This window comes from Anomaloglossus baeobatrachus, chromosome 7, assembly GCF_048569485.1.
Source record: "Anomaloglossus baeobatrachus isolate aAnoBae1 chromosome 7, aAnoBae1.hap1, whole genome shotgun sequence".
Lineage (NCBI taxonomy): Eukaryota > Metazoa > Chordata > Amphibia > Anura > Aromobatidae > Anomaloglossus > Anomaloglossus baeobatrachus.
The window spans coordinates 9,194,682-9,338,860 of record NC_134359.1 but is presented as its reverse complement, the minus strand read 5'-3'; the positions used below and the strand labels follow the sequence as shown (position 1 = coordinate 9,338,860).

Sequence of the window (144,179 nt, the reverse complement as noted above, 5' to 3'; positions counted from 1 at the left end):
TGTAGGGCTCGGCATTGTGCTTGGTGATGTAGGGCTCGGCATTGTGCTTGGTAATGTAGGGCTCGGCATTGTGCTTGGTGATGTAGGGCTCGGCATTGTGCTTGGTGATATTCGGCTCGGTGATGTACGGCTCGGCATTGTGCTTGATGATGTACGGCTCGGCATTGTGCTTGGTGATGTATGGCTCGGCATTGTGCTTGGTGATGTACGGCTCGGCATTGTGCTTGGTGATGTAGGGCTCGGCATTGTGCTTGGTGATGTAGGGCTCGGCATTGTGCTTGGTGATGTGGGGCTCGGCATTGTGCTTGGTGATGTACGGCTCGGCATTGTGCTTGGTGATGTAGGGCTCGGCATTGTGCTTGGTGATATTCGGCTCGGCTCGGTGATGTACGGCTCAGCATTGTGCTCGGTGATCTACGGTTCGGCATTGTGCTTGGTGATGTAGGGCTCGGCATTGTGCTTGGTGATGTAGGGCTCGGCATTGTGCTTGGTGATGTACGGCTCGGCATTGTGCTTGGTGATGTACGGCTCGGCATTGTGCTTGGTGATGTAGGGCTCGGCATTGTGCTTGGTGATGTAGGGCTCGGCATTGTGCTTGGTGATATTCGGCTCGGTGATGTACGGCTCGGCATTGTGCTTGGTGATGTACGGCTCGGCATTGTGCTTGGTGATGTACGGCTCGGCATTGTGCTTGGTGATGTAGGGCTCGGCATTGTGCTTGGTGATGTAGGGCTCGGCATTGTGCTTGGTGATGTACGGCTCGGCATTGTGCTTGGTGATGTACGGCTCGGCATTGTGCTCGGTGATGTATGGCTCGGCATTGTGCTTGGTGATGTACGGCTCGGCATTGTGCTTAGTGATGTAGGGCTCGGCATTGTGCTTGGTGATGTACGGCTCGGCGATGTACGGCTCAGCATTGTGCTTGGTGATGTACGGCTCGGCATTGTGCTTGGTGATGTAGGGCTCGGCATTGTGCTTGGTGATGTACGGCTCGTCATTGTGCTTGGTGATGTAGGGCTCGGCATTGTGCTTGGTGATGTACGGCTCGGCATTGTGCTTGGTGATGTACGGCTCGGCATTGTGCTTGGTGATGTAGGGCTCGGCATTGTGCTTGGTGATGTAGGGCTCAGCATTGTGCTTGGTGATGTACGGCTCGGCATTGTGCTTGGTGATGTAGGGCTCGGCATTGTGCTTGGTGATGTACGGCTCGGCATTGTGCTTGGTGATGTACGGCTCGGCATTGTGCTTGGTGATGTAGGGCTCGGCATTGTGCTTGGTGATGTACGGCTCAGCATTGTGCTCGGTGATGTACGGCTCGGCATTGTGCTTGGTGATGTACGGCTCGGCATTGTGCTTGGTGATATTCGGCGGCTGCTTGGCCATGAAGCTCCCGGCAGGCGCAGTATTTGTGGTGATGTTACCAGAAGAGGACTGAACAGTTATGGGGTCAGCGGAGCAGTGGTGACTTTTCTGCCCTCTGCTCCTCAGCACTCGGCCCCCCGCTCTGTAACATTACGGGGTCTCCACTTTGTGGCTGAGTTGCTGCGGCTCCTTCCACTTCTCAATAATATCACTCACAGGTGATGGAGGAGATTCAGGAGGAAGAAGACTTGTTACCTCGGTGGTTCCTATTACAGGACGCGCTGGTATCTGTGAGCTCCGCACCCCCGGCCGCTCTGTCACAGGGCAGTAGAGGAAGAGGGTACAACGGGGGGAGGTTGTACACTGGGGGCATTGGTACTTGTGAGGAGCTGGCCACGGATTGAAGACTATTGCACCACTGGAGGTAGAGCGGACTCTTTCCAGTGCCGGTTTCGTTGATCATGTGTTTGATTTGAGATTTGTTTTCTCTCCGTTTAAGACGTTCTTGACGGTCTCCGGCTTCTCCCTGTAACAGAATGTCCCCCCCGCCTGCCTCCATGCACTCTAATATACTAATATACTGGCATTTTTAGTTTTATAAGACGCAGCAGATTATAAGACGCAGCAGATTATAAGACGCACCCCAAATTTGAAGGACGAAAATAGGAAACATTTTTTTTTTTACTGTTAAAATAAGGGTCTGTCTTATAATCCTAGTGCCTCTTATATTAACTCACCAGGGGCGATCGGCGGTGGTGGAGCGGCTCAGGGAGGTCACAGGAGGCAGGGTAGGCGATACTGCGGGCTCGGAGGAGGGGGTGTCGCTGCTCAGGAGGATCGGCGATGCTGCAGGCTCAGAAGAGGGTCAATGTGCCGAGGGTCGACCATACTGCGGGCTCGTGGGGTGTCATGGCGGCAGGCGCCATTGATCTGCTGGTGGGCTCAGAGGAGAGGGTGTCGCAGCTCAAAAGGGTCAGTGTGCGGCAGCGGAGGGTCAGCGATACTGCAGACGCGTGGGGTGTCATGGTGGCAGGCGCCATTGATCTGTCAGCGGACTGCAGGCTCCATTGACTCGCCAGCAGTTGATGTGATTGACTTCAAGGAAATGACCATGGAGGCTCAGATTGGCCTCTGTGGCCACTTTCTTAAAGTGCATTGCGTCAACCACCGGCGATTCAAAGCAGCCCGCAGTCCGCTGGCAGATCAATGGTGCCCGCCACCATGACACCCCATGAGCCCGCAGTATTGCCGACCCTCCGCTGCTGCAAACTGACCCTCCTGAGCTGCTCGACTACAGTGACACCCCCTCCGAGCCCTCCGAATCGCTGACCCTGCGTCACCACTACAGCCCCGGTAAGACATATGTGGTGTTTAAGACGCACCCCCATTTTCCCCCCAGTAACTGCGTCTTACAAACCGGAAGATACGGGAGTCAGGCATCTAGTAGGATGCATTGTCCTGCATTAGGTTGGGGTTGTGTCTCTTGGTTCACGGCGCCGGATCCGTTTTATCCCCATTGATTTGCATTAGCGCCGGATTGTGCCTGATGGCGTTGCGTTGCATCCGGCTTTTGCCGGATCCGTCATAATTGCCTAAAGCGGCGGCCGGAGGCAACGTATCTTGCAACGTTTTTTGTCCGGCAAAAAAAACGCATCGCACCGACGCCATACGGCGTGTTTTACAATGGAAGCCTATGGACGCCGGATCCGGCATAATGCGGCAAAAAACGGATGCGGCTGCCGGATCCGTTTTTGTAAACTGAGCATGCTCCAATGTTTTGAAAAAGCGGATCCAGCAAAAAAAACAATGGACAAAACGGATGCAAAATGGATCCAACGGATCAGTTTTTTTACGCATCCGGCATAACGGATCCGTTAAAAAACGGATCCGGTGGATACGGTTTTTACATTTTTTGCCGGATCCGTTGGGTCAGGAAAGAAAAGGATTGTGCCTGAATGCAGAAAACTGATGTGTGAAAGTAGCCTTAGGCTACTTTCACACATCCGGCTTGAGCTCTGTGGCTCAATCCGGCTGTGCAAGCTATGCAACGGATGCGGTGAAAACACTGCATCCTTTGCATAAGTTTTTCCTTTGCGGCCAGTCCGGTTTTTGCCGCTTGCGGCATGCTACTGAGCATGCGCAGTGGCAAAAATCGCATGCGGTGGCCGGATGCGGTTATTGCCGCATCGCGCCGCATCCGGCCGCCATAGGCATGCATTGAAAAATGCGCCGCACCGGCCGAATGCGGCGCGATGCGGTTTTTTTTGCCGCACGAAAAAACGTGCCAGGCAACGTTCCATCCGGCCGCCGCATCGGCTAAATCTGCCGCATGCGGCAAAAAACGGACCGAACGCAAGGCCATGCGGCACTATGCGGCACTAATTAAAGTCTATGCAGGAAAATCGCAACCGGCAGCAAAAAAAAAACGGTTGCGATTTTCCTGCAGAGTGCCGGATTGTGCCGCATAGCAAAAACCGGATGTGTGAAAGCAGCCTAGAGGAGTGTCACAAACCACCGGGGGGGTCACTCAGAAATCCCCCGCGCTGGCTACCAGTACGTCACAATCGGGGGGTAACAAGTGGGGGTCACCCCTCCTTTATACCTCCCGACCGACAGACAGAGCACGTGAGGCGCTCTCTAGCGCCCCTCTTATAGTCAGGCCAATTATGGAATTGCCCGACCATAAGCAAGGAGGCCGCTATACTACTTATGCCGATTATTGAAGGGTCCCCGGTGAGAGTAAGGTATATATTCCCCCGACCTCCGCGGGCGGAATATATAAAATCTCCCCGAATCTCACTGGCCTCCCCACAATAATCCTTGGCACAATTCGCTGCCACCAACCGATTTACGGTAACTATTAGCCGAACACACAGACGTGGGATTCAAGATCGAGATAACAGAACAGCCCAAGATTAATTATATAATTTAATCAGCCTAACGCACACTAGAAACTACAATATATACAATAGGGAATCTACAGAATATACATATGTCAGAGTACAGTTACAATCAAAGCATGGGTTACAAACAGGCATACACAGTTCCAGCAGTTACCTTGTTGCGTCTGGCCACAGGGGGGCGCTGTACCCAGGTTTCTAGGATCCTTCCCACAGATGTTTCCTACACGTGCCCCCAGCGAGAAGAACGCTGGAAAATGGCCGACGTAGGGTTATCAACCTGGGCAGATCCAGGTCCCCTCCTACCTTAGTGACCTCACAGGGAAGCACTGCCACTCCCCCTGCATGGATCAGAATTATCCAGCAAAGGGGATATTGGCCATAACTTTGCCTGGGAGCGTCGTAGGCGGACGCCAATGCTCTCATTGTGACAGTTATGAATTTAGCTACAGAACGAGGGGACTCATGACCTGTCTGCCAGTTCCCCATTGGCTGATATCACGCCTGGGGCATTTCCCAATGTCCTGCTCCCATAAAAAGGGTGTGCCGGCATCGTCCGCATGCAGAGACACCATTTTTATGGTTGCCATATTTATCGGAAATATGGCTTGCGAGATATGAACCATTTTTTACTGGAGTCGTTCTGTCTGGCTATTTCCATAGCCTTGCTAATGAGATACAACTCTTGTTACAGGGTGACGGCAGGGAGTCATCCTGTGTCCATTGTTCCCACACCACCTCATCTCCATATCACAGGACATGGCCATGGAGGTGTAAGTGGAACACTGAGAACAAGAAGGGAGGGGGCACTGCCAGGGAGTGATGAGGGATTATGACTGGAGTCATAATTCATCTTCATATCCCGGGATTTGCCTCACACCTCCCCCCTTTTGAGGGCGCTAGGGGGCAGCACACTCCGGTGTTCCCCCGTGCGCCCGTCCGCGACCTCTCCTTGTCGGGACAGCCCGTCTGCGTTACCGTGGTCACGGCCCCTTTTGTGGCGAATGGTGAAGTTGTATTGCTGGAGCGCAAGGCTCCATCGCAACAATCGCCCATTCGTCCCAGAGACGGTGTGCAACCAACTGAGGGGATTGTGGTCCGTCTCCACGATGAAGTGGCGCCCGTATAGATAGGGTTGCAGACGCTGCAGGGCCCACACTATGGCCAGGCACTCCTTCTCCATCGTGGAATAGGCAACTTCCCTTGGTAACAGCTTCCTGCTCAGGTACAAGACTGGGTGCTCTTGGCTCGCAGAGTCCACCTGGCTGAGCACCGCACCGAGGCCGAAGTCACTGGCGTCGGTCTGTACTACAAACGGCCGCGTGAAGTCGGCTGCCTGTAGCACGGGCGGGCTGGACAGGGCGTCCTTTAGGGCCCGGAAGGCTGTCTCGCAGTCCATTGTCCAATCGACTGCAGAGGGCAGCTTCTTCTTGGTGAGGTCCGTCAGGGGCTTTGCCAGGCTACTATAGCATGGAACAAACCTCCTATAGTACCCAGCGGTCCCCAAGAAGGACATCACCTGCTTCTTGGTCCTGGGGGTGGGCCAGGATGCGATGGCCTCCACTTTCTCAGGCTCGGGCTTCAGTGTTCCCCCGCCTACCCGGTGACCGAGGTACTGGACCTCGCTCATGGCCAGCTGACACTTGCCCGGCTTGATGGTCAAACCTGCCCGGTGGACCCGCCTGAGCACCTGTGCTAGATGCTCTAGGTGATCTTCCCAGGTGGGACTGAAGACGGCAATGTCATCCAGGTACGCGGCCGCGTACCCTTCAAGTCCCTTGAGCAGGGTGTTGACCATCCGCTGGAAAGTGGCAGGGGCATTCCTCATCCCGAATGGCATCACCGTGGACTCGTACAGTCCAAATGGGGTAATAAAGGCAGAGCGTTCCCTGGCCTTGCGAGTCAGGGGGATCTGCCAATATCCCCGGCTCAGGTCCATGATGGTCAGGTACTGAGCCCCGGCCAACTGATCGAGCAGGTCATCGATGCGTGGCATTGGGTACGCATCGGCGACCGTGACAGCATTGAGCCCCCTGTAGTCCACGCAGAACCGAGTGGTTCGGTCCTTCTTAGGGACGAGGACTACAGGCGAGGCCCAAGCGCTGTTGGATGCCTGGATCACCCCCAGCTTCAGCATCTCGTCAATCTCCTGGCGCATGTGTTGCTGCACCTCCAGGGAGACCCGATATGCTGAACGCCGGATCGGGGGATGATCCCCAGTGTCCACGTGATGGACAGCCAAGTCAGTCCTTCCGGGCTGGTTGGTAAACAACCCCCGGAAGGGGAGGAGGGTGGCCCACAGCTGGGACCGTTGGTCTTCCAAGAGCTGGTGGCCAACCTCCACATCCTCAATGGATCCGCCTGCCCTAACCTGGGCTAGCATATCCAAGAGGGTTTCCGCTTCTCCCTCCTCGGGCAGGTTGCACACGGGGAGCGCACATGCCTCCCGCTCATGATGTGCCTTCATCATGTTCACATGGAAGGGCTTCCGCCTTCCACGGGCAGGGTCCAGGGTGACCAGGTACGTTACAGGGTTGAGCTGCTGGTACACGAGGTATGGGCCTTCCCAGGCTGCCTGAAGCTTGTCCTGTGGTACGGGGACCAGTACCCACACCTTTTGACCCACTTGGTAGGTCCTCTCACAAGCGTTCTGGTCGTACCAACGCTTCTGATCGGCCTGGGCTTGAGCCATATTGTCGTGTACCAGTTGCGTCAAGGCCTGCATTTTGTCCCGGAAGCGCATGACATACTCGATAACCGACACTCCAGGGGTGGCCAAATCCCCTTCCCAAGCCTCTTTCACCAGAGCCAGGGGGCCCCGCACACGTCGCCCGTACAGGAGCTCAAATGGTGAGAATCCTGTTGAGGCCTGTGGAACCTCCCGGTAAGCAAATAACAGGTGTGGGAGATACCGCTCCCAGTCACGCCCATGGGAGTCGACCAACATCTTAAGCATCTGCTTTAAGGTGCCATTGAACCGCTCGCACAGGCCATTAGTCTGTGGATGGTACGGGCTGGCCACCAGATGTCGCACCTGGACCTGCTTACAGAGGGCCTCCATCAGCTGGGACATGAATTGGGTCCCCCGGTCAGTGAGCATTTCCTGGGGAAAACCCACTCGGGAGAAAATCTCCAGCAATGCGGTGGCCACCTTGTCAGCCCGAATGGACGACAAGGCCACTGCTTCTGGGTACCGGGTGGCATAGTCCACTACCGTCAGTATGAAGCGTTTCCCGGAGCTGCTGGGGATGGCCAGCGGGCCGACCAGATCCACAGCCACCCTCCTGAAAGGCTCATCGATGATGGGCAGAGATACCAGTGGGGCTTTGGGGCGTGGCCCCGCCTTCCCCACTCTCTGACAGGTTTCACACGAACGGCAGTAGGCAGCCACATCGGCCCCCATTTTTGGCCAGTAGAAATGCTGGTTTAACCTGGCCTTGGTCTTAGCGATCCCTAGGTGTCCGGCCATCGGAATCTCATGTGCGATCTGCAACAACTCCGTCCGGAACGGATAGGGTACCACCAACTGTCGGTCCCTGGGCCACGCCTCCGGTGAACCCTGCTGGACCGTGGCCCGGTACAGCCGTCCTTGGTCCCAGACCACTCGCTCCGGGTCCGAGTCCGAGGGAGGCTGTGCCGCCTGCTCCTTAAGAGCTTTCAGGCTGTCGTCAGCTTCTAACGCTGCCTGAAACCTCTGACTAGATGTGGCCAGAATCGACGAGACTGTCACATCTTCAGTCAGTACCCCGGGACCTGTGTCCTGGCCTCCACCTGACTCGGCTGCCACTTGGTCAGAAGGGGAAGAGCTATCGGACCTCCGGGAGGCCCCTTGGCTTCCAGCACTCCCACTGCGGGTGACAGCGGCCACAGCCGCTGCGACCGTGGGTCGTGCCTGCTCCTCCTCCGTTCCTGACCAAGTCGCCGGTTCAGGCAGACCTACCTGGCTTCCTGACACCCCGGTTGTGGGGGAACCATGCACCGAGATCTTACCTGGGAGCACTTCCGCTCCTGGACCGGCCCCAATCTCACCTGCCTGTTCCCCTCCTGCAGCAACAGAACCCCGCTGTGAAATCTCTGGGGACCCCACATTTGCTGTGGTAGCCCCCACCCCACACACTGGTCCTCCCCCTGCAGCACCCTGCTCTCTGCTTATCCCTGCAGAGGGCAACAGATCCCAGCTCACAGGCTGGTTACTTGTAGAGGCATTGTCACACCTTTCTCTGACCCCCTCCCCTGTCACAGCTGCAGCTGAGTGTGTGTCTATGGTGTCTGTGCAAGCAGAAATATCAGAGTTCACTCCCTCCTCCCTTACATCATTCATAGATAACACATTAACATTGTCCGGAGGCATGTCAGTACTGGCTGAAGGTTCAGCCCTTGGTTGGGGCCCAAACTGGGAGGTTATCTGCCCCAAATCTGTCCCAAGTAGCACGTTTGCAGGGATCCGATCAGTTACCCCCACCTCCCTCACCCCCCGCCCTGCGCCCCAGTCCACATAAATGTCAGCAACAGGCAGCGCCGGGTCAGTGCCTCCAATCCCGGAGACAGCGAGGGTTTTTCCAGGGATCAAGTCTTGGGGGGACACCATCTCAGGCCGCACCAGAGTCACCTCCGAGGCGCTGTCTCGCAGCCCTATGGTCACAGACCGGCCGACGGTGACAGGTTGGAAGCTGTCCAGGGACCTACCACCACCCCCACCCACACAATACACCTTGGGCGGCCCTTGGGACGGGGACGGAGCCGGGGCCTTGGGACGCTGAGGGCACATGGCCTTGAAGTGTCCAGGTAGGTTGCACTGGTGGCACCGTCTTGGCTCTGCCACGGGCCTGGAGAGGGGAGTTGAGGGGGACACCCCCTGCAGTCTAGGGGCAGGTGGGGCAGTTGCAGAATTCATCTTACCCCCTCTCCAGGTGCTGCTGGTGGCCGCTCTCCTGGCCTCAGGGGCCCGGTTGTTGGTGTAGTCATCGGCAAGGGCAGCTGTAGCCGTGGACCCCTTTGGCTTCTGGTCTCGGATGAACTGGCGGAGATCCTCAGGGCAGTTCCACAAGAGTTGCTCCGTGATGAACAAGTCCAGGATCTCCGGTCCGGTGGAAAGCTGCAGGCCTTGGGTCCAGTGGTCGGCAGCTCGGGCAAGTGCCCGCCGGTGGTCAGCCCAGGAGTCCTTTGGTCCCTTCTGTAGGCTCCGGAACTTCTTGCGGTAGGACTCTGGAGTGAGGTTGTACTGTTGGATCAGGGCCCGCTTGATGGTGTCGTAGCCCTGATCTGCCTCAGCAGGCAAGTCCCCAAGGATATCCAGGGCCTTACCCCTTAAACGGGGGGTCAGGTATTTGGCCCACTGGTCCTTGTTCAGATGGTGCTGCAAGCAAGTCCGTTCAAAAGCAGTCAAGAAAGAGTCCAAGTCTCCATCCTTCTCCAGCACTGGGAAGTCCTCAACACGGACCTTTGGAAGTTTGGTGTCTTGAAGGTCACGTGTGGCTGATGAGGGCCGGAGCTGAGCTAGCTGCAGCTGGTAGTCACGCTCTGCCTGGCGCTCTTCACGCGCTGCCTGCCGCTCCGCAGCCTCAGCCTCACGCGCTGCTTGCCGCTCTGCCCTGCGCTCTGCCAGGAGCCCCTTGTAGCCCTCCTGGTCTCCAGCCTGGAGAAGGGCCATAGCCATTTGAAGAAGGCTATCCGAGCCTCCCAGGCTCGGTGGAATGGCACGTGGTGATCTGCGGCCCGCTGCGGAGCCTGGTGATTCACTGTCCCTTGCAGAGCGGAGGGCTGGCATCTGGCTCGTTGAGGACCCTTGGGTGAGCTGCTCCTCATCTTGTCCATAATTGCCAGCTTGTGCGCTGTCCTCTGCAGAACGGTTTTCTGGCGTCGAGCTCCTGGAGGACTCGTGGGCAACCTCCTCATTGCTGTCCACAGCACCGTCCTCCCTCTCTTCGGCTCCTGCCTTAGCATTGGCCAGTTGCATAGCTCTGCTCCTGGTGCCATCAGCCATTCTTGCAGACTTTTGGTCACTGACACAGAACTGACACCTGATGCCTCCACACACCTTACAGTATCTGCACTCTGACACTCTAGTGTTGAGCTAGTCTGAAGACCCCAGCAGCCACAGCTGCTGCAGGCAGTCTTTAGTGTCTGGGAGTATGGGTCTCACACTCACACACACTATTATCTCGATCCCACCGCTATGCCACCAATATGTCACAAACCACCGGGGGGGTCACTCAGAAATCCCCCGCGCTGGCTACCAGTACGTCACAATCGGGGGGTAACAAGTGGGGGTCACCCCTCCTTTATACCTCCCGACCGACAGACAGAGCACGTGAGGCGCTCTCTAGCGCCCCTCTTATAGTCAGGCCAATTATGGAATTGCCCGACCATAAGCAAGGAGGCCGCTATACTACTTATGCCGATTATTGAAGGGTCCCCGGTGAGAGTAAGGTATATATTCCCCCGACCTCCGCGGGCGGAATATATAAAATCTCCCCGAATCTCACTGGCCTCCCCACAATAATCCTTGGCACAATTCGCTGCCACCAACCGATTTACGGTAACTATTAGCCGAACACACAGACGTGGGATTCAAGATCGAGATAACAGAACAGCCCAAGATTAATTATATAATTTAATCAGCCTAACGCACACTAGAAACTACAATATATACAATAGGGAATCTACAGAATATACATATGTCAGAGTACAGTTACAATCAAAGCATGGGTTACAAACAGGCATACACAGTTCCAGCAGTTACCTTGTTGCGTCTGGCCACAGGGGGGCGCTGTACCCAGGTTTCTAGGATCCTTCCCACAGATGTTTCCTACACGTGCCCCCAGCGAGAAGAACGCTGGAAAATGGCCGAAGTAGGGTTATCAACCTGGGCAGATCCAGGTCCCCTCCTACCTTAGTGACCTCACAGGGAAGCACTGCCACTCCCCCTGCATGGATCAGAATTATCCAGCAAAGGGGATATTGGCCATAACTTTGCCTGGGAGCGTCGTAGGCGGACGCCAATGCTCTCATTGTGACAGTTATGAATTTAGCTACAGAACGAGGGGACTCATGACCTGTCTGCCAGTTCCCCATTGGCTGATATCACGCCTGGGGCATTTCCCAATGTCCTGCTCCCATAAAAAGGGTGTGCCGGCATCGTCCGCATGCAGAGACACCATTTTTATGGTTGCCATATTTATCGGAAATATGGCTTGCGAGATATGAACCATTTTTTACTGGAGTCGTTCTGTCTGGCTATTTCCATAGCCTTGCTAATGAGATACAACTCTTGTTACAGGGTGACGGCAGGGAGTCATCCTGTGTCCATTGTTCCCACACCACCTCATCTCCATATCACAGGACATGGCCATGGAGGTGTAAGTGGAACACTGAGAACAAGAAGGGAGGGGGCACTGCCAGGGAGTGATGAGGGATTATGACTGGAGTCATAATTCATCTTCATATCCCGGGATTTGCCTCACAAGGAGTGTAACTGGCTGTGGTCTGAAAATGGGTTGGGGTTTCAGGCACAAACAGGAAACGTCCCACCGCTGCCTTTTCTCTACGGTATATGCTGGTTATATTGGGGTGCAGTGGTGTGATGGATGTACGTTTGGTTATGTGAAGGGGTGTTATGTCTACATTGGGGTGTAGTCTAGGAGTGAAGCTAGAGGTTTTTGCATTATCGCGGCATCAGACATAATGTCCATTCACCCCAGAAGATGCGGAGCAGAACTCCGTCCATCCTCGCCCAGCTATTCTAGTCAGTAATGCGCTGTGAAGGGTCTGGAGGACCTGCTGGGACCTGCTGGCCACACTCTGGGGGTCCCGGCTGGTTGCACAGGGTTCTCCGATCTCCCACCGCCACATTATAACTCACTGGAGACTGAAGTAACAGGGACAAGTGCTTTATTTATTGCTGACATGAAATGTTCATCTTCCTCCTATGACCTGTGTTTATCCCCGACACCTGACGCTTTGATGCGGATTTTGCATTAATTGTGTCACTGTCCGTTTCCTGCGATCCAATTATCGAGCGTCGGTCTCCATGGAAATGTCCTGGCACCAGACGTAGGAGGAACATCGGGCCTCGGAGGAGCCGCGCGGCTTTAATTCCAGCTGAGACGAGAAACTGAGCGGGGAAATATTAATTTTCGCTTTGAAGATTGTCCATTACTAAAACGATCCTAATAGAAAGAGCGGCTCTCGCTGAAACGCCGTCTACTCTGTAGTCATAAAGCAACCTGAAGAGAAAAAAGCGAAAGAGCAACACGCCGGCGTCCATGCTTGTGTTTACAGAGCGGATGGTCCCGGTGTCTGTCTCCACAGGGACCATTGTGCTTTTATTGCTTTGGAGCGTTCTCAGGCGTTTTATGACGTTTCCTGCATTCGCTTTTCCCTCTTCCTTTACAATCCCTCCAGGCCCGGGATGAATTTGCCTCCAGGAGCGGTAGGACATGGTAATGGGCACAATCTGCTATTAATCAGTCCATTTATATTTCAGGCTGGCGGCTTTTTGTGTGAAGTTCAGGTTAAGTATTGCAGGATGCGTCAGACGCACACGGGCGGCTCTTCCAGGGCTCAGCGCCCATTCATTTTACACATAACTGGAGGAAACTAGCGCAACCTCCGCGCAGATGTGGCCCCCGGAGCGATGTCAGCCCCGGAGCCCAGATCTGCAGAGCAACCGTACACCCACTGCGCTGCCCTCCAAATAGAAGCTGGTTATACAGTGTGTCCACCCGTAGCCTGTATACAGCACACCGATATATACAGTGTGTCCACCCGTAGCCTGTATACAGCGCACAAATATATACAGTGTGTCCGCCCGTAGCCTGTATACAGCACACCGATATATACAGTGTGTCCACCCCTCATACCCGGGGCGGTGTATACAGGCTATGGGCGGACACACTGTATATATATATCGGGGCGGTGTATACAGGCTATGGGCGGATGCACTGTATATAGGTGCGGTGTATACAGGCTGTGGGCGGACGCACTGTATATAGGTGCGCTGTATACAGGATGTGGGCGGACGCACTGTATATAGGTGCGGTGTATACAGGATGTGGGTGGACACACTGTATATAGGTGCGGTGTATACAGGATATGGGTGGACGCGCTGTATAGAGGTGCGGTGTATACAGGATGTGGGTGGACACGCTGTATATAGGTGCGGTGTATACAGGATGTGGGTGGACACGCTGTATATAGGTGCGGTGTATACAGGGTGTGGGTGGACACGCTGTATATAGGTGCGGTGTATACAGGATATGGGTGGATACGCTGTATATAGGTGCGGTGTATACAGGATGTGGGTGGACACACTGTATATAGGTGCGCTGTATACAGGATGTGGGCGGACGCACTGTATATAGGTGCGGTGTATACAGGATGTGGGCGGACGCACTGTATATAGGTGCGGTGTATACAGGATGTGGGTGGACACACTGTATATAGGTGCGGTGTATACAGGATATGGGTGGACGCGCTGTATAGAGGTGCGGTGTATACAGGATGTGGGTGGACACGCTGTATATAGGTGCGGTGTATACAGGGTGTGGGTGGACACGCTGTATATAGGTGCGGTGTATACAGGGTGTGGGTGGACACGCTGTATATAGGTGCGGTGTATACAGGATGTGGGTGGACACACTGTATATAGGTGCGGTGTATACAGGATGTGGGTGGACACACTGTATATAGGTGCGGTGTATACAGGATGTGGGTGGACACACTGTATATAGGTGCGGTGTATACAGGGTGTGGGTGGACACACTGTATATAGGTGCGGTGTATACAGGATGTGGGTGGACACGCTGTATATAGGTGCGGTGTATACAGAGTGTGGGTGGACACGCTGTATATAGGTGCGGTGTATACAGGATGTAGGCGGACGCACTGTATAGAGGTGCGGTGTATACAGGATGTGGGTGGACACACTGTATATAGGTGCGGTGTATACAGGATGTGGGTGGACACTGTATAGAGGTCCGGTGTATACAGGATCTGGGCGGACACACTGTATATAGGTGCGGTGTATACAGGATGTGGGTGGACGCACTGTATATAGGTGCGGTGTATACAGGATGTGGGCGGACACACTGTATATAGGTGCGGTGTATACAGGATGTGGGCGGACACACTGTATATAGGTGCGGTGTATACAGAATGAGGGCGGACACGCTGTATATAGGTGCGGTGTATACAGGATGTGGGCGGACGCGCTGTATATAGGTGCGGTGTATACAGGATGTGGGCGGACACGCTGTATATAGGTGCGGTGTATACAGGATATGGGCGGACACGCTGTATATAGGTGCGGTGTATACAGGATATGGGCGGACACGCTGTATATAGGTGCGGTGTATACAGGATATGGGCGGACACGCTGTATATAGGTGCGGTGTATACAGGATATGGGGGGACACGCTGTATATAGGTGCGGTGTATACAGGATATGGGGGGACACGCTGTATATAGGTGCGGTGTACACAGGATATGGGTGGACACACTGTATATAGGTGCGGTGTATACAGGATGTGGGCGGACACACTGTATATAGGTGCGGTGTATACAGGATATGGCTGGACACACTGTATATAGGTGCGGTGTATACAGGATATGGGTGGATACACTGTATATAGGTGCGGTGTATACAGGATATGGGTGGATACACTGTATATAGGTGCGGTGTATACAGGATGTGGGTGGACACACTGTATATAGGTGCGGTGTATACAGGATATGGGTGGATACACTGTATATAGGTGCGGTGTATACAGGATGTGGGCGGACACACTGTATATAGGTGCGGTGTATACAGGATGTGGGCGGACGCACTGTATATAGGTGCGGTGTATACAGGAGCTGGGTGGACGCACTGTATATAGGTGCGATGTATACAGGATGTGGGCGGACACACTGTATATAGGTGCGGTGTATACAGGAGCTGGGTGGACGCACTGTATATAGGTGCGGTGTATACAGGATGTGGGCGGACACTGTATATAGGTGCGGTGTATACAGGATATGGGTGGACACGCTGTATATAGGTGCGGTGTATACAGGATATGGGTGGACACGCTGTATAGAGGTGCGGTGTATACAGGATATGGGTGGGCACACTGTATATAGGTGCAGTGTATACAGGATATGGGTGGACACACTGTATATAGGTGCGGTGTATACAGGATATGGGTGGACACGCTGTATAGAGGTGCGGTGTATACAGGATATGGGTGGACACACTGTATATAGGTGCGGTGTATACAGGATGAGGGCGGACACACTGTAAATGGAGTACTACATTACCACCCCCTAGCCGGATCAATAGGTGGCGGATGTTCGGTACCTGGCCTAGAGCTGTGCTGCGGTAGTTCTGACCAGTGGTGGCATCAGCAATGGCTGACGAGCGGGGGCCATGGGTATCTCACCCCCAGTGATCATAGATGATCGGTCAAGTCCTGAATAACCGCTTTAAGTGCCTCACAACATAAAAAGCAAGATATACTTACCGCCCTGACCCGAGCTGCTCTTGTGATTGCCAGCGGTGACTGCAGAGAATATTCTAAGAGTTGTCTTAAGATGTTACCAAGTCAATAAAGGGATTGTCTACCACTGGATACCGTCATGAACGGATTGTCAATGTATTTTCCTTTCTCGCCTTTTCATTGGACACAGACAGTGGGTATTATGGTGTCTCCAGGGGAGGCGTGACACGAGGGTGAAAAAAGTGTTAGCTCCTCCCCCCACAGCATATACCCCGGCTAGGCGGGAACTAGCTCAGTTTTTTTCCTAGTGTCAGCAGGGAGGCTGACATGTCTGAGCTCCACCAGAGGTGCCTCAGCCCAGCTTATTTTTTACTTCTTATTTTGTTTTTCTTTTCTTATTCATTCTATTTTTGATAGGGGCAATACCAGGGTGCCTGCCACCCCCGTTCCCCCCGTGTACGGGCAGAGGAAACCTGGCGTGCACAAGCCGTCAGTCTTCCCTCGCGCCCAAGTGGTCGGGTCTGCGTACCCCTCCAGGGTCCCTGGAAGCACCTCACAGAGGTAGCTCCAGAGGACTAGGCAGAGCCGAGCACCTGCTAGCCTTGAGCCGAAGATGCGTCCACGAGATCCCCGCATCCCAGGACCGACGCGTCTTCAGACGGAGCCAGGAGCAGGTAGGGAGAAGAGTCAGTCCCCTGCATCCAAACCGCCACCTGGAACGGCGCAGGTGGGGCGATGCAGGCCGTGATCCCGGGGAAGCATCATTAATTTAGCTCCCGGCTTCGGCCTGCATTCTAGCAACGCCCCCTCCACTGCTCCAGAAGCCGCTCCCTCTAGTGGGCCGTCTCTCCCCTCCATTCTGCCAGAGAACGCTGGACGCCATTACATGTGGGGAGCAGACACGGGTGAGATCGCCTCCTTGGCTCTGCACTTCTGCAGCACTATATACCGCTCTGCTCAGTGGTATATCGCTGTCTTTCTAGCGGTGTGTGGTGTCTGCTGGCTGGCGGTGTATATCAGCTTTTAGCAGTATATACTAACTGTGTCTGCAGGTATATACCGACTGTTTGACAGACTGTGCTACTTTGCTCGGTATACACCGACTCTGCAGAGCAGTCATTTATAATACTGCCAGCAGCTCCTCACCCACAGCAGTCCCTTTATAATACTGCTAGAGGCTCACTGTACTTATTGTGGAACTGTTGCTGACATGCGTAACCGCAAGGGTGATAAAGCTTCCCAGGCGTCCTCTACGGACCTGTACTATGCTTGTACCACCTGTGGACGCTCGTTTTCTAATGGCCGAAGCTATCCACTATGCCGGGGCTGCGATGCCCCTACTACCGTGTCACAACAGCCTCCGCTGCCGGACCAGGGGGTTGTGCAGTCTGTGGATTTGGCTGCGGCCACTATCCAGGCAGTACCCCAGTCTGATGATGTTATTCCTGCCTGGGCTCTTCTAATGTCTAAGAGGTTAGATGACTTGACCGCTCAGATATCCCAGCCTTCCACAGGCTCCCGCAGCCTCCCCCCGGCTCAGCTCCCCCAGGGGAGCCTGCCTTCGTCTGGTGTCTCGTTCCCAGTACGTAAAAAGGCTGTCTCCAAAAGGCGCCATTGCGACCGTTACGTCTCGTCCGACTCAGACGATGGTCAGTCTGACCCGGGCTCTGTGACCTTTAGTAGTCACGATTCCCAAGACTCTGACTCTGACTCTGGTTCAGATGTCCCTTCTGAGTCTAGACATATGGAAGACACATTAATTTCGGCTGTCAATCACTCTCTGTCGATTTCTGATCAGCCTTCGGACCAGACTTCTCAGTCGGCAATCAAGCGAGCCAAGAAGCCTCCTAAGTCCTTTGCCCATGATCCAATTTTTCATCAAATCATATCTAAACGGTGGGATCACCCTGATAGGTTTAATAAAAAATCCTCCTCTTCATTCGCTTATCCCTTTCCATCGGAACTGGTTAAGCTCTGGTCAGTACCCCCCGTTGTGGATCTGCCAGTATCCAGGCTGGCCAAACACACGGTTATGTCTGTCTCTGACACCGCGTCTCTCAAGGACTCGTTCGACCGTGCAGTTGATGCTGCGGTCAAATCTATTTTCCAGGCTTCGGGCTCCTCTCTGCGCCCCCTGTTTGCCTTGACATGGGTGGCAAGAGCTATGAGTGTGTGGAGTAGGAACTTGCGCAAGTTGCTTCACTCTTGCAATATTCCTTCAGAGGCTCTTGAGATCCTTGATTTGTTCTCTCTAGCCTCTAATTATTTTCTTCACGGCTCCCTAGCTGCAGCTAGTTTGTCAGTCCTAATGGCAGCCAACGCTGTTTTTGCCCGCAGAGTCCTGTGGCTAAAGATATGGAACGTGGACAGTGCCTCCAAGAAGTCCCTGTACACACTTCCCTTCCAGGGTCTTCGTCTGCTTGGAGAATCCCTGGACAAGCTTATCTGAGACGACGGATGGTAAAAGTACCATTCTACCACAAAAGCGGCCTGTATCCAAAAATTTTAAAAAGTCTTCTTGGCGCAGGCAGTCTTTTCGGCCCGCCCCCCAAAAACCATCACAGGGGTCGTCGCAACGCTCAGATCGGGGATCCGGTCCCTCAAGGGACTCTTCCTGGCGTTCCCACTCCAGGCAATCTAAACCCAAGGGACCTCGCCCCGCGAAGGCCCCTTCAGCATGACGCCGGGTACCCCTCAGAGCCGAATCCTGTTGGAGGGCGGCTTCTGCTTTTTCGGGATATCTGGCTAGACCATACTCACAATGCTTGGGTTCAAGAAATCGTCACCTCAGGTTACAAGATCGATTTCCATTCCCTACCGGCCAACAGGTTTCTCCGTTCTCGGCTTCCAAAGTCCAAAACGCAAAGCCAGGCCTTATGTCAGGCCATAGCCTCTGTGCAAAAAGCAAACGTTATCATTCCAGTGCCCCTGGAACAGCGCGGCAAAGGTTTCTATTCAAACCTCTTTGTCGTCCCCAAAAAAGATGGCTCTGCCCATCCTATCCTGGACCTCAAAAGGCTAAACAAGTCCGTACGGATTCGGACCTTCCGAATGGAATCATTGCGAGCCGTACTAGCTGCTATGGAACCGGGAGAATTCCTAGCTTCCATAGACATTCAAGATGCTTATTTACACATTCCCATATGTGTATCGCATCAACGGTTCCTTCGTTTTGCCGTAGGACACCGTCATTTCCAATTCAGGGCCCCCCCCTTTGGGCTGGCCACTGCGCCTCGGGTCTTCACAAAGGTCATGGCAGCCGTCATGTCCATTTTACAGAGGCGTCCTGGTCATTTCCTATTTGGACGACCTACTTATCAAAGGGAGCTGTCTTCAAGTTTGCTTAGAAAGCGTGCAAATTTGCCCAGACACGCTCTCAAGGCCAGGGTGGCTTCTCAACTTCAACAAGTCATCCCTCATTCCTCATCAGCGCATCACCTTTTTAGGTATGCTGATAGACACTGTTCAGGCCCGCGGTTTTTCTTCCAGAAGACAAGAGGTCTTCCCTGATCCGGGCCGCCCAATCCCTCCGCTTCCGCCGTTACCCATCCCTCCGGAGTGGGATGAGAGTGTTAGGCAAGATGGTAGCAGTCATGGAAGCAGTGTCGTTTGCCCAATTCCATTTGCGCCCTCTGCAATTGGATCTTCTGTCCTCTTGGGACAAGAATCCAGCCTCTCTAGACCGGTCAGTCCGCTTATCTTGGACTGCCCTCAGTTTCCTCGTCTGGTGGACTCAGGTCTCATCCCTATCTCAGGGGAAGTCCTTCCGCCCTGTCCACTGGCACGTAGTCACGACAGATGCCAGCCTGTTAGGCTGGGGGGCGGTGTTTCTCCACCACACTGCTCACGGACGCTGGTCTCACCCCGAGCAATCCCTTCATATCAACGTTCTGGAGATCAGGGTCATATTTCTGGCCCTTCAGACCTTTCAACCCTTGCTTCTGGACCTCCCGGTTCGGATCCAGTCAGACAATGCCACGGCTGTGGCTTACGTCAACCGTCAGGGTGGAACTCGCAGCAGGGCAGCGATGAAAGAAGTCTCCAGGATTCTTCTTTGAGCAGAGATGCACATTCCCATTATTTCAGCTGTCCATATTCCGGGGATAGACAACTGGGCCGCAGACTTTCTCAGCAGGCAAGGTCTAGCGGCAGGGGAATGGTCCCTCCACGACGAGGTGTTCCATCAGATCACTCTTCGTTGGGGGCTCCCAGATGTGGACCTCATGGCGTCATGGCTAAACGCCAAAGTACATCCCTTTGTATCCCGGTCGAGAGACCCGCTAGCGCTCGGCTCAGACGCTCTAGTCCTCCCGTGGTCGCAGTTTCGCCTGCCATACGTTTTCCTTCCGTTCCCTCTCATTCCGAGAGTAATCAAGAAAATCAAAGCGGAGGGAATCCCGGTGATCCTCGTGGCCCCGGACTGGCCCAGAAGAGCCTAGTTTCCAGAGCTTCTCCACCTTCTCGGCGACACTCCCTGGCGTCTTCCAGACCGCCCGGATCTTCTGTCTCAAGGTCCAATATTCCACCAGAATACAGCACAGCTGCATTTGACGGCGTGGCGCTTGAATCTTTGATTCTAGCCAAGTCGCGTCTTTCTTCCAGGGTAGTTCATACCATGCTTAATGCTGACAAGCCTTCCTCCGCCAGCATTTACCACAGGACCTGGAAGACCTATCTTTCCTGGTGTGACCGTCATAATCGGTCGCCCCTTACCTTTTCAATCCCTAATGTTCTTGCCTTTTTGCAAGACGTTCTGGACTCGGGTCTTGCTCTCAATACCCTTAAAAGGACAAGTTTCTGCCTTGTCAATTTGTTTCCAGAAGCAGCTGGCTTCTCGCCCTCACGTCCGTACCTTTGTTCAAGGGGTGGCGCATTTGGTCCCCCCTTATCGCCACCCCTTAGATCCCTGGGATCTGAATTTGGTTCTCGGAGCTCTTCAGCTTCCTCCTTTCGAACCCTTGAGAGAAATCTCTCTTCAACGGCTGTCTTGGAAAGTTGCCTTTTTAGTCGCTATTACCTCTATCAGGCGAGTGTCCGAACTGGCAGCTCTGTCCTGTCGCTCGCCTTACCTGATATTCCATCATGATAAGGTGGTCCTTCGGCCTTCCCCCGCCTTCCTTCCGAAGGTCGTATCCTCTTTCCACCTGAACGAGGGCATTGTGTTGCCGTCATTCTGCCCGGCCCCGGTCCACTCCTTTGAGAAAGCCCTTCACACACTCGATCTTGTCTGGGCTCTGCGGATCTACATCTCCAGAATAGCGCCGTTGCGCAAGTCCGATGCCCTTTTCGTCCTCTCAGAAAGACACAAAAAGGGCGACCGGGCTTCCAAATCCACGATTTCTCGATGGATCAGGACTGCCATGTGTGAAACTTACAAAGCACGAGGTGTCGTTCCCCCTCAATCTGTGCAGGCCCACTCTACATGAGCAGTGGGTGCCTCCTGGGCTATCCGCCATCAGGCTTCGGCGGCCCAACTCTGCAAGGCCGCTACCTGGTCCAGTGTGCACACGTTTACAAAATTCTACAGAGTTCATACGCATGCATCCGCGGATGCTGCTCTTGGAGGGCAAGTCCTTCAGGTGGCAGTGGCCCATTTATAAGTGGCCACTGCTCGGTTCTGACAGTGTTTTCATACGAGTTCACTGCAGTTGTTAGTGTATAACATCAGACTAAGAGCTGACTGTTAATAGTTCAGTTCCCACCCAGGGACTGCTTTGGAACGTCCCACGGTCTGTGTCCCCCAATGAAAAGGCGAGAAAGGAAAGGACATTTTTGTGTACTCACCGTAAAATGTCTTCCTTGGAGCCTTTCATTGGGGGACACAGCTCCCGCCCTTGTGGTTTTGGTTGTCCTTCTCCTACTGATTTTACAACAAACTGAGCTAGTTCCCGCCTAGCTGGGTTATATGCTGTGGGGGGAGGAGCTAACACTTTTTTCAACCTAGTGTCACGCCTCCCTGGAGACACCATATAATCCACTGTCTGTGTCCCCCAATGAAAGGCTTCAAGAAAGACATTTTACGGTGAGTACACAAAAGTCATTATTTTGTTACATTAGGCCTAGGTTTATAAATTGAGTCATACTTCCCTTCTCACACCCCCGAGGATCCAGAGCAGGCCGCCCCGGAAGCATCTGCTCCATTCAGAAGTCGCTACACAGCTGCAGCCCGTAGTCAGGTAACTAGAAGAGTGTCTCACTGAATGTTTCTCAGATGACTCGCTCTTCTAATAAGCTGGCTGTTGCTCGGGCTGGGACTTCTGAACGGGGCAGTCGCAGCTCCCGGAGCCTGGAGACACCTCTGTGCTAGCCTGTACTAGATCCACAAGGGCTCTGAAAAAGTGAAAATATGGTTCATTTTAAGCATATACATAAAGGGATTCTCCAGCAGGAAATTAACGCTCACATATAAAATAAAATACAGCCCCCGGACTGGTGCTGCTCATGCATGGGCACGGATTCCTGATGGTCACATGACAGTTATGACTGCAACATCGCAGGCGCGGTGCTGGTCTGGGAGGTACCGAATCGTAACCCCAACTATCCGGGACCAGGAGTATGGTGGATTTTATATTACGTGGAGAAATGGAGTTGTTCAGAATTGGACAATCCCTGTAATGAGACTGATACTAAGCGCCAGTCTCCATGAATTTCCCCCTCTTTGTGCTGCTTTAAAGGCCTTACATGTAGCATTGTAGTGTGCATGGCCCCGAAATGTCTTTTTTTTCATGCAATCTTCTTTGCCTCTCTCCCATGTCAGAAAGTCGTGTAAAAAAAAAATCCAGGGGGTGAAATCAGGGATGGAATACGATTTGGTAAGGTGCAGATTAAGTCACCGAGCAGAATTTGTGCACTTACAGTGGCATGTAAAAGTTTGTGCACCCTTGTTATTGTGAACATTTAAGCTAGTTGAAGATGAAATGATCTCTAAATTCACAAGCTACAGATGACACATTTCCTTTGTATTTTGGGCAAAAACTTTTTTTTTCTTCATCTTTTACATTTTAAAATGAACTAAAAAGGAAAATGGGCCAATACAAAGGTTTGGGCGCCCTGCATGGTTAGTGTCTTATTATCACTCCCTTTGGCAAGTATCACAGCTTGTAAATACTTTTTGTAGCAGCCAAGAATCTTTCAATTTTTGTTTGAGGGATTTTCCTCCATTATTCCTTGGAGACGTCTTCCAGTTCTGTGAGATTCCTGGCTCGTCTTGCATGCTCTGCTCTTCATTGGAGATGTCTTCCAGTTCTGTGAGATTCCTGGCTCGTCTTGCATGCTCTGCTCTTCATTGGAGATGTCTTCCAGTTCTGTGAGATTCCTGGCTCGTCTTGCATGCTCTGCTCTTCATTGGAGATGTCTTCCAGTTCTGTGAGATTCCTGGCTCGTCTTGCATGCTCTGCTCTTCATTGGAGATGTCTTCCAGTTCTGTGAGATTCCTGGCTCGTCTTGCATGCACTGCTCTTCCTTGGAAAAGTTCCATTTCTGTGAGATTTCTGGCTCGTCTTGCATGCTCTGCTCTTCCTTGGAGACGTCTTCCAGTTCTGTGAGATTCCTGACTCGTCTTGCATGCACTGCTCTTCCTTGGAGACGTCTTCCAGTTCTGTGAGATTCCTGGCTCGTCTTGCATGCACTGCTCTTCCTTGGAGATGTCTTCCAGTTCTGTGAGATTCCTGGCTCGTCTTGTACGTACTGCTCATCCTTGGAGAAGTCTTCCAGTTCTGTGAGATTCCTGGCTCGTCTTGTACGCACTGCTCTTCCTTGAAGAAGTCTTCCAGTTCTGTGAAAGTCCTGACTCGTCTTGCATGCTCTAATGTATTGAGCTCTGGCCACAGATTTTTAATGATGTTCAGATCAGGGGACTGTGAGGCCATTGTAAAACCTTCAGCTTGCACCTTTTGAGGTCGTCTATTGTGTATTTTGCGGTGTGTTTAGGATCATTATCCATTTTTAGAAGCCATCCTCTCTTTTCCGCTTCAGCTTTTTACAGACTTATTTTTGCAGCAACAATTTGTTTTTGCATCAGGAATTTGTTGAAATTTCATTCTATCCATTCTTCCCTCTAACCGTGAAATATTCCCCGTTCCATTGGCTGCAACAACCCCAAAGCGTGATTGATCTACCCCCATGCTTAATGTTCTTTTCCTGAAATTCTGTGCCCTTTTTTCTCCATACAAAGTTTTGATCATTGTGGCCAGATTTCTATTTTAACCTCCTCGGTCCATAGGACTTGTTTCCAGATTGCACCAGGTTTGTGTAGATATTCTTTTGCAGACTTTCGATGCTGAATTTTATGGTGAGGATGCAGGAGAAGTTTTCTTCTGATGACTCTTCCATGAAGGCCATATTTGTGTAGGCATCTCTGAATCTTCCTGAAGGTCTTTTGCAGTCATGCAGGGGTTCTGATTTGCGTCTAGCAATCCTATGAGCAGACCTTATCTTGACCTCCACTGCTCCTGGTAATGGCCATTTCTTAATTACATTATCTGAGGAAAGGGCAACTTGAAAACGCTTTGCTATCTTCTTATAGCCTTCTCCTGCTTTGTGAGCCTGCACCATTTTCAGAGTGATAGGCAGCTGCTTACAAGAAAAAATGTTGGCTGTTTGGCACAAAGTTAAGCTGGTGTCACACTAAACGACAGCGACAACGACGTCGCTGTTACGTCACCATTTTCGGTGACGTAACAGCGACCTTGTAAGTCGCTGTTATGATCGCTGCTTAGCTGTCAAACACAGCAGAAGCAGCGATCATAAGGTCGCTGTGCTACATGTTCAGAGAGCAGGGAGCCGCGCTTAGCGCTGGCTCCTTGCTCTCCTGCAGCACACATCGGGTTAATTAACCCGATGTGTGCTGCAGCTACATGTCACAGTTCAGAGAGCAGGGAGCCGCGCTTAGCGCTGGCTCCTTGCTCTCCTGCAGCACACATCGGGTTAATTAACCCGATGTGTGCTGCAGCTACATGTCACAGTTCAGAGAGCAGGGAGCCGCGCTTAGCGCTGGCTCCTTGCTCTCCTGCAGCACACATCGGGTTAATTACCCGATGCATACTGCAGCCACATGTCACAGTGCAGGAGCCGGCGCTGGCAGCAAGAGCGGAGGCTGGTAACCAGCGTAAACATCGGGTAACCAGGGAAAGGTCTTCCCTTGGTTACCCGATGTTTACGCTGGTTACAGCTTACCGCAGCTGCCAGTGCCGGCTCCTGATCGCTTCATTTCGTCGCTCTCTCGCTGTCACACACAGCGATGTGTGTGTCACAGCGGGAGAGTGACGACCAAAAAATGAAGCTGGACATTCAGCAACGACCGGCGACCTCACAGCAGGGGCCAGGTCGTTGCTGGATGTCACACACAGCGACAGCGACGGGACGTCGCTGCAACGTCACAGAAAATGGTGACGTAGCAGCGACGTCGTTGTCGTCGTCGTTATGTGTGACACCAGCTTTAGAGGAGGCCGGGTTTTCTAGCGCTGTGACATTTCTATCACCGGCTTTTCCTAAAGATGATAGTGAACAAGTCATAACCCTAACAGGCTAAATAATGCCTGAAACCTTGGTCAAAGTTATACTAGCACACAAATCTCCAAGGGTGCCCAAACTTTTGCATTGGCCCATTTTCCTTTTTGTAATTTTCAAAATGTAAAATATGAATTTTTTTTTGGCCTAAACTACAAAGGAAATGTGTCATCTATAACTTTATACCTTTTAGAGATCATTGAATCGTCAACTTGCTTAACTGTTCACATTATAGTAGTTTTGACCAGGGGTGCACAAACTTATACATGCCATTATTTGTCTTGATGGGCTTCAAAAAACCTCCTGTATTGGTCAAGCATGGTCCTGACTAAGGAGCCCAAGACCCCCCCTGGGACTGAAGACTAAATAGCTGTTTGTATTCACCACCACGTTTGGAATGCATCTTTGTGTAAATCCCTGTTCACACAATGCAGACGTTACAGAAACCGCTGCATTCAGAAGTAGAAAATTAGAAATCTATATAATTTGTCCCATTGGCCCCAATCTCCGTTTTCCTTGGCGGGATGGTGGCGGATTACGGTGTTACCGTGCCTTTTCTCTCCATCTGTGTGTGTCATCTCGTCACTCTGCTCTATTACACACTGGGTATACAGCTGGGACCAGTTTACTTTTCCTGCTGGAAATACCCAGTATGGGATGTGGACAATGAAGATCTCCGCACATAAACATAAATTCAATTTATTCTAAAGCAAACTCAAGATTTTTTTTTTTCTTCTCGTTTTCTTTTATAGCAAATTCTATCACATACAGGTTAATGCAACAAAAGAAAGAAAAAAAGAAACATCTGTACAATTGTCATGATACACGGGGAGGGTGAACAATCCAGATATAAATACAGATATAATCCATGCACATTACCCCCGTTCTCCTCCATTCTGCTGTAGAATGTGGTGCCTCCCCCGCCCGGTGCAATGGTGACCGCGCCAGAGACTGCGCCTCTGCTGTGCAGGAGCTCTGTACAGAACACACGGCTGTGATGGGGACAAGTGATAAAAAGACAATTGCGCTGGGATCAGACAGGCTGTTAGTAGGCAACATCCAGAGCATCTGGCTGTGACCGTGGGCTGGGACACATGCCGCTGCTACTCCGCAATACTAAGGGACTACAGGACTGCAAGGTGGGATTTGGTATTAAAGCTGCTTCGTTTTCTTATCTTTCTGCTTGGATTTATAAGTTTCCATTAGTGATAAAGCGCTGCCGCTGCAGCCACCCGGACCGGCGGCCGAGACACAGACGGCCGGAGCAACACAAGCTGGTGGTTACGTAATGTGACGCTAGATGAAAACGTGGGGCCACAAAGGAAGAAATCCTCACAGCCACTTCCGACAAGTACGCAGGAGCGCGACAGAGGAGGGATCCGGCCGCCACCGGCACACCTAACAGTCAATAGGGATCAAGCATAGCGCTCCAGAACTGAACGGAGACCAAGGTGCGCTCCATCTGCGCTGCGGAGGGGAAATCTGCCGTTACATACGCAGACCTATAGGAGGTGCCCGGAGCAGGTCATTACTCAATCTCACCAGGACAGCGTGGAGCTTTCTATTTACACGGTGATTAAATATCTTATAAATAAAGTGACAAAAACAATCCCCTCGTGAGATGGAAACCAAATGCCCAAGATGGTGGCAAGATCAGAAGTGAGACGACCGGACCGCAGGAGGGAGAGCACAATCCGAGTCCTGGTGCAGAGACCGGGCCTGGAGCCGCCACATCCACCCGTCGTCATGTGCAGCATGTGGCGCCACTCCCCTTCATTTACACCAGGAACGTAAGAAAAACCCCTAAATGTGAACATCGGCCGCCGTCTTATGCATCATGTGAGAAGCGCGTACTGCGAAACAGTAACTCGGCTCCTGCCGCCTCATCATGGGGTGTATACAGGAGGAACACTTGGACTAACCACTTAACCCTTCACTGGAAAGAACCCAAATTTCCTTCATAATGCGCAACTTCACTCACAGCTAAAGGTCTACAATGTAAAAACCGTCCTGACGGCGCAAATCTTGTCACCAATGAGATTAGGTTAAAAGAAAAAAAAAAGTTTAAAAGAAGGAGCGCTCGTCCCGCCGGCCTCAGATGCTGCTCAACCCTCCTGTGCAGATAAGATGGCGCCGTAGCCACGTGCAGAGCGTCGTGGGGTGGAGGACGGGCGTGTAAAGAAGGTCTCGTCCACTCGCAGAATGTGAAATAGTTTTAATGTGTCTCATAAACACTGTGTACCAGCCCCCTCCGCGGACAGCACCGGCTGCAGTAAAATGAGCTCGCTGAATATTTACAAAATAAAACAGCAAAACAGGTAAGAAAAAAAAACACAAAAAGAACCAAAAAAAATGAAAAAAGAGAAAGAGAAGCCAAGACTGCAAATCAGCGGCGCCTGCGATGTCTCGAGTCAGATGTGATGGCAGACGCCTCGTCACCGCTCAGAAATCTACATTCAGTTCAAGAATTTGAGAATTCACATACATTTTAGTTAAATAAAATACTGATTGCAACAACTTGAGAGGCGCGGCTCGCGGCGTCTGCGGTTCCGCTCGGGACTGGGGCAGTTATTTTCTTTAATTTTTTTTTACATTTTAGGAAATTTCAATAAATGGAGAAGAGAAATGCCATTTTCTGGACTTATAAACCCCTTCAGCGCTGGAGCCCTAGGAGCCTCACCGGCCCCCTCCACTGGTAAAGTCGTCAGTTCTGTTAGTGTTAATCGCGGCCGTCACCGGACACGTCCTGCGCATGGGAGGTGCTGGCGCATTCTTTGCCGCCACTTTCTAGAAGCCGCCAGGTCAGATCGATGCCACTAACTGTGTGTGGAGACGTCGGAGGACGAGCTGCTGTTGCTGTTCGTAGTCTGCGCTCTTTTAATGTACAAATTTAAAAGTTTCATCTATGGGAGAAAAAAAAAAGAATTAATCACCCAGAAACATTTGTGCCCCAGAGTATTGGATACAAGCGGAGAGGTCACAGGTCAGCCCGGCCGCCATCTTACACCGGCACAACTGTGAGACCACCACCAAAAGAAGGCGGTGAGAAGACATCACACATGGAGCAGATTCTCCACAATCCAGGCAGACTGGGACCGCCAGGGAAATAATCCGTATACCGGCCAGGGGCGTAAACTCGCCCCCTATGAGGGGACCCCGTCTTACCTTACTACCCGTCAGCTGAGCCAGATAAGGTTTCAGTTCTTCTCCAATCACAGAGTAAATTGCTACGAGACAGAAGACGCTCGCTTTACGGACGCTGCTCTCAGTATTGTCATAGCCCTGCAGGGAGAATAGAAAGCTGGGTCAGTGGCGTTATTACTGACAATTTATAGGCGAGCCCCTGTAATGCAGAAAGGGAGACCCCAGATAACGTCAATGTCACATGCCTGAAGCCGAAATTAGAGAGCGTCTCCGTATACCTGTAATAAGCCGGGGATGATATCCTGCAGGATCTGGTGCAGCGACTCCTTAGAAATGCGCTCGATGACTTTAGTCTGCATTTTGATGGCGGCGAGGTTGATGGGGTAGTCGGCCGTCTGGATGATGGGACACAGGACCTTAATACACTGCTCCGGGTGTATGGAGCTCGCAAGGGTGGAGGCGGCTTCTTCAGCGGCTCTGACAACCTGGAACATACAACAGTCAGCATGACAACCTGCTAATATCAGCACCGGCTGAAGCAATCAATGTCCTGATACCAGAGAACAATAACACCTGCAGATCCATGTCGCCTCCAATATGAAGCGGGCTCTAGTTTTATGGCCCCACAGACAAATACAGCTTCACAAACTGTCATTCAACGGACATCAGATGTGTTGTTTTTTCTGGGGTCAATAATACACCCGGCACTTACAATCAGCCAGAAAGAGAAAAGCCTAATCGGCCATCAGCCAAAACTAACAATAGTTAATTTGGCCAAAGCAGCCGACGATCGTTCACAACGGCCAAGGTCAGATGTGTAAGGTGGACTTTTATAGAAATGATTCACTGTCTAACAGACCCAACGCTCCTCACAGCTGAGGGTCTGTTACAGTGCATCAGTGATCACTCGGGAACATTGTAAATGTGGAACTCTGTTACTGCGCTGCTGGAGATACGACACATCCAGGAGAAGTATAATGCAAGGTGGTTTAATGCAATGCGTTTCGAAGTGTAACTCCACTTCATCAGGAAATCCACCAGCATGGCCTGATGAAGAAGTGGGTTACACTTCGAAACGCGTTGAATTACACCACCTTGTATTCTACTTCTCCTGGATGTGTCGTATCTCCAGCAGCGCAGTAATAGTGCCACATTTACTGTGTTCCCGAGTGACCTTTGGCTTCTCCAGCACGTGGACTCTGCGGCAGCTGGTTACTGGATTTACATCTGGTTGTGCGATACACAACCCAATAAGGGGAGCACATTCCAGTGTTCTTTTTATTCCTTGTTACTGGGTAAGACCCTATTGCCCTCTTTTCCCTCCAGCTTTCTACACACTATCTGTGCAAGCAATCCTCTGTAAGAGCTTGTTCACATGTTACGTTTTTGCAGTTTTTTTCAGTACCAGAAAAGTGAATGCTCTTTCTGAATCCCCGACACACGCTGCTTATTACTTCCCAGCAGGTTTAATGCAGGTCAAGTTGGCAATTTTGGAACCTTTTTCATCCATTCTAACAATTAAAAAATGCTTGGATTTATGCAGCGTTTTTCCGGCCAAGAGACATGTTTGGGTCATAAATATCTGCTGCAAATACTCAACACAGCCCCAAAGACGGACACGTCAGACGCATGTTTCTTCTGTCTTTAAATATTTGTTAGATTGTAAAATTTACATGCGTAGACAATTGTGTGGACTGGATACAACTGTAACAAGTGGTGCAAAGTCAGAAATCCCCTCTAACCGGTCCGGATACCGGGCTGTAAGTGGCTCTAGACGGAGCGCAGAAGCCTCTGCCAGACTTGTATTAGGCTCTGTTCACACTAGAAAAGGGATTTTTCTCAAGAAATTTCTTGATTCTGAAAGATTAGCGCACTTGGGGTCAAAAAACGCACCAATGACGCAAATTAAACCGCATGCGTTTTTGATGCGTTTTTTCCCGCAGGTTAGGCCATTATCTATGGCAAAAAACACAGGACCTGCAGAAAAGAAGTGACTGCACATTCTTTTTCTCAAGAAATTCTGCAGAAAGAATGTTCTTGAGAAAAAAAACGCAGTGTGCAGCTATTTTATTTTTTCCATAGGTTTTGTTGGGAAATGTCTGCAGAAAGGTACAACCATTTTCTCAAGAAATTTCTGCAGCAAAAACGCGGGTAAAATCGCAGTGTGTAAACAGGGCCTTACAATGTCCGTAATCACGAGACCAGAAATCTAAGAACCCACAGTAAGCGGTCATCCTGTGGAGGGTCCCCGGATGTGCGCCGCTATTCCCATCCTGTGGAGGGTCCCCGGATCTGCGCCGCTATTCCCATCCTGCGGACGGTCCCGGATCTGCGCCGCTATTCCCATCCTGCGGAGGGTCCCCGGATCTGTGCCGCTATTCTCATCCTGCGGAGGGTCCCCAGATATGTGCCGCTATTCCCATCCTGCGGACGGTCCCCGGATCTGCGCCGCTATTCCCATCCTGCGGAGGGTTCCCGGATCTGCGCCGCTATTCCCATCCTGCGGAGGGTCCCCGCATCTGTGCCGCTATTCCCATCCTGCGGAGGGTCCCCGGATCTGCGCCGCTATTCCCATCCTGCGGAGGGTCCCCGGATCTGCGCCGCTATTCCCATCCTGCGGAGGGTCCCCGATCTGCGCCGCTATTCCCATCCTGCAGAGGGTCCCCGGATCTGTGCTGCTATTCCCATCCTGCGGAGGGTCCCCGGATCTGCGCCGCTATTCCCATCCTGCGGACGGTCCCCGGATCTGCGCCGCTATTCCCATCCTGCGGAGGGTTCCCGGATCTGCGCCGCTATTCCCATCCTGCGGAGGGTCCCCGCATCTGTGCCGCTATTCCCATCCTGCGGAGGGTCCCCGGATCTGTGCCGCTATTCTCATCCTGCGGAGGGTCCCCAGATATGTGCCGCTATTCCCATCCTGCGGACGGTCCCCGGATCTGCGCCGCTATTCCCATCCTGCGGAGGGTTCCCGGATCTGCGCCGCTATTCCCATCCTGCGGAGGGTCCCCGCATCTGTGCCGCTATTCCCATCCTGCGGAGGGTCCCCGGATCTGCGCCGCTATTCCCATCCTGCGGAGGGTCCCCGGATCTGCGCCGCTATTCCCATCCTGCGGAGGGTCCCCGATCTGCGCCGCTATTCCCATCCTGCAGAGGGTCCCCGGATCTGTGCTGCTATTCCCATCCTGCGGAGGGTCCCCGGATCTGCGCCGCTATTCCCATCCTGCGGAGGGTCCCCGGATCTGCGCCGCTATTCCCATCCTGCGGAGGGTCCCCGGATCTGTGCCGCTATTCCCATCCTGCGGAGGGTCCCCAGATATGTGCCGCTATTCCCATCCTGCGGACGGTCCCCAGATATGTGCCGCTATTCCCATCCTGCGGAGGGTCCCTGGATCTGCGCCGCTATTCCCATCCTGCGGAGGGTCCCCGGATCTGTGCCGCTATTCCCATCCTGCGGAGGGTCCCCAGATATGTGCCGCTATTCCCATCCTGCGGACGGTCCCCAGATATGTGCCGCTATTCCCATCCTGCAGAGGGTCCCCGGATCTGTGCTGCTATTCCCAACCTGTGGAGGGTCCCCGGACCTGTGCCGCTATACCCATCCTGCGGGGGGTCCCTGGATCTGTGTCGCTATTCCCATCCTGCGGAGGGTCCCCGGATCTGTGCCGCTATTCCCAACCTGTGGAGGGTCCCCGGACCTGTGCCGCTATACCCATCCTGCGGAGGGTCCCTGGATCTGTGTCGCTATTCCCATCCTGCGGAGGGTCCCCAGATCTGGGCCACTATTCCCATCCTGCGGAGGGTCCCCGGACCTGTGCCGCTATTCCCATCCTGCGGAGGGTCCCTGGATCTGTGTCGCTATTCCCATCCTGCGGAGGGTCCCCGATCTGCGCCGCTATTCCCATCCTGCAGAGGGTCCCCGGATCTGTGCCGCTATTCCCATCCTGCGGAGGGTCCCCGGATCTGCGCCGCTATTCCCATCCTGCGGAGGGTCCCCGGACCTGTGCCGCTATTCCCATCCTGCAGAGGGTCCCCAGATCTGGGCCATTATTCCCACCCTGCTGATCGCTGGTCCGTGATGTCAGGTAAACAGTCCATAAACCTTTATGTGAAGCAATTACTGCCCGGAGGTAGATTTACTGCAGCTTTCATATAGAAGAGCAGAGTACACAGAGTAAAAGCCACTTAGCCGGGATTCTGTGTGCGCTCAGCTCTGCTACCTCCAATAAAACAAAACCTTTTAGCTCAGGATTTTACCAGATTCAGAGGAGATTGAAATGCGACAATGGTGTCAGTAGTTTCGTATCGGAGGTGACATTCACTTAAAGGGGGTGTTCACGTCTCTGGCACAATCTGTGCCGCTGTCGGGTCGTGGCAATAGATGGTGTGGTGTCTGCGACAAGGCACCATTATCGATGTGGACACTGGCGTGTACATAATATTGGAGAATGCCGACTATTGATGTGCGGATCGATTCTCGGGACTCCAGTTTATCGGCCAGGTGAGTAGAGTGTAAATTACCGTCCGATCTGATCAGCCGGGGCCACGTCATTGTGCGTCATTCTACAAAAGACATCGTGGCACCAGCCCTGGAAAAACGAAAGCTGCGTCAGGAATACTAGAAAGTGAGAGGCTGGACATCCTCCTGGCCGGTGGGGACACTACTGACCCGGCCGGTGGGGACACTACTGACCCGGCCGGTGGGGACACTACTGACCCGGCCGGTGGGGACACTACTGACCCGGCCGGTGGGGACACTACTGACCCGGCCGGTGGGGACACTACTGACCTGGCCGGTGGGGACATTACTGACCCGGCCGGTGGGGACACTACTGACCCGGCCGGTGGACCGGCGTCCCGACAATCAATCCGCACAGCTTTACTGCCGATGCTTGGTCGGACATTCGGGCGGATCAGGTTTTGGGCTCTCGGACAGGCTTGTTTAGCTTCTTACTATAACGTTAGCTTTTAGAATGGTTTGCTCTTCATATAAGGGGCTTCAGGTCGCCCTGCACATGATCAATGCCAGTGCAGTATGAATGTGCTGATCAGGACGCTGCACCAGGAGGACCTGGGATGGGTGATCGCAATATACACAGGATCACAGGTGACAGGATACGGGGGCCGCAATTGGCATCAGCTGGAAATAAACAAATAGCGAAGACCCCTGAACTGACCAGACACTTCAGCGGCCCCACATTGTCCCAGTTTCTGACAGCCGCTCATCTCCAGGCAGAAAGATTGGGGGACAGATAGGAGGCTCCACACAAACTGTGACATTGGGAATTGCTAAGATGAACGGAGGGGGCCATCACTCCAATCCTTCCAGCAGCGAGGGGGTAATGTATTCTGAAGCTGCACTCGCTCATTAGTCACAGTGGCTGCATGTGCAGGAATTTATCTGTAAATATTAACCTGCACACAAAGCTTCCCAGGCGCACAGTGCAGCTTCGCCGTCGCGCAAAGATTCCTCGGCGCGCACAGTGCAGGTTCCACGGCGTGCACAAAGATTCCCCGGCGCGCACAGTGCAGGTTCCATGGCGTGCACAAAGAATCCCCGGCGCGCACAGTGCAGGTTCCATGGCGTGCACAAAGATTCCCCGGCGTGCACAAAGATTCCCCGGCGTGCACAAAGATTCCCTGGCGCGCACAGTGCAGGTTCCATGGCGTGCACAAAGAATCCCCGGTGTGCACAGTGCAGGTTCCACGGCGTGCACAAAGAATCCCCGGTGTGCACAGTGCAGGTTCCACGGCGTGCACAAAGATTCCCCAGCGCACTCAGTGCAGGTTCCACGGCGTGCACAAAGAATCCCCAGCGCACTCAGTGCAGGTTCCACGGCGTGCACAAAGATTCCCCGGCGTGCACAGTGCAGGTTCCACGGCGTGCACAAAGATTCCCCGGCGTGCAAAGTGCAGGTTCCACGGCGTGCACAAAGATTCCCCGGCGTGCACAAAGATTCCCCGGCACGCACAGTGCAGGTTCCACGGTGTGCACAAAGATTCCCCGGCGTGCACAAAGATTCCCCGGCACGCACAGTGCAGGTTCCACAGTGTGCACAAAGATTCCCCGGCGCGCACAGTGCAGGTTCCATGGCGTGTACAAAGATTCCCCGGCGCGCACAGTGCAGGTTCCATGGCGTGTACAAAGATTCCCCGGCGTGCACAGTGCGGGTTCCACGGCGTGTACAAAGATTCCCCGGCGTGCACAGTGCAGGTTCCACGGCGTGCACAAAGATTCCCCGGCGCGCACAGTGCAGGTTCCATGGCGTGCACAAAGATTCCCCGGCGTGCACAGTGCGGGTTCCACGGCGTGTACAAAGATTCCCCGGCGTGCACAGTGCAGGTTCCACGGCGTGCACAAAGATTCCCCGGCGCGCACAGTGCAGGTTCCATGGCGTGCACAAAGAATCCCCGGTGTGCACAGTGCAGGTTCCATGGCGTGCACAAAGAATCCCCGGTGTGCACAGTGCAGGTTCCATGGTGTGCACAAAGAATCCCCGGCGCACTCAGTGCAGGTTCCATGGCGTGTACAAAGATTCCCCGGCGTGCACAGTGCGGGTTCCCCGGCGCGCACAAAGATTCCCCGGCGCGCACAAAGATTCCCCGGCGCGCACAAAGATTCCCCGGCGCGCACAGTGCAGGTTCCACAGTGTGCACAAAGAATCCCCGGTGTGCACAGTGCAGGTTCCATGGCGTGCACAAAGAATCCCCGGCGCACTCAGTGCAGGTTCCATGGCGTATACAAAGATTCCCCGGCGTGCACAGTGCGGGTTCCCCGGCGCGCACAAAGATTCCCCGGCGCGCACAGTGCAGGTTGCCCTGAAGCTGATTCCAGGTGCGGCATTTACATTTGGAACTTTTGCTGTGAACACACAACATGTGGTCAGAAGAAGAGAAATCGACCATCATTAGGCTGATAAAATAAATCCATCAGAGAGAGCAGAAATGTCACGAGCGGCCAAATCAACAGTTGGTGCATTCTGAGAAAAACAAAATAGGGCTCATCGGTGAGCCGGGAACTGAAAAAGGCCTGGACGTCCCAGGAAGACACCAGAGATGGAAGATTAAAGAATACTTTCCATGGTTAAAAAAACCCCATAACATCCCCCAAGTGAGGATCACTCTCCGGGAAGTAGGTATTTCAGGATCTAAGTCCACCATAAAGACAAGACATCATGGGAGCAAATAGAGGGGTCACCACAAAGGGCAAATAGAGGTCTTCCAGACATCTTCCAGTTCTGTGAGAGTCCTGGCTCGTCTTGCATGCACTGCTTTTCCTTGGAGATGTCTTCCAGTTCTGTGAGATTCCTGGCTTGTCTTGCATGCACTGCTCTTCCTTGGAGACGTCTTCCAGTTCTGTGAGATTCCTGGCTCGTCTTGCATGCACTGCTCTTCTTTGGAGACGTCTGTCTTCCAGTTCTGTGAGATTCCTGGCTCGTCTTGCATGCACTGCTCTTCCTTGGAGACGTCTTCCAGTTCTGTGAGATTCCTGGCTTGTCTTGCATGTGCTGCTCTTCCTTGGAGAGGTCTTGCATGCTCTGCTCTTCCTTGGAGACGTCTGTCTTCCAGTTCTGTGAGATTCCTGGCTCGTCTTGCATGCACTGCTCTTCCTTGGAGACGTCTTGCATGCACTGCTCTTTTGAGCTCTAGCTGCAGATTTTCAATGATGTTCAGATCAGGGGACTGTGAGGCCATTGTAAAACCTTCATTTTGCGCATTTTGAGATCGTATATTGTGGATTTTGACTTGTGTTTAGGTCATTATCCATTTGTAGAAGCCGTCCTCTTTTCTTTTTATTTTCAACTTCAGCTTTTTAGAGATGGTGTTATGTTGCATCAACAATTTGTTGAAATTTTATTGACTCCATTCTTCCCTCTACCCGTGAAATGTTCCCCTGCAATTGGCTGCAACACAACCCCAAAGCATGATTGATCCAACTCCCTGCTTAATGGTTGGTGATATTCCTGATATTCTGTGCCTTTTTTTTCTCCACACATACCTTTGATCATTGTCGCCAGAGTTCTATTTTAGCCTCATCAGTCTACAGGACTTGTTTCAATGATCTTTTGCAGACTTCGGACCCTGAATTTTATGGTGAGGATGCAGGAGAGGTTTTCTGATGACTCTTCTAAGAAGGCCATATTGGTGCAGGTGTCTCTGAACAGTAGAACAATGTATCACAACTCCAGAGTCTGCTAAATCTTCCTGAAGGTCTTTTGCAGTAAGGCCCGGGGATTCTGATTTGTCTTTAGCAATGCTACCAGCAGCTCTCACAGAAATTATGCTTCATCTTCCAGACCTTATCTTGACTTCCACTCCTCCTGGTAACTGCTATTTCTTGAAAACGCAACTTGAAAACACTTTGCTATTTTCTTATAGCCTTCTCCCGCTTTGTGAGCCTGCACCATTTTCAGAGTGCTAGGCAGCTGCTTAGAGCCGGGATTTCTGCACGATGCTCAGACTCCAGACTGAAAAAATCCAGAGGCTTTCATAATGTTGTGTCCATTTTTCCTACCATTTGCGGATCATTGATGTCGCCATCTGGTGATTTTAATCATTGACCACTTTTCCCTTTCGTGCCTTCTAATGTGGAGAAGTGGATATACAGTATATACACGGTATATCCCGGTACTGTATACACAGGGCAGACCTAGCACACAGTGTAATAGCAGTGGATTTACAATTCTGGCATCAGCAGTCTACAGATTTCTTGAATAGACAGGACCTTTGATAACTCTGCAAACAGAAGAGTCCATCAGGCGAGGTGTGGTGACGGCGGTGACCGCTCAACCAGCGCGTGTCTCCTTATACCAAGGATGAGGCGGATGCACACAGTGCCAACATATGCACCCCCAATATATGCACACATCAGGATGGATGTAATGGGGGCGCTGCGCTCTGCCGGGCACAAACCACTGCAGACAACAATGCAGCTAATTATTCAGGCTTCATTTGTTTCTCCTGCTCTAAACTTGGGCACAATGTTAATGAGTAAACTGCTCAGTACCTCACAAGGAGGAGCTGCGCCTAATCACAACATTCAGGGAGACCGGGAACAATCAGAAGACGAGGGCACGACGTGTCTGACATGATCAGTCTCCATCATCAGAGCTGCCGTCCTCATGTAAATCGCGTCCGTGACCATCAAGTCTCCTAGACATTGGGGACACGTCTTCATAACCAGTGACACTGCTGGAGGTCGGCTGCGGGCGTCATCGGTGCTGCACAGCATGGGGGTGCAGGATCCGCTGTACCCCACACGCTGCTTTCAGACGTCTGATGAGCGGCCTGCAAATTCTCAGGGTTACATCTGAAGCCCAAGCCATTAATAAAAGTGATAATGTCACAACCACGGCCGGTGCAGTGAAGACGACGTGCGAGACGGCCAAGCCCTCATGTCTGTGCAGCTCCAGCCCAGGATGGCACAGAGTCAGTTTCACTAGGAAAGCGTCCCTGGCACGCAGTCAGATCGTCAGAGGAGCGGACGCCAGAACACAATGTCTCCTGGAATCTAATCAGCAAATTAACAAACCTGCGACTGTTCACCTGCAACGCTCCGTGTACAACCTGCGAGAGCACCGGGCGGCAGGGTCAGCGCCGGGCGGCAGGGTCAGCGCCGGGGCGGCAGGGTCAGCGCCGGGGCGGCAGGGTCAGCGCCGGGGCGGCAGCGACAGCGCCGGGGCGGCAGCGACAGCGCCGGGGCGGCAGCGACAGCGCCGGGGCGGCAGCGACAGCGCCGGGGCGGCAGCGACAGCGCCGGGGCGGCAGGGACAGGCGGGCCACACAAGACATCAGAATCAGTGGCATAAAACCATAACAGACGACACCGAGGAGCTCGGGGAGATTTACCTCTAATGTGGCGAATAATAAGAACGGAAATAGTGACATCACCCATTTACGCTCAGTAACATAAGGGGCAGCACTGCAGACACTGGAGCCGCTCCGCTCAGTAACATAAGGGGCAGCGCTGCAGACACTGGAGCCGCTCCGCTCAGTAACATAAGGGGCGGCGCTGCGGACACCGAAGCCGCTCCGCTCAGTAACATAAGGGGCAGCGCTGCAGACACCGGAGCCGCTCCGCTCAGTAACATAAGGGGCAGCGCTGCAGACACCGGAGCCGCTCCGCTCAGTAACATAAGGGGCAGCGCTGCAGACACCGGAGCCACTCCGTTCAGTAACATAAGGGTCAGCGCTGCAGACACCGGAGCCGCTCCGCTCAGTAACATAAGGGGCAGCGCTGCAGACACCGGATCCGCTCCGCTCAGTAACATAAGGGTCAGCGCTGCAGACACCGGAGCCGCTCCGCTCAGTAACATAAGGGGCAGCGCTGCAGACACCGAAGCCGCTCCGCTCAGTAACATAAGGGGCAGCGCTGCAGACACCGGAGCCGCTCCGCTCAGTAACATAAGGGGCAGCGTTGCAGACACCGGAGCCGCTCCGCTCAGTAACATAAGGGGCAGCGCTGCAGACACCGGAGCCGCTCCGCTCAGTAACATAAGGGTCAGCGCTGCAGACACCGGAGCCGCTCCGCTCAGTAACATAAGGGGCAGCGCTGCAGACACCGGATCCGCTCCGCTCAGTAACATAAGGGTCAGCGCTGCAGACACCGGAGCCGCTCCGCTCAGTAACATAAGGGGCAGCGCTGCAGACACCGGAGCCGCTCCGCTCAGTAACATAAGGGGCAGCGCTGCAGACACCGAAGCCGCTCCGCTCAGTAACATAAGGGGCAGCGCTGCAGACACCGGAGCCGCTCCGCTCAGTAACATAAGGGGCAGCGTTGCAGACACCAGAGCCGCTATATGACATTACTACAGAATATACTATTATAGTGACAAGCAAAAGGGTAACAATGTTTTGATCTTTTGACTTCCAGCCTCCATATCTCTTCTTCAGCTTTGAGCGTGAGACGACCTTCATCTTATAGACAGTCATCTTGGCTTCTCATACATAAATGTGACTTCCGGCTGTTTATCCTATGATCAGTTCTGCAGATTCTCGTCTCCTCATTGTTACTGTTTTGTTAGTATTTTGTAAATCTCCTTTGGTTTTCACCCCTCCTGAATTCTTCTGGCCTCCATCAGATTCCAGCATGTCTCCCCTAAAATATGACCCTAGGTCTGTCCTCCATGTTCCCAGTGTTGGTGTATACTGGTCAGGTCTCTTCTCCACGTTCCCAGTGTTGGTGTATACTGGTCAGGTCTCTTCTCCACGTTCCCAGTGTTGGTGTATACTGGTCGGGTCTCTTCTCCACGTTCCCAGTGTTTGTGTATACTGGTCAGGTCTCTTCTCCATGTTCCCAGTGTTGGTGTATACTGGTCAGGTCTCTTCTTCACGTTCCCAGTGTTGGTGTATACTGGTCAGGTCTCTTCTTCACGTTCCCAGTGTTGGTGTATACTGGTCAGGTCTCTTCTCCACGTTCCCAGTGTTGGTGTATACTGGTCGGGTCTCTTCTCCACGTTCCCAGTGTTGGTGTATACTGGTCAGGTCTCTTCTCCATGTTCCCAGTGTTGGTGTATACTGGTCAGGTCTCTTCTCCACGTTCCCAGTGTTGGTGTATACTGGTCAGGTCTCTTCATGTTCCCAGTGTTGGTGTATACTGGTCAGGTCTCTTCTCCACGTTCCCAGTGTTGGTGTATACTGGTCAGGTCTCTTCATGTTCCCAGTGTTGGTGTATACTGGTCAGGTCTCTTCTCCATGTTCCCAGTGTTGGTGTATACTGGTCAGGTCTCTTCTCCATGTTCCCAGTGTTGGTGTATACTGGTCAGGTCTCTTCTCCACGTTCCCAGTGTTGGTGTATACTGGTCAGGTCTCTTCTCCATGTTCCCAGTGTTGGTGTATACTGGTCAGGTCTCTTCTCCACGTTCCCAGTGTTGGTGTATACTGGTCGGGTCTTTTCTCCACGTTCCCAGTGTTGGTGTATACTGGTCGGGTCTCTTCTCCACGTTCCCAGTGTTGGTGTATACTGGTCAGGTCTCTTCTCCATGTTCCCAGTGTTGGTGTATACTGGTCAGGTCTCTTCTCCATGTTCCCAGTGTTGGTGTATACTGGTCAGGTCTCTTCTCCACGTTCCCAGTGTTGGTGTATACTGGTCAGGTCTCTTCTCCACGTTCCCAGTGTTGGTGTATACTGGTCAGGTCTCTTCTCCATGTTCCCAGTGTTGGTGTATACTGGTCAGGTCTCTTCTCCATGTTCCCAGTGTTGGTGTATACTGGTCAGGTCTCTTCTTCATGTTCCCAGTGTTGGTGTATACTGGTCAGGTCTCTTCTCCATATTCCCAGTGTTGGTGTATACTGGTCAGGTCTCTTCTCCACGTTCCCAGAATTGGTGTATACTGGTCAGGTCTCTTCTCCACGTTCCCAGTGTTGGTGTATACTGGTCAGGTCTCTTCTCCACATTCCCAGCTCCTCTACTTCATTGTCATTGACCCATTTCTTCTCCAATCTCGGCGTATGCTTCGGGTCTTGGTTCTGCTGGAACACTTTGTCGTCCTTTTCATACCCATAGTACTCGAATGTATGAAGTAACTCGTCTTGTAGGATCCTTACATAGATCTCAGCATTGAGACCATCATTCATCCTGGTCAAGTATCTATCGCCTTTGGTTGTAAACACTCCCCCATATCTTCAGGCTTCCTCCAGCGAATGTGACAGTTCCTTCAATTTCTCGATCTGTTCACCCCCTGTTCCTGGTTTCTTCCAGACCCATTTGCTCCTATCTGCGCCGTCTATTGACTTTTTTTCATCGCTGCAAATGCCCCATTTCCAAACTTCCACTTTCCTTACATTTTTGTAATCTGGAGACGACGCTTCTTATGAGGATATTGAGGTTGAGGCTTCTTCACCTTTTTTCGGGCCACAATTCCAGACTTGTGTAACCTGTGTCGCCCGGTGTTTGCATGGACGTCTGTGATGTCACTATTATGGAGCGGACGAGCCGCCTCCACTGCCGGGTGTCACCAGAACTGATAGACCTTGTGAGGAGCGACTTGTAGACTCCGATATTTTGGATGGACTTCATTTCTTTTTCTTCCACCTGTCATGGCCGCACATGATGCAGTTTGGCAATTTTCTTGGCTGAGAGATCGCTATTGATGAGTTGGATGACGCTTTCTCTTTTCTTGGGAAGTCTTCTTCTTGGCGGCTCCTCAGACCAGTGACCTCTCACTGGGAACCAACCTAATAACACACTGAGCTATCAGGAAATGTGAGAACAGGTTGTGATTTGTAGTATAAAAGGAAGGAAAAAAACACCAGGAGCAAAACAGTAACAATGCAGTGACATGACAAGAATCTGCATAACTAATCATATGCTAAATAGCTCCAAGTCACATTTATGTATGAAAAGCCAAAATGTTGGCCAAAAAATGAAGGTTGTTTCACGCTCAGAGCTGTAGAGGATGGCGAGAGATGGAGCCTGCAAGGCAAAAGTGCAAAACATTGTTACACTTTAGCTTGTCAGTATATATTATATAGTTTGTGTTTTAATTTCTCACCAATGTCAAGAGCTGTGCTTGCCGTCAGTGAGTGGAAACATTAGCTGATAAGTGTTACAATGTGTCAGTGTAGTTGAACGCTATGAACCATATCTAAGGTGGATGAGGTTGGCGAGACGTTCAGCCTCGGAAAAACAATGGAGGTTTTCATTCACCGACAGCAAGAAGACATTGAGAAAAGGAGAGGAAGTGAATTCCATAAAGTTTACCTCCTTGTGCGAGTCCTTGTGCGCCTCCAGCGTCTTCATGATCGTCAGCTCCGCGTAGTTTTTAAACCTTGCCGGCTGGTTCCTCAGGATTTCCCGGAGAACCCTCAAAGCCAACGCCCGAATCGCATGCTGAAAAGAAAGGACTGTGAGAAGAGGAAGAAGCAGCGGTGCCTGCCGACAGCTCGAGGAAAGTCACGGCTCACTATCACTGCTCGCCATCAGTGAATGGAAACAAGTGTCCTGAGCTAGAACTGATCTCACAGCTCTGGAAACCTTCCATTCAATGACAGCAAGGTAAAATAATGAGTGATTAGAAAGCTGCAGAAGTGTTTAATGGCCCGCTCCGACCCTACACTCCACTAAGAAATTCCAGTTCTTACGTCTTTGTCTCCCAGCGTCTCCAGGAGGAGGAGGAGGATGGTTTTGAAGTGCTCTTCCCAGACCCCGAGGTTGTCCTCCCGCGTGATCTTCAGCAGCTCGCACAGCGCTCCTTTCCTCTCCTCCACGCGCTCATTGTGGTTGGACAGTTCCTTCAGGAGGTCAGCGACCAGGTCTGAGTGGTCAATGGGAACTGCAGGGACAGAAGGGAACATGTCAGGGAGCGAAAACGGCAGAAAACCAGAGGGTCTGCTGACACCAGAGGCCACAAACCATCGCGCAGCTGGTCCATGTCGTCATCAAACACGGCTTCCTTCAGGGCGGTCTTGTCGTAACTGTTGATGGAGTCGGAGTAAGGATAGGGGCTGTATTCTCGCCCACGTGGCCCAGTAAAGGCCCGCGGCGGCTGCGTGTTCAGCAATGAAGTCTTGTTATCAAGCGCCATCCGACCGCCTTCCACCATGTCTGATCCACCACGAAGGTCGCCTACAGGAGATGCCATGCCGGCCTCTCGGGAGACCTGGGGGACGGAAACCCCGGGTCAGTATAATTCTGTCTGGTGCAGGTCCGACACGAGGGGGCGGAAGGAGAACAGCGTCTCACACCCTGGATCCATCATGCACCAGTTTCACGCATTTTATCACTGGATTTGGATTATCTACTCCCTTGTCACATTCTGCTCGTTTACACACAGATCTTACCAGATCCCCGTCCTTCCTTGGATCCCTCTTCACCGGCTCATTAAGATCTTCTTGGCTTCGGAAGCTGAATTTCTCAATGGCCTCAGTGACTCCGCGGAGGGAGCTGTAGATTTCATCAGAATTCAGGTTTTCGGTGTCATAATCGAGCAAACTGCAAACAGCAAAAACAGAAAGCTTAGTCGGGACAGACCCATCAGCAGAAAACCAGGCAGAAAACGCACCATACGATGGGAAAACATTCAGCCCCACAACTTCCAGCCTCCAAAACCTCGCCGAGGCCGGACGGCGCATTAACGGTGGTCATGAACAGCATCAATTGGCAGATTCCAGAGAGAAACAGCAGGGACTGAAGATATCAAGCAATGAATCTGGTCCCGCTAATATGGCAGCCTCCATACTGAGCATGCAACATGCTGCTTCCAGAAAATAAAGGTGGAAGGTGTCACGTGAGTGACGTAACAGGTACAAGGAGTGCTGCGCTGCACTGGGGGCAGCCGGACGATGTGGGAGTTGTGGACAATGCCCTTCACACATATGGGATTTAACTGCCCCATTATTCACCCCCAAGACTAAACAACCTAGCCCAGAAAACCTGCATGACTGCCCGAACATGGCCGCCGATGCAGGCAGGCCCGGCGGTGCCGATGCAGGCAGGCCCGGCGGTGCCGATGCAGGCAGGCCCGGCGGTGCCGATGCAGGCAGGCCCGGCGGTGCCGATGCAGGCAGGCCCGGCGGTGCCGATGCAGGCAGGCTGCCTCCCGGACATTCAGAGATTATATAACGGGGTGCACCTGCCAGGGCTGGGGCAGCTCCGGAGAACCATTCACATCCACAGGAGGAAGCCCCACCCCTGGTATAGACTAGGTGGCCATGATGGAAATGTAGCTACAACCTGCTCCAGTATAAACCAGCCACACGTTGTATCACGTCCTGCACATAATGCCGCTATATGAGCTGCATAGAAGCAACTAAATGCAAGGAAACGAGGAGCCGCCATGATGTAAATGACTTTGGAGAAGAGATGGCGGCGGTGCCACACGTGAGCGGTGGTGCTGGGAGGGGAAGGTTCAGCTTCATGTGAATACGGAGGTAAGATTTCCTGGGAATAACATGGCGACACCGAGCAGGCTGCAGAGCGGTGGGGTTACCTCGGGGAGTGCGAGTGCCTGAGCGACTAGTGAGACGGCACAGGGGGAGGGAGAGATGGAGGGGGGAGATGCTTCGAGGGTCCATCCATACCCCACAGCCGGCTGCAGCGTGAGGATCAGGGGAGGATAATGGGAAGAAAGGGGGGAAATGTGCTACAGGTCATGCATCAAGGCGACATCACATATTGGTCAGATTCACAAGACCCCAAAGATAGCTCGCAGGGTGAGCGGCGGCCAGAACTGCAGGTGTGGGTTATATACGAGAAGGGGCTTCAAATCCAGAGATCACTCAGGACGAGCACGGTCAATTGGGGAACAGGGTATACAGGGTTAATGGTCAGAAATGAATGTCCCCTTAAACCAGAGCAGAGAGCGGAGCGCCACCTCCTGATCCAACTAATGAAGTGGAAACCACTATAATGCCCTGTGCCCACGGGACTCTGCACCTGTGGATTTTGCCGTGGAAAACCTGTGGATTATATCTGGATTTTCCAGATAAATTCGAAGGTTTTAGCATGTACAGACACTCGCCATGTTACCCTATGGGACATGGGGAGTGTGTGTCCATGCTGTGGTATGTGCAACCGCGGAAAGTGCTGCGGATTTCCCGCAGCTGCACGTAACTGCACGTCAATTATTCCTGTGGAAATATCTGCAGATGTCCCACCTCTCCACTATGGAGATACAGGGCGGGGCGTCCGCAGGTATTTCCGTACTTGTCACGCAGGTTTACCGCAACAAAAATGCTGGAATCCCGCAGCAATGGATAGCTGCGGATTCCGGGGAGCAGCTGCGGGAAACCTGAGGACAAACCTGCGGCAAAGTTCGCGGGTACGTTGTCCCGTGGGCACATAGCCTAAGGAGACCCCCTGACCAGCAGAGCAGTGATGACCCCACCACCTGGAAGCAAACAGCAAAGTTAAGCAAATTACAATCACCCAAAACCTCGGATGGTAAATCTGATACAGATGGGAGCGTCGTTACCTCGGGGAGAGACCACCATGAGAACAGTTCGTTGGAGAGGTTAAAGGACTTGATCGGCTGCTTGAGTGTCGAGAGGGAGTTCGGCCCATCGTATTGCTCGGGGATCCCTGCACACAGAAGGAAAACATTACTGTGCACCAGTATGAGCCAAGCTTCCCAATCATCCTGGTGGTCTCACCGGTCAACCCCAGCGACCCACTGCCAAGCGCACACCCGGCATCAGCAGCGGCCCACCATCAGAAAGGCCACATTCAGCCTTGGGTGGCTCCGTACCAGAGGGTTGGAGGTGCCGAACACAGTGGGGAGTGGGGGTGTACACCGCGGGAAGAGGTGGGTGGTGCTGCACACAAACCGGGGCGGGTTCTGTACACAGTGGGAGGGCAGTAGTTACCGTACACAGCAAGCAGTGGAGTGGGGGGTGTACCGTACACAGCAAGCGGTGGAGTGGGGGGTGGAGTGGGTGGTGTACCGTACACAGCAAGTGGTGGAGTGGGGGGTGGAGTGGGTGGTGTACCGTACACAGCAAGCGGTGGAGTGGGGGGTGTACCATACACAAACTGGGGCAGGCCCTGTACACAGTGGGAGGGCAATAATTGCCGTACATACCAGGGGAGTGGTACTATACACAGTGGGATAAAGAGGCGTACACCGAGGGGGAAGGAGTGCGCCGTATAAAACGGGAGGGGCAGGGGCCACGCACGGCAGGGCAGGGGCCACGCACGGCAGGGCAGGGGCCACGCACGGCAGGGCAGGGGCCATACATGGGGGTTGGAGGCGACGAACAGGGCGGAAATAGGGGGGCATACACAGCAGGGAGGGGTAGGTAGTGCTGCACACAAACTGGGCGGGGTCCTGTAGGCAGCATACACAGCGGGGGAAGGGGGCACCATATACAATGAAGGTAAGGGGCCACACAGCAGGGGAAGAGGGGCAGGGGGTGGGCGCCGTACGCATTGAGGGAGGGGCTGTACACGGCAGGGGCCATGCTCTTACCATGCTGCTGTTGCTGGAGTTCTTCAGATGGTTATGCAGTAGTTTTGTTGCGCCGTCCTGGAATGTTTTCGGCAAAGCTCCCAATAACATGGTGAACTCCGGGGTGTTCAGCTCAAACAGAGAGATCAGGACGATCTGTGCCGCCTGAAATGAGAGAAAGACACAGGCCACGCATCAGCCGGGAGCCTCTCGCACAGGCGACACATCCACACCACATTCTCTGCTCAGACATTACTGTCCGGGAGCAGCGCAGCCGAGGGGCAGAAATACCGGCCATAGTGAGCCGCCGATATGTGTCGTGATGGGGCAGTGTTCACATTCATGTACCAGGTCATTACATTGTACACGTGAGCCCCTCACACGGCCAAGGGCTGCAATCTGTGCCACATCCAATGAAGTGATGAATAAATGTGCAGAGACGCCCGGGCAGATCTGCAGCCGCCACAACCACCGGTAATACAGCTGCAGCAGATGCTCGGCAGCGCACCCTCGCTCCGCACACATCTCTCTGGGGTTCACTTTGCAGCTGGAACCCACATTTACATGTAAATTACCGCTCAGGATCCAATAAAGCCGCTATCTGCTGCAGGTAGATATGGAGATATTCTGTCGCTGTTCCTTTATTGTTTCTAATTTTAGGATTTCCTATTAATAATTATCCGGGTGACTGATGAGGAGACATGAAGTTCTGTGCCTGCGGCTGCCCTGGAAACCAGCAGTAATTTATATAGGGGAAGGTACAGGACTGACAGAGCAGAGGACACCGACAGCAGCCGTCATTCACCGCGTGCGCCTGCACAAGGAACGTACCCAGAGAAACAAGCCAGACTTAGCACTACCACCACCAGTCTCTGGATATTCCAGGCTTCCTCCCCCTCCTCAGTGATCTATGATGGTGGATGATAGATGGGGTGCTGTGCTGTGAGGGCTGACAGCACCGGGGTCGGGTCGTACACAACACGAATATGACATCCGTGCTGGCAGGGTGGTCGGAGGTATCGTGTCCTCCACGTGCTGGCAGGGTGGCCGGAGGGATGGTGCCCTGTACGGTCAGATTAGGGGGTGCAATCTCGTGCCCTGTGCACTCGTCTATACCTTTTTACACGCATCATCCAGGCAGGATTCAGGGCGGGGGGACACTGCGCTGCGTCTGGCTGTAAGGTCCTCACACGGCCAGTTATACAGAGCCCGGGCATCACGACACTGCCGTGCAGAGCGCCATTCAAGGAGGGAGAGAAATGGAAAGATGTAATATCTGCAGCAGGAATGACGGCTCACAGGGAAGATCATAGACAGCAAATCAGAAGAGACCCCTAGGGAAAGCCCACCCCAAGACAATGTCTAGGAGGAAACGCCGTTCAGTAAGCCATATCTGGGAATACACAAAAGATGACGAGAGGAAACACACGGCTCGCAGCTTTCTGTGCCACGTATCTGGACTCAGCTGCTGTTGACGGATCTGTTTAGCATCTATACAATGTGTCCTCCCATCATGGGCTCATTAGCACGCGGCGCAGACATAGGGTGTCCAGATGCTACATGAGCAGCCATAGCTGATCAGTCACCAGACGCTCCCCTACCTACTGATTGTTTCCCGTCACTTTCTTCTTGCTATATCAAATAAAACCAATGAATAATGTGAAGACAACAAAGATAAGAGGATTACAGAAGAGCCACACAAACTGGAACCCAGAGGCACCGGTGGGCCCCCCACTAGGAACCCAGCGGCACCCCCACTAGGAACCCAGAGGCAGCGGCGGGCTCCCCACTAGGAACCCAGAGGCACCGGCGGGACCCAACACTAGGAACCGAGAGGTACCGGCAGGCCCCAACACTAGGAACCCAGAGGCACCGGCGGGCCCCAACACTAGGAATCCAGAGGCACCGGCGGGCCCCAACACTAGGAACCCAGAGGCACCGGCGGGCCTCAACACTAGGAACCCAGAGGCACCGGCGGGCCCCAACACTAGGAACCCAGAGGCACCGGCGGGACCCTCACTAGGAACCCAGAGGCACCGGCGGGACCCTCACTAGGAACCCAGAGGCACCGGTGGGACCCTCACTAGGAACCCAGAGGCACCGGTGGGACCCTCACTAGGAACCCAGAGGCACCGGTGGGACCCTCACTAGGAACCCAGAGGCACTGGTGGGACCCTCACTAGGAACCCAGAGGCACCGGTGGGACCCTCACTAGGAACCCAGAGGCACCGGAGAGACCCATACTAGAAACCCAGAGGCACCGGTGGGCCACATACAAGAAACCCAGAGGCACCGGTGGGCCACATACAAGAAACCCAGAGGCACCGGTGGGCCACATACAAGAAACCCAGAGGCACCGGTGGGCCATGCGCAAGCAACTCAAGGCGGAGGCAGCCACACACGAGGAACAGGCACAGAGAGGACTTGTACAGAAATCTGATTTTTCGGATAATTTTCAGCATCTCGTTACAGGCTCAGCGCGGTGCCCATCATGGCGGCCACCACCTCAGAAGACATTCACGCCTCCTGTCATCATGCCGGGGGGTGAACATTGGGGCTTATTGTTGTTACAGGACTGAGGAGCATTATTGCAGGTTCACATAAAGCCTCCATTATCACCCTCACAACAAACACAACTATTTTGGAAATAAAGTGAAGAACACCAGGATCATTCTGTTCTGATGGCGGCCACCCAAGAAAATGAGGTCACAGATACCAGGAACTGATTAGCATAACGAGGCACAGACGATCGAGAGCCAAAAGGAACTCCCAAAACCTCTTGTGGCTCAGATCAGATTTTCATAGATGTCGTCTGTGGACATAAAACACTGCGGGGCCGGTACGAGAGGTCGCTGCGCACGTTACCAGACGACAGCACCTTCATAGGAGAAGGAACACAGGGACCCTCTGTATCCACCAGGACTCATACATACAAGTAAGAAGAGGTGATCTGAGCGCCGCTCCGGCTCTGCTACATACCAACCTGTGGAATAAATGCGGATACACACAGTTCTGAAATAGAACAGCCAGGTGAGAGCTGCGGATCCTCAGAAATGGCCGGGCTGCTGTAAGTCCGTCGCCTCCGGCAGGTTCCCAGCTCCTCTGCTGATTTACTGCTGACTAGTGGAGCGCTCACCGCCCGAGGCCGCAATCTTCATTATGGCTCCAGCTCACAAGCCACTAATGTGCATGAAAACCATTAATGGCTGATGAAGAAGAGGCTCGTTACACGGCGGCGTTTATGTGCAGATCTAAAGCAGAGGCCAACATGGCTGACACCGTCCAACTGGTCAGTGAGCGGTCAGCAGGTCCACGTCTGGTCTGCTCCCCACAGGGGTCACTGGATGCCAGCGCCAGAACCGCACCATCATGTGACATGCAGGCTCAGATCCACAGAGAGTGGGTCGCAGTAGTCAGAACCTGTCAGAATGAATGCTGCTGATGCACGGCTGGCGTGGGGTCCCGCTGCAGGCAGTCGCCCTCCCGGCCTCACGATCTGCAACCACCTGACACTTTGGCTGTCATCTCTGAGGAACGAGTTCTGCTGCATTGTTGTGTCAGGATCACGTTGCCGACAGCAAAGCAGCTATTTTTGGGTCAAAAGCACAAAGAAAAAGAACAACTACAGACAGACATGATGACTCCATCTGTTCCCTCTGTAAAATTGTTTACATTGAGTATTGGGAGAACTATAATGACCAGCAAGCCCCCCCTGTCCTGTGGACATCACGTGGTGGTGGGGGGGGGGGGGGATCATCCCAGTAGCCAACCACCCCCTGCACATCAGCCATCACTGAGCCCTTATATGATCGATGGTCAGACCCGATTCCACATTCTGTCATACAGACGATCGTATCAAAAAGCCGAAAATCAAAATAGAACATGACCGCCCGCTGTGAGCTCCAGGCAGCGACTGAAGTGAGCCACATGATCAGCGGTGACATCACTCACGTTTTCTGCGGTCACAGGTGGAGGAGTCCAGCTGTGGCCGCGGCTAACCTAAAAGACGTCACCGCTGATCGCTCCTCAGTGTCTGCTGAACCTCACAACGGGTGGTCATGTTCTATGGCGCCCACTGTGAGCTTTAGATGTAGCAGTGCTGGAAGTGTCGTGTGGATTCCATCAGTCCTGCAGGGCTGTTTTGGGGTTAATAAAGTGGTTAAAGAGGTGGCTATTTTGTGTTTACTTTCACTTACAGATTAGTGATGGGGGTCTCAGAAGGGCTTAGTGGCAGCTGTGAGCTGCCATTAACTCCTTATTACCCTGATTGACATTGCACCAGGGCAATCAGGAAGAGCCAGGTAAAGTGCTGGGACTGTCAAATCTAATGGATGCGGCAATTCCAGGTAGCTGCAGGTTGATATTTTTAGGCTGGGGGGTGCCCAATATCCATAGGTCTCCCCAGCCTGAGAATACCAGCCCCCAGCTGCTGGGCTTTATCTGTGCTGAGTATCATAATATGGGGGGATCCTACGCCAATTTTTTTAATTTATTTTACTGTGTTGATATAGACCCGCCCACAACTGTTTATGATTTGCAGTCAATTACAGACGCTGGTGGGCAGGGGTAAGCAGTGCATATTCAATGAAAATAATGAGCGGCCTGGGAAGTAAATAAGTGGGAGCAGTGTGACAGCTGCCCCTGTGAATCAGTAAGTATGAAGCGCTTGCTCCTAGACCTTTGCACCAGATTCTGGTCCCCATAGACTTCAAATGAGGACCGGCATCTGGCCAGATACCAGGGATCAATTCCCCGCTGACCCTGAGTCAGCGGGGCATTGATCTGCCAGTCCTGCGAAACGCAAAGAAGGGAATTTTGTTTACTTACCGTAAATTCCTTTTTTTCTAGCTCCAATTGGGAGACCCAGACAATTGGGTGTATAGCTACTGCCTCCGGAGGCCGCACAAAGTACTACACTTAAAAGTGTAAGGCCCCTCCCCTTCTGGCTATACACCCCCCCGTGGGAGCACGGGTCCTTCAGTTTTAGTGCAAAAGCAAGAAGGAGGAAAGCCAATAACTGTTTCAAAAACAAATTCAATCCGATAAACAATATCGGAGAACGTAAGTTATTAACATGAACAACATGTGCACCCGAAAAACAAATACCCTCAGAAAAACAGGGCGGGTGCTGGGTCTCCCAATTGGAGCTAGAAGAAAAGGAATTTACGGTAAGTAAACAAAATTCCCTTCTTCTTTTTCGCTCCTAATTGGGAGACCCAGACAATTGGGACGTCCAAAAGCAGTCCCTGGGTGGGTAAAATAATACCTCGCGATCGGGCTGTCAGGCAGCCCTTCCTTACAGGTGGGCCACCGCCGCCTGCAGGACTTGTCTACCTAGGCTGGCATCCGCCGAAGCGTAGGTATGCACCTGATAATGCTTGGTGAAAGTGTGCAGACTCGACCAGGTAGCCGCCTGGCACACCTGCTGAGCCGTAGCCTGATGCCGTAATGCCCAGGACGCACCCACGGCTCTGGTAGAATGGGCCTTCAGTCCAGAAGGAGTCGGAAGCCCAGCAGAACGGTAGGCGTGTAGAATTGGTTCCTTGATCCACCGCGCAAGGGTGGATTTGGAAGCTTGCGACCCTTTATGCTGACCAGCGACCAGGATAAAGAGTGCATCCGAACGGCGCAGAGACGCCGTGCGGGAAATGTAGATCCTGAGTGCTCTCACCAGGTCCAACAGATGTAAACCCTTTTCAAATTGGTGAACTGGATGCGGACACAAAGATGGTAAAGTGATATCCTGATTGAGATGAAAGGAAGATACCACCTTGGGAAGAAACTCTGGAATTGGACGCAGTACCACCTTGTCCTGGTGAAACACCAGGAAGGGAGATTTGCAAGATAACGCCGCCAGCTCTGACACTCTCCGAAGAGACGTGACCGCCACCAGAAAAGCCACTTTCTGTGAAAGCCGAGAAAAGGAAATCTCCTTCATAGGCTCGAAAGGTGGCTTCTGGAGAGCAATCAGAACCTTGTTCAGATCCCAGGGTTCCAATGGCCGCTTGTAAGGGGGAATGATATGACAAACCCCTTGCAGGAACGTGCGTACCTTAGGAAGTCGCGCCAGGCGCTTCTGAAAGAATACGGATAGCGCAGAAACTTGTCCTTTAAGGGAGCTAAGCGACAAACCTTTTTCCAACCCAGACTGCAGGAAGGAAAGAAAAATAGGCAATGCAAATGGCCAGGGAGAAACTCCCTGAGCAGAGCACCAAGATAAGAATATCTTCCACGTTCTGTGGTAGATCTTGGCGGAGGATGGTTTCCTAGCCTGTCTCATGGTGGCAACAACATCATGAGATAAACCTGAGGTCCCTAGGACCCAGGACTCAATGGCCACACAGTCAGGTTCAGGGCCGCAGAATTCAGATGGAAAAACGGCCCTTGAGACAGCAAGTCTGGACGGCCTGGTAGCGCCCACGGTTGTCCTACCGTGAGATGCCACAGATCCGGGTACCACGACCTCCTTGGCCAGTCTGGAGCGACGAGAATGGCGCAACGGCAGTCGGACCTGATTTTGCGGATCACTCTGGGCAATAATGCCAGAGGTGGGAACACATAAGGTAGTCGGAACTGCGACCAATCCTGAACTAAGGCGTCTGCCGCCAGAGCTCGGTGATCGTGAGACCGTGCCATGAAAACCGGGACCTTGTTGTTGTGCCGTGACGCCATCAGGTCGACGTCCGGCATCCCCCAGATCTCCTGAAACACGTCTGGGTGAAGGGACCATTCCCCTGCGTCCATGCCCTGGCGACTGAGAAAGTCTGCTTCCCAGTTTTCCACGCCTGGGATGTGAACTGCGGATATGGTGGATGCTGTGTTTTCCACCCACGTAAGAATCCGCCGGACTTCTTGAAAGGCTTGTCGACTGCGTGTTCCCCCTTGGTGGTTGATGTACGTCACCGCTGTGGAATTGTCCGACTGAATCCGGATCTGCTTGCCCTCCAGCCACTGTTGGAAGGCTCGCAGAGCAAGATAGACTGCTCTGATTTCCAGAACATTGATCTGAAGGGTGGACTCTCTCTGAGTCCACGTACCCTGAGCCCTGTGGTGAAGAAACACTGCTCCCCACCCTGATAGGCTCGCATCTGTCGTGACCACCGCCCAGGATGGGGGTAGGAACGACTTTCCTTTTGACAATGAGGTGGGAAGAAGCCACCATCGGAGAGAGTCCTTGGTTGCCTGAGAGAGGGAGACATCCCTGTCGAGTGACGTCGACTTCCCGTCCCATTGGCGGAGAATGTCCCATTGTAGAGGGCGCAGATGAAACTGCGCGAAAGGGACTGCTTCCATTGCTGCCACCATCTTCCCTAGGAAATGCATGAGGCGCCTCAATGAGTGGGACTGGTTCTGCAGGAGAGATTGCACTCCTGTCTGCAGAGAGCACTGCTTGTCCAGTGGAAGCTTCACTATCGCTGAGAGAGTATGAAACTCCATGCCAAGATATGTTAGTGATTGGGTCGGGGTTAGATTTGACTTCGAAAAGTTGATAATCCACCCGAAACTCTGGAGAGTCTTCAGTGCCACGTCCAGACTGTGTTGGCATGCCTCTTGAGAGGGTGCCTTTATAAGTAGATCGTCCAAATATGGGATCACGGAGTGACCCTGCGAGTGCAGGACAGCTACTACTGCTGCCATGACCTTGGTGAAGACCCGAGGGGCTGTTGCCAGCCCGAAAGGTATCGCTACGAACTGCAGGTGTTCGCTTTCTAGAACGAAGCGTAGAAAACGCTGATGCTCTGGCGCAATCGGCACGTGAAGATAAGCATCCTTGATGTCTATTGATGCTAAGAAATCTCCTTGAGACATTGAGGCTATGACGGAGCGGAGAGATTCCATCCGGAACCTCCTGGTTTTTACGTGTTTGTTGAGCAATTTTAGATCCAGGACGGGCCGAAAGGACCCGTCCTTCTTTGGCACCACAAACAGATTGGAGTAAAAACCGTGACCTTGTTCCTGAAGAGGAACGGAAGTCACCACTCCTTCCGCCTTTAGAGCGGCCACCGCCTGCAGCAGAGCATCGGCTCGGTCGGGCGGTGGGGAAGTTCTGAAGAAACGAGTTGGCGGACGAGAGCTGAACTCTATCCTGTACCCGTGAGACAGAATGTCCCTCACCCAACGGTCTTTGACCTGTGACAGCCAAATGCCGCCAAAGCGGGAGAGCCTGCCACCGACCGAGGATGCGGAGAGAGGAGGCCGAAAGTCATGAGGAAGCCGTCTTGGTAACGGTTCTTCCTGCTGTCTTTTTTGGGCGTGACTGCGTCCGCCAAGAATCTGAACCTCTCTGATCCTTTTGAGTCCTTTTGGACGAGGAGAATTGGGACCTGCCTGAGCCTCGAAAGGACCGAAAACCAGACTGACCCCTCCTTTGTTGGGGCTTGTTTTGTCTGTGTTGAGGTAAGGATGAGTCCTTACCCTTGGAGTGTTTAATGATTTCATCCAAACGCTCCCCAAACAATCGGTCGCGAGAAAAAGGCAAACTGGTTAAGCACTTCTTGGAAGCAGAATCTGCCTTCCATTCTCTCAACCACAGGGCTCTGCGCAAAACCACGGAGTTGGCTGACGCCACCGCCGTACGGCTCGTAGAGTCCAGGACAGCATTAATCGCGTAAGACGCGAATGCAGACATTTGAGAGGTCAATGGTGCCACCTGCGGGGCAGATGTACGTGTGACTGAGTCGACTTGCATAAGCCCTGATATTTTTTCTCTTCCGCACTCATTACCTGAATTAAATGGAACCTGTCACCAGTTTTTTCCCTATTAAAACCAAAAATATCACCTTCTGCAGCTCCTGGGCTGCATTCTAGGAAGGTGCACCTTGTTGCTGGCCCCCCCTCATGGGCTGCGTTCTAGGAAGGTGCACCTTGTTGCTGGCCCCCCCTCCTGGGCTTCATTCTAGAAAGGTGCACCTTGTTGCTGGCCCCCCCTCCTGGGCTGCATTCTAGGAAGGTGCACCTTGTTGCTAGCCCCCCCCCCCCTCCTGGGCTGCATTCTAGGAAGGTGCACCTTGTTGCTGGCCCCCCCTCCTGGGCTGCATTCTAGGAAGGTGCACCTTGTTGCTGCCCTCCCCCTCCTGGGCTGCATTCTAGGAAGGTGCACCTTGTTGCTAGCCCCCCCCCCCTCCTGGGCTGCATTCTAGGAAGGTGCCCCTTGTTGCTGGCCCCCCCTCCTGGGCTGCATTCTAGAAAGGTGCACCTTGTTGCTGGCCCCCCCCCTCCTGGGCTGCATTCTAGGAAGGTGCACCTTGTTGCTGGCCCCCCCTGCTGGGCTGCATTCTAGGAAGGTGCACCTTGTTGCTGGCCCCCCCCCTCCTGGGCTGCATTCTAGGAAGGCGCACCTTGTTGCTGGCCCCCCCCTCCTGGGCTGCATTCTAGGAAGGTGCACCTTGTTGCTGGCCTCCCCTCCTGGGCTGCATTCTAGGAAGGTGCACCTTGTTGCTGCCCCCCCCCCTCCTGGGCTGCATTCTAGGAAGGTGCACCTTGTTGCTGGCCCCCCCCTCCTGGGCTGCATTCTAGGAAGGTGCACCTTGTTGCTGCCCCCCCCCTCCTGGGCTGCATTCTAGGAAGGTGCACCTTGTTGCTGCCCCCCCCCCCCTCCTGGGCTGCATTCTAGGAAGGTGCACCTTGTTGCTGGCCCCCCCCCTCCTGGGCTGCATTCTAGGAAGGTGCACCTTGTTGCTGGCCCCCCCTCCTGGACTGCATTCTAGGAAGGTGCACCTTGTTGCTGGCCCCCCCCCTCCTGGGCTGCATTCTAGGAAGGTGCACCTTGTTGCTGCCCCCCCCCCCTCCTGGGCTGCATTCTAGGAAGGTGCACCTTGTTGCTGGCCCCCCCCTCCTGGGCTGCATTCTAGGAAGGTGCACCTTGTTGCTGGCCCCCCCTCCTGGACTGCATTCTAGGAAGGTGCACCTTGTTGCTGGCCCCCCCCTCCTGGGCTGCATTCTAGGAAGGTGCACCTTGTTGCTGGCCCCCCCTCCTGGGCTGCATTCTAGGAAGGTGCACCTTGTTGCTGGCCCCCCCCCTCCTGGGCTGCATTCTAGGAAGGTGCACCTTGTTGCTGGCCCCCCCTCCTGGGCTGCATTCTAGGAAGGTGCACCTTGTTGCTGGCCCCCCCTCCTGGGCTGCATTCTAGGAAGGTGCACCTTGTTGCTGGCCTCCCCTCCTGGGCTGCATTCTAGGAAGGTGCAACTTGTTGCTGGCCCCCCTTGCAGACACCTAAAAGAATTTATAAAATCTTACCGTCTCCTATGCAAATGAGTTTGGTTGGCCAGATGGGAGGGCTCTAATTCGGCTCCTGTCTACCTCCTGCCGCTGTTCGCCATCCCCCAGTCATGATTTACATGGATGACGCCACCCCTGTCATCGTCCACGATGCTGGAGTTTCGCGCAGGCGCATTTCGCTGTGCCCCTATCGCGGGGCTGAGCATTAAGTTTCCCTCGCGTGAGCGCTGGTGATGTAGTTGCGCAGGCGCGAGAATATGGGCGGCGCTGTTGTTACGGTTGCTGCGAGCACTGGAGACTATGTCCAGATTTCTTGCTACTGCACATGTGCGAGCGCTGGAGACTAAGTCCAGATTTCTTGCTACTGCACATGTGCGAGCGCTGGAGACTATGTCCAGATTTCTTGCTACTGCACATGTGCGAGCGCTGGAGACTAAGTCCAGATTTCTTGCTACTGCACATGTGCGAGCGCTGGAGACTAAGTCCAGATTTCTTGCTACTGCACATGTGCGAGCGCCGGAGACCAAGTCCAATCTTGGAGCCATTGCACATGTGCGGGTGACATCATCGCTGACACGAGGTCACATGTCTCTGACACCTTCTATGCCGATTGGTCGCTGGTCATGTGCTTGTGACGTCTTGCTCGGTGATAGGCCAGCATGACGTCACTCCTGTCATTCTGGCAGCGGATTGGCTCTGGTGTCCTCCATCTTGGATGAGGCACAGAGTCTATATAAGACCCTGACACACGCCGCATGGTGCTCAGTCCTCTTGGTTCATGCATATGAGTAGACGCTCTGTGCGCGTTCCTCTAGGCATTCCTCTGTCTATGCTAGGTAAGCGCTACCGGCAGGGTAGCGTTCTTATACCTTACAGCTTCGGCTGCTGTCCGTATCCTTACCTCTTAGGGGAGCGGACATAGGCAGGTGCCTGAGGCACATGGTCTGGCTGGGCCTTGTGATTCTACTCGTAGGTGGACGTTGCCGCTAGGGTAACGTTCCTTATACTGCGTCTGGCAGTTGTTCGTATCCTCGCACACTAGGGGAGCGAACAGAGGTAGGAGCTTTGTGCGGCTTACGCTGCTGTTCGTCTCTTTTGCACCACTAGAAGAGCGGACCTAGGCAGGTGCCATATCTAGTGGTTCGTGTCCTCGCACACTAGTGGAGCGAACGCAGGTAGGAGCTTTGTGCGGCTTACGCTGCTGTTCGTCTCTTTTGCACCACTAGAAGAGCGGACCTAGGTAGGTGCCATTTCGCACACATTGCCTTGTCTCTGTGATTATTAACAGAGATCATTCCACACACCCTCCAAGTAAGGGAGGAATTGCTTTACTTACTTATTATATCCTTCTGTGAGTTAACAGAGGTATTGCACTCTGCCATAGTCTGCAGCAAAGTCTTTGCACGGTGGACCCTGACTGTCTGATACTCCTTTCGGTTATTATCAGACAGCCCCCCGTAACAGCTGTGTATGACTTCACCAGCGTCATCCTCGTACCCGCCCATAATCTCGCGCCTGCGCAACCTCATCACCGGGGCAAGGCTGGAATGAACAACAGGACAATAGGCAAGCAGCTTGGTGAGAAGGCAACAACTGTTGGTGCAATTATTAGAAAATAGAAGAAACACAAGATGACTGTCAGTCTTACTCGTTCTGGGGTTCCATGCAAGAACTTGCTTTGCTGGTAAGGATGATTCTGAGAAAGGTCGGGAATTGGCCCAAAACTAAACAGGTGGATCTGGTCAATGACCTGAAGAGAGCTGGGATCACAGTCTCAAAGATTACAGTTAGTAACACACTATACCGTCAAGGAATAAAATCCTGCAGGGCACCCAAGGGCCCCTTGCTCAGACCAGCACATGTCAAGGCCAGTTTTTAGTTCTCCAATGACCATATGGATGATCCTGGTCATGTGGTCAGATGAGACCAAGACAGAAATTTCTGGTATCAACTTCACTCTCAGTGTTTGGAGGAAGAAGACGTATGAGTACAACCCCAAGAAGACAGTCCCCAACCGTGAAGCATGGGGGTAGGAACATCATACTTTGGGGGACTTTTCTACAGTGGGGACAGGATGACTGCACTGTACTGCAGGGAAAATGGATGGGGTCATGTATCGCAATATTTTGGCTAACAACCTCCTTCCCTCTGTAAGAGCATTGAAGATGGGACATGGCTGGATTAGTATGGAGGAGTGATCGGAAAGATCTGGAAGAATGACCGGAAAGACCTGGAGAAGGTCTGTATGGAGGAGTGTACTGAAAGATCTGGAGAAGATCTGTATGGAGGAGTGACCTGAAAGACCTGGAGAAGATCTGTATGGAGGAGTGACCTGAAAGATCTGGAGAAGATCTGTATGGAGGAGTGACCTGAAAGATCTGTATGGAGGAGTGACCTGAAAGATCTGGAGAAGATCTGTATGGAGGAGTGACTTGAAAGATCTGGAGAAGATCTGTATGGAGGAGTGATCTGAAAGACCTGGAGAAGATCTGTATGGAGGAGTGACCTGAAAGATCTGGAGAAGATCTGTATGGAGGAGGGACCTGAAAGATCTGGAGAAGATCTGTATGGAGGAGTGACCTGAAAGATCTGGAGAAGATCTGTATGGAGGAGTGACCTGAAAGACCTGGAGAAGATCTGTATGGGGGAGTGACCTGAAAGATCTGTATGGAGGAGTGATCTGAAAGACCTGGAGAAGATCTGTATGGAGGAGTGACCTGAAAGATCTGGAGAAGATCTGTATGGAGGAGGGACCTGAAAGATCTGGAGAAGATCTGTATGGAGGAGTGACCTGAAAGATCTGGAGAAGATCTGTATGGAGGAGTGACCTGAAAGACCTGGAGAAGATCTGTATGGGGGAGTGACCTGAAAGATCTGTATGGAGGAGTGACCTGAAAGACCTCGAGAAGATCTGTATGGAGGAGTAACCTGAAAGATCTGGAGAAGATCTGTACGGAGGAGTCCGTCAAAATCCCTGCTGTAGTGTGTGCAAAGCTGGTCAAGAAGCAACCTCTAACTGCAGACAAAGGTTTCTACTAAATATTAAGTTCTGTTTTTCTATTGTATCAAATACTTATTTCATGCAATAAAATTCAAATTAATTATTTTTAAATTAGACAATGGGATTTTCTGGATTTCTTTTACTCTGTCACAGTTCAAGTTACCTACGAGAAAAATTACAGATCTCTCCATTCTGTGTAGGAAACCTGCAAAATTGTCAGAGGATCAAATCCTTACTTTGCTCACTGCATGTACACAGTGAATACACTAGCAGAATAGTGAGTGCAGCTCTGGAGTATAATACAGGAGGTAACTCAGGATCAGTAATGTAATGTATGTACACAGTGACTGCACTAGCAGAATAGTGAGTGCAGCTCTGGAGTATAATACAGGAGGTAACTCAGGATCAGTAATGTAATGTATGTACACAGTGACTGCACCAGCAGAATAGTGAGTGCAGCTCTGGAGTATAATACAGGAGGTAACTCAGGATCAGTAATGTAATGTATGTACACAGTGACTGCACCAGCAGAATAGTGAGTGCAGCTCTGGAGTATAATACAGGAGGTAACTCAGGATCAGTAATGTATTGTATGTACACAGTGACTGCACCAGCAGAATAGTGAATGCAGCTCTGGTGTATAATACAGGAGGTAACTCAGGATCAGTAATGTATTGTATGTACACAGTGACTGTACCAGCAGAATAGTGAGTGCAGCTCTGGAGTATAATACAGGAGGTAACTCAGGATCAGTAATGTAATGTATGTACACAGTGACTGCACCAGCAGAATAGTGAGTGCAGCTCTGGAGTATAATACAGGAAGTAACTCAGGATCAGTAATGTATGTACACAGTGACTGCACCAGCAGAATAGTGAGTGCAGCTCTGAAACATAATGCAGATATTTTCAGTCCATGCACAGGTTTCATCGTGATGTGAATAAGAGCCTATGGAGCTCATCAATGAAGGGGTTTTCTGGTCTTTTACAAGGTCTGCAGGACTCTATGTGACACCAGAATTGTGAATGTGTGATGTCTTCCCAGTGCGAGTGGTTGTCACGTGGCTGCAGATATGGAAATCACATACATGGGGGATCACATGACCGCCCCCACGCACAGAGCGACTGCAGATATTCTTCAGAGACCGGAGAACCCCTTTAATAAAATCAGACAGTCTCGGCTGAACACGTCCCACTGATTTCGCTTACAGTCCCTGCTGCCCGATGAGAACGGCAGGAACTTGAGGAGGAGGACAGGTGAGATGGGGCAGATTCTGACCAGGCAAGACGTCCTGGCCGTGACCTCTACCCCTAATCACTAAGATCGCTGCAGAGCACTCACACGTGGACGGTAAAGGGACAGACCCAGGAGGGCGACATCGGCAGGTTTACCTGGCACCCGCTTTCATGCGGAGCAGGGATTTCACACCACCGTCAGCCACAATGACAGATGGTGTCTGCTGAGGACCGGACTCTGCTCTTTACAGAGGGGAGATCAGCGTCTACAGTGGCCGCCATGAAGGCATGTGATCATCCGGCCGGAGACACGAGAGGCCGCGGGAGACGCACCCGCACGGGAGGGGACACGCACTCACCTTTCTCACATCTGAGCTCTTTGGTTCTGTCGTCCATGTGATAATTCTGGAGACGGCGAGTCGCGTCTCACTGGAGTTTACAAAGTCTGTGGGGTCCATCTGCCGAGCCAGCGACTCGATGTACTTCAGGATGGCGACTTTCACCTACGAGAAAAGGTCACTCATCAGTGGAGGAAGAATCCTGGAGACGCATCCAGCGTCACGCGCCAGAAGAGCAGGAGAAGGGAGGACGGCACCAACCTTTAAGTTTGGCGTCTGCGTCTGATCCACTATGAATCTCATCAGAATATTAAACTGCTGATCGAATGGGAAAGAATCCCTGCAAAGAGCAAAGTAACGAGCGTCAAAGCCTCATAGCTCAAAAGTGCAGCGCATCGGTGACCTGGGTGCATGGCGTCCGCCCGCAGCATCATACTCTGGTGACTGCACTCACTCCAGTGACAATGGATGACGAGCGCTGCTCATCCGTGCTCCTCGCTGCAGTCTGATCGCTCAGCGTGGTCTTACAGAGGTTAATGATCTGCACTCAGCGGACACTAGGGGGCGCAGCGCAGGAGTCGGGTCGTACACCGAGCCCTGGGCCTGACTTCAGTCGGCTCTTGTTAGTGATCACTTGCATCTGTAATAACCACGACATTTATTTTCTGCCGGGTATTTCATCTCCTCCGAACCCTGGACCCCGGGCTCTGCTGGTCACCGCACCCTTCACCCGGGTTATGTAAGTGGACATGTTCGGTGTGACGGGCGGCAGCGCCAGGTGTCATTCAGCCCGGCGGCTCCACACGTCATTACTTTATGTTCTTGTGGTGAGGACAATCATCAGTGATACGGTCAGCACACAACGTCATCAATAAAAGGCAAAGAACCACCTGGGTCCAGATAATCCACTCACCTGGTCACATCCAAGGCCTTCTGCACTTTGGCCTGCACAGAGCCGAGCAGGTCAGCGCCCATCTTCTTCAGGAGCTGTGTGAGCAATATGAAGAGCCAGTCCTGGAGATCGTCCTTGTGGATGATGACGAAATCCACCAACGTTTCCAGGAACATGCTGAACACCTGACACGAGAAAATAGCGGGCGTCAGAGGAAAAGAGAGAAGCGAGCGAGCAGCGAGAAAACACGGGAGGCTCACTAACGTGGAGTCAGATACTGGGATTAGGTCAGGTGATGACGGCTGAGTGCCACGTGAGCCACAGACGAGCAGGGAGGTGCGGATAGGCCGAGAACGAGGACAAATACTCGTTACTAAAAACATAAGGGGGCCAAGAGGATCAGCGCAAAGCCAACGTCATCTGACTCTGGATGTGTCACAGATCCAGCGATTGTCAGCTCTTCTACCCACTTTGGGTAGACCAGCATTCAATGTATTGGGGGGGTCATGGGTTTCATATCATAGCATTTCTGTGCAAGGTGCCGATTCGTATTGAATTGATGATGCCCTACAACTTTGTAATTCACTTTTTTCTCTATCTCGTTCCGTTTGAGATAAAAATGCTAACTCCGTTGTTTTCCACCAGGTGGCGCTATAGGTGGTTTCATTGCGTAGCGCATGGCTACTTTACTATACCTAGACACCACTTCCATGCCTATAGCTGCCGCCGTTCTCAAGTTAATGGCGGTGGACAGGATATGGGTGGACACACTGTATATGTACATCTGTCTCATATATGGTGCTCAGCAGAAATGAGTACACCCTAACAGATTTCTTCTCAATGTCCACATTTTCTCTCCCGCAAATCCCACTGATTGAAATACAGAATTTATATTTTGCGCCTAAAACCCCCCACAATTTTGCTAATTCATTCAAAACAAAGTTTCAAAAATGAGTAAATCTAAATGAAATTCTTACGAGCAAAACTAAAGTTCTGACTCCAATAGTCTAACGACTAAGAATTCAACCTTAAATAAGTCTAAATCTTCATTACACCGGATACTTAAAGGAAGACACCTCTTTATTTTTGCTGTCAGCAATGGCACCACATGGAAGAGAAATGTCACAAGACCGGAGACAGAAAATCATTTAACTACACAAGAAAGGTGAAGGCTAGAAGAAAATCACAAAGATTGGAGCAGATCCTGGATCAAAAGTTATAGAAAAATAGAACAAGAATGGAGCTGCAGCATCTCACAGAGACGTCCAAGTACCACAGAAGTCACCACTGAAACAGGAGCGTCTGCTGGTGAGAAGGGAGAAAATCCACATGGAAGTCACCACCGAAACAGGAGCATCTGCTGGTGAGAAGGGGGAAAACCCACATGGAAGTCACCACCGAAACAGGAGCGTCTGCTGGTGAGAAAATCCACATGGAAGTCACCACCGAAACAGAAGCGTCTGCTGGTGAGAAGGGGGAAAAGCCACATGGAAGTCACCACCGAAACAGGAGCGTCTGCTGGTGAGAAGGGGGAAAAGCCACATGGAAGTCACCACCGAAACAGGAGCGTCTGCTGGTGAGAAAATCCACATGGAAGTCACCACCGAAACAGGAGCGTCTGCTGGTGAGAAAATCCACATGGAAGTCACCACCGAAACAGGAGCGTCTGCTGGTGAGAAAATCCACATGGAAGTCACCACCGAAACAGAAGCGTCTGCTGGTGAGAAGGGGGAAAAGCCACATGGAAGTCACCACCGAAACAGGAGCGTCTGCTGGTGAGAAGGGAGAAAATCCACATGGAAGTCACCACCGAAACAGGAGCGTCTGCTGGTGAGAAAATCCACATGGAAGTCACCACCGAAACAGGAGCGTCTGCTGGTGAGAAAATCCACATGGAAGTCACCACCAAAACAGGAGCGTCTGCTGGTGAGAAGGGAGAAAATCCACATGGAAGTCACCACCGAAGCAGGAGCGTCTGCTGGTGAGAAGGGAGAAAATCCACATGGAAGTCACCACCGAAGCAGGAGCATCTGCTGGTGAGAAGGAAGAAAATCCACATGGAAGTCACCACCGAAACAGAAGCGTCTGCTGGTGAGAAGGGAGAAAATCCACATGGAAGTCACCACCGAAACAGGAGCTTCTGCTGGTGAGAAGGGAGAAAATCCACATGGAAGTCACCACCGAAACAGGAGCTTCTGCTGGTGAGAAGGGAGAAAATCCACATGGAAGTCACCACCGAAACAGGAGCTTCTGCTGGTGAGAAGGGAGAAAATCCACATGGAAGTCACCACCGAAACAGGAGCGTCTGCTGGTGAGAAGGGAGAAAATCCACATGGAAGTCACCACCGAAACAGGAGCTTCTGCTGGTGAGAAGGGAGAAAATCCACATGGAAGTCACCACCGAAACAGGAGCGTCTGCTGGTGAGAAGGGAGAAAATCCACATGGAAGTCACCACCGAAACAGGAGCGTCTGCTGGTGAGAAGAGAGAAAATCCACATGGAAGTCACCACCGAAGCAGGAGCGTCTGCTGGTGAGAAGGGAGAAAAGCCACATGGAAGTCACCACCGAAGCAGGAGCGTCTGCTGGTGAAAAGGAAGAAAATCCACATGGAAGTCACCACCGAAGCAGGAGCTTCTGCTGGTGAGAAGGGGGAAAAGCCACATGGAAGTCACCACCGAAACAGGAGCGTCTGCTGGTGAGAAGGAAGAAAATCCACATGGAAGTCACCACCGAAACAGGAGTATCTGCTGGTGAGAAGGGAGAAAATCCACATGGAAGTCACCACCGAAACAGAAGCATCTGCTGGTGAGAAGGGAGAAAATCCACATGGAAGTCACCACCGAAACAGGAGCGTCTTCTGGTGAGAAGGAAGAAAATCCACATGGAAGTCACCACCGAAACAGGAGCGTCTGCTGGTGAGAAAATCCACATGGAAGTCACCACCGAAACAGGAGCGTCTGCTGGTGAGAAGGGAGAAAATCCACATGGAAGTCACCACCGAAACAGAAGCGTCTGCTGGTGAGAAGGGAGAAAATCCACATGGAAGTCACCACCGAAACAGGAGCGTCTGCTGGTGAGAAGGGGGAAAAGCCACATGGAAGTCACCACCGAAGCAGGAGCTTCTGCTGGTGAGAAGGGAGAAAATCCACATGGAAGTCACCACCGAAACAGAAGCGTCTGCTGGTGAGAAGGGAGAAAATCCACATGGAAGTCACCACCGAAACAGGAGCGTCTGCTGGTGAGAAGGGGGAAAAGCCACATGGAAGTCACCACCGAAGCAGGAGCTTCTGCTGGTGAGAAGGGGGAAAATCCACATGGAAGTCACCACCGAAGCAGGAGCGTCTGCTGGTGAGAAGGGAGAAAATCCACATGGAAGTCACCACCGAAACAGAAGCGTCTGCTGGTGAGAAGGGAGAAAATCCACATGGAAGTCACCACCGAAACAGGAGCGTCTGCTGGTGAGAAGGGGGAAAATCCACATGGCAGTCACCACCGAAACAGAAGCGTCTGCTGGTGAGAAGGGAGAAAAGCCACATGGCAATCACCACCGAAACAGGAGCGTCTGCTGGTGAGAAGGGAGAAAATCCACATGGAAGTCACCACCGAAACAGCAGCATCTGCTGGTGAGAAGGGAGAAAATTCACATGGAAGTCACCACCGAAACAGAAGCGTCTGCTGGTGAGAAGGGAGAAAATCCACATGGAAGTCACCACAGAAACAGAAGCGTCTGCTGGTGAGAAAATCCACATGGAAGTCACCACCAAAACAGGAGCGTCTGCTTGTGAGAAGGGAGAAAATTCACATGGAAGTCACCACCGAAACAGAAGCGTCTGCTGGTGAGAAGGAAGAAAATCCACATGGAAGTCACCACCGAAACAGAAGCGTCTGCTGGTGAGAAGGGGGAAAATCCACATGGAAGTCACCACCGAAACAGAAGCGTCTGCTGGTGAGAAGGGGGAAAATCCACATGGAAGTCACCACCGAAACAGAAGCGTCTGCTGGTGAGAAAATCCACATGGAAGTCACCACCGAAACAGAAGCGTCTGCTGGTGAGAAGGGAGAAAATCCACATGGAAGTCACCACCGAAACAGGAGCGTCTGCTGGTGAGAAGGGGGAAAATCCACATGGCAGTCACCACCGAAACAGAAGCGTCTGCTGGTGAGAAGGGAGAAAAGCCACATGGCAATCACCACCGAAACAGGAGCGTCTGCTGGTGAGAAGGGAGAAAATCCACATGGAAGTCACCACCGAAACAGCAGCATCTGCTGGTGAGAAGGGAGAAAATTCACATGGAAGTCACCACAGAAACAGAAGCGTCTGCTGGTGAGAAGGGAGAAAATTCACATGGAAGTCACCACAGAAACAGAAGCGTCTGCTGGTGAGAAAATCCACATGGAAGTCACCACCAAAACAGGAGCGTCTGCTGGTGAGAAGGGAGAAAATTCACATGGAAGTCACCACCGAAACAGAAGCGTCTGCTGGTGAGAAGAGAGAAAAGCCACATGGAAGTCACCACAGAAACAGAAGCGTCTGCTGGTGAGAAGGAAGAAAATCCACATGGAAGTCACCACAGAAACAGAAGCGTCTGCTGGTGAGAAAATCCACATGGAAGTCACCACCAAAACAGAAGCGTCTGCTGGTGAGAAGGAAGAAAATCCACATGGAAGTCACCACAGAAACAGAAGCGTCTGCTGGTGAGAAAATCCACATGGAAGTCACCACCAAAACAGGAGCGTCTGCTGGTGAGAAGGGAGAAAATTCACATGGAAGTCACCACCGAAACAGCAGCATCTGCTGGTGAGAAGGGAGAAAATCCACATGGAAGTCACCACAGAAACAGGAGCGTCTGCTGGTGAGAAGGGAGAAAATTCACATGGAAGTCACCACCGAAACAGAAGCGTCTGCTGGTGAGAAGGAAGAAAATCCACATGGAAGTCACCACAGAAACAGAAGCGTCTGCTGGTGAGAAAATCCACATGGAAGTCACCACCAAAACAGGAGCGTCTGCTGGTGAGAAGGGAGAAAATTCACATGGAAGTCACCACCGAAACAGAAGCGTCTGCTGGTGAGAAGGAAGAAAATCCACATGGAAGTCACCACCGAAACAGAAGCGTCTGCTGGTGAGAAGGGGGAAAATCCACATGGAAGTCACCACCGAAACAGAAGCGTCTGCTGGTGAGAAGGGGGAAAATCCACATGGAAGTCACCACCGAAACAGAAGCGTCTGCTGGTGAGAAAATCCACATGGAAGTCACCACTGAAACAGGAGCGTCTGCTGGTGAGAAGGGGGAAAATCCACATGGAAGTCACCACCGAAACAGGAGCGTCTGCTGGTGAGAAGGGGGAAAATCCACATGGAAGTCACCACCGAAACAGGAGCGTCTGCTGGTGAGAAGGGGGAAAATCCACATGGAAGTCACCACCGAAACAGGAGCGTCTGCTGGTGAGAAGGGAGAAAATCCACATGGAAGTCACCACCGAAACAGGAGCGTTTGCTGGTGAGAAGGAAGAAAATCCACATGGAAGTCACCACCGAAACAGGAGCGTCTGCTGGTGAGAAGGGAGAAAAGCCACATGGAAGTCACCAGCGAAGCAGAAGCGTCTGCTGGTGAGAAAATCCACATGGAAGTCACCACCGAAACAGGAGCGTCTGCTGGTGAGAAGGGAGAAAATCCACATGGAAGTCACCACCGAAACAGTAGCGTCTGCTGGTGAGAAGGGAGAAAATCCACATGGAAGTCACCACCGAAACAGAAGCGTCTGCTGGTGAGAAAAGCCACATGGAAGTCACCACCGAAACAGGAGCGTCTGCTGGTGAGAAGGGAGAAAATCCACTTGGAAGTCACCACCGAAACAGAAGCGTCTGCTGGTGAGAAAGGGGAAAATCCACATGGAAGTCACCACCGAAACAGAAGCGTCTGCTGGTGAGAAGGGAGAAAATCCACATGGAAGTCACCACCGAAACAGGAGCGTCTGCTGGTGAGAAGGGAGAAAATCCACATGGAAGTCACCACCGAAACAGGAGCGTCTGCTGGAGAGAAGGGAGAAAATCCACATGGAAGTCACCCCCGAAACAGGAGCGTCTGCTGGTGAGAAGGGGGAAAATCCACATGGAAGTCACCACCGAAGCAGGAGCGTCTGCTGGTGAGAAGGGAGAAAATCCACATGGAAGTCACCACCGAAACAGGTGCGTCTGCTGGTGAGAAAGGGGAAAATCCACATGGAAGTCACCACCGAAACAGGAGCGTCTGCTGGTGAGAAGGGGGAAAATCCACATGGAAGTCACCACCGAAACAGGAGCGTCTGCTGGTGAAAAGGAAGAAAATCCACATGGAAGTCACCACCGAAACAGGAGCGTCTGCTGGTGAGAAAATCCACATGGAAGTCACCACCGAAACAGGAGCGTCTGCTGGTGAGAAGAGAGAAAATCCACATGGAAGTCACCACCGAAACAGGAGCGTCTGCTGGTGAGAAGGGAGAAAAGCCACATGGAAGTCACCACCGAAACAGGAGCGTCTGCTGGTGAGAAAATCCACATGGAAGTCACCACCGAAACAGGAGCGTCTGCTGGTGAGAAGAGAGAAAATCCACATGGAAGTCACCACCGAAACAGGAGCGTCTGCTGGTGAGAAGAGAGGAAAATCCACATGGAAGTCACCACCGAAACAGGAGCGTGTGCTGGTGAGAAGGAAGAAAATCCACATGGAAGTCACCACCGAAACAGAAGCGTCTGCTGGTGAGAAGGGAGAAAATCCACATGGAAGTCACCACCGAAACAGGAGCGTCTGCTGGTGAGAAAATTCACATGGAAGTCACCACCGAAACAGGAGCGTCTGCTGGTGAGAAGGGAGAAAATTCACATGGAAGTCACCACCGAAACAGGAGCGTCTGCTGGTGAGAAAATCCACATGGAAGTCACCACCGAAACAGGAGCGTCTGCTGGTGAGAAAATTCACATGGAAGTCACTACCGAAGCAGGAGCGTCTGCTGGTGAGAAGGGAGAAAATCCACATGGAAGTCACCACCGAAACAGGAGCGTGTGCTGGTGAGAAGGGAGAAAATCCACATGGAAGTCACCACCGAAACAGGAGCGTCTGCTGGTGAGAAGAGAGAAAATCCACATGGAAGTCACCACCGAAACAGGAGCGTCTGCTGGAGAGAAGAGAGGAAAATCCACATGGAAGTCACCACCGAAACAGGAGCGTCTGCTGGAGAGAAGAGAGGAAAATCCACATGGAAGTCACCACCGAAACAAGAGCGTGTGCTGGTGAGAAGGAAGAAAATCCACATGGAAGTCACCACCGAAACAGGAGCGTCTGCTGGTGACAAGGGAGAAAATCCACATGGAAGTCACCACCGAAACAGGAGCGTCTTCTGGTGAGAAGGGAGAAAATCCCCATATAAGTCACCACCGAAACAGGAGCGTCTGCTGGTGAGAAAATCCACATGGAAGTCACCACCGAAACAGGAGCGTCTGCTGGTGAGAAGGGAGAAAAGCCACATGGAAGTCACCACCGAAACAGGAGCGTCTGCTGGTGAGAAGGGAGAAAAGCCACATGGCAGTCACCACCGAAACAGGAGCATCTGCTGGTGAGAAGGGAGAAAAGCCACATGGAAGTCACCACCGGAACACGAGCGTCTGCTGGTGAGAAGGGAGAAAATCCACATGGAAGTCACCACCGAAACAGGAGCGTCTGCTGGTGAGAAGGGAGAAAAGACACATGGAAGTCACCACCGAAACAGGAGCATCTGCTGGTGAGAAGAGAGAAAAGCCACATGGAAGTCACCACCGAAACACGAGCGTCTGCTGGTGAGAAGGGAGAAAAGCCACATGGAAGTCACCACCGAAACAGGAGCATCTGCTGGTGAGAAGGGAGAAAAGCCACATGGAAGTCACCACCGAAACAGGAGCATCTGCTGGTGAGAAGGGAGAAAAGCCACATGGAAGTCACCACCGAAACAGGAGCATCTGCTGGTGAGAAGGGAGAAAAGCCACATGGAAGTCACCACCGAAACAGGAGCATCTGCTGGTGAGAAGGGAGAAAATCCACATGGAAGTCACCACCGAAACAGGAGCGTCTGCTGGTGAGAAGGGAGAAAATCCACATGGAAGTCACCACCGAAACACGAGCGTCTGCTGGTGAGAAGGAAGAAAATCCACATGGAAGTCACCACCGAAACACGAGCGTCTGCTGGTGAGAAGGAAGAAAATCCACATGGAAGTCACCACCGAAACAGGAGCATCTGCTGGTGAGAAGGGAGAAAATCCACATGGAAGTCACCACCGAAACAGAAGCGTCTGCTGGTGAGAAGGAAGAAAATCCACATGGAAGTCACCACCGAAACAGGAGCGTCTGCTGGTGAGAAGGGGGAAAAGCCACATGGAAGTCACCACCGAAACAGGAGCGTCTGCTGGTGAAAAGGGGGAAAAGCCACATGGCAGTCACCACCGAAACAGGAGCGTCTGCTGGTGAGAAGGGAGAAAAGCCACAAGGACGTTCTCTGCAGTTATATAAAGCGTAGAAACCGACCCGGGCCAAGTGATTCCGATGACACAATCCGGCGCACACTGCAGAGCATCGGCATGTAGGGGGGGCATCCACATGGGCAGCCGCTCCTAAAGCCCCGGCACAAAAAAGCTGCCTACAATGTGCTGGGGCCCAAGGCTGAAAAGTGAAGAGTCCTGGGACTCTAAAGGGAAGAGTTGTGGAAATTGTTCTCGTGTTCAGGGAGATGTTAAAATCTTACTTCTCACAGGGGGTGTACTCATTTATGCTTAATACGGTATATCAGCTATAGGAGGGGTGTAGTCCTTTATGCTGAGCACTGTATATCACATACAGGAGGGGTGTACTCAATACTTAGCACTGTATATCACATACAGGAGGGGTGTACTAATTTATATTGAGCGCTGTATATAACATACAGGAGGGGTGTACTCACTTTTGCTTCGCACTATACAACACATACAGGAGGGGTGTACTCATTTATCTAGAGCACTGTATATAGTTTAGTCTGTGCATACAGTATAGGTAGCGTCTGTTTGTCCACCGTCTCGTGGACGGCTACCTTTCCCTATAGAATTCGCGGCTACTTCAGCGGAGAATGGATTTTGGCGTTTGCCGCGTTGGGTGGGAGGTATCTACATCAGCGTCCACATTCTTTAGCGCTCAATGATTCTGTGGCTTGCAGATGAACCCTGTGGTCTGTAGCAGAGTGAGGAGGAGTCATCCCCGATGCACCACCACGTCCAGTCCACAAACATGGTCCTGAACATGGCGTAGTTCACCGGGGTGGAGTCCATAGTGACCACATGATTGCCCCCCACTCTGCTCCAGCACGTCCAGTTACACCCTAGGAACGCAGCCTATTTATTATGTGCACATATATCTGCATTTACAACAGGAGCAAATGTTTAGCCAAACTTCAGGAAAGCCCCGCTCCAAATCTGCAAAGACAAAACACAAGTGTGGAGGATGATGGAGAACAAGAAATAAGGAGACACTTACTCTCTGGGGTGAGATCCACAGCACGGCAGAGCATGCAATAAAACAGAGCACACGTTAGTACACATCATGATACAGACGCCCTCCCACAGCGACTGCGGACCCTGCACTATGGCGCTCCACCCATGGGGACAGAGAAGTCACAGTGATCACTAGGTGCTCTTAGTATTTTTATCAGTAACTGCAAACATGGGGCTGAAAAGAAAAAGCCCACCCTGGATCTGCAGTCACAGCCATCAGCATCTCCGCAAGGAAGCGCTGGCCGGGCTTCATAGTGATGGTGCAATGGCCACTGGAATTGTTCTGCAAAATACACACGTGGTCTAAATTGTTGGCCCCCCTCATTTAATGAAAGGAAACCCCACAATGGTCACAGAAATAACCCAAATCTGACAAAAGTAATAACCAATCTAAGAAATTAACAAATGACAGTCACACATTGCTGCTGTTCTGCTTCCACAGAATTAAATAAAAAGAAGGGAATTTTGTTTACTTACCGTAAATTCCTTTTCTTCTAGCTCCAATTGGGAGACCCAGACAAACGGGTGTATAGGCTATGCCTCCGGAGGCCGCACAAAGTATTACACTTAAAAGTGTTAAGCCCCTCCCCTTCTGCCTATACACCCCCCGTGCTCCCACGGGCTCCTCAGTTTTGGTGCAAAAGCAAGAAGGAGGAAAAGAATTATAAACTGGTTTAAAGTAACTTCAATCCGAAGGAATATCGGAGAACTGAAACCATTCAACATGAAAAACATGTGTACACAAAAAAACAGGGGCGGGCGCTGGGTCTCCCAATTGGAGCTAGAAGAAAAGGAATTTACGGTAAGTAAACAAAATTCCCTTCTTCTTTGTCGCTCCATTGGGAGACCCAGACAATTGGGACGTCCAAAAGCAGTCCCTGGGTGGGTAAAATAATACCTCGTGATAGAGCCGTAAAACGGCCCCTTCCTACAGGTGGGCAACCGCCGCCTGAAGGACTCGTCTACCTAGGCTGGCATCCGCCGAAGCATAGGCATGCACCTGATAGTGTTTCGTGAAAGTGTGCAGGCTCGACCAGGTAGCCGCCTGACACACCTGCTGAGCCGTAGCCTGGTGCCTCAAAGCCCAGAACGCACCCACGGCTCTGGTAGAATGGGCCTTCAGCCCTGAGGGAACCGGAAGCCGAGCAGAACGGTAAGCTTCGAGAATTGGTTCCTTGATCCACCGAGCCAGGGTTGATTTGGAAGCCTGTGACCCTTTACGCTGGCCAGCGACAAGGACAAAGAGTGCATCCGAGTGGCGCAGGGGCGCCGTACGAGAAATGTAGAGTCTGAGTGCTCTCACCAGATCTAACAAGTGCAAATCCTTTTCACATTGGTGAACCGGATGAGGACAAAAAGAAGGTAAGGAGATATCCTGATTGAGATGAAAGGGGGATACCACCTTAGGGAGAAATTCCGGAACCGGACGCAGAACCACCTTGTCCTGGTGAAAAACCAGGAAAGGGGCTTTGCATGACAGCGCTGCTAGCTCAGACACTCTCCGAAGTGAAGTGACTGCTACTAGAAAAACCACTTTCTGCGAAAGGCGTGAGAGAGAAATCTCTCTCATTGGCTCGAATGGTGGTTTCTGAAGAACCATCAGCACCCTGTTCAGATCCCAGGGTTCTAACGGCCGCTTGTAAGGAGGGATGATGTGACAAACCCCCTGCAGGAACGTGCGTACCTGTGGAAGTCTGGCTAGGCGCTTCTGGAAAAACACAGAGAGCGCTGAGACTTGTCCCTTAAGGGAGCCGAGCGACAAACCCTTTTCCAGTCCAGATTGAAGGAAGGACAGAAAAGTGGGCAAGGCAAAAGGCCAGGGAGAAAAACCCCGAGCAGAGCACCACGACAGGAAAATTTTCCACGTCCTGTGGTAGATCTTGGCGGACGTTGGTTTCCTAGCCTGTCTCATAGTGGCAATGACGTCTTGAGATAACCCTGAAGACGCTAGGATCCAGGACTCAATGGCCACACAGTCAGGTTGAGGGCCGCAGAATTCAGATGGAAAAACGGCCCTTGAGATAGCAAGTCTGGTCGGTCTGGTAGTGCCCACGGTTGGCCGACCGTGAGATGCCACAGATCCGGGTACCACGACCGCCTCGGCCAGTCTGGAGCGACGAGGATGACGCGGCGGCAGTCGGCCCTGATCTTGCGTAACACTCTGGGCAACAGTGCCAACGGAGGAAACACATAAGGGAGCTGAAACTGCGACCAATCCTGAACTAAGGCGTCTGCCGCCAGAGCTCTAGGATCTAGAGACCGTGCCATGAACGTCGGTACCTTGTTGTTGTGCCGGGACGCCATGAGGTCGACGTCCGGCACCCCCCAGCGGCAACAGATCTCCTGAAACACGTCCGGGTGAAGGGACGATTCCCCTGCGTCCATGCCCTGGCGACTGAGATAATCTGCTTCCCAGTTTTCCACGCCTGGAATGTGAACTGCGGATATGGTGGAGGCCGTGGCTTCCACCCACATCAAAATCCGCCGGACTTCCTGGAAGGCTTGCCGACTGCGTGTGCCGCCTTGGTGGTTGATGTATGCCACCGCTGTGGAATTGTCCGACTGAATTCGGATCTGCTTGCCTTCCAGCCACTGCTGGAACGCTTTCAGGGCAAGATATACTGCCCGTATTTCCAGAACATTGATCTGAAGCGAGGACTCTTGCTGGGTCCACGTACCCTGAGCCCTGTGGTGGAGAAAAACCGCTCCCCACCCTGACAGACTCGCGTCCGTCGTGACCACCTCCCAGGATGGGGGTAGGAAGGATTTCCCCTTCGATAATGAAGTGGGAAGAAGCCACCACCGAAGGGAAGCTTTGGTCGCCTGAGAGAGGGAGACGTTCCTGTCGGGGGACGTCGGCTTCCTGTCCCATTTGCGTAGGATGTCCCATTGAAGAGGACGCAGGTGAAACTGCGCGAAAGGAACTGCCTCCATTGCTGCCACCATCTTCCCCAGGAAGTGCATGAGGCGCCTCAAGGGGTGTGACTGGCCTTGAAGGAGAGATTGTACCCCTGTCTGTAGTGACCGCTGCTTGATCAGCGGAAGCTTCACTATCGCTGAGAGGGTATGAAACTCCATGCCAAGGTATGTCAGCGATTGGGCCGGTGTCAGATTTGACTTTGGAAAATTGATGATCCACCCAAAACTCTGGAGAGTCTCCAGGGTAGCGTCGAGGCTGCGTTGGCATGCCTCTTGAGAGGGTGCCTTGATCAGGAGATCGTCCAAGTAAGGGATCACCGAGTGACCCTGAGAGTGGAGGACCGCTACTACAGTAGCCATAACCTTGGTGAAAACCCGTGGGGCTGTTGCCAGGCCGAACGGCAGTGCCACGAACTGCAGGTGTTCGTTTTCTATGGCGAAGCGCAAGAAGCGCTGGTGCTCTGGAGCAATCGGTACGTGGAGATAAGCATCTTTGATATCGATCGATGCAAGGAAATCTCCTTGGGACATTGAGGCGATGACGGAGCGGAGGGATTCCATCCGGAACCGCCTGGTCGTTACGTGTTTGTTGAGAAGTTTCAGGTCCAGGACAGGACGGAAGGACCCGTCCTTCTTTGGGACCACAAACAGGTTGGAGTAAAAACCGTGGCCCTGTTGCTGAAGAGGAACAGGGACCACCACTCCTTCTGCCTTCAGAGTGCCCAGCGCCTGCAGAAGAGCCTCGGCTCGCTCGGGAGGCGGGGATGACCTGAAGAATCGAGTCGGGGGACGAGAGGTGAACTCTATCTTGTAACCGTGAGACAGAATGTCTCTCACCCAACGGTCTTTTACCCGTGGCAGCCAGGCGTCGCAAAAGCGGGAGAGCCTGCCACCGACCGAAGATGCGGAGTGAGGAGGCCGAAAGTCATGAGGAAGCCGCTTTGGTAGCGGCACCTCCGGTGGCCTTTTTAGGACGTGACTTAGACCGCCATGCGTCAGAGTTCCTTTGATCTTTCTGAGGCCTTTTGGACGAGGAGAACTGGGACCTGCCCGCGCCCCGAAAGGACCGAAACCTCGACTGCCCATTCCTCTGTTGGGGTATGTTCGGTTTGGGCTGGGGTAAGGATGTATCCTTTCCCTTGGATTGTTTGATGATTTCATCCAAACGCTCGCCAAACAATCGGTCGCCAGAAATTGGCAAACTGGTTAAGCGCTTTTTGGAAACAGAATCTGCCTTCCATTCCCGTAGCCACAAGGCCCTGCGGAGTACCACCGAATTGGCGGCTGCAACCGCCGTACGGCTCGCAGAGTCCAGGACAGCATTAATAGCGTAAGACGCAAATGCCGACGTCTGAGTGGTTATGGACGCCACCTGTGGCGCGGACGTGCGTGTGGCTGCGTCAATTTGCGCTTGACCTGCTGAGATAGCTTGTAGCGCCCATACGGCTGCGAACGCTGGGGCAAAAGAAGCGCCGATAGCTTCATAGATGGATTTCAACCAGAGTTCCATCTGCCTGTCAGTGGCATCTTTGAGTGAAGCCCCATCTTCCACTGCAAGTATGGATCTAGCTGCCAGTCTGGAGATTGGAGGATCCACTTTGGGACACTGAGTCCAACTTTTGACCACGTCAGGGGGAAAAGGATAACGTGTATCCTTAAGGCGCTTAGAAAAACGCTTATCTGGACAAGCATGGTGATTCTGGACTGCCTCTCTGAAATCAGAGTGGTCCAGAAACATACTCGGTGTACGCTTGGGAAACCTGAAACGGAATTTCTCCTGCTGAGAAGCTGACTCCTCCACCGGAGGAGCTGAGGGAGAAATATCCAACATACGATTGATGGACGCAATAAGGTCGTTCACTATGGCGTCCCCGTCCGGAGTATCAAGATTGAGAGCGGCCTCAGGATCAGAATCCTGATCAGCTGTCTCCGCATCATCAACCAGAGATTCCCCCCTCTGAGACCCTGCACAATATGATGATGTCGAGGGAAAATCTAAGCGAGCTCGCTTAGTCGGTCTGGGGCTGGGGTCTGTGTCAGAACCCTCAGCCTGGGATCCATGAGATACCCCGGGAGGACATTGTTGGTCCAGCTGAGGTGGGCCAGGGAACAAAGATTCAACAGAGTCCCTGTGCTGAGATACCGGCCTGGACTGCAAGGCTTCTAGTATCTTAGCCATAGTCTCAGAGAGTTTTGCAAACTCCGTGCCCGTCACCTGAACAGTGTTAGCAGGTGGCTCCCCCTGGGCCCCCCCCAGCAGAGGCTCTGGCTGAGCAAGTGCCACAGGGGCCGAACAGTGCACACAATGAGGGTCAGTGGAACCTGTCGGTAGCGGGGTCGTACATGCGGCGCAGGCAACATAATAAGCCTGTGTTTTGGCACCCCTGCCTTTCGTGGGCGCCATGCTATTATCTTCCCTGAGTAACACAATAGGGTATATAGCCAGAAATCAACTGTGCACCATACAGTGTAAAACATATATACCATAAACATATAATGTTACACTACTGCACAATGGGGCTAGCACCACAGGTGCTGCTTACCACCCGCCTAAAGCGGTTGTGAGGCCACCAGAGTCCCTGCCTGGGTCTCCAAGACTTTGTCCCCCTCTGCAGCGTCCAAGGAGCTGACAGGAATGGCTGCCGGCGTCCTGAGGAGAGGAGGGAGCCGTGGGCGTGACCCAGAAAGAGCGGGAACTGGTGCCCGCACTGTGCACAGTGAGAGGGGTGGAGTATGCAAAGCATGCTCCAGCCCTCAGTGCTGCTCGTTCTGTGCAACGTCCCGCCCTTCCCCTGCCTGTCAGGGCTGTGGGCGGGAGGAAAGGAAACTAGGCCGCAAAAAGCCGGGGACTCTAGTAATAAACGCGGCCGCCGTAAAAGCGCGGCCGGCGTGAAAGTCCCCGGCGCACTACAAGTCCCAGCCGCGCCGCAGTGTTTCCATGGCCGCGGCGGTCAGTGCGGCAGTCCCTATACATAAACACACTCAGCAACGCTGAGTGTGTAATGGCACATATTAACCCGGTCAGCGCCGTGGTCCCCGGTGCACTAGCACACCCAGCAAAGCTGGAGTGTTGCTGTGCGCTGTCCCCACAGGGATACAGAGTACCTCCAAGTAGCAGGGCCATGTCCCTGAACGATACCCGGCTCCTATCCAGCAGGCTCCACAGGAGTTGTGGATGAAGCACGGTCTCAGTGCCTGGAGACCGATAGGATCCCACTTCACCCAGAGCCCTGAGGGGGATGGGGAAGGAAAACAGCATGTGGGCTCCAGCCTCCGTACCCGCAATGGATACCTCAACCTTACAACACCACCGACAAGAGTGGGGTGAGAAGGGAGCATGCTGGGGGCTCTATATGGGCCCACTTTTCTTCCATCCGACATGGTCAGCAGCTGCTGCTGACCAATCTGTGGAGCTGTGCGTGCGTGTCTGACCTCCTTCGCACAAAGCAAAAAACTGAGGAGCCCGTGGGAGCACGGGGGGTGTATAGGCAGAAGGGGAGGGGCTTTACACTTTTAGTGTAATACTTTGTGCGGCCTCCGGAGGCATAGCCTATACACCCAATTGTCTGGGTCTCCCAATGGAGCGACAAAGAAACAACTCATGAAATCGGCCTGGACAGAAATGGTGGCGCCCTCCAAGCCTGGACAGGAATGGTGGCGCCCTCCAAGCCTGGACAGGAATGGTGGCGCCCTCCAAGCCTGGACAGAAATGATGAGGCCCCTGAAAATAATGTGACAAAGAAGGGAATTTTGTTACTTACCGTAAATTCCTTTTCTTCTAGCTCCTATTGGGAGACCCAGACGATTGGGTGTATAGCACTGCCTCCGGAGGCCACACAAAGCATTACACTAAAAAGTGTAAGGCCCCTCCCCTTCTGGCTATACACCCCCAGTGGGATCACTGGCTCACCAGTTTTAGTGCAAAAGCAAGAAGGAAGAAAGCCAAGAACTGGTTTAAACAAATTCACTCCGAAGTAACGTCGGAGAACTGAAAACCGTTCAACATGAACAACATGTGTACCCGAAAAACAACCAAAAATCCCGAAGGACAACAGGGCGGGTGCTGGGTCTCCCAATAGGAGCTAGAAGAAAAGGAATTTACGGTAAGTAACAAAATTCCCTTCTTCTTCGGCGCTCCATTGGGAGACCCAGACGATTGGGACTTCCAAAAGCTGTCCCTGGGTGGGTAAAGAAATACCTCATGTTAGAGCTGCAAAGACAGCCCTCCCCTACGGGGAGGCAACTGCCGCCTGCAGGACTCTTCTACCTAGGCTGGCGTCCGCCGAAGCATAGGTATGCACCTGATAATGTTTGGTGAAAGTGTGCAGACTCGACCAGGTAGCTGCCTGGCACACCTGTTGAGCCGTAGCCTGGTGTCGTAATGCCCAGGACGCACCCACGGCTCTGGTAGAATGGGCCTTCAGCCCTGATGGAACCGGAAGCCCAGCAGAACGGTAGGCTTCAAGAATTGGTTCTTTGATCCATCGAGCCAGGGTGGCTTTGGAAGCCTGCGACCCTTTGCACTTACCAGCAACAAGGACAAAGAGTGCATCCGAACGGCGCAGGGGCGCCGTGCGGGAAATGTAGATTCTGAGTGCTCTCACCAGATCTAACAAATGTAAATCTTTCTCATACCGATGAACTGCATGAGGACAAAAAGAAGGCAAAGAGATATCCTGATTAAGATGAAAAGAGGATACCACTTTCGGGAGAAACTCCTGAATGGGTCGCAGCACTACCTTGTCCTGGTGGAAGACCAGGAAGGGAGCCTTGGATGACAGCGCTGCTAGCTCAGACACTCTCCGAAGAGATGTGATCGCTACCAGAAAAGCCACTTTCTGTGATAGTCTAGAAAGTGAAACCTCCCTCAGAGGCTCGAAGGGCGGCTTCTGGAGGGCAACTAGTACCCTGTTCAGATCCCATGGATCTAACGGCCGCTTGTACGGGGGTACGATATGACAAACTCCCTGCAGGAACGTGCGTACCTTAGAAAGTCGTGCTAGACGCTTCTGAAAAAAGACGGATAGCGCCGAGACTTGCCCTTTAAGGGAGCCGAGCGACAAACCTTTTTCTAACCCAGATTGCAGGAAAGAAAGAAATGTAGGCAATGCAAATGGCCAGGGAGACACTCCCTGAGCAGAGCACCAGGATAAGAATATCCTCCACGTTCTGTGGTAGATCTTAGCGGACGTGGGCTTCCTAGCCTGTCTCATGGTGGCAACGACCCCTTGGGATAATCCTGAAGACGCTAGGATCCAGGACTCAATGGCCACACAGTCAGGTTCAGGGCCGCAGAATTCCGATGGAAAAACGGCCCTTGGGACAGCAAGTCTGGTCGGTCTGGTAGTGCCCACGGTTGGCCGACCGTGAGATGCCACAGATCCGGATACCACGCCCTCCTTGGCCAGTCTAGGGCGACGAGTATGACGCGGCTGCAGTCGGATCTGATCTTGCGTAGCACTCTGGGCAAGAGTGCCAGAGGTGGAAACACATAAGGGAGCCGGGAACTGCGACCAATCTTGCACTAAGGCGTCTGCCGCCAGAGCTCTGTGATCGCGAGACCGTGCCATGAAGGTTGGGACCTTGTTGTTGTGCCGGGACGCCATTAGGTCGACGTCCGGCCTTCCCCAGCGGCGACAGATTTCCTGAAACACGTCCGGGTGAAGGGACCATTCCCCTGCGTCCATGCCCTGGCGACTGAGGAAGTCTGCTTCCCAGTTTTCTACGCCGGGGATGTGAACTGCGGATATGGTGGAGGCCGTGGCTTCCACCCACATCAGAATCCGCCGGACTTCCTGGAAGGCTTGCCGACTGCGTGTCCCCCCTTGGTGGTTGATGTATGCCACCGCTGTGGAGTTGTCCGACTGAATTCGGATCTGCCTTCCTTCCAGCCACTGCTGGAAGGCTAGTAGGGCAAGATACACTGCTCTGATTTCCAGAACATTGATCTGAAGGGTGGACTCCTGCTGGGTCCACGTACCCTGAGCCCTGTGGTGGAGAAAAACTGCTCCCCACCCTGAGAGACTCGCGTCTGTCGTGACCACCGCCCAGGACGGTGGTAGGAAGGATCTTCCCTGTGATAATGAGGTGGGAAGAAGCCACCACTGCAGAGAGTCCTTGGCCGTCTGGGAAAGGGAGACTTTCCTGTCCAGGGATGTTGACTTCCCGTCCCATTGGCGGAGAATGTCCCATTGAAGTGGGCGCAGATGAAACTGCGCAAACGGAACCGCCTCCATTGCCGCCACCATCTTCCCGAGGAAGTGCATGAGGCGTCTTAGGCTATGTGCCCACGCTAGAATGTCCATGCGGATTTTTTTGCCTGAAAATCCGCAACTTTCGCGGCAAATCCGCACCCGCGGATTTGCCGCGGATTTACCGCGGATTTACCGCGGATTTGCCGCGGATTTTGATGCGGATTTCATTTTTTTTTTCCCCCATTCAAAACAGAAAATCCGCACCAAAACTGCACCAAACAATTGACATGCTGCAGTTTGTTCCGCATCAAAATCCGCGGCAAAATCCGCAGCGGAAAAATCCGCAGCATGGGCACAGCATTTCCAAAATGCCATTGAAATGGCTGGGGAGTAGCTGTGCTGCAGATTTTCGGCAAATCCGCGCTAAATCCGCGTCAAAATCCGCGTCAAATCCGCGATAAATCCTGTAGCGTGGGCACATAGCCTAAAGGAGTGCGACTGACTTTGAAGGAGAGCCTGCACCCCAGTCTGTAGTGACCGCTGCTTGTCCAGCGGAAGCTTCACTATCGCTGAGAGAGTATGAAACTCCATGCCAAGATACGTCAGTGATTGGGTCGGTAACAGAGTTGACTTTGAGAAGTTGATGATCCACCCGAACGTCTGGAGAGTCTCCAGTGCAACATTCAGGCTGAGTTGGCATGCCTCCTGAGAGGGTGCCTTGACAAGTAGATCGTCCAAGTAAGGGATCACAGAGTGTCCCTGAGAGTGCAAGACTGCTACCACTGCCGCCATGACCTTGGTGAACACCCGTGGGGCTGTCGCCAGACCAAATGGCAGAGCCACGAACTGAAGATGGTCGTCTCCTATCACGAAGCGTAGAAAGCGTTGGTGCTCTGTAGCAATCGGCACGTGGAGATAAGCATCTTTGATGTCTATTGATGCTAGGAAATCTCCTTGAGACATTGAGGCAATGACTGAGCGGAGGGATTCCATCCGGAACCGCCTGGCGTTCACATGCTTGTTGAGCAGTTTTAGGTCCAGAACAGGACGGAAAGAGCCGTCCTTTTTTGGCACCACAAAGAGATTGGAGTAAAAACCTTGTCCTTGTTCCCGAAGAGGAACAGGGACCACCACTCCTTCTGCTCTTAGAGAATGCACCGCCTGCAGAAGGGCATCTGCTCGGTCGGGATGTGGGGAAGTTCTGAAGAACCGAGGCGGAGGACGAGAACTGAACTCTATCCTGTACCCGTGGGACAAAATGTCTGTTACCCACCGGTCTTTGACCTGTGGCAGCCAAATGTCGCAAAAGCGGGAGAGCCTGCCACCGACCGAGGATGCGGAGGGAGGCGGCCGAAAGTCATGAGGCAGCCGCCTTGGAAGCGGTACCTCCGGTTGCTTTCTTGGGGCGTGAGTGAGTCCGCCAGGAATCAGAGCTCCTTTGCTCTTTCTGAGTCCCTTTGGACGAGAAGAATTGGGGCTTGCCCGAGCCTCGAAAGGACCGAAACTTTGACTGCCACTTCCTCTGTTGAGGTTTGCTTGATCTGGGCTGGGGTAAGGAGGAGTCCTTACCTTTGGACTGTTTAATGATTTCCGCCAATTGCTCACCAAACAGTCTGTCTCCAGATAATGGCAAGCTGGTTAAACATTTTTTAGAAGCAGAATCTGCTTTCCATTCTTTTAACCACAAGGCTCTGCGCAAAACTACAGAGTTGGCGGATGCCATTGAGGTACGGCTCGTAGAGTCTAGTACCGCATTGATAGCGTAGGTCGCAAACGCAGTCATTTGCGTAGTTAAGGACGCCACTTGCGGTACTGCTGGACTTAAGAAGGAGTCCACCTGTGCCAGACCAGCTGAAATAGCTTGGAGCGCCCACACGGCCGCGAATGCTGGAGCAAACGACGCGCCAATAGCTTCATAGACAGATTTCAACCAAAGGTCCATCTGTCTGTCATTGGCATCTTTAAGTGAAGCCCCATCCTCCACTTCAACTATGGATCTAGCTGCAAGCCTGGATATTGGAGGGTCCACTTTTGGACACTGGGTCCAGCGTTTGACCACGTCAGGGGGAAAGGGATAACGTGTATCCTTAAGACGTTTGGAAAAACGCTTGTCCGGATAAGCATGGTGTTTCTGGATTGACCAGACTCCTGATCACCCACCTCTGTCTCATCATATAGAGACCCTTCTCGCTGAGACCCTGACCCGCGTGATGACGTGGAGGGTCTCTCCCAGCGAGCTCGCTTAGGCGGCCTGGGACTGTCATCGGAGTCAGAGTCTTCAGCCTGTGATGCCTGGGACCCCCTTGAAGTACGGATTAGTTCCAACTGAGGGGGACCGGGGAACATAGACACAGCAGTGTCCATGGTCTGAGCAACTGGCCTGGACTGCAAGGTCTCCAGGATTTTTGTCATAGTCACAGACATTTTATCAGCAAAGACTGCAAATTCTGTCCCCGTCACCGGGGCAGGGTTCACAGGCGTCTCTGCCTGGGCTACCACCACCATAGGCTCTGGCTGACGAAGTGCCACTGGGACTGAACATTGCACACAATGAGAGTCATTGGAGCCTGCTGGTAGATTAGCCCCACATGCTGTACAAGCAGTGTATACAGCCCGTGCCTTGGCACCCTTGCGTTTTGTGGATGACATGTTGCTGTCTCCTCAGAGCAATATAGGGGTATACAGCCAAGAAGCGACCGTACAGTGCAGTATATATATATATATATATATCTGGTACAGGAAAAAGTACACCAATACAACACTGTGGCACTAGTGGGGCCAGCACTAATGTGCTGCTTACCGCCCGCTAAACGCGGGTGTGTGGTCGCCAGAAATCCGTAGTCTGGGTCTCCCAGAGCCTGTGTCCGTCCTCCAGCCAGACTGCATGCAGGAATGGCTGCCGGCGTCTCTGTGGAGGGGGGGCGGGCCCTGGGTGTGCTCAGACAAAAAGCGGGAAACCTGCGTCCCACTGTGCCCAGTGAGAGGGCTGGAGCATGTAAATAAGGCTCCAGCCCTCGGCGCTGCTGATTGTACAGCGTCTGTCCCATTCCCTGATTGACAGGGAGGGGGCGGGAACGAAGCGGAGCTAGGCCGCAAAAGCCGGGGACTAAATTTATAAGCGCCACCGCCGTAAAAGCGCGGTCGGCGCTAAGTCCCCGGCGCACTACAAGTCCCAGCCGCGCCGCCGCTCTGAGAGTGGCCGGCGCGGTAGTTCCCAGCACATGAAGTCACACAGCTAAGCTGCTGTGACTCAAACCCCAGCGTGCAGCGCTACTGTCCCCGGCGCACTAACACACCCAGCAAGTCTGGCGTGTGCGTGCCTGTCTGTACGGGGACACAGAGTACCTGAAAGTTGCAGGGCCTTGTCCCTGAACGGTACCCAGCTCCGTATCCAGCAGGTTCACTGGGTCTGTGGATGGAGCCCGGCCTCAGGGCTTGGGGGCCGGTAAGATCCCACTTCCTCAGAGCCCCTCAGGGGGATGGGGAAGGAAAGCAGCATGTGGGCTCCAGCCTCTGTACCCGCAATGGGTACCTCAACCTTACAAACCACAAGTGGGGTAAGAAGGGAGCATGCTGGGGGCCCCATATGGGCCCTCTTTTCTTCCATCCGACATAGTCAGCAGCTACTGCTGACTAAACAGTGGAGCTATGCGTGGATGTCTGACCTCCTTCGCACAAAGCAGAAAACTGGTGAGCCAGTGATCCCACTGGGGGTGTATAGCCAGAAGGGGAGGGGCCTTACACTTTTTAGTGTAATGCTTTGTGTGGCCTCCGGAGGCAGTGCTATACACCCAATCGTCTGGGTCTCCCAATGGAGCGCCGAAGAAAGGGACATGTTACATCAAGGTGTGTCCACTAATTAGCATCACAGGTGTCTACAATCTTGTAATCAGTCAGTGGCCTGTATATAGGGCTACAGATACTCACTGTGCTGTTTGGTGACAGTGTGTAGCACACTCAACATAAACCAGAGGACGCGAAGGAAAGAGTTGTCTCATGAGATTAGAAAGACAATTATAGACAAGCATGTTAAAAGGTAAAGGTTATAAGACTATCTCCAAGCAGCTTGATGTTCCTGCGACTACAGTTGCACATATTCAGAAATTTAAGGTCCATAGGACTGTAGCCAACCTCCCTGGACGTGGCCGCAAGAGCAAAAAAACTGATGACAAATCAAAGCAACGGATAATACGAATGGTAATAAAAAAGCCCAGAAAATCTTCTAAAGAGATTAAAGGTGAACTTCAAGCTCAAAGAAAATCAGTGTCCGATCCCACCATCCGTCATTGTTTGAGCCAAAGTGGACTTCATGGGAGACGACCAAGGAGGACACCATTGTTGAAAAGAAAAAAAAAACAAATAAAATAAATCAAAAGCCAGGCTGGAATTTGCCAAACTACATGTTAACAAGCCACAAAGCTTCTGGGAGAATGTCCTATGGACAGATGAGACAAAAATGGAACTTTTTGGCAAGGTACATCAGCTCTATGTTCACAGATGGGAAAATGAAGCTTATCAAGAAAAGAACACTGTCCCTACAGTGAAACATGGTGGTGGTTCGTTTATGTTTTGGGGCTGCTTTGTTGCATCTGGCACAGGGGGTCTTCACATACCAGACAACTGGAACAGTTTGCGCTTGAGGAGCGGCTAAAATACCTGTCGAGAGGTGCAGAAGTCTCATTGACAGTTACAGGAATCGTGTGATTGTCTCAAAAGGTTGTGCAACCAAATATTAAGTTAAGGAGGAGGAGGAGGGCGCCATCATTTCTGTCCAGGCAGATTTCATGAGTTATTTTTACATTCTGTGGAAGCAGAAAAGCAGCAATGTCCGACTTTCATTTTCATAGATTTTTTATTTATTACTTTTGTCTGTTATTTCTGTGACCATTGTGGGTTTTTTTTCATTAAATGAGGGGTGAGGGGGACCAACAATTTTGACCACGTGCATGTCTGACCCTTATCAATCTGAAAACCGGGCAAAAAAAAAAAAAAGTAACGCCGCTCAGTTTTCAGCCATAGTGTGGCCACAACAAAAGAACAAAGCCTCAGACAGAGGAGCCCGGGGCAGCCCCAGCGGACCCCTGCACGGAAACGACTGCAGATCATGTGATAAGCCAAGCCGCACTATCTGGGTATCCGTAGGTTTATGGTGACCCCTCTCGGCGGTACAGCCAACTGTTCACACTGTGCAGTAACAACCTGTGCTACGTGAGGCAGCTACACACAGCTGGACACAGAAGCAAGCAGCCATGTGACAGTGAGACCCCATGTGATGGACAGAGGCTGCCGGACCCCCCTGCAGATCAAACGCGAGGGGTTAAACATTAGTAAACAAAGAAGAAAAGACTGGCATGCCCACATTTAGGATCTCCAGATAAACAACATTGGCAATAATTAAAAACATTTAAAAGCTCATCCATAAGGACATGTTCCCGTGTAGAACAATTGCCCCCTCCTCCAACACACAAGGGCGGATACAGGCAGGTCAGGCCTATCTGTGCTGCAGCAGAGCACCATACACAACCAGCGAAATACAAGTGCAAAAAATTACAACACTGAATACTTATCAGTGCGCTGCCAGCCTAAACATCACTGTGCCTGCAACCCCAAGGAGTGGTAGATACCCACAGCAGCCGTGCCCGGAAGCGCCCCTCTGTACATCACGACACGCCAGGTCTCCCCATCACATGTAATCTGCACTCTATGCACTTATAATTACAGATCCAGGCACCAGTCTGATCCCCCTGATGTTACAGCCCGGGGACCCCCATAATCTGCTCATACTATACACAGCACCAGGGGGTGCGGGAGCGGAGGGCGCAGGGGGAGCGGGCAGGGAGCAAGCACAGAGAGCAAGCACAGAAAGCGCAGGGGGAGGGGGAGCGGGCGCATGGAGCAGGCAGGGAGCAAGCACAGAGAGCAAGCACAGAAAGCGCAGGTAGAGCACAGGCAGGGAACACGCAGGAAGCACTGCAAACAAGAAGCAGCCAAAAGGCAAACAAACAATGATGGGACCGAACAGAGCGATTCTGCTGCCTCGTCAGTCATCGCTAGGAGACATCGCTAATAAAACTTTCCCCGTGAGTCTATGAAGGGCACTTACCTTACTGTGGGGGTCCGCAAACATCCGAGTGAAGATTTCACAAAGCCTCTTCAGCTCCACTCGGCTGCAAAACAAAAACATCTGCAATAAGAAAAACTCTGGATCCAAGAAGAAGGGAATTTTGTTACTTACCGTAAATTCCTTTTCTTCTAGCTCCTATTGGGAGACCCAGACAATTGGGTGTATAGCTACTGCCTCCGGAGGCCACACAAAGTATTACACTTTAAAAAGTGTAACCCCTCCCCTCTGCCTATACACCCTCCCGTGCATCACGGGCCCATCAGTTTTGGTGCCAAAGCAGGAAGGAGGAACTTATAAATTGGTCTAAGGTAAATTCAATCCGAAGGATGTTCGGAGAACTGAAACCATGAACCAAAAGAACCCTTCAACATGAACAACATGTGTACACAAAAGAACAACCAGTCCGAAGGGAACAGGGGCGGGTGCTGGGTCTCCCAATAGGAGCTAGAAGAAAAGGAATTTACGGTAAGTAAACAAAATTCCCTTCTTCTTTGTTGCTCCATTGGGAGACCCAGACACTTGGGATGTCCAAAAGCAGTCACTGGGTGGGTAAAAGAATACCTCGATAAAAAGAGCCGAAAAAACGTCCCTCTTACAGGTGGGCAACCGCCGCCTGAAGGACTCGCCTACCTAGGCTGGCATTTGCCACAGCATAGGCATGAACCAGATAGTGTTTCGTGAAAGTGTGCAGACTCGATCAGGTAGTGCTGACACACCTGCTGAGCCGTAGCCTGGTGACGCAATGCCCAGGATGCGTCTGCGGCTCTGGTAGAATGGGCTTTCAGCTCTAAAGGAATCGGAAGCCCAGAAGAACGGTAGGTTTCAAGGGTCAGTTCCTTGATCCACCGAGCCAAGGTTGACTTGGCAGCCTGCGACCTCTTACGCTGGCCAGTGACCAGGACAAAGAGCGCATCAGAACGGCGCGGGGGCGCAGTGTGCGAAAAGAAGAGCCGGAGTGCTCTCCCGAGATCTAACAAGTGCAATCCTTTTCACAATTGTGAACTGGATCCAAAAGAAGGTAAGGAGATATCCTGATTGAGAAGAAAAGGAGGATACCACCTTAAGTAGGAATTCCGGGACCGGACGCAGAACCACTTCATCCTGGCGAAACACCAGGAAGGGGGCTTGCATGACAGCGCTGCTAGCTCAGACACTCTCCGAAGTGATGAGCCTGCCACTAGGAAGACCACCTTCTGTGAAAGGCGTGATAGAGATAACTCTGAGAACGCTAAGAGCCAGGACTCAATGGCCACCCAGTCAGGTTGAAGACCGCAGAATTCAGATGGAAGAAGGGAATTTTGTTACTTACCGTAAATTCCTTTTCTTCTAGCTCTTATTGGGAGACCCAGACGATTGGGGTATAGCTACTGCCCTCCGGAGGCCACACAAAGCACTACACTAAAAAGTGCAAGGCCCCTCCCCTTCTGGCTATACCCCCCCGTGGTATCACGGGTTCTCCAGTTTTAGTGCCAAAGCAAGAAGGAGGAAGCCAATAACTGGTTTAAACAAATTAACTCCGAATAACGTCGGAGAACTGAAAAACCGTTCAACATGAACAACATGTGTACCCGCAAACAACAAAAAAATCCCGAAGGACAACAGGGCGGGTGCTGGGTCTCCCAATAAGAGCTAGAAGAAAAGGAATTTACGGTAAGTAACAAAATTCCCTTCTTCTTCAGCGCTCTATTGGGAGACCCAGACGATTGGGACGTCCAAAAGCTGTCCCTGGGTGGGTAAAGAGATACCTCATGTTAGAGCTGCAAAACAGCCCTCCCCTACGGGGATGTCACTGCCGCCTGCAGGACTCTTCTACCTAAGCTGGCATCCGCCGAAGCATAGGTATGCACCTGATAATGTTTGGTGAAAGTGTGCAGACTCGACCAGGTAGCTGCCTGGCACACCTGTTGAGCCGAAGCCTGGTGTCGCAAAGCCCAGGACGCACCCACAGCTCTGGTTGAGTGGGCTTTCAGCCCTGAAGGAACCGGAAGCCCAGCAGAACGGTAGGCTTCCAGAATTGGTTCTTTGATCCATCGAGCCAGGGTGGCTTTAGAAGCCTGCGACCCCTTGCGCTGGCCAGCGACAAGGACAAAAAGTGCATCTGAACGGCGGATAGGCGCCGTGCGAGAAATATAGATTCTGAGTGCTCTCACCAGATCTAGCAAACGTAAGTCTTTCTCATACCGGTGAACCGGCTGAGGACAAAAAGAAGGCAAGGATATATCCTGATTAAGATGAAACGAGGATACGACCTTAGGGAGAAACTCCGGAATGGGGCGCAGCACTACCTTGTCCTGGTGGAACACCAGGAAGGGAGCCTTGGATGACAGAGCTGCCAGCTCAGACACTCGCCTAAGCGATGTGATCGCAACAAGAAACGCCACTTTCTGTGACAGGCGAGAAAAGGAAACGTCCTTTAGAGGCTCGAAGGGTGGCTTTTGCAGAGCAACTAGTACTCTGTTCAGATCCCATGGATCTAACGGCCGCTTGTACGGGGGCACAATATGACAGACCCCCTGTAGGAACGTGCGCACCTTAGGAAGACGTGCTAGACGCTTCTGAAAAAACACAGATAGTGCCGAGACTTGCCCTTTAAGGGAGCTGAGCGACAAGCCCTTTTCCAACCCCGATTGCAGGAAGGAAAGAAAGGTGGGCAATGCAAATGGCCAAGGGGATACTCTCTGTGCAGAGCACCAGGATAAGAAAATCTTCCACGTTCTGTGGTAGATCTTAGCAGACGTTGACTTCCTAGCTTGTCTCATTGTGGCTACGACTCCTTGAGATAATCCTGCGGACGCTAGGATCCAGGACTCAATGGCCACACAGTCAGGTTCAGGGCCGCAGAATTCTGATGGAAAAACGGCCCTTGGGACAGTAAGTCTGGTCGGTCTGGCAGTGACCACGGTCGACCGACCGTGAGAAGCCACAGATCCGGATACCACGATCTCCTCGGCCAGTCTGGGGCGACGAGTATGACGCGGCTGCAATCGGATCTGATCTTGCGTAACACTCTGGGCAAGAGTGCCAGAGGTGGGAAGACGTATGGGAGCCGGAACTGCGACCAATCTTGAACTAATGCGTCTGCCGCCAGAGCTCTTTGATCGCGCGACCTCGCCATGAATGCCGGGACCTTGTTGTTGTGCCGGAACGCCATTAGGTCGACGTCCGGCACTCCCCATCGGCGACAGATTTCCTGAAACACGTCCGGGTGAAGGGACCACTCCCCTGCGTCCATGCCCTGGCGACTGAGGAAGTCTGCTTCCCAATTTTCTACGCCTGGGATGTGAACCGCGGATATGGTGGATGCTGTGTCCTCCACCCACATTAGAATGCGCCGGACTTCTTGGAATGCTTGCCGACTGCGCGTCCCTCCTTGGTGGTTGATGTATGCCACCGCTGTGGAGTTGTCCGACTGGATTCGGATCTGCTTTCCTTCCAGCCACTGTTGGAAGGCCAGTAGGGCAAGATACACTGCTCTGATTTCCAGAACATTGATCTGAAGGGTGGACTCCTGCGGAGTCCACGTCCCCTGGGCCCTGTGGTGGAGAAACACTGCTCCCCACCCTGACAGACTCGCATCTGTCGTGACCACTGCCCAGGATGGGGGCAGGAAGGATCTTCCCTGAGACAATGAGGTGGGAAGGAGCCAACATTGTAGAGAGTCCTTGGCCGTCTGGGAAAGAGAGACTTTCCTGTCCAGGGACGTTGACTTCCCGTCCCATTGGCGGAGAATGTCCCATTGAAGTGGGCGCAGATGAAACTGCGCAAAGGGAACTGCTTCCATGGCTGCCACCATCTTCCCGAGGAAGTGCATGAGGCGCCGTAAGGGGTGCGACTGGCCTTGAAGGAGGGATTGCACCCCTGTCTGTAGGGACCGCTGCTTGTTCAGCGGAAGCTTCACTCTCGCTGCTCGAGTATGAAACTCCATGCCAAGATACGTTAGCGACTGTGACGGTGACAGATTCGACTTTGGAAAGTTGATGATCCATCCGAACGTCTGTAGAGTCTCCAGCGTAGCATGTAGACTGAGTTGGCATGCCTCTTGAGAGGGTGCCTTGACAAGTAGATCGTCTAGGTAAGGGATCACCGAGTGTCCCTGAGAGTGCAAGACTGCTACCACCGCCGCCATGACCTTGGTGAAGACCCGGGGGGCTGTCGCCAGACCGAATGGCAGAGCTACGAACTGAAAATGGTCGTTTCCTATCACAAAACATAGAAAACGTTGATGTTCTGTAGCAATTGGCACGTGGAGATAAGCATCTTTGATGTCTATTGAGGCAAGGAAGTCTCCTTGAGACATTGAGGCAACGACAGAGCGGAGGGTTTCCATCCGGAACCGTCTGGCGTGCACATGTTTGTTGAGCAGCTTTAGATCCAGAACAGGACGGAACGAGCCGTCCTTTTTTGGAACCACAAAGAGATTGGAGTAAAACCCTCGCCCTTGTTCCTGAGGCGGTACAGGAACCACTACTCCTTCCGCTCTTAGGGAGTCCACCGCCTGCAGCAGGGCATCTGCTCGGTCTGGATGTGGGGAGGTTCTGAAGAACCGAGCTGGAGGACGAGAACTGAACTCGATTCTGTACCCGCGAGACAAAATGTTTGTCACCCACCGGTCTTTGACCTGTGACATCCAAATGTCAGAAAAGCGGGAGAGCCTGCCCCCGACCGGAGATGCGGAGGGGGGGGGCTGGAAGTCATGAGGTAGCCGCTTTGGAAGCGGTTCCTCCATTTGCTTTCTTGGGGCGCGTGTGAGCCCGCCAGGAATCTGAGACTCTTTGCGTCCTCTGAGTCCCTTTGGACGAGGAGAATTGTGTCTTGCCCGAACCTCGAAAGGACTGAAACCTCTGCTGCCATTTTTTCTGCTGAGGTTTGCTTGATCTGGGCTGGGGTAAGGAAGAGTCTTTACCCTTGGACTGTTTAATGATGTCAGCCAATGGCTCGCCAAACAGTCTATCTCTAGATAAAGGCAAGCTGGTTAAACATTTTTTGGAACCAGCATCTGCTTTCCAGTCCTTTAACCACAAGGCTCTGCGCAAAACTACCGAATTGGCGGACGCCATTGAGGTGCGGCTGGTAGATTCTAGGACCGCATTGATAGCGTAAGACGCAAACGCAGACATCTGCGAGGTAAGGGACGCCACTTGCGGCACCGCTGGATGTATGATAGCATCCACTTTTGCTAAACCAGCTGAAATAGCTTGGAGTGCCCATACGGCTGCGAATGCTGGAGCAAACGACGCGCCGATAGCTTCATAGACAGATTTTAACCAAAGGTCCATCTGTCTGTCATTGGCATCCTTAAGTGAAGCGCCATCCTCCACTGCAACTATGGATCTAGCTGCAAGTTTGGAAATCGGGGGGTCTACTTTTGGACACTGGGTCCAGCGCTTGACCACATCAGGGGGGAAAGGAAAACGTGTATCCTTAGAACGTTTAGAGAAACGCCTTTCTGGATGAGCGTCGTGTTTCTGGATTGACTCTCTGAAGTCAGAGTGATCCAAGAAAGCACTCAATTTACGCTTGGGATAGAGGAAACGAAACTTCTCCTGCTCTGCAGCTGCCTCCTCTGCAGAAGGAGCTGGGGGAGAAATATCCAACAGTCTATTGATGGCTGAGATAAGCTCGTTTACCATGGCGTCCCCATCCGGGGTATCCAGATTGAGAGGGGTTCCAGGATAAGACTCCTGATCACTCTCTTCAGACGCATCACAGGGCGACTGATTGCGCTGAGACCCTGAGCAGTGTGATGACGTTGAGGGTCTTTCCCAGCGAGCTCGCTTAGGGTGGCTGGGGCTATCATCTGAGTCATAATACTCAGCCTGGGAAGCCGGGGACCCCCTTGCAGTCTGGATTAATTCCAACTGAGGGGGATTAGAGGACAGAGACCTCGCCGTGTCCATAGACTGAGCCCCAGTCATGGATTGCAAAGTTTCAAGGATTTTTGCCATAGTCACAGACATTCCTTCAGCAAAAACTGCAAAGTCTGTCCCTGACACCGGGGCAGGACTTACAAGCGTCTCAGCCTGGGTCACTACCCCTCCGGACTCCGGCTGGCGAAGCAGCACCGGATCTGAGCATTGCACACAATGGGGGTCTTTGGAACCTGCTGGTAGAGCAGCCCCACATGCAGCACACGCAGTGTACACAGCCCTAGCCTTGGCAGCCTTGCGTTTTGTGGATGACATGTTGCTGCCTCCTCAGAGCGATCTGGGGTATCCAGCCAGGAAGCGACCTCACAGTGCAAGAAATAAATAAATATATATATCTGGTGACACAGTACACCAATACACACTGAGGCACTAGAGGGGCCAGCTGAAATGCCGCTTACCGCCCGCTTAAGAGCGGGTGTGTGGTCGCCAAAAGCCCCCTAGTCCAGGTCTCCCAGAGCCTTGCGTCCTTCCTCCAGCCAGACTGCATGTAATGGCTGCCGGCGTCCTGGTAGAGGAGGGGGGGCGGGCCCTGGGCGTTCCTGGCTAAGAGCGGGAAGCCTGCTTCCCTCTGTGCCTAGTGAGAGGGCTGGAGCATGTAAATCAGGCTCCAGCCCTCGTCGCTGCTGCGAAACAGCGTCTCTCCCCTACCCTGATTGACAGGGTGGGGGCGGGAACGAAGCGGAGCTAGGCCGCAAAAGCCGGGGACTGGATTTATAAACGCCGCCGCCGTAAAAGCGCGGTCGGCGTGTCCCCGGCGCACTACAAGTCACAGCAGCGCCGCCGGTCCAGTGGGGGTCGGCGCTGCGTTCCCACAACACAAAAGTCCCCCAGTAAACTGCAGGAACACCAACTCAATCGTTACGGTCCCCGGCGCACTACAACACCCAGCCAGCCCGGAGTGTGTCTGTGCCTGCCGGGGACACAGAGTACCTGTATGATGCAGGGCCATGTCCCTGATTGTACTCCTGCTCCATATCCATCAGGTTCAACTGGGTCTGTGGATGGAGCCCGGCGTCAGAGCTTAGAGGCCGGCAGGATCCCACTTCCACAGAGCCCTACAAGGGGATGTGGAAGGAAAACAGCATGTGGGGCTCCAGCCCCTGTACCAGCAATAGGTACCTCAACCTTACAACACCATCCACGGGTGAGAAGGGAGCATGCTGGGGGCCCTATATGGGCCCTCTTTTCTTCCATCCGAAATAGTCAGCAGCTACTGCTGACTAAAATCTGTGGAGCCATGCGTGGATGTCTGACCTCCTTCGCACAAAGCTTGAAAACTGGAGAACCCGTGATACCACGGGGGGGTATAGCCAGAAGGGGAGGGGCCTTGCACTTTTTAGTGTAGTGCTTTGTGTGGCCTCCGGAGGGCAGTAGCTATACCCCAATCGTCTGGGTCTCCCAATAGAGCGCTGAAGAAAATGGCCCTTGAAACAGCCAGTCTGGTCGGTCCGGGAGTGCCCACGGTCGACCCACCGTGAGGTGCCACAGATCCAGGTATCACGACCTCCTCGGCCAGTCTGGAGCGACGAGGAAGGCGCGGCGGCAGTCGGACCCGATCTTGAGTAACACTCTGGGCAGCAGCGCCAGAGGAGGAAATACATAAGTCAGTCGAAATTGCGACCAGCCTTGAACTGATGCGTCCGCCGCCAGCGCTCTGTGCTGGTGGTTGATGTACGCGACCGCCGTGGCGTCGTCCGACTGTATCCGGATCTGCCTGCCGTCCAGCCACCGCTGGAACGACTTTAGGGCTAGCTACACTGCCCTTATCTCCAGAACATTGATCTGAAGTGAGGACTCTGTCAGAGTTCAGGTTCCCTGAGCCCTGTGGTGGAGGAAGACTGCTGTCCACCCTGACAAACTCTCGTCCGTCTTGACCATAGCCCAGGATGTGAGCAGGAAGGACCTTTCTTTCGACCAAGAAGTGGGAAGAAGCCACCACTGAGGAGAGGTTTTGTCTGCCAGTGAAAGAGAGACGTTCCTGTCTAGGGACGTCGACCTCCTGTCCCATTTGCGGAGAATGTGCCATTGGAGTGGACGCAGATGAAACTGCGCAAGGGGAACTGTCTCCATTGCTGCCACCATCTTCCCTAGGAAGCGCGTGAGGTGCCTCAAGGGGTGAGACTGGGCCCGAAGGAGAAAGTGCACCCCTGTCTGCAGTGAACGCTGTTTGTCCAGCGGAAGTTTCACTATCTCTGAGAAAGTATGAAACTCCATCCCGAGGTAAGTCAGTGAATTGCGTCGGTGTCAATTTTTACTTTGGGAAATTGATGATCCACCCGAACCTCTGGAGAGTCTCCAAAAGAATGTTCAGGCTGTGTTGACATGCCACCCGGGAGGGTGCCTTGACTTAGGAGATCGTCTAAGTAAGGGATCACCGAGTGTCCCTGAGAGTGTAGGCTCATCGCCACTGATGCCATGACCTTGGTGAAGACCCGTGGGACTGTCGCCAGGCTGAAAGGCAAAGTCACGAGCTGAAAGTGTTCGACCCGGATGGCGAAACACCGGGAGCGTTGATGCTCTGGTGTAATCGGCACGTGGAGATAAGCATCCCTGAAGTCGATTGATGCTAGGAAGACTCCCTGGGACATCGAAGCGATGACTGAGCGGAGAGATTCCATCAGAAACCGTCAGGTTCTCACGTGTCTGTTGAGCAGAATGAGGCCCGGAAACGGACCGGAATGATACGTCCTTTTTTGGTACCCCGAACAAGTTGGAGTAAAGACCGCGACCACGTTCTTGAAGCGGAACGGGGATCACAACTCCATTTGCAGAGACAAGTCGGAGGATGAGAGCTGAGCTCTATCCTGTAACCGTGAGACGGAATGTCTCTCACCCATCGGTTTTTTATCCAATTGCTCGCCAAACAGACGGTCGCCAGAAAATGGCAAACCGGTTAAGAACTTCTTGGAAGCAGAGTCTGCCTTCCAGTCGCGTAGCCACATAGCCCTGCGGACTGCCCTGAATTGGCGGATGCTACCGCTGTACGGCTCGCAGAGTCCAGGACGGCGTTCATGGCGTAGGACGAAAAGCCGACGCCTGAGAAGTCAAAGACACAACCTGCGGAGCAGAGGTACGTGCGACCGCATTAGTCTCAGACAGACAAGCTGATGATAGCTTGGAGTGCCCACTCGACTGCGAAGACCGGAGCAAAAGACGCGCCTATGGCATCATAGATGGATTTCATCATGAGCTCTATTTGCCTGTCAGTGGCATCCTTGAGCGATGAACCATCTGCCACTAATACCACGGATCTAGCCGCCAGTCTGGAGACTGGAGGATCCACCTTGGGACACTGAGCCCAACCCTTAACTACGTCAGGGGGGAAAGGGTAACGTGTCGCATTAAGGCGCTTAGTAAGCGCTTGTCCGGAAATGCTCTGTGCTTCTGGACAGCCTCTCTGAAGTTAGAGTGATCGAAAAACACACTCTGGGTACGTTTGGGAAACCTAAACTGGTGTTTCTCCTACTGTGAAGCCGACTCCTCTATAGGTGGAGTTGGGGTAGAAGGTCTAGCACCTGGTTGATGGACTTTATAAGGTCATTTACTATGGCGTCCCCTTCAGGTGTATCCAGATTAAGAGCAACGTCAGGATCAAAGCCCTGAGCTGCGACCTCCGCTTCATCCTCCAGAGGGTCCTCATGCTGAGACCCCGAATCGCGTGATGCAGCCGGGGAAGGTTCCCAGCGAGCCCGCTTAGCCTGTCTGAGGCTGCGGTCCGTGTCGGAGTTCTCACCGTGGGATCTGGGTGCCACCCCAGGAGCCCTTTGCTGTACCGACCGAGAGGGGCCTGGGGATGATGAACTCACAGTGCCCCTGGTCCTGTGTTACCGATCTGGACTGCCAAGCTTCTAGTATCTTAGCAGACCATCTGTCCATAGACTGAGCCATGGAAGTGAAGCGACTCAGAGCGTTTCTCAGTCAAAATTGTAAACTCTGTCCCTTCCATCTGTGCAGTGGAAACCGGCAGTACCACCTGAGCCGAGGGTCCCATCAGTGCCGGAGGCTCCGGCTGAGTGAGTGCCACAGGGGCCTAGCATTGTCACAATGAGGGTAGGGGGAACCTGCAGGTAACATAGCCGCACAAGAGGTACAGGTCGCAAAATAAGCCTGTGCCTTGGCACCCTTGCTTTCTGCGGACGACATGCTGTTGTCTCCTCTTAGAGATATAGCCAAAAGCAAATAACCAAATAACGCTGCCGAATAGATAAAATTATATATATATATATATATATATATACACACACACTACGGCACCCAAGGGGGTCCAGCATCTGACAACTGGTGTGGCTTACCAACCGCCCCAAGCGATGGTGTGTCCACCAGATTCCCTGCCTGGGACTTCCAGAGCTGCAGAGCTCAGTCTGAAATCCCCCACCGGCAGAAGTAATTATAACAATGGCTGCCAGCGATCTGAGGGGAGGAGGGAGCCGTGGGAGTGCCTAATAAAGTGCGGGCATCTGGTGCCCCACAGTGCTCAGTGATGGGGGAGGAGGATACCAAAGCATGCTCCAGCCCTCACTGCCGACCAGTCGGCCGTCCCGCTCTTACCCCTGACTGGCAGGCCCTGGGGCGGAAGTACATGTACTAGGCCGCAAAAGCCGGGGACTAAGTTTAAAAGCGCGGCCGGCCAACAGGCGCGGGCGGCGCGGTAGTCCCGGCTCACAAACCACACAGCAGCCGCTGCAGCGTCTGAAACACAGGCGCTGCATGCACCGTCCCTAAGGGGACACAGAGTACCTCATGGATGCAGGGGCTGCGGAGGGAGCCCGGTCCCAGTGACCGGCGACCGGTTAGGATCCCACTTCTCCCAGAACTGCGGAGCCCGGTCTGAAATCCCCCACCGGCAGAAATGATCATAACAATGGCTGCCAGCGTTCTGAGGGGAGGATGGAGCCGTGGGAGTGCCTAATAAAGTGCGGGCATCTGGTGCCCCACAGTGCTCAGTGAGGGGGGAGGAGGATACCACAGCATGCTCCAGCCCTCACTGCCGACGTCCAGTCGGCCGTCCCGCTCTTACCCCTGACTGGCAGACCCAGGGGTGGGAGTACAGTACTAGGCCGCAAAAGCCGGGGACTAAAGTTAAAAGCGCGGCCGGCCAGCAGGCGCGGTCGGCACGGTAGTCCCGGCTCACAAACCACACTGCAGCCGCTGCGGCGTCTGTAACACAGGCGCTGCATGCACCGTCCCTAAGGGGACACAGAGTACCTCATGGATGCAGGGCCCTGTCCCTGATGACATCCGGCCTCCTGTCCGTCAGATTCCCCCAGGGGCTGCGGATGGAGCCCGGTCCCAGTGACCGGCGACCGTTTAGGATCCCACTTCTCCTAGAACTGCAGAGTCCGTTCTGAAATCCCCCACCGGCAGAAGTGATTATAACAATGGCTGCCAGCGTTCTGAGGGGAGGATGGAGCCGTGGGCGTGCCTAATAAAGTGCGGGAAACTGGTGTCCCACAGTGTTCAGTGAGGGGGGAGGAGGATAACAAAGTATGCTCCAGCCCTCACTGCCGCCGTCCAGTCGGCCGTCCCGCCCTTACCCCTGACAGTATATGGTACTAGGCCGCAAAAGCTGGGGACTAAAGTTAAAAGCGCGGCCGGCCAACAGGCGCGGTCGGCGCGGTAGTCCCGGTCTCAGAAACCACACAGGAGCCGCTGCGGCGTCTGTAATACAGGCGCTGCATGTACCGTCCCTAAGGGGACACAGAGTACCTTATAGATGCAGGGCCCTGTCCCTGATGATATCCAGTCTCCTGTCCGTCAGATTCCCCCAGGGGCTGCGGATGGAGCCCGGTCCCAGTGCCTGGATGACCGGTTAGGATCCCACTTCTCCCAGAGCCCCTAAGGGATGGGGAAGGAAAACGGCATGTGGGCTCCAGCCTCTGTACCCGCAATGGGTACCTCAACCTTAACAGCACCGCCGACTCAGTGGGGTGAGAAGGGAGCATGCCGGGGGCCCTGTGGGGGCCCTCTTTTCTTCCATCCGATACAATCAGCAGCTGCTGCTGACTAAAATGTGGAGCTTGTGTGCATGTGTGCCTCCTTCAACACAAAGCATAAAACTGATGGGCCCGTGATGCACGGGAGGGTGTATAGGCAGAGGGGAGGGGTTACACTTTTTAAAGTGTAATACTTTGTGTGGCCTCCGGAGGCAGTAGCTATACACCCAATTGTCTGGGTCTCCCAATGGAGCGACAAAGAAATCAGAAGTCTTGAGAATGAAGAGGAGTGTTAGGCTATGTGCGCACGTTGCGTACAGTCGATATGAAGAGCACACGTGCGCTTCCAATCGCTGCAGAAAATGTCCATAGTGAAGAAAAAAAAAAAAAAGCAGATTCCATGCGCTCTGCCTGCAGCTCCTCCCATAGACAGAGCGGGGGCTGCCAGCAGAGTGCACGGAAGAAGTGACATGTCACTTCTTAGAACGCGCACTTCGGGCAGCAGCCGAACCGCTACAGTCTAATACGCCACGTGCGCACAGCTCCTGTATAATTTCCATAGATTATGCAGGGGACGCAGGATGCATGCAGTTACGCTGCGCTACAAAGCGCAGTGTAACTGCATGTAATTACGCAACGTGCGCACATAGCCTTATAGCTGCAGCCGTTACAGCCATGCACATAGATAGGGGCATTGCTCACCTAAGCGTCCGCTGGCTTTTCAGGAGGTTCTGCAGGCCGATGAGCCCCTCTTTCCTCTCCGACCAGTTGGAGCTGGCGCAGTGGTTCAGGACCTCGGCCACATCCTCTGTTTGGCGCAGGTAGTGCGGGATCCCGCCATTTCTTGAGCCATACGACCTTTCTGAGCAGGCGCTGGAGGCGTCACTGTTTGCGTCGTCATCAGAATACATCCCATACGGCTCGTAGCGTCTCCTCACTGGCTTTTTCTGCAAGTAAAATGTGACATTAACCGGACATCTCACCATGATCCCATCAGACTGGAGCACACGGGATGCAGAATACACGGGACGTGGAGACAGACCCATCCGGGCTCAATCACCTGGAAATCCAAAGCACAAGCCCCAAACATATGCCCCATCCCCAAAGACGCAGGATCCAGAATCCAAACCCATCACTTTGTGATCCCCTCCCCCGTCCGGCCTGTTCCTAGCCCTCATCAATTCTCAGGAATACTGCGGTCATACGTTGCCCTGCCGTGGTGCGATGTTCTGCAGAGGTAGGTTGCTTCACATAGTAGATACCGAGATCTAATGACTCCACCATCGCTCCCCGCACACGAGTCTGAACACCCAACATGACAGAGGGCCGCAGAGAGCGGGGGCAGGTAAAGAAATCCGTCCTGATCTCAGTGGTGAATGGGTCCCTGTTTAATACAATTTTTTTATTATCACTTTGCCGTCAATCATCGGCCGGACGTCGCTGTCACCTGCACCAGCATCTGGGATGTGAGATGAGCGGAGGGCGATGCGCGACATCCAGACAGACCGGCACCGGCGCCATCGCTGCACCAAAACAGCCGGAAAACCGCTCAAGGCCTCGATGATTGAAGCCATAAATGAGAGAAGTGAGCGGTGTGATGAGCCGGAGCCGGGAGAATACTGGGCTGTGTCCCACATCTGCGCTGCGCTCCTGGAAACGTCTCTGGGGTCACAGTCTCAGCTGCTCGATGCAGACGACAGACGGACGTTACAGAATGACCCGACGCTCGTCTGCAGCACGCACGAGGGAAACAACACCGCCACCATGAGGAGCCCTACACCGCCACCATGAGGAGCCCTACACCGCCGCCATGAGGAGCCCCACACCGCCGCCATGAGGAGCCCTACACAGCCGCCATGAGGAGCCCTACACCGCCGCCATGAGGAGCCCTACACCGCCGCCATGAGGAGGCCTACACCGCCACCATGAGGAGCCCTACACCGCCACCATGAGGAGCCCTACACCGCCACCATGAGGAGCCCTACACCGCCACCATGAGGAGCCCTACACCGCCACCATGAGGAGGCCTACACCGCCACCATGAGGAGGCCTACACCGCCACCATGAGGAGGCCTACACCGCCACCATGAGGAGCCCTACACCGCCGCCATGAGGAGCCCTACACCGCCACCATGAGGAGCCCCACACCGCCACCATGAGGAGGCCTACACCGCCACCATGAGAAGCCCCACACCGCCACCATGAGGAGCCCCACACCGCCACCATGAGGAGGCCTACACCGCCACCATGAGGAGCCCCACACCGCCACCATGAGGAGCCCCACACCGCCACCATGAGGAGCCCCACACCGCCACCATGAGGAGCCCCACACCGCCACCATGAGGAGCCCCACACCGCCGCCATGAGGAGCCCCACACCGCCGCCATGAGGAGCCCTACACCGCCGCCATGAGGAGCCCTACACCGCCACCATGAGGAGCCCTACACCGCCGCCATGAGGAGCCCTACACCGCCGCCATGAGGAGCCACACACCGCCGCCATGAGGAGCCCAGAACCAACATTCAGGACTAGATCTCGTGACTGCGAGGAATTTCCTGCAGACGAGGGCAAAGAGCCACCCATCTCCTCTAATGACAAAAGTACCTGTCCCATCCCCCCAACAAGACAGATGCCTGCCCCCCTCCAAGGACTAAGCACCTCCCCATCTCAACCCCCCAAGACAGAGACCCCTGACCCCCTCCAAGGACTGAGCATATCCCCATCTCCCCCCCCCCACCACCAAGACAGAGATCCCTGTCCCTCCACTACTCCAATGACTGTGCACCCTTCCTCAGGACAGAGACCCCTGACCCCCTTAAAAGGATCCTGCACCTCCTTATCCCACCCCCGTAAGGCAGAGACTCCGTCAACCCTCTTCAAATGACTGAGCACCATCCCATCCCGCCCCCTCCTCCAAAGACAGAGCACTTCCCAATCCCACCCTCCGTCACATCCCACTCGAGGGCAGAGAACTCTGCCCCCCACCCCCAAGTACAGAACACCTCCATCCACTACACTTCCGAGGGTGGACTACCCCTTCACACCTCCGCCCCCCCACCAAGGGTGGAGCACCCCCTCACACCTCCGCCCCTCACCGACAGTCGAGCACCCCCTCACACCTCCGCCCCTCACCGACAGTCGAGCACCCCCTCACACCTCCGCCCCTCACCGATAGTCGAGCACCCCTTCACAACCTCCATTGTGGGAGCAGCACTTCTCTAACAAATCACAGTGAACATGAGAACAGGCCACACAGTACCAGACCACCCAAAAGTCCACAATTGTGGTCCCGGACCCCAGCTCCCCAGGGGGATGGCTACTATATAAAGAGGGGGCAGTCTGCAATTACAGAGACGTACAGGACCGTCAAACACTGTTCACATCTAAAGGCTGAAAATCCATCACCAAACTCCCAGCTGGGCATTACCTACTACGTCTGTGGGTTTGGTGCAGTGTGTCAGGAGGCTGTGGGGCTGACCTAGCTCACCATGCATTGCTTACACTGGATGCAATGGTAGCAGACCCTCAGCTGTGTGACTATGGGGTCTGCAGACATGGCCAAGCACTAAGTGTCGACAGCTCTGATGAGTCCTACATAGGACTGCTGAGTACGTGGATGTATTGCGGCGGTGTACGTGGCGGGGGGAACCTAGTCACAGGATACTGCGGAGATCTGCTCATGACTTGCATCTTAAGAAGGACTCTCAAATTTCCCGTACCGCAAGTTTTCACCTATAGAGACGTTTGAATGTAACCAACCGTGATGCATGAAGGCTGAGGGAAAAGGTCCGCCCGCTGCGAGACGGCCTGGGACAGGGCCACTAAGTGACAGCAAGCAGAGATGTTCGGGTGAGAGGCCTCGTCTACGTCGGTGGACGCCCCGACAGTGCGGATCAGAAGCAACCACGACACAGAAAAAAAAACACTCATTCCATGTGGGCATGGCTTAACATAACAAAAAATGGCCGTACCTTATTCCTGGGGTCTCCCAGCAGCTAAACAAGAAATTAAGAATGTTATTAGAAGGATGAAAATCAAGGGTTAAATGGAGATGAGAAGACGAGACAACAAGAGGTCACCGGCCGCTGGATCCTCGGGTGGAGGCACAAAACACAGCGAGGAGCCGCAGCTCGTCTACGAGTCAACACGACGGGGCAGAAACCAGACGCCACCGCAGGTAGTGACAGCTGAACGTCAGCTCTGGGGTCTATCATGGAGGAGACCCTCACGGTCCAGCGGTAATGACCGGAGGGGGAGATCTCCGCATTTTGTTCCCTGGTGCTCAGGAGTTCTGCCCTTAGGTTTGACCAGGGATGACGGCTATGACCATGTACGAGAGGAGCCACATGCTGCACATGTATAGACAGTGGGAGATCACACGCCGGGAACGGACGCGGTTCCCCTTACCAGTGCATCGGCCACCGCGGCTTCCAGGTCTGTGCTGGTGCTGAGCACCCTCATGGCGTTCACGGAGGACGGTATTCTGCCCGACTGGCCGATCCCATAGCGATCTTGTCAAAAGAAAGAAAAAGGAAAACGTTAAAACCTCTGCTCGGCGGAAGCAGAATTCCTGCAGCTGAAGCTCTGCAAGCAACGGACAGGCAAAATCCTCCTCCTCCCCAGAACGGAGGTGTCTGGGCCGGCACAATATGGCCGCCTGTGACCCGGGCGTGTACTGTCCTGCCCCATCCCCCGATCACGCAGATCGCAGAGCAGACCGAGTGGTCCATCAGGTGGGACGGACCGATGTCTGCCGCCTGGGCCGATTGACAGCAGCAGGACGGTGGCTTCTCTCCACTCCCTGCCCATCGCTCTGCAGATCTGTCCGGATGATACCACCCCAATGTATGGGCGGCCGATCGCCCCATGCCGCACTGAGCCTAGGCTATGGGGGCTGCAGCTGCGGGCATTATGCCCCCTGCCATCTGTGCACGCCCGTCATCTGCAGAATTGATGGCATTTTTTTCTCAGGAGCGGAATATTTTGCCTGTCAGAAGCCACAAAGATGAACTGTAGGAATTCAGCAGGAGGCAGCGGCCGGGAACGCTGAGAGCCGTGTCTCTACAGCCGGGACACGAGCAGGGCATGCTGGGAGCTGTAGTTCTCCAGCTGCAGAGCCAGAGCTGGACACGCACTAATGATGGGGGCCACCTGCAGCAATGGACAGACGTGGCCTCCACCGCATTCACATGCTGCAGCAGCGCCACGAGGACAGCCACCGGCACTGTGCGGCCACCTCGGCTGTGTCTGCAGCATGTGAACACAGGCTAATAATACGCCTGTCACCTGTATGGAAGGAACATGAGGAGGAGGAGGAGGAATGGCAGAAAAGAAAGTTAGCGCTGATGGGATGGAAAATTCTGCAGAAATTATTATATAAAGCTGCGGTAGCCATCATCAACCCGGGCTGACGGGTGTACAAACCGCCGACCTCTACACAGCGCAGGACGGAGGCGTCCGCCGACCTCTACACAGCGCAGGACGGAGGCGTCCACCGACCTCTACACAGCGCAGGACGGAGGCGCCCGCCGACCTCTACACAGCGCAGGACGGAGGCGCCCGCCGACCTCTACACAGCACAGGACGGAGGCGCCCGCCGACCTCTACACAGCGCAGGACGGAGGCGCCCGCCGACCTCTACACAGCGCAGGACGGAGGCGTCCGCCGACCTCTACACAGCGCAGGACGGAGGCGTCCGCCGACCTCTACACAGCGCAGGACGGAGGCATCCGCCGACCTCTAAACAGCGCAGGACAGAGGCGTCCGCCGACCTCTACACAGCGCAGGACGGAGGCGTCCGCCGACCTCTACACAGCGCAGGACGGAGGCGTCCGCCGACCTCTACACAGCGCAGGACGGAGGCGTCCGCCGACCTCTACACAGCGCAGGACGGAGGTGTCCGCCGACCTCTACACAGCGCAGGACGGAGGCATCCGCTGACCTCTACACAGCGCAGGACGGAGGCGTCCGCCGACCTCTACACAGCGCAGGACGGAGGCGTCCGCCGACCTCTACACAGCGCAGGACGGGAGGCGTCCGCCGACCTCTACACAGCGCAGGACGGAGGCGTCCGCCGACCTTCTACACAGCACAGGACGGAGGCGCCCGCCGACCTCTACACAGCGCAGGACGGAGGCATCCGCCGACCTCTACACAGCACTGATAGGACACACAAGGGCTGAGAGGGGCCTAAAACCTCTGATAATCTGTGTGGACTCTCTGTGACTACACGGGCTATAATCCCCATTATCACAGCTGAAGAGACAGTCCAGGAGACCCGAATCACCATATCAGCAATGAGACTAATGGAACAAACCTCCTGCTCTGTACAGCAGATCCCCGGGAAAAGGGCACTACCACCCAGAATGCACTGCAAGATTATTCCATCATCCTCCTTTGGAGAAGCTCCGGAGCTGTGTATAACCACCCTTGTGCCTTTATGCTCGTTATTTTTTGCATATTTGTCCTGACTGTCAGCAAATGACGGCACGACATGAGATTCAGCCGAGCCTATATGTAACGGTTCATATGTGATTTTTTTTCTTCTCTTTCTATAACCAACATCCACTCCTCATCCAGTGCAATGAGGATCACCCCGCTAATCCCTCCAATGCAGTGCTGTAATATAAGGGGGATCACCCCGCTAATCCCTCCAATGCAGTGCTATAATATAAGGGGGATCACCCCGCTAATCCCTCCAATGCAGTGCTATAATATAAGCGGGATCACCCCGCTAATCCCTCCAATGCAGTGCTATAATATAAGGGGGATCACCCCGCTAATCCCTCCAATGCAGTGCTATAATATAAGGGGGATCACCCCGCTAATCCCTCCAATGCAGTGCTATAATATAAGGGGGATCACCCCACTAATCCCTCCAGTGCAGTGCTATAATATAAGGGGGATCACCCTGCTAATCCCTCCAATGCAGTGCTATAATATAAGGGGGATCACCCCGCTAATCCCTCCAGTGCAGTGCTATAATATAAGGGGGATCACCCCGCTAATCCCTCCAGTGCAGTGCTATAATATAAAGGGGATTGAAGTAGAAAGAGAAAGAAAATGCGCATATAGTGGGATCACCAAAAATAGTATCAAATATCATTTATTTATATGAAAAAAGACATAACAAAACACAGATATGAGATAAAAACAATTAAAAAGCAACAGCTTATACACACATTTAGTACCAATGGTATATCGCACCAAACAGCACCCCACCCCCTCAACAGGCCAGAACCCAAAATACGAGACTCCAATAAATATGTACAATAAAGCAGGACCCAAATTGGTTCAATAATGTACAATGCAGCAAGACCCTAATAGGTCCAATAACAAAAAAGAAATTTACCCAATAATTGATATAATGCAGGTACCAGACAATGCAAGTATAACAACAGACAAAAATGCATACACTAAATGACGCAAAGAGAACTGCATTAGTATACCAACCAGTAACCTGCCTTAGAGTGATAAATGGAGCCACATGCGTAGCAGGACACGTACCTGCATGCAGATAACACAGGGTAAAAGGCCAAGGGGATGCGTGAGATGGGTAGGGTGGTATCCCCACGCGTATCGCTACACAAGGTTGTAGCTTCCTCAGGGGAAAGTGAGGTATATCGTGGCTGGTGTGTCTTAAATACATCATTTGATTTGAGGAAATTGCTTACCAGCATGGACGGGGTGGAGGGAGAGAGGTCGCCGTGCAACCAGAGAATGCCGATATGCACCGCCATATTTTGCCACATGACCTGATCACGTGGCCCGATGACGAGGGTATCCCAGCCATAGCACATGCGCCAAAGTCGTGACGCTGTGCATAGATTTAAACATAGGATGCAACAGAGATGAACCAGCTACAGCGCACGCGCCAGACTGATGTACATATTTATTGGAGTCTCGTATTTTGGGTTCTGGCCTGTAGAGGGGGTGGGGTGCTGTTTGGTGCCATATACCATTGGTACTAAATGTGTGTATAAGCTGTTGCTTTTTAATTGTTTTTATCTCATCTGTGTTTTGGTATGTCTTTTTTCATATAAATAAATGATATTTGATACTATTTTTGGTGATCCCACTATATGCGCATTTTCTTTCTCTTTCTACTTCAATTTGTCCTTCACTATGTGCTAGTGGTTTTTTGATCCCATTCTTATTCATCTACATATATACCCTTCGTGCCCTCCCATATGTGTTGTTCTAAATAATATAAAGGGGATCACCCCGCTAATCCCTCCAATGCAGTGCTATAATATAAGGGGGATCACCCCGCTAATTACTCCAGAGACCACCCTCCCCCAATCCAACTGCAATAAGGTGATAAAACTGCCTGTAGCAGAACGGCCCTGTCCGTCATGGCTCCCCCTAAGAGTCTCCCCATTTATGGCCGGGGGTCTGTGGATCTGGAGCAATGTCAGGACCTCACACTAAGACCTACGTAGAGCAGGAATTGCGGCCGACAGACCCCCGGTATCTCCCTACACAGGAAACATTAACCACTGAGGCCACAACAGAGAGAGAAACTACTACTCTCATCATTACACCCCGAGGCTCCAAGTACCTGGGGGAGAGAAGCAACCCACCAGGATGACAACCACCTAAATCCACGGACTAAAACCCCAGAGAGGACCCCGGAGCAGACCCCTGAAATATAATGTATACACGCAAATTATAATGAATGAGCATGAGATATACGTAAATCAGACTCCAGCGGCACAAAGCAACAAGTGATGGCGGATGATGGACATGCAGCGGCGGTGATGTCAGCACATGGAGAATGAGGCGGCATGCAGTTAGCGCCGGTCACCTGACTGCCCCACAGACTCGGAGGTGGAGAGCGCACTAGTGGACCTGGAATGACGTCGAGAGGCTGCAAGAAGAAGGAATGGCAAACACCCAAAGGGTTAACACGCAGAAAACAGGAGACAGAAGCAGAGCACACACGAGGGTCCGGGGTGGATGTGACAGAAGCAGAGTGAATGGGACAGAGTCTGTGCTGGGACCTGAGAGGGCAGCTCCATCAGGAATCCCGCAGCTGCCGACACATGGGGACAGAGACGGCGGGAGGCGAGTGCAAAGACTACCCTGCCCCCTGCTGGAGAAGAGGCGACACACCAGACCAAGCCTCGGTGCAGCGCACCCTGCCGGCCAGCCGGACGACGCTCGGGTTATGGAGATGATGTGACACTGACAAACGTCACCATCAAATATTGGGGAACAAAACAAAGACCACCAGACAGGACACAAGCGACTGACACAGAGGATATGGGGTGGTGGGTTTAGTAAGGGTTAATCTACCATGCATTGTAAGAAAGGTGACACCGGACCCTGATAATGGGGCAGAAGTAAAAGACAATAGTCCAGCGCTATCAGAGCCCACGAAAGTGCAGCCAAATGGGAGTTCTGGTCGTGCCACAGCTGGAGAGGCGCAGGCTGGACCCTGCTGCATGTAGTGGGAACACCGTGCTATGGGGGACCTGATCGGGCACATTGGACGGAGTGTGTGCTGGTGGCACAGGCGGGAGACCCCAACAACTAAGGCCGGACTCCCGATGCAGGTACCGGCCGCGGTCTTCACAGCCTCATCTATGTAGATATGGGGCGGCCGGGTCATGCATCCGGAAACACCACTGTGGCAGCGCACAATCGCCCCAAACAGGGCAGGTTTATTAGTGCTCATTATGGAGGTACACGGAGCTGTGGGGGCTGCACATTGTGGTGGTACACGGAGCTGTGGGGGCTGCACATTGTGGAGGTGCACGGAGCTGTGGGGGCTGCACATTGTGGAGGTGCACGGAGCTGTGGGGGCTGCACATTGTGGTGGTACACGGAGCTGTGGGGGCTGCACATTGTGGAGGTGCACGGAGCTGTGGGGGCTGCACATTGTGGTGGTGCACGGAGCTGTGGGCGCTGCACATTGTGGTGGTACACGGAGCTGTGGGGGCTGCACATTGTGGTGGTACACGGAGCTGTGGGGGCTGCACATTGTGGAGGTGCACGGAGCTGTGGGGGCTGCACATTGTGGTGGTACACGGAGCTGTGGGGGCTGCACATTGTGGAGGTGCACGGAGCTGTGGGGGCTGCACATTGTGGTGGTGCACGGAGCTGTGGGCGCTGCACATTGTGGTGGTACACGGAGCTGTGGGCGCTGCACATTGTGGTGGTGCACGGAGCTGTGGGGGCTGCACATTGTGGTGGTACACGGAGCTGTGGGGGCTGCACATTGTGGAGGTGCACGGAGCTGTGGGGGCTGCACATTGTGGAGGTGCACGGAGCTGTGGGGGCTGCACATTGTGGTGGTACACGGAGCTGTGGGGGCTGCACATTGTGGAGGTGCACGGAGCTGTGGGCGCTGCACATTGTGGAGGTGCACGGAGCTGTGGGGGCTGCACATTGTGGAGGTGCACGGAGCTGTGGGGGCTGCACATTGTGGAGGTGCACGGAGCTGTGGGCGCTGCACATTGTGGTGGTGCACGGAGCTGTGGGCGCTGCACATTGTGGAGGTGCACGGAGCTGTGGGGGCTGCACATTGTGGAGGTGCACGGAGCTGTGGGCGCTGCACATTGTGGTGGTGCACGGAGCTTTGGGCGCTGCACATTGTGGTGGTACACGGAGCTGTGGGGGCTGCACATTGTGGTGGTACACGGAGCTGTGGGGGCTGCACATTGTGGAGGTGCACGGAGCTGTGGGCGCTGCACATTGTGGTGGTGCACGGACCTGTGGGCGCTGCACATTGTGGTGGTACACGGAGCTGTGGGGGCTGCACATTGTGGTGGTACACGGAGCTGTGGGGGCTGCACATTGTGGAGGTGCACGGAGCTGTGGGGGCTGCACATTGTGGTGGTGCACGGAGCTGTGGGCGCTGGACATTGTGGTGGTGCACGGACCTGTGGGGGCTGCACATTGTGGTGGTACACGGAGCTGTGGGCGCTGGACATTGTGGTGGTACACAGAGCTGTGGGCGCTGCACATTGTGGTGGTACACGGAGCTGTGGGGGCTGCACATTGTGGTGGTGCACGGAGCTGTGGGCGCTGGACATTGTGGTGGTACACAGAGCTGTGGGCGCTGCACATTGTGGTGGTACACGGAGCTGTGGGGGCTGCACATTGTGGTGGTACACGGAGCTGTGGGGGCTGCACATTGTGGAGGTGCACGGAGCTGTGGGGGCTGCACATTGTGGTGGTGCACGGAGCTGTGGGCGCTGGACATTGTGGTGGTACACGGAGCTGTGGGCGCTGCACATTGTGGTGGTACACGGAGCTGTGGGGGCTGCACATTGTGGTGGTGCACGGAGCTGTGGGCGCTGGACATTGTGGTGGTACACGGAGCTGTGGGGGCTGCACATTGTGGTGGTGCACGGAGCTGTGGGGGCTGCACATTGTGGTGGTGCACGGAGCTGTGGGCGCTGGACATTGTGGTGGTACACGGAGCTGTGGGCGCTGCACATTGTGGTGGTGCACGGAGCTGTGGGCGCTGGACATTGTGGTGGTACACGGAGCTGTGGGGGCTGCACATTGTGGTGGTGCACGGAGCTGTGGGCGCTGGACATTGTGGTGGTACACGGAGCTGTGGGCGCTGCACATTGTGGTGGTACACGGAGCTGTGGGCGCTGCACATCAGATACAGATATGTTTAATAATGGGGGAATTAGTCAGTAACTGCCTGTGGATCAGGAGGGACACAGACGGGTCCTGGGTGCTCAGGATTAGGGAAGGGTTGGGGAGGATAAAGGGTTGCAATGTGCCAATACTTACCAAGAGGTGCAAAGCCCCTGGCAGGACTTGTATCCCGGCTGCTCTCTCGGCTGGTGTCGCGGCTGCACCCCTGACTCATGCTGGGTCGGGGGATGCGGCTGCTCCGGGCTTGCATGCGATGTGGAAAAGCAGCACATTAATTTACAACACATAACAGGCAGAAAATTGAGAAAATCTTCAATGGAGCAAGTGGTTAATGCTGTTACATTAATGACAAAACATCCTGAGCCCGAAACACGAGGACGAGCGGCCGCAGTCATCAGACAACTCGGGCAAGGAAGGTCACAATGACGGAAACGACACTAGAAGTAATAGTCAGACGATAACCCCCCAGCGTGCGAGTATAGGATGAAAGGCACAGAGCAGCCGCCCGCACACAGACCCCCAAACCTGAGCCTGCAGTGTGTGAATACAGGGGAGACCCAGGGAAGGGTTAATGCAGCCACCCGTACAGACCCCCAAACCTGAGCCTGCAGTGTGTGAATACAAGGGAGACCCAGGGAAGGGTTAATGCAGCCGCCCGCACAGACCCCCCAAACCTGAGCCTGCAGTGTGTGAATACAAGGGAGACCCAGGGAAGGGTTAATGCAGCCGCCCGCACAGACCCCCCCAAACCTGAGCCTGCAGTGTGTGAATACAGAGGAGACCCAGGGAAGGGTTAATGCAGCCGCCCGCACAGACCCCCCCCCAAACCAGAGCCTGTAGTGTGTGAATACAAGGGAGACCCAGGGAAGGGTTAATGCAGCCGCCCGCACAGGCCCCCCAAACCTGAGCCTGCAGTGTGAATACAGGGGAGACCCAGGGAAGGGTTAATGCAGCCGCCCGCACAGACACCCCAAACCTGAGCCTGCAGTGTGTGAATACAGGGGAGACCCAGGGAAGGGTTAATGCAGCCGCCCGCACAGACCCCCTAAACCAGAGCCTGTAGTGTGAATACAGGGGAGACCCAGGGAAGGGTTAATGCAGCCGCCCGCACAGACCCCCTAAACCAGAGCCTGTAGTGTGAATACAGGGGAGACCCAGGGAAGGGTTAATGCAGCCGCCCGCACAGACCCCCCAAACCTGAGCCTGCAGAGTGAATACAGGGGAGACATGGACCTGGGGAGGGTAAGTGCAGTTCCACGCAAACCACACAGAGCAGCAGCTGACAACAGCAGGAGGCAATGAATCAAATACAAGACATGATCTGCCAATCAGGGAGCGATCTGACGGAGGAGCGAGCGCAGGATCTGACCCCCTGACTGCAGACATCTCAATGGGCTGAAATCCTGAAGACCCTTCCAGTGCCTGAGTAATACGGCTGCTAGCGGATCCCCCAGGTAATGCCAACGGGGGCGGCATACAGTGCCCTAATGCTGGCAGAGGACATTCATTGTGACTAAGCAGCGTCCAAGCCCGGCGTCATGAAAAGAATGGCGTCCGTACCAAGCGCCAGGATTAAAGGGGTCCCAACACACAAAACGTGCCGGGTCTATGGTGGCCCTCTTGCTCCAGTTTATATTTGGCATCAGTGGCATTTGGGCTCATTATGGATTTAATACAGATACAAATGAGCACAATGACTTGCAGAACCATGGCCTCGTAGCCCCCCGCCCCCCGGAGCGATGCCCGTGTCCTTACCAAGGCCCATCCTGCTGGGGCTGGTCTCACGGCTGCAGCCCTGACTGCGGGGGATCTTGCTTCTCTTCTCGGAGGTGGGGATTTGTGGGACCCTCTGGGCGCTGGTTGCCAGACCGTATCCACTGCTCAACAATTTACCAGGAGAACTGGAGCGGCTGCCGGCTGCACGGAGAGAGGATGGATGAGCGGACATACAGACATTGTCAGTGCTTACCTACAGGGATGACGCTCAGCGATGCTATGGAGCACAGTAACCTCACTGATGGCGACCACATCACTACAATACGGTGCAGCCACGCTCTCCCCCTGAACACCCGGTGAAGCGGCAGAGCCTTGCGTGACACCAAAGATGGAAAATGGGGGTAGTAGTGGAGGCATTATGCAATTGGGCTGTCTCCAAGACAGAACAGGCAGTCCGCTACCTAGAAGAGCGAGCAGTGTTCCGCCAAATGCCTGCTGTGTCTGGCCCTCCGCCACCGCCACCTCTACAAGCTTCATTGTCCCAGATTTGTGAGAACTTGGCACATGAAACAGTGGTCCCCATATTGCAGAGAGGTGCCAGGGAAGGCTGCCGTCAGCAAGTGCACCGCAGGTCACCCACACAGACTAATGACAGAGGAAATGACAGGAGGAGGTGGAGAGGCCCCGGGCAGCGTCTTACCACTGGCTGGATTCGCTGATCGGGATCCTTTAGCGTGGAGGCAGGAGGAGGACAGTAAAGAGGATTTAGAGAAGGTCACACAATGTAAAAAGCACACATCTCATAAACCAGGACAGAGGACAATCATGAAGCGCAGACACCAGCCACCATTCACACCCGATGCTTACGCTGGGACTGCGACACGATCTTGGCTCGGCTCCGGCCCCGGGTGTCTGGCTGTGCAGAGCTGGCGCTGCTGGTGCTTCCCGAGCTCTGCCTCCTGGTGCGGATCCGACCTGTCCCAAAACACAAAGGTAAAGTGATCACTGAGGTCCCTCAGACGGAGCGCAGCCGGCAAACAAGAGAACGTCGAGCGCCTTCATCACCGTGAAATCAGGAGACCAACACAATGAGGAGCCGTGAACCTACAGAAGACGTCAGCAAGAACCAAACCAAGGGCCCGGACAAGAGACGGGGCCCGGCACCCCAGACAAACAGGGCCCGGCCGAGAAACAGGGCCCGGCCGAGAAACAGGGCCCGGCCGAGAAACAGGGCCCGGCCGAGAAACAGGGCCCGGCCGAGAAACAGGGCCCGGCCGAGAAACAGGGCCCGGCCGAGAAACAGGGCCCGGCCGAGAAACAGGGCCCGGCCGAGAAACAGGGCCCGGCCGAGAAACAGGGCCCGGCCGAGAAACAGGGCCCGGCCGAGAAACAGGGCCCGGCCGAGAAACAGGGCCCGGCCGAGAAACAGGGCCCGGCCGAGAAACAGGGCCCGGCCGAGAAACAGGGCCCGGCCGAGAAACAGGGCCCGGCCGAGAAACAGGGCCCGGCCGAGAAACAGGGCCCGGCCGAGAAACAGGGCCCGGCCGAGAAACAGGGCCCGGCCGAAAAACAGGGCCCGGCCGAAAAACAGGGCCCGGCCGAGAAACAGGGCCCGGCCGAGAAACAGGGCCCGGCCGAGAAACAGGGCCCGGCCGAGAAACAGGGCCCGGCCGAGAAACAGGGCCCGGCCGAGAAACAGGGCCCGGCCGAGAAACAGGGCCCGGCCGAGAAACAGGGCCCGGCCGAGAAACAGGGCCCGGCCGAGAAACAGGGCCCGGCCGAGAAACAGGGCCCGGCCGAGAAACAGGGCCCGGCCGAGAAACAGGGCCCGGCCGAGAAACAGGGCCCGGCCGAGAAACAGGGCCCGGCCGAGAAACAGGGCCCGGCCGAGAAACAGGGCCCGGCCGAGAAACAGGGCCCGGCCGAGAAACAGGGCCCGGCCGAGAAACAGGGCCCGGCCGAGAAACAGGGCCCGGCCGAGAAACAGGGCTCGGCCGAGAAACAGGGCCCGGCCGAGAAACAGGGCCCAGTTACAACCCTCGTATTAGGAACAGGAAACAGTCAGCATGCTTGTGGATAGACCCCTTAACATAGCTGAGCCCCTGCAAGAGGACATTAGTTTATTTTATAGTATTGTAAAATCACCAGAGGAAGCTCGATGCGACACCTGCAGAATAGCGAGTGCAGCTCTGGAGTATAATACTGGACGTAACTCAGGATCAGTAATGTAATGTATGTACACAGTGACTGCACCAGCAGAATAGTGAGTGCAGCTCTGGAGGATAATACAGGAGGTAACTCAGGATCAGTAATGTAATGTATGTACATAGTGACTGCACCAGCAGAATAGTGAGTGCAGCTCTGGAGTATGATACAGGAGGTAACTCAGGATCAGTAATGTAATGTATGTATACAGTAACTGCACCAGCAGAATAGTGAGTGCAGCTCTGGAGTATAATACAGGAGGTAACTCAGGATCAGTAATGTATGTACACAGTGACTGCACCAGCAGAATAGTGAGTGCAGCTCTGGAGGATAATACAGGAGGTAACTCAGGATCAGTAATGTAATGTATGTACATAGTGACTGCACCAGCAGAATAGTGAGTGCAGCTCTGGAGTATGATACAGGAGGTAACTCAGGATCAGTAATGTAATGTATGTATACAGTAACTGCACCAGCAGAATAGTGAGTGCAGCTCTGGAGTATAATACAGGAGGTAACTCAGGATCAGTAATGTATGTACACAGTGACTGCACCAGCAGAATAGTGAGTGCAGCTCTGGAGTATAATGCAGGAGGTAACTCAGGATTAGTAATGCAAGCACACACAGCTTATTTTCTGCATAAATCATATAAAATGGTGATCTGAGCTGGACATGGGCATAAAAATAATAGTAACCTCAGTGTAGGCAGACAAATTCGGCATCATTTAAAGGGGTTGTCCACTACTAGGACCCCCTCTGAATCCACTTGTTTCCCAAAGTTAAAATAGAAATCCCTGTACTCCTCTCGCGTCCTGGCGCGGTCCCAGCGCTGTCAGACATCGCGGTTCAGGTATCAGGTGACATTGTGATGTCACACAAGCCCTGCGTCCAATCACCGCTGGTTTCTGTCTCCAGCCTTCGGATCCTAGGAGTTGATCATCAGGAGGGGATGCTGCGGCGGTCACTCGCTTCTATTCATTTGGTGTGAAGGCTGGAGAGAAACTGGCGGTGAGTGCAGGGATTTTATTGTAACTGGGGGAAACAAGTGGAATCAGAAGGGGTCTATTACTGGAGAACCCCTTTAGAGATATTCATGCAGCAAAAAACATGAAAATTCTGCTTAAAGTCACAAACTAAATCCCCGTCTGTTGTGACTACGTACGGCTGCTGTGATGCCGCCTCATCAGAGGACACAATGTGCGTACCAGATCTCATAATGACCTCTGCAGATTCTGCTTCATGTGGGGCCACAAGAATCCAGTCTGCACCAAAGACACAAACTATACAAAACAACTAGAAATAACCGATCATGAAACACAAGAGTCTCGCTGTACAGGCACCGGCACCGCGACTAGGATCTCCGTCCCATAAACCCGCAAATACCGGACCCGGACAGATCACAGAGCGAGGGTCCGGGGCCGGGAGAGCGGCACAGAAGACCATCACTACCTAACGCTGGAGCCGACATCACTAACCTGGTCACAGACAACCGATAACGGAGGGAGTCTGATGTGGGGGCGACGCTGACGTCACGCTGCACCCCAGGAAAATACAAAGGCAGATGCTGCTTCAAATTCTGTAGGTTAGAAGTTTCATCACTGGAGCATTTCCAGCAGAACCACAGAAGATCCGGAGACCACACACAATTCTGGATAGTCATGGACATGTCCCGGCAGAGGGGGACGGTGTCCCGGCAGAGGGGGACGGTGTCCCGGCAGAGGGGGACGGTGTCCCGGCAGAGGGGGACGGTGTCCCGGCAGAGGGGGACGGTGTCCCGGCAGAGGGGGACGGTGTCCCGGCAGAAGGGGACGGTGTCCCGGCAGAGGGGGACGGTGTCCCGGCAGAGGGGGACGGTGTCCCGGCAGAGGGGGACGGTGTCCCGGCAGAAGGGGACGGTGTCCCGGCAGAGGGGGACGGTGTCCCGGCAGAGGGGGACGGTGTCCCGGCAGTCGCTCCCCAGTGGACACAGACAAATAAGAACTGAGGGAATCTGTGATGTGGGGGCAACGCTGACATCAAACAGATTTTTTTTTTCAAAATTTGCAGGTTAGAAATTTACTCTTTGGAGCATTTTCTAGCAGAACCACACAAGATTCGGATGTGCCCCAGTGGTCGGGCCCAAGTCCGAGCGGATGTGCTCCAGTGATCGGGCCAGAGTCCAAGCAGATGTGCCCCAGTGATCGGGCCCGAGTCCGAGTGGATGTGCCCCAGTGATCGGGCCCGAGTCTGAGCGGATGTGCCCCAGTGGTCGGGCCCGAGTCCAAGCAGATGTGCCCCAGTGGTCAGGCCCGAGTCCGAGTGGATGTGCCCCAGTGATCGGGCCCGAGTCTGAGCGGATGTGCCCCAGTGGTCGGGCCCGAGTCCAAGCAGATGTGCCCCAGTGGTCAGGCCCGAGTCCGAGCGGATGTGCCCCAGTGATCGGGCCCGAGTCCGAGCGGATGTGCCCCAGTGGTCGGGCCCTAGTCCGAGCGGATGTGCCCCAGTGGTCGGGCCCGTGTGGACGTGCCCGAGTCCAAGCGGACATGCCTGATCGAACATTCGAGGATCGTAGTTGATAGGTGCGGTGCAGAGGTGTATAACTGTGGGGATAGGAAGCCATAATACTTGACATTAGGAATCCATGTAATGAGCGGGATGCCCCCTATATGCTGGTGATGTCGGTTACCAGGCCATGTGCAGTGAGATCCTGGAGGTGAAGGTACAGTACACAGACACATGATGAAGGGACCAGGCGGAGAACAGCATGCAAGTCACCAGGAGCACAAATGAGTACCAGATACGACCCCCCGTGGACACAGCTCTTTGGCACACTAAGCTTACCCTCAGATTTAGCAGTGGGACCATCTTTAGGCAAATTAAACAAAAAAATAGAAACAAGGAGAGGAAACAGTGGGAAGAATTAGTAAGATGATGACATATTCAGCAATTCCTGATGTTAGTGCGTGATGTTTAACCCTCTCAGTCCTGAGTCTGCAGCAGAACTGTGTCTACACCCGACTATGCTCATGAAGCTTGTAATGTCCCGAAGTCTGATGTGAAATGATAAACCCATTATCATATAGCGCATGAGCAGAGTGTGGCATGAGTGACACTACTGTGCCCCGCTCTGCTGATGTGGTGTATTGTGCACGGATGCGTGTCTGTCACGTGGCTGCGGTGAATGTGTCATCTCACCTAGAGAAGCATAGGAGCCGGGGGGCAGAGCAGCGGCGGTGCTGAAAGGTGCGGCCGCGGTGGATGATGCTACTTTGGATTTGGCGCTGGCGGCTGCATTCACATCGATGTCGCTGCGGGAGCGCTGCAGGGAGCCCGGGGTCGCTGCCGTCTTCACTGCTGCTGTAGAAACTGCAACACGAAAGTGAAGGAAATTACCAGCCAGAAAGGAGGGGGTTAATGCTCATCTTCCCACAAACGCAGACTGACCTCTTGAAGCTGAACTTCCAGGGGGGCTTCTCTTAGCGGACAGGGGGCGACTAACGAGAGGAAAAAACAAAAAAAAAACAAATATTAGACACAGAAGAAAGCCGAAAATATGAAAAGCAGGTGCGAAAAAAGTGTAAAACAAGGACCGTCATCTGTGAGAGATCCCCTCGTCCTGTCCAGTGCACACGACTGATCTGAACCTGCCGCGACAGACCGAGAGCGGACCCAACGCTGCGGCGGCGACTCCATTCTGTTCTGTGCACATTTACATATCAGCAGTCACCGATGTGTCCTGACAGCAGCACAACACGGCTGTGACCGCCCGCCGCCACCATGGATCAGCACTCCCAGCAGCCGCACTGCACAGAGGAGCTGATGGACAATGAATCCACTGCTGCTGCCGCCTGCTGCAATGCTCAGGAGAAGCCCCAGGACGCCGCACACACGGCACTCACTTCAAGCTTTCCTGGGAGCTGGACGAGGAGCGGTCTGATTGAGGGAGGGAGACGATGCTGTCTGAGCTCTTGAGATGAGACTGAAGGGCTTTCTGGTACGAGGACTCCAGGCTGTGGTATAAATGCTCGGCTTCTCGACTGAAATGACTGTGGAAGCCCCAATAACATCTGCAAAAGAAAGGGAAACAGTCAGGAAGGTGAAACCGCCAAACACCAAGATCTAGAAGAAAGACCTCATAAAGATCCCGAAAACCTCACCGCTGGCCACCTCCCCCGACCACGGCCGTCTCCCCCGACCACGGCCGTCTCCGTACGGTGCTGGCCACCTCCCCCGACCACGGCCGTCTCCCCTGACCACGGCTGTCTCCGTACGGTGCTGGCCGTCTCCCCTGACCACGGCCGTCTCCGTACGGTGCTGGCCGTCTCCCCCGACCACGGCCGTCTCCGTACATCTCTGCATCTTATTAGGTCACTTCAGACTATGTCAGACGTTCCCCCCCCTCCCCAGCAGTAATTCAGTATGGGGACGACGTGGACGCCTGCAGTGCGGAGCTCCACACAGTTAGCGGCTCCAGAGTCCTGTGATACAGGCATCCGCCAGCATTATGCGGGGGTTTCTCTACTTACTTTCGAGCGACTATTCTGGCTTCAGAGTCGGCATCGTGGATTCCTTTCTTGATGGTTTCCGCTAACACGGATATGTGCCTAGAGTGGAGAGAGCTCATAATAATTGTGTGTCTGCTGAAGAGACGAGCAGCAATGTCCGCCCTGACGCGCCAGCGAAATAAGCCCCTGCCAATCACGGCCAAACGCATTTCATGCCATCATTAATTCCCTCATTTACATGGGCTGCATTCCTCAGCGTCGTCCTCTTGTTGTGATGGTAACAAGGGGGGACAAGGCGAGATTGATCAGTCCCTGGGTACAAGAGCCGGAGCTGTGCCTGTGCTGTGGCTGCCATAGAGCGGGTGACCGCAGCACAGACTGCCACAGCAGAGGAGGAGAACCCCCATCATACACAGCACCATGCACTAATGCCAGACTGTGCAGCACCTGACCTCAGGCTGCACTATCTGCTCAGACAGCTGCATAGTAACAGCAGACATGGCTGCCGGTGACAGGCGCGGCTGCCGGTGACAGGCGAGACTGCAGGGCTGTGGACAAGCACAGACGGGTCACTAACACTCTGCATATTAATACAGATGACAAAAAATAGCTAGGAAACAAAACGACTGCCTCTAAGGCTGTGAACACAGTGTGTTTCTTAGGGCAGTTTTGTCACCATTCTGCATGGAAATCCTGATCCCAGCAGTCAATGAGAATCCTGGAGTTTCATGCACATGTTGCTGTTTTTCCCCCTTGCACATTTGGTGCAGAAATAAATCTGCAGCGTCAATTCTTACAGCGTTTTTCTACCCCAGAATAAATAGAAAACGTCTGCAAATAACGCATGCAAAAACAAGAGTTTCTACCAGGAGATAGAGAGATGCTGCAAAAATGTCTGCAACCAAATACTCAGCGTGCGCACATGGCCTAATGGTGCACAGGAAGGAGCAACCTACAGCGGGGCACAACCAGCAGCGTGCGCACATGGCCTAATGGTGCACAGGAAGGAGCAACCTACAGCGGGGCACAACCAGCAGCGTGCGCACATGGCCTAATGGTACACAGGAAGGAGCAACCTACAGCGGGGCACAACCAGCAGCGTGCGCACATGGCCTAATGGTGCACAGGAAGGAGCAACCTACAGCGGGGCAGAACCAGCAGCGTGCGCACATGGCCTAATGGTGCACAGGAAGGAGCAACCTACAGCGGGGCACAACCAGCAGCGTGCGCACATGGCCTAATGGTGCACAGGAAGGAGCAACCTACAGCGGGGCACAACCAGCAGCGTGCGCACATGGCCTAATGGTGCACAGGAAGGAGCAACCTACAGCGGGGCACAACCAGCAGCGTGCGCACATGGCCTAATGGTACACAGGAAGGAGCAACCTACAGCGGGGCACAACCAGCAGCGTGCGCACATGGCCTAATGGTGCACAGGAAGGAGCAACCTACAGCGGGGCACAACCAGCAGCGTACGCACATGGCCTAATGGTACACAGGAAGGAGCAACCTACAGCGGGGCACAACCAGCAGCGTGCGCACATGGCCTAAATGGTACACAGGAAGGAGCAACCTACAGCGGGGCACAACCAGCAGCGTGCGCACATGGCCTAATGGTACACAGGAAGGAACAACCTACAGCGGGGCACAACCAGCAGCGTGCGCACATGGCCTAATGGTGCACAGGAAGGAGCAACCTACAGCGGGGCACAACCAGCAGCGTGCGCACATGGCCTAATGGTACACAGGAAGGAGCAACCTACAGCGGGGCACAACCAGCAGCGTGCGCACATGGCCTAATGGTACACAGGAAGGAGCAACCTACAGCGGGGCACAACCAGCAGCGTGCGCACATGGCCTAATGGTGCACAGGAAGGAACAACCTACAGCGGGGCACAACCAGCAGCGTGCGCACATGGCCTAATGGTACACAGGAAGGAGCAACCTACAGCGGGGCACAACCAGCAGCGTGCGCACATGGCCTAATGGTGCACAGGAAGGAGCAACCTACAGCGGGGCACAACCAGCAGCGTGCGCACATGGCCTAATGGTGCACAGGAAGGAACAACCTACAGCGGGGCACAACCAGCAGCGTGCGCACATGGCCTAATGGTGCACAGGAAGGAGCAACCTACAGCGGGGCACAACCAGCAGCGTGCGCACATGGCCTAATGGTACACAGGAAGGAGCAACCTACAGCGGGGCACAACCAGCAGCGTGCGCACATGGCCTAATGGTGCACAGGAAGGAGCAACCTACAGCGGGGCACAACCAGCAGCGTGCGCACATGGCCTAATGGTGCACAGGAAGGAGCAACCTACAGCGGGGCACAACCAGCAGCGTGCGCACATGGCCTAATGGTGCACAGGAAGGAGCAACCTACAGCGGGGCACAACCAGCAGCGTGCGCACATGGCCTAATGGTGCACAGGAAGGAGCAACCTACAGCGGGGCACAACCAGCAGCGTGCGCACATGGCCTAATGGTACACAGGAAGGAGCAACCTACAGCGGGGCACAACCAGCAGCGTGCGCACATGGCCTAATGGTGCACAGGAAGGAGCAACCTACAGCGGGGCACAACCAGCAGCGTACGCACATGGCCTAATGGTACACAGGAAGGAGCAACCTACAGCGGGGCACAACCAGCAGCGTGCGCACATGGCCTAAATGGTACACAGGAAGGAGCAACCTACAGCGGGGCACAACCAGCAGCGTGCGCACATGGCCTAATGGTACACAGGAAGGAACAACCTACAGCGGGGCACAACCAGCAGCGTGCGCACATGGCCTAATGGTGCACAGGAAGGAGCAACCTACAGCGGGGCACAACCAGCAGCGTGCGCACATGGCCTAATGGTACACAGGAAGGAGCAACCTACAGCGGGGCACAACCAGCAGCGTGCGCACATGGCCTAATGGTACACAGGAAGGAGCAACCTACAGCGGGGCACAACCAGCAGCGTGCGCACATGGCCTAATGGTGCACAGGAAGGAACAACCTACAGCGGGGCACAACCAGCAGCGTGCGCACATGGCCTAATGGTACACAGGAAGGAGCAACCTACAGCGGGGCACAACCAGCAGCGTGCGCACATGGCCTAATGGTGCACAGGAAGGAGCAACCTACAGCGGGGCACAACCAGCAGCGTGCGCACATGGCCTAATGGTGCACAGGAAGGAACAACCTACAGCGGGGCACAACCAGCAGCGTGCGCACATGGCCTAATGGTGCACAGGAAGGAGCAACCTACAGCGGGGCACAACCAGCAGCGTGCGCACATGGCCTAATGGTACACAGGAAGGAGCAACCTACAGCGGGGCACAACCAGCAGCGTGCGCACATGGCCTAATGGTGCACAGGAAGGAGCAACCTACAGCGGGGCACAACCAGCAGCGTGCGCACATGGCCTAATGGTGCACAGGAAGGAGCAACCTACAGCGGGGCACAACCAGCAGCGTGCGCACATGGCCTAATGGTACACAGGAAGGAGCAACCTACAGCGGGGCACAACCAGCAGCGTGCGCACATGGCCTAATGGTACACAGGAAGGAGCAACCTACAGCGGGGCACAACCAGCAGCGTGCGCACATGGCCTAATGGTACACAGGAAGGAGCAACCTACAGCGGGGCACAACCAGCAGCGTGCGCACATGGCCTAATGGTGCACAGGAAGGAACAACCTACAGCGGGGCACAACCAGCAGCGTGCGCACATGGCCTAATGGTACACAGGAAGGAGCAACCTACAGCGGGGCACAACCAGCAGCGTGCGCACATGGCCTAATGGTACACAGGAAGTAGCAACCTACAGCGGGGCACAACCAGCAGCGTGCGCACATGGCCTAATGGTGCACAGGAAGGAGCAACCTACAGCGGGGCACAACCAGCAGCGCTATAATGCATATTCTAATTCACTCTCTTATAGATAGATATAGATATATCTATATCTATATCTATATCTATATATATATACACACACACACACACTGTATATTTTATATATACATATATAAAACACAGCTCTGGCAGAAATTAAAAGACCACTGCAAAATTGTCAGTTCTTCTGATTTTTCTCTTTATTTTTGAGTAAAATGTAAATTGTTTAATCTGCCCAATTTCTGCAGTAAGGTCATCTTCTCTGATGAGTACTTTTCAGCTTTGCCCAGCACCTGGCTGTCTAATGGTTAGACGGAGACCTGGAGAGGCGACAAGCCATAGTGTCTGCACCCACTGTGATACAGGTAAAATATATCTTTGCACCGTGTTAGCCAGTAGAGATAAAAAATTGTTTAAAAGAACTGAAGTCCTCAGTGGTGGATACCTTAACTGAAAAGATGGTGATAACAGCAGCTCCAGACTCCTCCGGTCTCTTCATCAGGCATGGTATAACATAAAATCTGAAGAGTCACATATTTATACACAACCGGACACCCACTGTGAAATTTGGTGGAGGATCGGTGATGATCTGGGGAGGCCTCAGCGAGGCTGGAATTGGACAGATTAAACTTTGTGAAGGACGTATGAAGCCGCATACAAGGATATCCTAGAAAAACAGCGGCTTCCTTCTGCTCAGGCAATGTTCCCCAACTCTGAGGACTGGTATTTCCAGCAGGACAATGCACCATGCCACACAGCGAGGTCCATCAATGTGTGGATGAAGGACCACCACATCAACACCCTGTCATGGCCAGCCCAATCTCCAGACCTGAACCCCATTGAAAACCTCTAGAATGTAATCAAGAAGAAAATGGATAGCCACATGCCATCAAACAAAGATGAACTGCTTACATTTCTGCACCAGCAGTGGCATAAAAGCCGTGTGAAGACTGGTGGAAAGCGGCCAAGACGCATGAAAGCTGGGATTAATCAAGAAATAACATCTGGAACTCCATTCTGAGTCTGAACTGGGTGCAAAAAACCTAAAAAAATCTACACTATATGGAGAGAAGGTATGCACCAGTGACTATGTAAGGGGAATATATGAAAAGCAGAAACTGCTGTGTAACTGCATGAGAGGACACACACGAGCTCGGGACCCCAACGTAGAGAAATACTTTGGCGTAGTGTTGGGGTCTGTTGCATTGATCAATTCAGTAGCTAAATTTCTCTTGATTCATATGTTCATGGCAGTAATGCAGGTTCCATTTTTCACATTTTCATTCTTACATATAGCTATTGGATTTTTCATGTCAGTATTCACACAGCAGCTTCTGCTTTTCATATATTCCCCTTACATAGTCACTGGTGTGCATACCGTCTCTCCATATAGTGAAAGCTGGGATTAATAATCCTGGTTATTCCACACAATATTGATTTCTGAGTCTTCCTGAGGTAAATCATTATTATATTGTTGTGTGTAAATGATGATGGACTTGTTTTCTTTGCATTATTTGAGGTGAATACAATGCATTGTTCTGTTATTATCACCATTTCTCATCTTCAGAAAATAAATACATCATTTATTGCTGGAAATTCGGAGACGTCGTCAGATTATAGAAGAAAAGAGGAATTTACATTTTACTCAGAAATATAAAGAGAAAAATCAAAAAAACTGACAATTGTGCAGCGGTCTCTTAATTTTTGCCAGAGCTGTATATATATGTGCATTACCTAGCTCTGTGGCATATATATATATATATATATATATATATATATATATATATATATATATATATATATACACACACACACACACACACACACACATATACATACATATATATATATATATGTATATGTGTGTGTGTGTGTGTATGTGTATGTGTGTGTGTATATATATATATATATATACATATATACATACACACACACACATACATATATATATGTGTGTGTGTGTATATATATATATATATATATATATATATATATATATATATATATATATATATATATATATATATATATATATATATATATATATATATATATACACACACATATATATATACACACACACACACACACACACACACACACACATATATACACATATACACACAAAAGTGACATTTTCCTCGGTCTAACCCAAGATTAAAAATACTGTGAACATTAAAATTCAAAATCTCCCCCTTTTAATAGATATTGCCCCGAATTTAGGCTCTATTAAAAAAAAAAAAAAGAGAAAACGGGCGTAGGAAAAAAAAAGTCTAACAGAGATGAGAAAACCCGAACATTAAAGTTCAGTGGTTGTACGGACACAGCTTTCCGTATGCTGCTGCTCAGGCGAGGATCACTGTACTCAGGTACGCGCAGAGCTCGGAGCGCAGTGCTAGGGTACGCTCGGGCAAGGATCGCTGTGCTCGGATACACTCAGTGCTCGGGTACGCTTGGGCAAGGATCGCTGTGCTCGGATACACTCAGTGCTCGGGTACGCTTGGGCAAGGATCGCTGTGCTTGGGTATGCGCAGTGCTCAAATCATTGTGCTTGGATAGGCTTGAGCAAGGATCGCTGTGCGTGGGTACGCTCGGATACGCTCAGGTGAGCATCGCTGTTCGTGGGTACGCTCGGTGCTTGGATGAGGATCACTGTGCGTGGATACGCTCAGTGCTCGGGTACGCTCAGTGCTCGGATACGCTCAGGTGAGGATCGCTGTTTGTGGGTACGCTCGGTGCTTGGATGAGGATCACTGTGCGTGGATACGCTCGGTGCTCGGGTACGCTCAGTGCTCAGATACGCTCAGGTGAGGATCGCTGTTTGTGGGTACGCTCGGTGCTTGGATGAGTATCACTGTGCGTGGATACGCTCGGTGCTCGGGTACGCTCAGTGCTCAGATACGCTCAGGTGAGGATCGCTGTTTGTGGGTACGCTTGGTGCTTGGATGAGGATCACTGTGCGTGGATACGCTCGGTGCTCGGGTACGCTCAGTGCTCAGATACGCTCAGGTGAGGATCGCTGTTTGTGGGTACGCTTGGTGCTTGGATGAGGATCACTGTGCGTGGATACGCTTGGTGCTCGGGTACGCTCAGTGCTCGGATACGCTCAGGTGAGGATCGCTGTTTGTGGGTACGCTCGGTGCTTGGATGAGGATCACTGTGCGTGGATACGCTCGGTGCTCGGGTACGCTCAGTGCTTGGATACACTCGGCCCTGTGCGAGCCGCAGTGTCTGAATGGCATTGGGTTCTACATCTCAGCGTTATCGGATATAGTGTGCACCAACAAGAAAAAAATATATATATATCCATCCCGGAAGTGCTCAGTTTATGGCAGCATGTGGGTGGAGCCACGAACTGCCAATCAGTGACTTCCAATGAGGTTCAGGTCAGTTCTGGCTCCAGAACAGAACTTTAAAGCCTGACTGACCCCGCAGGACCGGACTTCCCCGGGTCCACCATCTATAGTCTTAAAGAAGGAAAGCGAAAGCACCCAAAGAGTTGTTATGAAAGGGGCTGCAACCATATAGTCGCTAAGGAGGGGTAACCTGATCACTCCCTCTAAAGTCTGTAACTATAGCAACAGCTGCCTATAACCAGCGCAGAGGTAACTGGGCCTCATTTATGAGAATTACCTCAGTAAATCGTTCTGTTGCCCGTGGTAACCAGAGTGCGGCTGTCAGCAGTGACGCTGCTGAGGTAAAGTGAAAGCTGCGCTGTGATTGGCTGCTGTGCGGCGGTTTCCGTTCTTTTCACTATACAGAATATCTGTATGTATGTATGTATGTATGTATGTATGTATGTATGTATGTATGTATATATATATATATATATATATATATATATATATATATATATATATATATATATATATATATGTATGTATGTATGTATGTATGTATGTATGTATGCATTTATTCACCTATTACATCAAGAGACCAACTTCACGGTGAAACGAGCTGTAACCTTCACGAGTGCAACCAACAATGTCCCCCTCATTTTCCGGGTATTCTGCCAGTGATGTAATAAGTTCTGGGCTTCAGGATAGAGATGGCTGCTGGACATTATAGATCTCTGCCCTGACAGAGACCCCCCCGGCCAGGGGCACAGCCAGTCTGACAGGGCGTCCGGCCCTACCACGCATTGGGGGAAGCAACGCCCGGGTACTACGCCCGGCTGGCTGGCACCGGGTTTCCATGGTTATTCTGCGGCACACGTTTTGGGATTTTTATTGAGCCAAGAATAAATGTAAGAAATGGCGTGTGTGTGATCAGAGCACACGGCTGCAGCACATGCACCCGTCATATGTGGCGCTGTGGAGTCAAAGATCAGTCCCATGTAAGAGCAGCTTCTTGCAGGAACAGGCAGTACTCCCAGCAGAAGAGGTGACCCAGCTCTCAAGACGCGGGAGGAATGGACACACAGAGGCGTCCATTAATCAGCGCTCACAGGGGACAAATGCCACAAAGTCATCAGGGATGTAACACACTGTCCTTCTACACACACTACAAGGAGAAAAGTAAGTCCAGAGCCCAGCGATGCAGCAGCTGCACAGGACACGTCTCCTCCAGAGCCCAGCGATGCAGCAGCTGCACAGGACATGTCTCCTCCAGAGCCCAGCGATGCAGCAGCTGCACAGGACACGTCTCCTCCAGAGCCCAGCGATGCAGCAGCTGCACAGGACACGTCTCCTCCAGAGCCCAGCGATGCAGCAGCTGCACAGGACACGTCTCCTCCAGAGCCCAGCGATGCAGCAGCTGCACAGGACATGTCTCCTCCAGAGCCCAGCGATGCAGCAGCTGCACAGGACATGTCTCCTCCAGAGCCCAGCGATGCAGCAGCTGCACAGGACATGTCTGCTCCAGAGCCCAGCGATGCAGCAGCTGCACAGGACACGTCTCCTCCAGAGCCCAGCGATGCAGCAGCTGCACAGGACATGTCTCCTCCAGAGCCCAGCGATGCAGCAGCTGCACAGGACACGTCTGCTCCAGAGCCCAGCGATGCAGCAGCTGCACAGGACACGTCTCCTCCAGAGCCCAGCGATGCAGCAGCTGCACAGGACACGTCTCCTCCAGAGCCCAGCGATGCAGCAGCTGCACAGGACACGTCTCCTCCAGAGCCCAGCGATGCAGCAGCTGCACAGGACACGTCTCCTCCAGAGCCCAGCGATGCAGCAGCTGCACAGGACATGTCTCCTCCAGAGCCCAGCGATGCAGCAGCTGCACAGGACATGTCTCCTCCAGAGCCCAGCGATGCAGCAGCTGCACAGGACATGTCTCCTCCAGAGCCCAGCGATGCAGCAGCTGCACAGGACATGTCTCCTCCAGAGCCCAGCGATGCAGCAGCTGCACAGGACATGTCTCCTCCAGAGCCCAGCGATGCAGCAGCTGCACAGGACATGTCTCCTCCAGAGCCCAGCGATGCAGCAGCTGCACAGGACATGTCTCCTCCAGAGCCCAGCGATGCAGCAGCTGCACAGGACACGTCTCCTCCAGAGCCCAGCGATGCAGCAGCTGCACAGGACACGTCTCCTCCAGAGCCCAGCGATGGCGGCTTTATACTGCTCAATCCGACACTTGGCATTGTGCTCGGTCATGTACGGCTCGGCATTGTGCTTGGTGATGTGCGGCTCGGCATTGTGCTCGGTGATGTATGGCTCGGCATTGTGCTCGGTGATGTATGGCTCGGCATTGTGCTTGGCGACGTACAGCTCGGCATTGTGCTCGGTCATGTACGGCTCGGCATTGTGCTTGGTGATGTACGGTTCAGCATTGTGCTTGGTGATGTACGGTTCAGCATTGTGCTGTGTCATGTACGGCTCGGCATTGTGCTCGGTGATGTATGGCTCGGCATTGTGCTTGGTGATGTACGGCTCGGCATTGTGCTCGGTGATGTATAGCTCGGCATTGTGCTCGGTGATGTATGGCTCGGCATTGTGCTTGGTGATGTACGGCTCGGCATTGTGCTTGGTGATGTACGGCTCGGCATTGTGCTCGGTGATGTATAGCTCGGCATTGTGCTCGGTGATGTATGGCTCGGCATTGTGCTTGGTGATGTACGGCTCGGCATTGTGCTTGGTGATGTACGGCTCGGCATTGTGCTTGGTGATGTACGGCTCGGCATTGTGCTTGGTGATGTACGGCTCGGCATTGTGCTTGGTGATGTACGGCGCGGCATTGTGCTTGGTGATGTACGGTGACTGCAGCTGCTCGGCCATGAAGCCCCTGGCGGGCGCAGTGTTTGTGCTGATGTTACCAAAGAAGATCTGGACTCTGCAGTTATGGGGTCAGCAGAGCGGTGGGGACTTTTCTGCTCCTCAACACTTGGCCCCCCACTCTAACATTACGGGGTCTTCATTTTGTGGCTGAGTTGCTATGGTCCACTTCTCAGTAATATCACTCACAGGTGATGGGGAAGATTCAGGAGGGAGAAATGTCAGGAACGGACTTGTTACCCGGTGGCCCCTGTTACAGGGTGCGCTGGTATCAGTGAGCTCTGCACCCCCGGCCACTCTGTCACATGGTAGTAGAAGCAGAGGGTATGGCGGGAGGGACAGAGGGTATACATCGAAGGAGACATGGTTATATTGGGGTGCGAGGGGCTCCATATTATGCACTGGGGACTAGGGGACCACATGTTATACACTGGGAGGAGGGGAGGGGGTGTGAGTGGGCCTGAAGTTACACTGTGGGAAATGGTGGTTAAGTGGAGGACAAGGGAGCCAGAGGGTATTCGCTGGTGATGACGGTAGTTTTCGACATTTATTAATGACTTAGAAGTGTCTAATTTACTGACAATGTCTCCCTGAGCCGGACGCAGCAGTAAACGGCGTCTTCTTACCTTTCCAGTGAGTGCGTTTGCCATTCTTGTAGGAGTAGATCCAAAAATTCATAACAACGCCTGCAAAAAAATAAATAAAAAGAGATGAAGGACACGAGGGCCGCTCTGCTGGCGACAGTCCGGGATCTGGCAGGAGTGATCTCTGGAAATTACAGGTTACTGTATACATGATAGTCTGTAAAATACAGCAGAGAACGAGTAAAGCGATCCACGGACGAGGGGGCGAATATTCCCGATGCTTCTGAGCAGCAGATAAAGCATATAGGAGGGGAGCTATAGACTCAACACACAAAGGAAAGCTGAAGACACAAGAAGAAGGCACAAACCTCCGAACCGCCACGGACTTAGAGGTGCAGTTACTTGTAATGATGGGTATTAGCCTCGGGACGTGTGTGTGCTGCCGACAGGGAGAGAAAGGTATCAATATAGTCATTGATATAAATGTATGTGGTACATACTGTATATATATATATATATATATATATATATATATATATATATATATATATATATATATATATATATATTTTACACACACACATACATACACATATATACAGTGCCTACAAGTAGTATTCAACCCCCTGCAGATTTAGCAGGTTACACATTCGGAATAACTTGGCATTGTGACATTTGGACTGTAGATCAGCCTGGAAGTGTGAAATGCAGCAAAAAAGAATGTTATTTCTTTTTTTTTTTTTTTTAAATTGTGAAAAGTTTATTCAGAGGGTCATTTATTATTCAACCCCTCAAACCACCAGAATTCTGTTTGGTTCCCCTAAAGTATTAAGAAGTATTTCAGGCACAAAGAACGATGAGCTTCACATGTTTGGATTAATTATCTCTTTTTCCAGCCTTTTCTGACTAATTAAGACCCTCCCCAAACTTGTGAACAGCACTCATACTTGGTCAACATGGGAAAGACAAAGGAGCATTCCAAGGCCATCAGAGACAAGATCGTGGAGGGTCACAAGGCTGGCAAGGGGTACAAAACCCTTTCCAAGGAGTTGGGCCTACCTGTCTCCACTGTTGGGAGCATCATCCGGAAGTGGAAGGCTTATGGAACTACTGTTAGGCTTCCACGGCCTGGACAGCCTTTGAAAGTTTCCACCCGTGCCAAGGCCAGGCTTGTCCGAAGAGTCAAGGCTAACCCAAGGACAACAAGGAAGGAGCTCCGGGAAGATCTCATGGCAGTGGGGACATTGGTTTCAGTCAATACCATAAGTAACGTACTCCACCGCAATGGTCTCCGTTCCAGACGAGACCGTAAGGTACCTTTACTTTCAAAGCGTCATGTCAAGGCTCGTCTACAGTTTGCTCATGATCACTTGGAGGACTCTGAGACAGACTGGTTGAAGGTTCTCTGGTCTGATGAGACCAAGATCGAGATCTTTGGTGCCAACCACACACGTGACGTTTGGAGACTGGATGGCACTGCATACGACCCCAAGAATACCATCCCTACAGTCAAGCATGGTGGTGGCAGCATCATGCTGTGGGGCTGTTTCTCAGCCAAGGGGCCTGGCCATCTGGTCCGCATCCATGGGAAGATGGATAGCACGGCCTACCTGGAGATTTTGGCCAAAAACCTCCGCTCCTCCATCAAGGATCTTAAGATGGGTCGTCCTTTCATCTTCCAACAAGACAACGACCCAAAGCACACAGCCAAGAAAACCAAGGCCTGGTTCAAGAGGGAAAAAATCAAGGTGTTGCAGTGGCCTAGTCAGTCTCCTGACCTTAACCCAATTGAAAACTTGTGGAAGGAGCTCAAGATTAAAGTCCACATGAGACACCCAAAGAACCTAAATAACTTGGAGAAGATCTGCATGGAGGAGTGGGCCAAGATAACTCCAGAGACCTGTGCCGGCCTGATCAGGTCTTATAAAAGACGATTATTAGCTGTAATTGCAAACAAGAATTATTCCACAAAATATTAAACCTAGGGGTTGAATAATAATTGACCCACACTTTTATGTTGAAAATTTATTAAAATTTAACTGAGCAACATAACTTGTTGGTTTGTAAGATTTATGCATCTGTTAATAAATCCTGCTCGTTTGAAGTTTGCAGGCTCTAACTTATTTGCATCTTATCAAACCTGCTAAATCTGCAGGGGGTTGAAGACTACTTGTAGGCACTGTATATATATATATATATATATTATATATATATTATATATACATACATACATATACATACATACATACATATACATACATACATACATACACACACACATAAATATACACACACACACAGATATGCACACGTCATACATGGGAATCGTACATACTTACACGTATAATTAATCGAATGGCTACCACACCAGAGGTCGCCATGATTTTGGCACTGTTGGGTACTAGGTTGAAGACCATGGGCATAATTGCTTCAGCTCCATGGTCAAATTTGTTTCCCAGGACGGATGAAAGGTGCCTGATGTAAAAAAAAAAGTGAAAGCAGAATTAGTAAGTGCGGTCCCAGGACGGCCCCCATGAGCAGGCTGGAGGACGGCCCCCATGAGCAGGCTGGAGGACGGCCCCCATGAGCAGGCTGGAGGACGGTGCTGGAGGACGGTGCTGGAGGACGGCTCCCATGAGCAGGCTGGAGGACGGCCCCCATGAGCAGGCTGGAGGACGGTGCTGGAGGACGGTGCTGGAGGACGGCTCCCATGAGCAGGCTGGAGGACGGCCCCCATGAGCAGGCTGGAGGACGGTGCTGGAGGACGGCTCCCATGAGCAGGCTGGAGGACGGCGCTGGAGGACGGCGCTGGAGGACGGCGCTGGAGGACGTGTCAGTGGAAGTCATGGGGACACATTCATGCGCAGGTTTGTCCGGACACGTCTGCTCCACTCACCCCAGGGTGATGCAGGCTTCTCGAACCACCTGGGAACGCAGGTCCTTGGCGGAGAGCTTGAACGCTCCATCAAGCAGACGCAGGTGTTGGAAGAAGGTGTCGTATTCTGCTGCACCCGCCAAGAGCAGGGATCGGATCTTCTTAAGCTACAAACAGTAAAACCAAAATCCGGACATCAGCTTATGGTATTATATGAATATAGGTTTTATCCACAAAGAAAAACTGCACACAAAGCTAATGAGGAAGTGAGTGGAGGGGCGACCCCCGCATCGGGGTGTACCCCACATTCACCAATGGTGATATAATCCAACATATCTGCAGGGGGACGGGGACGCAGCTCCTTACCGCACTGATCCTCTGTTCCCAGTCGTGCTTATCATCTGACAGGATCTCCCGAATTTTATTGATCTGCTCCTCCAGATCTCGGCTTGAGTAAATCTGGAAGATGAGACACGGCAGGGAATGATCATCACGGATGTCTGAAGCCTCGTGTTTCCTGCGCTCTCTATACATCACTATGATCACGTTTGCTGTAGCCCCCATTTTTGTGACGGGTCTATGAAACCTCCTGACCACTCACGGGCAGACGAGCAGTGACCGGACGGTTGATAGACAATTCTGCCCAGCAGAGACCCCAGCTGCGGGTAGAGGGGGCTCCGGCTGCACACCACGTGCTGAGGTGGTCCTATAAATCACTTATTTCCTGCACACAAGGTGACAGATCGGTGTCATGTAGTCACCAGACGTAGCCCGGCGATGCAGATCCAGGCCGGCTTCTAATAGATTATACATTTTATTGTGGGTATTAAATGCTAGCGAGTTAAAAATGGAGTCAATGCGCGAGCAGACGCCGCAGCCCTCGCTGAGCGCTACCTGCACGGTGGGGACATCCTCGAACGCTCGGATGAAGTCTTCCTCATCTATGGCTCCGGCACCTTCTTTGGCTCCTGCAACAATTAGAAAACAAATATTTACTTCCCTCGACCTGAAATTATCATATTCACCTCCTAACTTATCCAGGAGCCAAGGACTGACAGCTCAGACCCCCTGCACCGGCCGTCAGAAGCCGCGCCCCGAAATCTCAAGACTCAAAAAACGAGGCGTAACGTCTGTCCAGTATGGCAACGATCGATCGGAGGCCCCCATATCTATCACCAGCGATCAGAAAAGAAGACGTCATGAGCAAAAAGCTGCACAAAATCAGGAGGTGCCGCTGCTCTCCACCGCTGCAGCCGATCATGGATACAGATCAGGAGATGCCGCTGCTCTCCACCGCTGCAGCCGATCATGGATACAGATCAGGAGATGCCACTGCTCTCCACCGCTGCAGCCAATGATGGCTAGAGATCAGGAGATGCAGCTCCTCTCCACCGCTGCAGCCAATGATGGATACAGATAAGGAGATCCTGCTCCTCTCCACCACTGCAGCCGATCATGGATACAGATCAGGAGATGCCACTGCTCTCCACCGCTGCAGCCGATCATGGATACAGATCAGGAGATGCCGCTGCTCTCCACCGCTGCAGCCGATCATGGATACAGATCAGGAGATGCCACTGCTCTCCACCGCTGCAGCCGATCATGGATACAGATCAGGAGATGCCACTCCTCTCCACCGCTGCAGCCAATGATGGATACAGATCAGGAGATGCCGCTGCTCTCCACCGCTGCAGCCAATGATGGATGGAGATCAGGAGATGCAGCTCCTCTCCACCGCTGCAGCCGATCATGGATACAGATCAGGAGATGCCACTCCTCTCCACCGCTGCAGCCAATGATGGATACAGATCAGGAGATGCCGCTGCTCTCCACCGCTGCAGCCAATAATGGATAGAGATCAGGAGATGCAGCTCCTCTCCACCGCTGCAGCCGATCATGGATAGAGATCAGGAGATGCAGCTCCTCTCCACCACTGCAGCCGATGATGGATGGAGATCAGGAGATGCAGCTCTTCTCCACCGCTGCAGCCGATCATGGATACAGATCAGGAGATGCCACTGCTCTCCACCGCTGCAGCCAATGATGGATAGAGATCAGGAGATGCCGCTCCTCTCCACCGCTGCAGCCGATCATGGATACAGATCAGGAGATGCCGCTCCTCTCCACCGCTGCAGCCAATGATGGATGGAGATCAGGAGATGCAGCTCCTCTCCACCGCTGCAGGCGATGGATACAGATCAGGAGATGCCGCTCCTCTCCACCGCTGCAGCCAATGATGGATAGAGATCAGGAGATGCAGCTCCTCTCCACCGCTACAGCCAATGATGGATAGATATCGGGAGATGCAGCTCCTTTCCACCGCTGCAGCCGATGATGGATAGATATCGGGAGATGCAGCTCCTCTCCACCGCTGCATCCAATGATGGATAGAGATCAGGAGATGCAGCTCCTCTCCACCGCTGCAGCCGATGATGGATAGAGATCAGGAGATGCAGCTCCTCTCCACCGCTGCAGCCGATGATGGATAGAGATCAGGAGATGCAGCTCCTCTCCACCGCTGCAGCCGATGATGGATAGAGATCAGGAGATGCAGCTCCTCTCCACCGCTGCAGCCAATGATGGATGGAGATCAGGAGATGCAGCTCCTCTCCACCGCTGCAGGCGATGGATACAGATCAGGAGATGCCGCTCCTCTCCACCGCTGCAGCCAATGATGGATAGAGATCAGGAGATGCAGCTCCTCTCCACCGCTGCAGCCGATGATGGATAGATATCGGGAGATGCAGCTCCTCTCCACCGCTGCAGCCAATGATGGATGGAGATCAGGAGATGCAGCTCCTCTCCACCGCTGCAGGCGATGGATACAGATCAGGAGATGCCGCTCCTCTCCACCGCTGCAGCCAATGATGGATAGAGATCAGGAGATGCAGCTCCTCTCCACCGCTGCAGCCGATGATGGATAGATATCGGGAGATGCAGCTCCTCTCCACCGCTGCAGCTGATTAATCACATTAAAGTAAAATGAGCAATAAATGCACACAAAGCGAAATCTGTGGAAGATGAAGACTACCAGCTGTGAGAAGACAGAAGTGTTGACGGAAGAGACATCTTCCAGGAGGCAGAAGTGAAGTAATACCTGTAGATGATCTTACATCATTTCCGCCAGTGAGCCACACAGGAGGCCCCCATATCTCGCCCCTGAGGGGCCGCTATGTACACATAATGGAGACCCTCAGCCTCTCACTCACCTCCAGGTTTGGCAGCCACTGCAGTAGTCCCGGGCCTCCGAGCCGTCCCCATAGTCACCGATTTGCGGGCAGGTGGTGGCACTTTGGAGGATGCGGTGGAGCTGGCAGATGACGGTCTGTTTCCATCAACAGAATCTTCATCATCAAAGTTTTTATCTAAAATAATATTAAAAGTTATTTCCCATAAATGTGTGATTATAGTGTATAGAGGTGAAACAGAGGATCAGAGATTATAGGTGAGAACAATCGCGATCATCGTTACTCCGAGCGGCTGTGGCCGGGGGCTCAGCATTCGCCTCCCCCAACATTACCCATTACACCATGGAGGCGGGTGTACCAGGAAAATCAGCCAAAAAATAAGATAATGGGACGTGGCAGCCATATTGATCGGAGTCAGGCTCACCGGCGGAGTGACCGGTCTTTATGTCTAACAATCTACAGGCGAATAATGGCAGCCGCTTCACAACAGTGACCAGGCTGAGACGCGACTATAACAAAGACCGCCACAAAATCAATGTACGGAAACCACGTCCACACGCCCTCCAATCAACAAACGTAACCTTCATCAATCCATTACTAAATATCTCATGACCGGAAACAACACACAGGGAGCGGTGTAAGAATGGGGGGCTCCGACGTCACTGCTCCCCCCGCATGTGGCAATCACCATTAAAGGCCTATAGGCCAGCTCAGCAGGCGACTGCGCGTCCCACACAGGCATACAGTCACGGCCAAAAGTATTGGCACCGTGAAATGCTTCCAGAAAATGAAGTATTTCTGTGTATTATAACACCACAAAAAAAAAAAAAAAAAAAAGGTAAATTAGAGATCATTTCACCTAAAACAAGGCCAGACACAATCGTCCCCTCCTCTTAATATTCGGCTTCCCCCCCCTTTACTCTCTGCAATAAACCCCTTCCATCAGTCGCCTCCTGTCCCCGTCCACAGCTTCTCCCTCCTCGCACCTGGAGTCTCAGACTCTTCTTTCTAAACGTCTCCAGGTCTCTTGTATCTGAAGGTGTTTCCTCTCTTCTCCCAATTTTCAGATCTCTCCCCAGGAGTCAATGGGGTTTAGCTCCAGACTCATTGTGGCCTCTAAAGATCTCTCCAGCGCTTTGTTTCCATGCATTTCTGGGGCTTCTTAAAGTGTTTGGGGTCATTGTCCTGCTGGAGACCCCTCACCTAGGACTATACCCGGCTTTCTGACACTGGGCTCTACATTGCCACCCAGAATCCTCCAATAGTCTTCAGATATAATGACTTGCACACCATCAAGGCCCCCAGTGCCAGAGGCAGCAAAACACCTCTGCCCTCCACCATATGTGCCTTTCACAGAAGGATTTAGGTTACTCTCGTACATTTTGGGTTTTTTGTCTCGGTATCAGCAGTGCGGTCCTCCAGGGTCCCCTCTGTAGTGTTCCATGTCATTCAGATGTGGATGGATACTTCTCGTTGACACTGATGCCCCTGAGCTGTAGTTTGAATTTCTCTGGATCTTGATTGGGGCGTATCCATCATCCGGACTTTCCTGTGTTACAGCCTTTCCTCAGTATTTCTCTGCTGTCCACGTCCAGGGAGATTAGCTGCAGCGCCAGGGATTGTACACTTCTGGATTAGGTTGTGCAGCGTGGACAAAGGAACATCAAGATCTCTGGAGATGGACGTGTAACCTTGAGCTTGTTGATATTTTTCAGCAGTTTTGGTTCTCCAGTCCTCAGTTTTCTTCTTGTCTTTCTGGTCTCCATGCTTAGTGCGGCACACACAGAGACACAATGCAAGGATTGAGGGAACTTCTCCCCTTTCTATCTGGTTTCAGGTGTGAGTTTCTTATTGCCCACACTGGTTACTTGGCACAGGTGAGTGTGAACGAGCAGCACATGCTGGAAACAAAGCTATTTACCCACAAATTTGGAAGGTTGAGGGTACTTTCACACTTGCGTTCAGCGGAGTCCGTCACTATGGAGAATAGCGCAGTCCGTTAACGCACTGCGATATTCTCCATAGACTTGAATGGACAACGCACTGTAACGCAAGTGTCAGCGTTGCATCCGCTGGACAACGCAGCGCCGTTATTTTCACGCTGCGGCGGGCGGAAGGAACGCTGCATGCACGTTTTTTTTGAGTGACAGAAACCTTTATTTTTCACTGCGCATGCTTTTTTTTTAAAAAAAAAAAAAAAAAAAAAAAAATCACAGAAACTTTGTTTCTTGGTGGCTGAACGTTCAGCTGAGCGCCTGGCCGCCGGCATGTGAGAGCGCTCAAGCTGAGCGCCTGGCCGCCGGCATGTGAGAGCGCTCAAGCTGAGCGCCTGGCCGCCGGCATGTGAGAGCGCTCAAGCTGAGCGCCTGGCCGCCGGCATGTGAGAGCGCTCAGCTGAGCGCCTGGCCGCCGGCATGTGAGAGCGCTCAGCTGAGCGCCTGGCCGCCGGCATGTGAGAGCGCTCAGCTGAGCGCCTGGCCGCCGGCATGTGAGAGCGCTCAGCTGATCGCTCACAATAGTCTGCTGCCGGTAAAACTGTAAAGAAGAAAAAAAATAAATAAAAAAAAAAAGCTTTCCGTTGTTTTGTATGATCCGTAGCATCCGTTGTGCCACTATATGCGGCACATCCGTTGCATCCGTCACACAACGCAATTCTACGGATCCCGTCCAACGCAAGTGTGAAAGTAGCCTGACAATTTTGCCAGGCTTATTTTCTGGGTTTTGTGTAAAATTATGGCCACTTTGCATTTTACCTCTATTTTTTTGGTGTTAGAAGAGTTAATCTAGAAATCATTGACCGCCCATCGTCTCCATCCTCAGTATTTGGTGACCCCTCATCACCTCCATTCGAACACTGAGGACAGAAGCAAAGGGCGGTGACTGAACTCTGCAGCCAGACATAGACCCCCAACATCCAGCCACTAACAACCAGGAGTCCTGGGGGTGATGACTCCACAGACCCCGATCTCCCAGAAGGATCCACACAGATTATTATAGAGATCTATTATACATGCATCTGTACAGATCTAGTATAGAGATCTATTACACATGTATCTGTACAGATCTAGTATAGAGATCTATTATACATGCATCTGTACAGATCTAGTATAGAGATCTATTACACATGCATCTGGACAGATCTAGTATAGAGATCTATTACACATGCATCTGTACAGATCTAGTATAGAGATCTATTACACATGCATCTGGACAGATCTAGTATAGAGATCTATTACACATGCATCTGGGCAGATCTAGTATAGAGATCTATTACACATGCATCTGTACAGATCTAGTATAGAGATCTATTACACATGTATCTGTACAGATCTAGTATAGAGATCTATTACACATGTATCTGTACAGATCTAGTATAGAGATCTATTACACATGCATCTGGACAGATCTAGTATAGAGATCTATTACACATGTATCTGTACAGATCTAGTATAGAGATCTATTACACATGCATCTGGACAGATCTAGTATAGAGATCTATTACACATGCATCTGGGCAGATCTAGTATAGAGATCTATTACACATGCATCTGTACAGATCTAGTATAGAGATCTATTACATATGTATCTGTACAGATCTAGTATAGAGATCTATTACACATGTATCTGTACAGATCTAGTATAGAGATCTATTACACATGCATCTGGACAGATCTAGTATAGAGATCTATTACACATGCATCTGGGCAGATCTAGTATAGAGATCTATTACACATGCATCTGTACAGATCTAGTATAGAGATCTATTACACATGCATCTGTACAGATCTAGTATAGAGATCTATTACACATGCATCTGGGCAGATCTATGACACATTTATACATATATCTGCACAGCAGACAATCAGGGTGACACTTGTATAAAACATCTGTATTCTGCTCGCACACAGGCTGCAGTCACACTCAGGTCCGGGCTGCACTTGTGCGATTCGCTCAGGCTCCTCCATTACAGTCAGTGAGACAAAGAAAATGCCGGGTGTGGAGCCGTCACCGGGGAGGCACAGCCCCGCATACACCGCCCGGCATACACCGCACAGCCCCGCATACACCGCACAGCCCCGCATACACCGCACAGCCCCGCATACACCGCACAGCCCCGCATACACCGCACAGCCCCGCATACACCGCCCGGCAGACACCGCACAGCCCCGCATACACCGCCCGGCAGACACCGCACAGCCCCGCATACACCGCCCGGCAGACACCGCACAGCCCCGCATACACCGCCCGGCAGACACCGCACAGCCCCGCATACACCGCCCGGCAGACACCGCACAGCCCCGCATACACCGCCCGGCAGACACCGCACAGCCCCGCATACACCGCACAGCCCCGCATACACCGCACAGCCCCGCATACACCGCCCGGCAGACACCGCACAGCCCCGCATACACCGCCCGGCAGACACCGCACAGCCCCGCATACACCGCACAGCCCCGCATACACCGCACAGCCCCGCATACACCGCACAGCCCCGCATACACCGCCCGGCAGACACCGCACAGCCCCGCATACACCGCCCGGCAGACACCGCACAGCCCCGCATACACCGCCCGGCAGACACCGCACAGCCCCGCATACACCGCCCGGCAGACACCGCACAGCCCCGCATACACCGCCCGGCAGACACCGCACAGCCCCGCATACACCGCACAGCCCCGCATACACCGCCCGGCAGACACCGCACAGCCCCGCATACACCGCACAGCCCCGCATACACCGCCCGGCAGACACCGCACAGCCCCGCATACACCGCCCGGCAGACAGCGCACAGCCCCGCATACACCGCCCGGCAGACACCGCACGGCCCCGCATACACCGCCCGGCAGACACCGCACGGCCCCGCATACACCGCCCGGCAGACACCGCACAGCCCCGCATACAACGCCCGGCAGACACCGCACGGCCCCGCATACACCGCCCGGCAGCCGCTCATCTGCGTTGGGTGCTGTGCAGCGGTCATGATGGCGGCACAGGCCGCCGCCGCCGCTCCCTGCTCTTACTGGTGCATATCCTCTGGCAGATCAGCCTCCTCAGCATCCCTCCGCTCTCCTCCCGCAGCGGCTGCACATCGGAGGCGGCTCCGCTCTGGACGCTCAGCTGTCTGCACGCTCCGGGGGGCCGCGGACATGCTGGAGATCAGACCCTTGTTGTTCAGGCTGCACCCTCCCCAGATGTAAGGTGTGGAGTCCAGAAATGAAGCCCCCTCTACCGGCCACCGGCTGACTGAGGTCTGACGAGCCCCCCGCCGATCCCGAAGGAGCATCAGCAGCTAAAACAGCTGCTCACCGGCCACAACTAATAAGTGCGCCCCCCAGGGACACAGGCCGGGGAGGATGGCGTCATGAATGGATGCGATCACAGCGAACAGGTACAGACAGGATGGAGAGAAGGAGGGGAGTAGGGGGAGGGAGGGGAGAGACGGAGGGGAGAGACGGAGGGGAGAGACGGAGGGGAGAGAAGGAGGGGAGAGAAGGTGGGGAGAGGAGGTGGGGGGAGGAGGTGGGGAGAGAAGGTGGGGAGAGAAGGTGGGGAGAGGAGGAGGGGAGAGGAGGAGGGGAGAGGAGGAGGGGAGAGAAGGAGGGGAGAGAAGGAGGGGAGAGAAGGAGGGGAGAGAAGGTGGGGAGAGAAGGAGGGGAGAGAAGGAGGGGAGAGAAGGAGGGGAGAGAAGGAGGGGGGAGAAGGAGGGGGGAGAAGGTGGGGGGAGAAGGTGGGGGGAGAAGGTGGGGGGAGAAGGTGGGGGGAGAAGGTGGGGAGAGAAGGAGGGGGGAGAAGGAGGGGGGAGAAGGAGGGGGGAGAAGGTGGGGAGAGAAGGTGGGGAGAGAAGGTGGGGAGAGAAGGAGGGGGGAGAAGGAGGGGGGAGAAGGTGGGGAGAGAAGGTGGGGAGAGAAGGTGGGGAGAGAAGGAGGGGAGAGAAGGAGGGGGGAGAAGGAGGGGGGAGAAGGTGGGGGGAGAAGGTGGGGGGAGAAGGTGGGGGGAGAAGGTGGGGGGAGGAGGGGAGAGGAGGGGAGAGAAGGAGGGGGGAGAAGGAGGGGGGAGAAGGTGGGGAGAGAAGGTGGGGAGAGAAGGAGGGGAGAGAAGGAGGGGGGAGAAGGTGGGGAGAGAAGGTGGGGAGAGAAGGTGGGGGGAGAAGGTGGGGGGAGAAGGAGGGGGGAGAAGGTGGGGAGAGAAGGTGGGGAGAGAAGGTGGGGAGAGAAGGAGGGAGGAGAAGGAGGGAGGAGAAGGTGGGGAGAGAAGGTGGGGAGAGAAGGTGGGGAGAGAAGGAGGGGAGAGAAGGTGGGGAGAGAAGGAGGAAGGAGAAGGAGGGAGGAGAAGGAGGGAGGAGAAGGTGGGGAGAGAAGGTGGGGAGAGAAGGAGGGGAGAGAAGGTGGGGAGAGAAGGAGGGAGGAGAAGGAGGGGAGAGAAGGAGGGGAGAGAAGGTGGGGAGAGAAGGAGGGGAGAGAAGGAGGGGAGAGAAGGTGGGGAGAGAGGGAGGGGAGAGAGGGAGGGGAGAGAGGGAGGGGAGAGAGGGAGGGGAGAGAGGGAGGGGAGAGAGGGAGGGGAGAGAGGGAGGGGAGAGAAGGTGGGGAGAGAAGGTGGGGAGAGAAGGTGGGGAGAGAAGGTGGGGAGAGAAGGTGGGGAGAGAAGGTGGGGGAGAGAAGGAGGGGAGAGAAGGTGGGGAGAGAAGGTGGGGAGAGAAGGTGGGGAGAGAAGGAGGGGAGAGAAGGAGGGGAGAGAAGGAGGGGAGAGAAGGAGGGGAGAGAGAAGGTGGGGAGAGAGAAGGTGGGGGGAGAGAAGGTGGGGAGAGAGAAGGTGGGGAGAGAGAAGGTGGGGAGAGAAGGTGGGGAGAGAAGGTGGGGAGAGAAGGTGGGGAGAGAGAAGGTGGGGAGAGAGAAGGTGGGGAGAGAAGGAGGGGAGAGAAGGAGGGGAGAGAAGGAGGGGAGAGAAGGAGGGGAGAGAAGGAGGGGAGAGAAGGTGGGGGGAGAAGGTGGGGAGAGAAGGTGGGGAGAGAAGGTGGGGTGAGAAGGTGGGGAGAGAAGGAGGGGAGAGAAGGAGGGGAGAGAAGGTGGGGAGAGAAGGTGGGGAGAGAAGGTGGGGAGAGAAGGTGGGGAGAGAAGGTGGGGAGAGAAGGAGGGGAGAGAAGGAGGGGAGAGAAGGAGGGGTGAGAAGGAGGGGAGAGGAGGTGGGGAGAGGAGGAGGGGAGAGGAGGTGGGGAGGGAGGTGGGGAGGGGAGAGAAGGTGGGGAGGGGGAGGTGGGGAGGGGAGAGAAGGTGGGGAGAGAAGGTGGGGAGAGAAGGTGGGGAGAGAAGGAGGGGAGAGAAGGAGGGGAGAGAAGGTGGGGAGAGAAGGAGGGGGAGAGAAGGAGGGGGAGAGAAGGAGGGGGAGAGAAGGAGGGGGAGAGAAGGAGGGGAGAGAAGGGGGGGGAGAGAAGGGGGGGAGAGAAGGGGGGGAGAGAAGGGGGGGAGAGAAGGAGGAAAAGAAGGAAGGAAGGAAGGAAGGTGGAGAGAAGGAGGAAAAGGAGGAAAAGAAGGAAAGAAGGAAGGAAGGAAGGTGGAGAGAAGGAGGCAAAATAGATGGAGAGAAGGAGGGGAGAGAAGGAGGGGAGAGAAGGGGGGGAGAGAAGGGGGGGGAGAAGGTGGGGAGAGGAGGTGGGGAGAGGAGGTGGGGAGAGGAGGTGGGGAGAGGAGGAGGGGAGAGAAGGAGGGGAGAGAAGGAGGGGCGAGAAGGTGGGGAGAGAAGGTGGGGAGAGAAGGTGGGGAGAGAAGGTGGGGAGAGAAGGTGGGGAGAGAAGGTGGGGAGAGAAGGTGGGGAGAGAAGGTGGGGAGAGAAGGTGGGGAGAGAAGGTGGGGAGAGGAGGTGGGGAGAGGAGGTGGGGGAGAGAAGGTGGGGAGAGAAGGTGGGGAGAGAAGGTGGGGAGAGAAGGTGGGGAGAGGAGGTGGGGAGAGGAGGTGGGGAGAGGAGGTGGGGGAGAGAAGGAGGGGGAGAGAAGGGGGGGAGAGAAGGAGGGGGAGAGAAGGGGGGGGAGAGAAGGGGGGGGAGAGAAGGGGGGGAGAGAAGGGGGGGAGAGAAGGAGGGGGAGAGAAGGAGGGGGAGAGAAGGGGGGGGAGAGAAGGGGGGGAGAGAAGGGGGGGAGAGAAGGAGGAAAAGAAGGAAGGTGGAGAGAAGGAGGGAGAGAAGGAGGAAAAAGGAGGAAAAGAAGGAAAAGAAGGAAGGAAGGAAGGTGGAGAGAAGGAGGCAAAATAGATGGAGAGAAGGAGGGGGGAGAAGGAGGGGAGAGAAGGAGGGGGGAGAAGGAGGGGAGAGAAGGAGGGGAGAGAAGGTGGGGAGAGAAGGTGGGGAGAGAAGGTGGGGAGAGAAGGTGGGGAGAGAAGGTGGGGAGAGAAGGTGGGGAGAGAAGGTGGGGAGAGAAGGTGGGGAGAGAAGGTGGGGAGAGAAGGTGGGGAGAGAAGGTGGGGAGAGAAGGTTGGGGAGAGAAGGTGGGGAGAGAAGGAGGGGAGAGAAGGAGGGGAGAGAAGGAGGGGAGAGAAGGAGGGGAGAGAAGGAGGGGAGAGAAGGAGGGGAGAGGAGGTGGGGAGAGGAGGGGAGGGGAGAGGAGGTGGGGAGAGGAGGTGGGGAGAGAAGGAGGGGGAGAGAAGGAGGGGGAGAGAAGGAGGGGGAGAGAAGGAGGGGGAGAGAAGGAGGGGGAGAGAAGGAGGGGGAGAGAAGGGGGGAAGGAAGGAAGGAAGGTGGAGAGAAGGAGGGAGAGAAGGAGGGAGAGAAGGAGGAAAAGGAGGAAAAGAAGGAAAAGAAGGAAGGAAGGAAGGTGGAGAGAAGGAGGCAAAATAGATGGAGAGAAGGAG

General features: G+C 53.4%; 1 protein-coding gene across 1 annotated transcript; it reads right to left on the bottom strand.

Moving 5' to 3' along the window:
* Nucleotides 1-27,446: 27,446 nt before the first annotated feature.
* CLASP1 (cytoplasmic linker associated protein 1) lies at nt 27,447-140,760 on the bottom strand. Its single transcript, XM_075317018.1, has 33 exons — nt 140,364-140,760; nt 135,364-135,519; nt 133,049-133,122; nt 132,521-132,613; nt 132,176-132,321; nt 131,619-131,754; nt 129,648-129,718; nt 129,322-129,381; nt 118,628-118,705; nt 118,001-118,168; nt 117,546-117,595; nt 117,297-117,467; nt 116,943-116,966; nt 112,784-112,891; nt 111,956-112,117; nt 110,336-110,443; nt 107,388-107,450; nt 102,989-103,092; nt 102,553-102,576; nt 99,284-99,528; nt 86,701-86,764; nt 61,978-62,141; nt 61,326-61,404; nt 61,086-61,229; nt 46,293-46,436; nt 45,300-45,406; nt 43,168-43,318; nt 42,740-42,986; nt 42,469-42,659; nt 42,089-42,217; nt 28,669-28,875; nt 28,412-28,528; nt 27,447-28,149 (listed from the first exon to the last, which is right to left on the bottom strand). The coding sequence occupies exons 1-33, from the start codon at nt 140,398-140,400 to the stop codon at nt 28,063-28,065; spliced, it is 3,909 nt and encodes a 1,302-aa protein (XP_075173133.1). The 5' UTR covers nt 140,401-140,760; the 3' UTR covers nt 27,447-28,062.
* Between the last annotated feature and the right edge of the window lie 3,419 nt (nt 140,761-144,179).

Bases quoted from the DNA above. Each gene is read 5' to 3' on its own strand.
- CLASP1 (XM_075317018.1), bottom strand. From the start codon at position 140,400: ATGCTGAGGAGGCTGATCTGCCAGAGGATATGCACCA. The intron at 103,093-107,387 runs GTGACCGGCGCT...TCTTTTGACAAG, and splicing joins CGAGTCTGTGGGGCAGTCAG to ATCGCTATGGGATCGGCCAG. The intron at 42,987-43,167 runs GTAAGATCTGTG...TCCGTCCCCCAG, and splicing joins CAAGGAAGGACGGGGATCTG to GTCTCCCGAGAGGCCGGCAT.